The sequence below is a fragment of the Cupressus sempervirens genome, chromosome 3 (assembly GCF_028749045.1).
Source record: "Cupressus sempervirens isolate cs-2001-9-10 chromosome 3, ASM2874904v1, whole genome shotgun sequence".
Lineage (NCBI taxonomy): Eukaryota > Viridiplantae > Streptophyta > Pinopsida > Cupressales > Cupressaceae > Cupressus > Cupressus sempervirens.
This window is the reverse complement of record NC_143120.1, coordinates 462,192,439-462,311,390: the sequence shown is the minus strand read 5'-3', so window position 1 is coordinate 462,311,390 and position 118,952 is coordinate 462,192,439. Positions and strand designations below refer to the sequence as shown.

General features: G+C 34.2%; 2 protein-coding genes across 4 annotated transcripts; both read right to left on the bottom strand.

Annotated features, from left to right (window-relative positions):
• Positions 1-58,236: 58,236 nt before the first annotated feature.
• On the bottom strand, positions 58,237-109,839 carry LOC149567116 (uncharacterized). 3 transcript variants are annotated; one of them, XM_089820314.1, is made up of 11 exons: positions 109,652-109,839; positions 108,600-109,033; positions 107,863-108,434; positions 107,563-107,655; positions 107,167-107,271; positions 106,805-106,957; positions 106,592-106,690; positions 106,276-106,404; positions 66,354-66,533; positions 58,885-59,001; positions 58,237-58,624 (listed from the first exon to the last, which is right to left on the bottom strand). In XM_089820314.1, the coding sequence occupies exons 2-11, from the start codon at positions 108,652-108,654 to the stop codon at positions 58,460-58,462; spliced, it is 1,668 nt and encodes a 555-aa protein (XP_089676440.1). In that variant the 5' UTR covers positions 108,655-109,033; positions 109,652-109,839; the 3' UTR covers positions 58,237-58,459. The 3 variants fall into 3 exon arrangements, with proteins under 3 accessions (XP_089676440.1, XP_089676441.1, XP_089676443.1); XM_089820315.1 differs by lacking the exon at positions 108,600-109,033 and having other exon boundaries at positions 109,652-109,788; XM_089820317.1 differs by lacking the exon at positions 109,652-109,839 and having other exon boundaries at positions 107,863-108,504; positions 108,600-108,730.
• Positions 109,840-115,634: 5,795 nt separating this feature from the next.
• On the bottom strand, positions 115,635-116,708 carry LOC149567115 (ATP-dependent DNA helicase PIF1-like). The gene has a single exon (XM_089816605.1). The coding sequence runs from the start codon at positions 116,706-116,708 to the stop codon at positions 115,635-115,637; it is 1,074 nt and encodes a 357-aa protein (XP_089672731.1).
• Positions 116,709-118,952: the final 2,244 nt, after the last annotated feature.

Sequence of the window (118,952 nt, the reverse complement as noted above, 5' to 3'; positions counted from 1 at the left end):
GACAATGGAGATGATAAGACATGTTTAATTATTGTTAGTGGACAAGACACTAAGACACAAGAGAAGATAAGATTCCTTATCTTAGTGGATTGAGAAATCATTCTTTAAATGATTCATGGTTTCTCTCATGGCTATATTTTCAGTGCTTATATTTGTAGCATTAGAGAAACTTAGAGCAAGTTAGAGCAATGCAAGAATGTAGCAATGTAATCCTATCATTGTGAAGCAATAAACTGTTGGAGCTTTGGTAGTGGACTTTTTACCCAAATGGGTTTCTCCATGTAAAGTTTTGGAGTTATGATTTGCATGTTTTGTCATCCATTTCTCATTAAGTTATATAGTTATTGTTGAATTTTTCCTAACACTATGTACTAATAATTAATTATTTCTTAATTTTCTTGGTTGTTGATTGGGTCATTTATACAAAAAGTACTATTTTTTAGTGTGGCTATTAGGGGTGAAAATAATGGGTTCAATGGAAATGTTTTGAAATGACACTTTTCAACCATCGCATTCTATTACTTTTGTAGAGAGCTTCATAAATGTGGAAACACTTAAACCTTAGCTTTCTACGGAGGTTCATTGAAAAAATTGACAAATTTTGACATAATGTGCCTTAGATCAAAATGGTGCACAACATTTGTTTGGGCGACCACTTTACTTGGTCTCTTCCCTTGAGTGAGACTTATTTTCGATAGTTATTAGTCAACACTAGACTTATTTTTTATAGTTATTAGGCACCACCTAAAGATCATAAAAGCAAATCTTGTTGATTATTTTTAATCATTATTTTAAATATGTTTTAAGTATAATTTTTAATAATATTTGTTGTAAATAAAATACAAAAAATAAAAATTTAGGAAAAAAAAAGGAGAACAAATTTGGTAAAGACATGTAAAGTTTGTTTATTTTAGCTCCCACCACCACAAACTTTGATCCCTACACACTATACCCTTCCCCCTCCCCCCTTCCCGCTTCCCGCCCTGGTTATTGACCTTCTTGTATAGCTTATTTTCAATTCCTAAATAATAGCTCTTCCATTAAAGTAGGAAGATATTCCAATTTTATTAAATAATAACTATTCCATTAAAGTAGGGAGAGATTCCAATTTATCCTTCATAAATTACACTTGATCAAATGTCATGTTCTTATCCCATGTCCTCATGTCATTTATGAATGACTTATTGAATTTAAGTAGAGAGTTTTTCCATATAAAGCTTTTAATAGAGGAAAGAATAAACTAGAATCTTGTCCTATTTTAATGGAGTTGCAATTATTTATCTCATGTTCTCATAGGGCTACTTAAGTTCTCATAAAAAATTTGAAGCGTGAAAAAATGATAATTTAGAATCTCTGATTAGTTTATTAGAATGACTATTATTTAAAAATGAAAAATTAGCTATGGGAAAAATGGAGGCTTGAAATAGTGGTTGTATATTGTCAAAAGCAAGACATAACTCTACAGTTTTTTCTTTTTTTAAGATTTTCTTTTTTAATTTTTCCTTTAAAATTTATTATTAAATTAATTAAATCTAATTCCAAATTTTCTAGTTAAAAATAAGAGGCAAAAGTAGCATGAGAACATATTCTTATAAAATCAAAATAAGATTTTAAAATAAAGGAGCTAGAAATAGGCAATAACTCTTACTGAAAAATGTCACATGTCTTTGCTATTTTTCCCTCTCCCTCTTTTTAGCTTAAAAATTTTCTTCTAACTTTTTTTTTATTGGTAATATTGTTTGTATTGATATTGATAAAAAGAGTACAATATATCGATATGACATCAAGCCTTACATTTTAAGCTACCCTTACCCTTACATATACTGTTAGGTAAATATAACACAAAATAGAGTATTAATACTCTGAAAGTACAAACACCCACCCATACATTATCCAAACTTTAACACAAAAATAAGTGCCACCACCTCCATTGTCAGCTACACCTTGAACCAATTTGTCGCTTCCTCTCAAGTAAATGTTGGGGTTGCATGATCATCCTCCACCAATAATCCCTGCCCCATCGTGCAACACTTTCCCCTACATTTTTCCCCCTCCTTTGGCAGCAAAGAAGCATCAACCCACATTCCCTCCGTAGTTGATGTCCCTTCATTCAGCTAAGATTTTTTCACAATCTAATGTCATAATTTTTGTCCAGGGGCCAAAGTGCTCTTCCTTGTCATAGCCTTCATAAAATCGTGCCCCTCCTCCTTCTGCACCCAAATGTTCTCTGCCATGTAATCCATGATCAATTTCCACCCCTCGATAGCTTTAAGGATATGCACACCCTGCAAGTTTGAAGACGGCCACACCACCAACAGTTGGATAAAGGAATCCCCTCCACCAATCAATCACCAAGGTTCGGTACCCATTTCAATTCCCACCCCCAGAACTGCTCGTTCAATAATTTTGTCTAGTCCTAGAAGCCATTGCATGTCAATGCTTGTAGCTACCACCAAACGAACCTCATATTTTGATCCCCCCACCAACAAAGCAAGCGCCACAAACAAAGAGGCCACATCTAGATTGGACCTCCTCTTCCAGAAAATCATCCAAATACTCTGACCCAAATAGTTGTTGAACACCCTTCATAAAGCTCGGGTCCTCAATAACAAAAATGTGTTTCAGGCATCATAGAAAAATCCAACCTTCATAAGTTTGTATTTGTGAATCTAAACCTTGCCTCCATTTTTGTCTTAGTGAAAAACAATGACCTTTCTCTAACTTTTGCCTAAATTTAACATCCTCAGAACTCTCTAGAAAATGTACCAAAGCCAACCAAACACTTCTTTGACACATGTGAGGGATGCTTTGGTATCATGAACAATTCTACATACGTTAGGATGATCAATGTCCTCGTGATTCTAAATCATAATGCTTCAAACTTCAAATTGTGGTACTATGAGTGGAATATTTACTCTAATGGTCATCAAATTTTCTCTCTTTAATTACTCTCCAAGGTAATGGAAGTCCTCACAAATTACATATTGAGGATCCAATGTTGAATTGGCAGCTAAGTTGGCTAGTTGATCCGCTTCCTTATTCACTTCCCTGTAACAGTGTGAAACTTTAAAATCCTCGAAGTCTAGTAGCAACTCCTTGATTTGTCATATACTTTGATCCAACTGCCATGCTTCCATCTTTCCTTTCTTGATGCCATTGATAATGATTTCTGAACCTCCTTCCAAATGTATACGTTGACATCCAATTTTTACTCCTAACCCTAAAGCTTCCTTGGCAGCTAAACATTTTGCAATATTATTTGTACCATCTAACAATCTTGTGGTTGTAAATGCAATTATAATGCCTTTCTAATCTCTTGCCACACATCCACACCCTAATACATTGGGGTTGCCCCTTGCAGCCCCATCAAAATTAATTTTGATCCATTGTTCCTTTAGAGGTGTCCATAATGCCTTCTCCCTTTTTAAGAAATATTAGACTTGAAAAATCTATTATGAAATTAATAATTTAATGTGAATAAATTAAATTATAATTAACTTTAAATTTAAATAAAAAACTAAAATATTAAATGGACAAAAAAAATATTAGACTTAAAAAATTTATTATGAAAAATTAATAGGAAACTAAAATAAAAATATATAGATAAGAGAAAAAAATTAAACTAGCAGTCGCAAGATTTTGTGCTTGCAATGATGAGCTGATAGGTGTTTACTTTAAGTAAAATAAAATTTAATTTTATAATAAATCAAATAAATAATATATAATTAATTTATCATATACTAATAAGTTATCATCTAGTTTAAAATATTCTCATAAAAATCTATTATGAAAAACTAATAAGAAAAAAATATGAAAAAAACACGTATAAAGTGGAGCAAAATATAGGCAAGGGCCTACGACACAACGGTAACTTATGAGCCTTTCATGTGGGAGGTCTTGGGTTTGAATTCATTTAACATATAAAAATAATTAACTACAACAAATAACAATAATCAATCTAGGCTTACCAATCAAACCATAAACAGTATAATTTATTAGAATACATCAACTGTTTGCTCGAGATTTAGCTCTCCAGTAATGAAGTGCAACAACATTTCAACACATTGAAGGATATAAAATAAGAATTAGATGTGCCGGTGTGAAAGATACAAGCAAACTATTGCTGGGAAGACATATCCTAAAGTTGATCATTTCATAACAGTTGTGTCTATAAAAAGAAAGTCCAATTAATTTTTTTAAATGATCTGATTTTTGTGTTATTGATATAACAATAAAAATAATTAATCAGTTGGTTTTGAAGAAAACTTACCTTCATAAATGCAAACATTAAAATCAAAGTTATGCTTAGCTAGGAACTCAATAGATGTTGTCTAGCAAAGAAAATCAAATGATGGAATATTAGCTGAAAGTTCATTGCATGGAAAGATATAGAAATTGTACTTGCATAGACACCAAAATAGAAATATCATACACCATACTGTGTAATGAATCACACACCCAATGCTCATTTGCATTTACACCATTATTTGTCTAACAACATATACAACAAGGCTTTAAATATAATAAGACACAACTTGTCCATTTGCTATTTCATTTAGGTTTTCTGAAGATATTCTAACCATCTACTTTATTGATATTATCTACTAATGGAATCTATTTTTAATGCTTTCGTTGTCCACTTGTATGCAGTTCAAATTTGATGCAGCTGCCCCAAGGAAGATCAGACCTACCTGGAAGAAAAACAACTAAAAATGAGCTAGAAAAACAATTACGAGTTTAACGAAAATGCACACGACTTCCATTCTCGCCAGTGGAGTCAAACGTGGTAGAAACAATTCATCATAAAATAATCAGATGAACATCAAAAAATTTTAAAATGCTGAAATGTTTACATTGACGAATGCTCTCACTATAGAAAGCCTCTCGGCTTAATAATAATTAATCTTGGCTTCGGCCTCTTACCCATCAAAAAAAAAAAAAACTAATTAATTTTCTAAATAAATAGAAAAAATAAGAGTTCTAAGTACAAACAAAATTAATTTATAAATTAAATACAAGAGTTGAAAATGGAGATAAATAAATAAATAAGAAAAAAATTATGAGTTAATAGTGTAGATAATAGCTAATTAAATTAAATAAATAAGGAAAAAAAGAGTTAAAGTTGAAGTGAGATAAAATTGGTCAGAAAATAATTAACAGCAAGGGCTGATAGTTTTCGGTCAAAGGCTAACAATTTTCCAGACAAAATGTAATTTTATAAGAACAAAGTTCCCACATATAGCCTATCAGCTAAAAAATAAAAAATAAATTAATTTAAAAATCTAAAAACCAAACTAATGAAAAAATAAACTAAAATAATTTTAAAACTAAATCAATTCAAAAAGAAAATATCAAATTTCAATTTTTTAGAAAAAATGTAGATTAACTTACTATTTCTCAATTCATATGCTAATTTCTAAAACAAAATGAGATAAAATAAAATAAATTGAAAGTTTATAGCGAGGAAAATAAAATACGAGGTGACAATTTTTTGACAATTTCGAGAATAAAGTTTATATATAAAGCCTATTAGTTTTTATATATATATATATATATATATATATATATATATATAAGTTTAACAGTTGTATGGGGACGTAGCCTTTAACAAATGTTATAAAACTTATAAATATAATGTAGTTTAAAATATAAAGTTAAAAAGTTATCAACGAGGGCGGGGGCCCTAGCTCAGTTGGCTAAATCTTCCCTGTTGTAGGGCGTTGGTCACGGGTTCTAGTTTCCCCCGTCCCCGTGGTACCGGTGGGCGTGTCACGCCAGCACTATCGATCACGTTAAAAAGTTTACCCGGTGCACTGCAGTTTATAGGGGGGTCGTGCTGAACCCGATTCCTACAGTCTAATTTTTTTTTTTCCTTTTTAAAGTTATCAACGAGATAACGTTAATGACAAGTGTTTTTATTTAGAAATTAATCTATTAAAATAATATAGTTTACATATTAAATTAATATGATATAGAAATAGAATTTTAGTTGATAGACTATTTGTGAGCTCTGCTTGTGAGAAAAATAAATTTAATTGCAAAAAAGTATCTGCTTGTACTTTTTTTTAGCTATGCAAATATGTTTAGCTTAATAGTATTCTCTTAAATATTTTTTCCATTTTTTATGAGAAAGGGATAATAATTTATTAGATCAAGAAAAGAGAGAGTACAAGAAAACAAGGGTCAGTAACAACATTGACCCAAAAACCAAACCACAATCATTGATCACCTGACCCTCCCAGAAAACCAGAATATTCGTCAAATAAGTGACTCTAATCCCATGTTTATTTTTTTACCTTTACCCTTGTCTCTTTTTTTCGCCTTATTTCATAGATTTGCTTTAGTTGATAGATTTGTCAAGCATCTAACATTGCATCAATGGACTTTTGTAGATTGACAAGATTGAAATAACTTAGTGTTATATCTTCATAGTTATATATTTATTTTATCAATGCACAATTAGTTTTCATATTTTAGTACTTTGGTGATTGTATTTTGACGTAAATATGTGCATATTTTTAAAAATGATATCATATTATGGTGGGTCGGAAATGCATTTGTCATTTGTTATTGTCTAAGAATTGATGTTGCATGTTACCCATAAAAGTTGAAGTTGTAAATATGTTATAAACTATTCATGGTTTCATTCTTACAATAATAGGATTGCAGATTGACTCTTTTGGGCATATGTGAAATCCCTTCAAAGGGAAGTAGCTAAGTGAAAATTGGGATATGAATTTTTGTATGTTTCATGTAAGCAGTAGAAGTTTGAAACTCTACTAAAAATTATAATATAATCTAGAAAAGGTTGCAAAATTATGATCTTATCTTCTTGTGATTTTAGTAATAACACAGTCAAATTGTTCATTACAAGAAACAAGTTTTACCTTTGTGTGAATTATAATAATTTTTTTAGTCAAAATAAATAGATTTGAGGAGTTTTGGGATTTCAAAATTCAAAAACCCAAACAACACAAAATATATTGTACTGAAAGAAATATTTAAATTAAAAAGTATGAAAGAAAAGAATCCAACATTCCTATGTTAAGAAGATAATTACCATGATGTTTTTAAAGGGGGAAAACAAAGAAAATTCCATGTGAATCATTCTCTGTGTGTGAGAGAGTGGGGGGGGGGGGGGAACTACATTGTGTATGGGTGTGTTGTAAGAGAATGAGAGAGGAGCATCTCTTATAGAGAGATGAGAAAAGGGGTTATTTAGGGGGTTTTGTTACAAAAACTACATTATGTGTATGGGTGTGTTGTAAGAGAATGAGAGAGGAGCATCTCTTATATAGAGATGAGAAAAAGGGTTATTTAGTAACTCTTGGGTGAATGAATACCGCATTCATAAGTGTGTGTGCCACACATCATAATTCTCTTAGAGAGAGATGAGTTCATTACAAGAACTACATTGTGTGTGTGTGGGTGCGATGTAAGAGAATGAGAGAGGAGCATCTCTTATGTAGAGATGAGAAAAGGGGTTATTTAGTAACTCCCAAGTGTACGAATGTTGCATTCATAAGTGTGTGTGCCAAGTGTCATAATTCTCTTAAGGAGGAATCTAATATCCTTATAAAAATAAATTATAAAAATAAATATGTCCTCCCACATGGACTAGAGGACAAATTACAAAATGGATAGCTTGGTTTATCCCAATTAAATAAATACAATCAAGGAAATATTACTACTTCTAACACCCCCCCTATAATCTTTACTTAGGGAGATTGCAACAAGGGGTATCAAACCCAATTTACAAAAATCTCTAACTTGATCTTCAACATAAGGAAGAAATTGAAATGTCTTCAAGTGTGTAGGAAGTCTTCTGTTAGTGTCGGTACATTTTGTACATTCTTCTTTGTAGAGCTAGGAGAAGTGAATGTGTTCAAGAGGGAGTATATTTACATCTTCAAAAGGGGTGCATGCAATATGTAAAAAAATAATGTCTTACATGTTCCTTGATGAATTGCCTAAAAATTTAGAAACAAGAAATAAGGCAATGACCCACAAGGAGAATTTCATCTTATATTCAAGTTTGTAAATCTTTTGAAATGTTAAAACTATAAGAAAACTCTCCTAGAGTAAACTAAGATAGAGTGATAAAGATAAATGTAACCTGTCACCACAAAGAAATGAAGCTAGCCTGATATCAAGATTAAAAAAAATTGCTCAAAATATTTTAATAAAAAAATAACTTAGATATGAAAGAATTGATCAATGTTTTCATGAAGGCAATATATTAATACAAAAATGACCACGAACAAGGCCAACTAATGAAACCTACATCAACATTGCATCAATCACATGGATATGGACAGGCTACTTATGAATCATCCCACTATAAGTGATGGGTGTGATATCCACTTCCTGAATGACTCACGATCTAAGCAATGAAGTATGCAGAGCATTATCACACTAGTATATTTATTAAAGAAATATGAGAGAGATAAAGATAAATTAGTAGAACGTGTGACTCAAGCACTAGATAAACTCAAGATCTTGATTTGTCAAACTTATTTTTTGTTACATACCAAAGGGAAGGATTATGAGTAATAACAACATATTGCCTTCAAACAAGAACTGCAACATAGTGCAAAATGGTTTTCAAGAGCAACATCCTTACCATTGTAGACACCTAAATTTGATTACACCACTTTGGTAATCTAATTTAGCCATCTCTAAAGGCATCATTAATTAAATTCCTATTTAATTAATCCTTTTCTATCCCCTAGCTGATTAATTTAATTAATCATCTATAGTCCTAATTGATAAATCAAATAATCTATTATTTATCAATTAAATCCTTTTCTCCTATCTAATTCCAAAAATCCCCATTTATTAAATAAATCTATTTGATAAATAAAATTCTCAAATTCAAAAACCCCTAACCTATCTCTAATCCTCCATTTAGCCTAATCCACCCCATCCACCCATACTAACCAAGCTTAGCCACTAACTCACCCACCCTCATTAATGCCATCCACTTGCACATCTCTAACATTCCTAATCTAATCCTAAACCCAAGCCTAATCCACTCCCTAATGTTGTCACATTCCCTAAACAAGTTTAAGACTTTCCTAAACCAAATCAAAGTCTCCCCTCAAAAATCCCAACCACCAAGTCATGAGTGCTCTTACAAACCATAAAAGACTCTTACAAGCCCACTCATGACTCTTACATCCATCTTCCACACTCTTCCCTCTTCCACACTCATTCCTCTTACATCCCTCTTACATACTCAACCTCGCTCATCATGCCTTTAACCAACCCTTTACCCTACCCTCTCACACTCATCCTCCTTGTGACAAGTGTCACCTTCCCATTGGTGCTAAACAAGCACAATCCATGTGCTCCCCTTTGAGTGCATCTTAGCCCTCCTTAACCATCTCCCCATCCTTGCATCTAAGCCCTCCATCCCTCTACCCCTTGGCCTATAAATTGAATCCCATCCCAAGCCATTTCATCAACAATCTTTGAGCTAAAGTTACCATGCTATTTTGAGAACCAAAGCCATCAATCTTACCCTTATAATGCCAAATTGAGAGCTCACAAAGCTACCAATTTGCCATTACCCACCTCCATTGAAGCCATTTTGAAGCTATGTTGAGCACACATACACCGAATTCAATCAAATAGACAAAGCTAAGCAACAAGAGGGTCCTTCGTTGGGAGAGTCCCATTTAATGGCTCACATTCCCATTTGAAGGCTCATCTTAGTCTTGCTTTATATGTTATTGTTAATTTAGTGTGTGAGTATTTTCATGTTTGTTAATGTTCTTAGCACACTAACTTTTCACGTAAACAACCATGAGGAAAAAGATAAAGATGGGTCAAATCAACTAAAAATGGAGTGAAAATTCATGAATAACATCCTCTTCATGAGAAACAAAATGGAGGGAACCTTCATATAAATATCATTCTTTAATGTGGAATCAAATGGAGGGAAACTCCATAAATATCATCCTCTCGATGTGGAACACATGGAACAAAATGAAGGGAAACTATATATAAAGTAAGTGCACACCATTATAGGATAGAGAGATACTACACAGGCCAATAAGGCAACTATGAATCAATTATGTCTTATGGGTCCTTCATAATATGAGTTAGATATAACTAAGGGGTCCTTTATAGTAACCCTTGGAAATTTGGCTCCCAATGCAACTTAATAAAATTCAAATAAACAAATTGTATAAAACCATAAAATGCCAATATGGGCATAAAAGGATGCTATAAAAGCATAAAACTACAACTATGTGCAAATCGATAGAACAATATATTAAAATTGAAGGAAATTGTGCATGATATCTCAAAAATATGAATAATTTGAGATAAGTGAAGTGATAATTGGAAGAGCAATGAGCAACACAAATGCATGGATATCAGTTAGAAACCCCATGGAAGGTGAACATGACATTTACATTGAAATAGTCTAGGAAGATAATTACTTATTCAAAAAGAAATGTATACTTGAAAATAATCAGATACTTGTAATAAATAGAATACTAAAATCTATAATTTAAATAAATGTATAATCAATAATTTGATATGAAATATATTAAATTTAAACAAATTAGAGATGAAACAACAAATAAATTATGGAAATACAAAGTGTATGGCAGTTTAGCAGAATGTTAAACATAGGAATAAGTGAGAAGCTCAATATTAGAATTTGTAAATTGAGATGAAATAATAGATAAAGAGGGTGCAATTTCCCCATTTTTGTCGACATTGGAGTTTGAAAAATTAGCCTATTATTGTGATCCTCATAGGCTAATTATTGTGAATAGAGGGTCTTCTATGGCAGTGGCTTGGCTTCAAAGGGTCTTGTCTTGTCCACAATTCAATAAGCTACAAGTTCATCTTTGTTTGGCTCAAATTGGACTTCATTTGGGCTTAGTTTTTGTGTACTTACTATTTGTGGTAAGTCGGGTGTTGATTAAGATGGACCCATTCTATTTTTGGAAAGTGCATTTGGTCACATGGAGAAATAATAGGTATGACTCCTATTTCAAATGACATTTAAATGATGAGTATTTTGGAAATTATTATATTTTTGTGGCCAAATTATTATTAAAAATTAAATGACTTATTATAAAATTATAATTTCACTTAAGTTGAGGCTTGAGTCATCATTGGAAGGGGTCATTTATTATATGCCACTACTATATTTGGGCTCGAATTGCGACTTGCCACCCATCGTCGAAGCAATAGTACCAGGAATTGGCTCCTGTTGGATGGGCATTAGACTTTCGTTGTCGTAAATTATGACGACAAGCACTCTTGTCGCAATTGCAATTCCTATAGCCATCGCAATTTGAAAGAAAGCAAGGGCAAGAGTCCATCTTCATGCCATGGATATTGCAAGGGTCTGTTATCACAAAAATGATGCTTACATTTTCAATATGTCATTGCTAATACAATGACTGTGTTGCAAGGCCGATGGCAACCCATCTAACAGCCCATCAAAATTGTGACATCTTGCAATGACAATGTTATTAGAGCGACGACTACCCATCAGATAGGTCATCGCAATTGAGAAGGCATGTGACAATAATGTTGTTGGAGCAACAACTACTCGTCGGACAGGTTGTCGTAATTGCGATGACTTGTTGAATTATTTTTAAAAAAATGATCAGGATGGAAAAGCTATGATCAATGTGCCCATTTAAAGATTGTTTGTGAATTATGTGAACTAGTGCCTCATGATTAGCTCTCATAGGCTCTCTAGGGGGATTAGATCCATTACTATAGAACTAGCTTGAGATAGATCTACATACATATGATTGTTTCAATGTAAAGATCAAAAAATCTAAAGTTTAGAAAGAAAATTGATGACAATGTGTGACTGAAATTAATATATGAATATGCTATTTGTAATATATTGAATGCATTTCAAACATTCTAATCAAAATTAGGTACAATCTAAAATGACTTTGACAAACTTGTCTCTTCATACATAACTGTTTCTTGAAAAAGCCTGGACAAGAGAGATCTTATGTCTTGAGAACCCTTATGCCTCAAACGCTAAAAAAAGAAGAGCCCAAAAATTTAAGTAATTATCTAGTGATGCTAGCAATAGCTAGGAATATAAGGAACAAAGGCATGCCTTATTATAATATGAATGATTTGGTATTAATGATGTAATATGTGTAATAAGATACGTTGTTGTAATTATTTTTTGGCTACAACAGTAATTGTAGAAAGATTCTCCAATGAGACAATTATCATGTCAATAATTGGACCAACATCACCAACCTAGAAACCCAAAAGTTATTGTGACGAAAATCTTTTACTATCTAACATCTATGTTTTGCTAGGAAAAAAATCCACTTTCCTTGTCTATGGGCATTTCTTATTCTTTCACACAATTTCTTAGCACCTCTCTAGGATTGTATCCAAACAAGTTGAACTTTGCAATTATATTGACCAACTCTACATATTAGTGGATATTTAATACTAATTTCATATGTGTCTAACAACATGTGCATTCAAGAAAGGAAAAGAGCTATTAAATTTATCACCTTTTTTTCAAATTGCACCAGATGCTCTCCAATTGTAGCATGAAAAGACTTGTTCTAGTGGTTTATATCATCACTGAGATTGGAACCCTCATGTAATGCCTACCCCTAGTTGACTTTTCATGTTGGATTGCTAGATTCTTTTAGGCCAGATTTATGATCATGTTTTATGATTAGCGGTACTTGGTTACCAAATTTGATTAGATGTATTTCATATTCAGTTGATATATGTGTTGAGTTAGTTAGTTATTTCATGTGTTCATGATTATTTCTATGATGATATATGTATGTTCATTTAGTGACTTTCGGTTATTTCATGATGTTAGTTAGAGGAATGATTTATATGCAGTTTCTATGGATACTTACCCCATACTTGCATGTGTATGGTGTACTTGTATGTTTTACTTTATGTTTGACGTTTCTGATGTGGTTGAGGGGCAGAGTTGTAGTCACCTACTAGTCAGGATCTATATGATGCACCACTTCCTACCATTACCTGTTCAGTTTAAATTATATGTGTATGTACATGCATGGATTTTATGCAAATTTTAGGTACCGGGCATTGACTTCCCTGAATTTCCAGGATGAGCATGCCCTATCCCAATATCTCAATGGTAAAAAGTGGGGAGATAATGAGTCCAAACCCTAACCTAAGCCAATTGTCTTTGAAAGTAGGACAAGTATATGATTTTTTTACCTTTATGAATTCATCAAGTCACGTGAATTTGTGATTTTGGCCCTAGAGTTTGATTTTATTCTTTGTCTTCAGTTGAGTTGTCATTTTTAGTCTTATGGGTCTGTGAAGATTTTCTGTTGTAATTAAATCAAATTAAAAGAGTTTTTAACGATTTAATTTAATTATATAAAATTTAACATTTAATTATATTTAATTAATTGATAAATTAATTAAATAAAAGAATTAAATTTAAACGATTGAATTAAGGTTCTAATTTTTTTTTATCGGTAATAGATATTTTATTAATATAAAAAAGATACATATAAGATTCAAATAATATCAAAAAATGATTCCATACCCCCCTGCAACTTATCAACTACATACTGCAACTAACCCCTTTTACATAATATCAAAAAGTGACTCCATACCCCCTGCAACTAAACAACTACAAACTACAACTAACCCCTTTTACATGCTATCATCTTACATACAAATTAAAAACTTTAACTACCCTCCCCTAAAACATACTTTTTGCTGATGTACAATCCAAAAAACCATTTCCATAATATCCTATACTCCTACACAAAAATCTGCGATCCCCAGCACCACATCCCAACTGCTACCTACTTACACAAAAATCTTTTCACCTGCTAACTGAGGTGAAAACTGTAATTTTATGAGTTGTAATTTTATGAGACTAGGTAGGTAATCTATGTGTATGTTGGGAAGTGGCTTATAATGGAGGATGTAGCCTAGAGTGGTTGCCTGGGTAACCCATTGTAATTTGTTATAATAAGTGATAACATTTCATTAAATGAGTTTTAAAATGAATTAATAAGAGTCATTGTTTTTCCTCACCCATGCCTCAAGTGCTAGTACAAACTAGGATGGGAGTAGAGAGGATGCTTGGTTGCGAACTTGCTTCATTAGTATGCCTTGTCTGTACGAGAGGATATTGGTGCCACATAAAGACACTAGGAGGTTGAAGTCTAGAGATGTTGCCAGGGTAACCTTAGAGTTGGCTCATGCGATGACACTTGCCCACTTACATAGTAGATTTCCTACATGTCTTTATTGCCTTTGGGTTTAGATGATACTTGTGTCTTGGTACCCTTTGAGATATTTTGCTATCAGGGTTTCCTTGACCTAGATGTTGGTTATGGCTTGTGTTTTGATATCCATATGGTACTTTAGTTTATCTCCTTAGCGCGGTGGGAGTGAGCCATTTAGGTTCCACAAGGTTGGGTGGTAGTGCTTTTTACTTTTACCATTGAGATCTGACAATTCGATGTCATTGCTGGAGTTCCCTATTTTGTATTACCTTTCTTTATTTTCTTGTGTACTATGATGGATGGTTATACTCTATTGTACTGTATTTTTCTTGTTAGAGATCTTATGAGATGATGTATTTTGTTCATGATGTATATTCTTTGAGCTTTTCGTACCTTGTAACTTGTATAGTGGATGATTATGCATTCTAGTTATCCCAAGTGGCATCTAATGTAAATGTATATTATTTAATTGGAATCATACTTGTGATTATTCCATGATGTGGATTTTGTCTATGTGTTACATTCAATATTAATAAACTTATACATGTGATTCAACATCATGGAACCCTTAGGAGATGTAATCTATTTTATGGATTACGTTATATATGTGATTATTGCTTCTGTTATTTTATCTAGATTGTTGTTATTGCTTCCATTGTATTATTTGTTGTTGTTTATTATTATTAAAAAAAAAAAAAATTGACAGACTTAGTGAAACTTTAGGTTAATTTCTTTTGGGTTCCCTGGTAGGGCATTACACCTCGTAAGTACAATGCATGCTCTTGCGTAAATGCCTTGCCATATCAGACATGACACCAACCGTTGCTATGTAAGCTTGTGATTTTGACTATTGTGTAAGGATAGTAGAAATTTCAATGATATTAATCTACATTTGAGGTTGTTGTACCACATTCTTTCTATCAAGATATTTAATGAGCATGGACAATAGCAAATGAGTAGAATGGCCTACAAATTGACCAACATAAAAGCATGAAATATCATAAAATACTAAAATGAAAAGGTGAACTTGACATTTGGAACCGGTAACTAAAATATTCGTGTATAAATTATAATTTAACCAAAGTATTTTGAAAGTAAAATTCAAAATTCATATCGGTAGATATCATATATAAACCTAGAGATGTAGCCAATGAAGTTTGACTTTTGCATATTGTAATTTGCAACAAGAATTATAAATTGTGAAATTATAAATGTTACCTACTTTCTCCATTAAGTGTTGCATGTCATATAGAACACATAGTGTGAGTCCATTTTGAAGGGACCAATGTTTCCCACTATCAAAAAAATGAAACATAGGTTCAAGTACACAACATATTGTGGTGGCCTCCTTTGCTAATTTGGCCATGATTTGAAGATAAATATTTGACCAAGCTTTAGGATCCTCTACTTCCCCCTTTTAATATTATTCAACATATCACCACACTAAAAAGAAATAATGAGAATAGTTCGTGAGAACACTGTGAAACAATAGAATGCACAAGCACATGAATTATGGTATATTCATATACCCTAGAAGATTTGTTTCACCCTTTAAGTCTACTACATCCAACATATCAAGTCAATTTGTATGACAAGATTCATTTATAAATTAAAAATATATATCATGAATCAATGCATACTTTAGAATGGTCTAATATCATTTGTTTTCACTATTTAAATTCTTCTTCATGGTGCCCAATTTACAAAAAAAATTATCAAATGCAATCATTCAATGAGAAAATGGAAAATATAGCAATAAGAAGAGGAAATCCTAGTGACTTGTACCTTTTCCCATCCTAGTGTCATAATTACAATGCAAGACAAGAAATGAGAAATTGCCAATACAAAAATGAAGATATGTAGTTGATGAAGTCCATCTTGTGATATAAGAGGAACCTTCCCCTACATCAAAATAAGAAAGGACAAGATCATTTAATTTTATTTCTATTAGAAAAATTGCTCTATTCGATTTGAATATATAAGAAAAAAATCTACCTTTGAAGCACAATGACTAGTTGCAACCTCATCTATTGCCAAGCTTCGCCTTAATGGTGTTTCATGAGAAGATATGAACATGAGCTTTCTATGCAATCATAGGTTAATGTTGAACTTCACTTGGTTTCAAGAATAGTTTAATATTCTCCACTAATCAAGGCCAACCACGTGAAGGTGGAAGCTCATTTTCCCTCCACCAACCCCCCTCCCCCACCCCCCCAACATCTAAATTCCCCATTAACATCTAAAATTCATTCATTCTATTAATAAAATGTAACATAAGAACATTCACATTAACATTCAATAGAACATAAAAATATTCATTCATTCATTAAAACATTCACATTAACATTAAAACATAAGATTCATTAAAACATTCACATGAACATTCAATAGAACATAAATAAAACATCGAGACATAAACATCAATCATTATCAAATAAGTTACATAAGTTTAGATGAATCATTTCTTTTTTCTTTTTTTCTTTTTTTGTCCTTCCCTATATTGTTGCAAAGGTATATACATGTTGTTGTCAATATTTCTTCTAACCTATAGACGTGCACTCGTTGTTCTTTGCAAAGGTGGGTCCTCTACAATAACAAATAAAAGGGTTAAATTTTAAAAAGTTGAGACTTTAAAATTTTTAAAGAACATTGTAGCGCTCTTTACCTTGTCCAACCACATCATCTTGCCCATCGGTTTGGACTTCAACGTGCTCTTTAGGAACAACCTCTACATCCCTTGCAACTACAATACAAGATATTTTCTTAATCCTAACACATAATATAGTTAAATTTGTATCACTACACCAAATTCAATTTAAAATGTTTACATGTATTAGTAATTCAAAAATAAAAAATTCAATAGAAAATATATACCTTGAGTACTAGGATCTACATTTGAATCGCTGCCTCCACAGTGCTCGACTAATGTATTAGGATTGGCAGGCTGCAATCCTATGTAAATAATTAGTGCATTTATCAACAATATATACATATAAATACAAGACAAATACTAAGAAATCTTAATCATTCATTTTAATACATATAAATATAATCACTTTAAAGTTTTAAACAAATATATAATCGTTGTTTGCTTACTTAAAACAAATATAACGACTTATATTTTTAGAACTTAATATCAAATATAGTAGTTGCTAAAGTATTCAATTTGAAATAGAAATCAATTGACTTATTTACCTTATTGATAGATCCAACAAATGAACCTCACACACTCATTGCTCGGAGTTGTTTAGCTATGACCGTACAACCTTTTGTGTAGCCTAATTTCATGTCCTCTTGAGAAGTTGTTTTGTTAAACTCCATGGCCTACATTTTTGCTTGGTATCATGAATTGTTCTTGTAATCAATTTCATCAAAGACCAAATTGTCTATAATTTATTAATATTTACATATAATTTTTTATTTACTTATACTTACAATTCATGCAACAAGTTTTGAATATCCACCCAAGCCAAGCTTGTGTTGCTCATGCTTCTGTTTTCTTGCTTTGGCTGCATTTGATGTTGTTAAAAAGGACACATATCATGATTCCAGATGAATCTAGGCACATGGAAAACCATTTTTCAAATTGGCCCAAAATTCATCTTGAGTCGTCGATCTTTCTTTTAGTCAACAGTCAAGATTTCAGGTAGAATCTTCAAGTACATAGTTATGTACATTACTACATTATTGAGTCTTTATGTCATTGACATGTACATTGTACATACTATTAGTAAAGTACCTAAAACCATTAATTACTTAATACTTTCATTTTAACTTTAAACTATTTACCTTCTATGCTTTTAGAGTATGAAGTTGAAAGTTCTCCAATTTGAGAGTCTAATACGATAGGGTTTTCAAATTTCAACTTTTCAAAGACTAACTGAATTCCATTTTGTGTTTTGAAGACTAGAAGTGTGAAACTTGAGTATCACAGGACAACACCAATTATTAAATCTCGATTTTGGGTATTTACATTTTTAAAAAAAATTTCATTGCAATTTGCAGCAATATAAATCTTGATTTTTATTGTCTGAGGTTTACACTTTACAATTTTTTTTAATAGGGCTTGAAGAAGAATTTTGTGTAATAACGAGTAGCAGGCATGGGCAAAACAAAGTCAAAAACCTCCAGTACGAGTGCAAGCATAAAGGGAAAGAAAGACATTATAGAACTCAGACAAGTGCTACAAACCCCAGGTTTCATGTCATGTCCCCTATTTTCTAATCCAATTTAATGATATAATGAGTCCAAAAAATAATAAAATTTTAAAAGAGAACATAATATTATAATAATTATGTTGATAATAATCATATAATATGATAGTAGCCAAGAAGGAATAATTAACAAGTAAACATAATAATAATATCATAATATTACTATAGTATTATAATAATATTATTAAATATATTATGATAATAATATAATATCAGAAAGAATATCATAATAAAGATGATTATAATAAAAATATTATTAACAATTATAAATTGCATATTATCTTGTAATCAAAATTATGACAATATGATATTCAATATAACATAATTAATACAATGAATATAATAAGATGATAAATAAATAATGAGACCTACATGATTATAATTTAATCTATATTTTAGTTTAATAAATAAATCAATTATAAATAATTGAGCTCATATTAATATGCTTGCTAACTATTATTATATTAGAAACACCAAATTAGTGAAGATAAGTAAGTTGAAAACAACCAATAGTTGCATCCTTTAAAAGTCACGACTTCTAGCAAGAATATAAAAAATGGGAACATAGAAGGTCATCCAATTTTATGCGGAAAAAAGGATATAAGTAGATATAACGAGTATTGTCGTTTGTCATGGTGAGTGGAAACAGTTTAAGTTGGATAACACAAATCTTGTGTTGAGATTCATTAAATGACTGTTCTATATGGTGCAGCAGAAAGATATTTAAAATCATTGGTATATAATAATTGGGAAATAATATGCAATCTGAGGCCATGGTGAATATGGGGTTCTGCAACCCAACAATTGTTGTCAACACATTCCATCAACTATAATAATGATAAAGTATTGATAGCACTAGAGTTAATATGGAGTCCAAAAAAAGATACAAATAAAGAAAATTTGAACAAAACAAATGAACCTCCAAAATGGGTTCATTACAAATGGTATCAGAGCTTCGAACCTACCATCCTGTTGGGAATAATCAAAAGTTTATGGCAACATATTAGCAGACATATAGATATTAGCAAATAGTTCTTAATTTTTCTTAAATCAAAATTGGAAAAACTTCGGAGAATATGGACAAGATATTACTTTGCAACTTCGTTTGAACATTGCAAAAATACTGTCGAAATTATGGTCATTGTGAATAATATTCTCAGCTAGTAAATATAGAAATATTATTGACCCTTTTATAGTGGTCTGAGGGTTATTTGTGGGCTCGTCTCTTTGAATTTTAAACTAGGCATTAAAAAAAAAGCCTCGGGAAAGAGATGATATAAAGTTGCTAAGGAAATATATTTATTACAGAGCTAATATTTTATTTTACGGGACTTATATTATGACAGAGTTGGAGGAACTTGTTTGCATAGCTCCATAGTTTTGTGTAAAGGACACTTTACTATTATATTTAGTGTAAAATTCTTGTATCGCAACGTTACACACCTCAGACATCAAAGGTTGTTAGAATTGTTTGAAATTCAAACATAGATCTAATCTGAAATGATGCGAACACTATGATGGAAGAAAGAAACCAATGGGAGATAGTTGTTTGAACTCTTAGTAAAAGAAAGGAAGTTATTAACCAAAAGGAGATCAGATTAAATAAAATAATGAAATCTATACAAATCAGAGAAAATATAATGCAAAGGATACAAATAAGCGATTAAGTCGTCGATAAATGATGGACCCCCAATTTGGGTTTATTACAAATGGTATCAGAGATGGTTGTAACTAGGATGAGAGAAGATGATCTGGTACTATGAGAAGAAATCTCCCAAACAAACCAATAAATTAATTGTAAATGCTTAACTCCTCAAATATTTTAAATAGCAATGAGGGTCATAGGCTTGTTTAATTTAGATGACTCCCTAACTTATGCCCAAATTTGAATATCAGGTCAAAGTATTAAAAGGGGGTCATCACAAAAAGGATCATCATAATGTGTGTGTGTGTGTGTGTGTGTGTGTGTGTGTCTATATATATATATATATATATATATATATATATATATATATATATATATATATATATATATATATATATATATATATATATATATATATATATATATATGTATGTATATATATATATATATATATATATATATGTATGTATATGTATATGTATATATATATATATACACAAGTATAGATGTGAATATATGAAAAATAAAAATTAGATAAATATCAAAATAAGTGGATACATGTATATATATGTTAAGATACATTCCTAAGGAATCATGATGACATTAGGAACATATTATAGTACATAGGGGTCTATTTCTCATCCACATTATGAAATCCTTAGATAGGGAGTTGGTGGAGGGAGAGGCGGAGTAATTTTGAGAACTTGTCAAATTTCTTGGAGCTTGTTTCATGCGCCCTCTGCACCGTCATTCTACCATCCCAAGATGATCGTAATAAGGAGAGAGAAAGTTGTCTGTGTACTATATAAAAAAATCTTCCAAATAATTATATTCATTGGATTAATCTTCTCACCCACATTATGATATCCTAAGGTAGGGAGTTGGTGGAGGGAGAGACAGAGTAATTTCGGGCACATGACACGATATCCTCTAGGGAACCACTTGTAGCCTGTTTCATGCGCCTTTTGCACTGTAAATCTACCATCTTACAATGATCCTAATGAGGAGAGAGAAAAATTCCTTCCAAATAATTATGTAAATGAGAAAGAGATCATCACAAGACTCATATTTCTTTAGAACTATTATATACTAATAATTATTTGTGTTGCAGGATCCATGTTCAAAAGGCGTATTGGGGAAGTATATTTTTCATTCCTTTTACTCTACTTCATTATCAACAAAGAATGTATGATGTGTCTGCATCGTGTATGCTTTGTGCCTTTATGCATCACCTATCTTCATCGTGTATGCTTTGTGTTTTCATGCATTCATGTGTCTACTTCATGTTTGCATTGTGTCTTCATGCATCAATGTGTATACTTTGTGTTTGCATCGTGTCTCGTACACTAATTATATACATTTTTAGTGCATGCTTATGTTTTCATATATTCTAGTATATAGTTTCTTAGTGAGTGCCAGGATTAGAGACAACATCTTTGAGTATCCAAAGCATGGAGGATTCTTAGTGAGGGTCAATGCACCATGGACGATGAATAACAAGTGTGGAGATTGAGAACATTCTATCAAGATTGGATCAAGAGGATCTTTAATGAATGTTGTAATGCTTAGAAATAAACTACGACAAGACTCTACATTCTTAGTGAGTGATGGGGATTCAAGTCATACTTAGTAAACTCCAAGCGACAAAGACATTCTTACAAATGAAGCCGAGCAAAAATTATTAGAGGACAGATACTAAATGACATCAAGATAAATACCCATCTTTAAAAATTATTCTTAGTGAATATTATGATCTCTAGTTTGGTTAAGCTTATGTTTTGCAGTTCTAACTTCAAGTCGCAATTGTCATTTCAGGATCAATAATCAACAATACTAAATGGAAGATTTGGATTGCTTGAGGACAAGCAATTTTGGGAAGGGTGGACTGTCATGTCCCCTATTTTCTAATCAAATTTAATAATATAATGAGTCAAAAAATAATAAAATTTTAAAAGAGAACATAATATTATAATAATTATGTTGATAATAATCATATAATATGATAGTAGCCGAGAAGGAATAATTAACAAGTAAACATAATAATAATATCATAATATTATTATAGTATTATAATAATATTATTAAATATATTATGATAATAATATAATATTAGAAAGAATATCATAATAAAGATGATTATAATAAAAATATTATTAACAATTATAAATTGCATATTATCTTGTAATCAAAATTATGACCATATGATATGAGTATAACATAATTAACACAATGAATATAATAAGATGATAAATAAATAATGAGACCTACATGATTATAATTTAATCTATATTTTAGTTTAATAAATAAATCAATTATAAATAATTGAGCTCATATTAATATGCTTGCTAACTATTATTATATTAGAAACACCAAATTAGTGAAGATAAGTAAGTTGACAAAAACCAATAGTCGCATCCTTCAAGAGTCATGACTTCTGGAAGGAATATTAAAAATGGGAACATAGAAGGTCATCCAATTTTATGGGGAAAAAAGGATATAAGTAGATATAACGAGTATTGTCGTTTGTCATGGTGAGTGGAAACAATTTAAGTTGGATAACACAAATCTTGTGTTGAGATTCATTAAATGACTGTTCTATATGGTGCAGCCGAAAGATATTTAAAATCATTGGTATTTAATAATTGGGAAATAATATTAATCCGAGGCCATGGTGAATATGGGGTTTTGCAACGCAACAATTGTTGTCAACACATTCCATCGACTATAATAATGATAAAGTATTGACAGTGCTGGAGTCAATATGGAGTCCAAAAAAAGATACAAATGAAGAAAATTCAAACAAAACAAATGAACCCCCAAAATGGGTTCATTACATTTCATCGATGAATGTCATGATATTTTTGATCCTGTTATCCATGGAGATTTTGGAATCATGGGAATTAGACATTCATTGTTTAATAAGTGGAAAGATACACAAAAGGGGAGAAATTATTACAAATATAACAACAATATTCATGCACATACAAATAAACTAGTTGCTTTGGTTATTGGATTAGCAAACCTTGTTGTACTTGAAGTATTCCCTTGCCCTGAAATTGTAATGTTATGCACTCAGAATTATGATAAAAATAGAAAGACAATTGTAAACCAAAACTCTTAGGATGAAATTTTATCCATAACTGAGAGTGAATTTTTCACCCTGTTAGACCTAGGGCTAGGGTTTAAAGCAAAAAGCTTTAACGAGCGCATTGACTTGGATAAACTAGCACAAGCTTATGACAAACTAGAAAGTGTTTTTCAAGATTCATATATTAAGGGTTTAATAAACTCAGAGTCATCTACTAGTGTTACACTAGACATAGACCATAAGCCTCCTTATCAGTATGATATTTTTGTGCCATGGGTTCAAAATACTATTTCTTTGTTATCATTTTGTCTGGGATTGGACAGTAACAAGGAAGTGGGGGCCAATGTTCTTGAAATTATTTATATATTCATTATCGAGGTAAGTCTGATGAGAAGGTAGATGTAAGATATAATTTTTTTAGCACATTGTTGAATCTATACAACAACAATTACTAATGATTAAACAAAGTACAACTACAGGCAAGATGAAGACATTTAGGTTCACAAGTTACTTGTGCTACCTTATTTTAGCAAAGCATTGCCCAATATTTGAGACAAAGAACAAAAAGCTTGATATTGAGGTCTATAAGTTTGATGAGAAAACCCACAAGAAATCAAAGACTCCAAGTCTAGTATATGAGTGGACACATAATATGAGGATAACTGCTAACAATAATAACTACAACCATTTTGTAGACTTCTTTTTGGCACCTATTTACCAAAAAATCATAGGCACTTTGATGCCTAGATTACTTGTCTTGTAAAGATTACATTCAACTAGGAAGTCAAATTCAATTGGTTGACTGGTTCTTCATGGAAGAGTACACTATCTTAAGGTTTTACGGTTCAGTGATTGAACCATGCAAACTTCCAATGCATGTTATAGAAAGGGTTTTTGCACTGGAATATGTACGACAGATGAAGAGCACAAATGAACTTTCCAGTGGACAACAAAAGAAAACAATATTTCCTTCCTTGCCTTTCACAATTGGAGGCCTCACATTTGAGAGAAAAACTTTCAAAGTGGCAAATGAATTGATAACTTTTTTTGGCTTTGATTTTGTTAGTCATTGGAATTATGATCCACTGAACATAATAAAAACAAGACTTATTCCCAATGGGAACTCTGTGAGAAAATATCATCATCAAGAGATGCCATTGATAGAAAAGTTAAAAACAAGGATTCGTGGGATGAGGTTAAGAAAGAGATGGAGAAACATGCAATAGAGAATAATATTTCAATGCAAAAATTGTCATCTCAAATTACGACATTGCACATATCAGAGTCACACGAATCAGAGCCTCTAACTGTAACGCCCTGCCAAGGGATCCAAAAGAATTAACCCAAAGTTTTACTAAGTTTGTCAAACATTTTTTTTCTAAATAACAAGAAAGAATAACATACACATGAAAACATAAAGTAGCTGAAGCAAAACATACAATCATCTATAAGCATACATAACAGGTTACATTTCTCAAGGATCTTATGACGTTGAGTCACATTTAAATTTAACTAATACTAAGTCTAATAAATGCCTCATCCATATGAAAGAATAATTAAAAGTCCAATGTACATTTAAATAATATACATTTGTTCTGAATGCCTCTTGGCAAATGAAATTCAGAATGCTCAATCATCCACTGTACATGTCATAGGGTATGAAAGGCTAAAAGAATATACATATTTAGAACTAGAAATACATCCTCCTCCTCAGATCCATGATACAAATACAATAAAATAAATGAAACCATCCACCATACATGATATATCCATCCATCATAAAATATAACCATCCATCAAAATGATATAGAGATAGAATGAAAGAAAATGCAAACAAGTAAGCTTCAACCACAGTATCAGCGGACAGATCTCAATAGTAAGAGTAAAAAGCACTACCACCCGACCATGTGGAACCTAAATGGCCCACTCCTACCACGCTAAGGAGATAGTCTCAAGTCCCAAATAGGATATCAATCCAAATATCATAAGTACTCTCTAAGTCTAGGGAGTCCTAAAAGTAATCTAACTCAAAGGTTTCAAGATAAATCGACATCTAGACCCAGAGGCACACAAAGACACATAGGGAATCTACTATGTAAGCAGGCAAGTGTCATCGTACAAATCACGCTCGAGTTACCCTGGCAGTCTCTTAGGACTCAGGCCCCTAGTGATCCCTATGCGGTCACTAGTATCCTCTCGTACTAACAAGGCATACTACGGATGCAAGGTCACAACCAAGCGTTCTCTCTACTCCCATCCTAGTCTGTACTAGCACTCGAGGCATGGGTGAGAACATACAAAGACTCTTATTAGGTTCATTTTATTTCCATTTAGTCTAGTGTTTTCACTTATTAAACAACATACAATGGGGTACCGTGGCAGCCACTTAGGGCCCCGACTTTCATTGCAAGCCACTTCCTAACATTACATATAGATAACCTACCCTAGGCTCATAAAAGTATAAATCAAAGAATCATATAAAATCACCTCAGTCCTATACAAGTGATTGGAAAGCATCAAAAGATAATTCACAATAACACATCAATTCTCTACAAGCAACTGTAAAGCATCCCAAAAATACTAATGGAAGACTCAAAATGGTTAAGTAAATTATGTCATAGCATGACATCACCAAGAACAAATCATACAAATAACTCAGTCCCATAAAAGCGACTAGAAAGCAATCCAAATTCAATTGATTGAAGACTCAAAATGGTTATATCAGATAGGTTACACCTTTCACCTCAGTTTCATAAGAGAACACTGGAAAACAATAACAATCAATAGATCAAAACACATCATAGAGCATATCAGACACATTACCATGGTTGAGTATAAAAGATCAAAATCAAATCATCATAACCTCACAAATGCAGAACTCCCAAGCCTCTAGTAACATCCTGAGATTGGTCAACACTCTAGTCAACCCAAACCCAAAACATAGACACCATACAGATAACAAAGTGTAGGTTTCATAGTTTGGTTTGATTTGAAAATACATTGTTGAGTTAATAGTAAGGTTTCAGTTTTCATTTTCTCAAAGTATTATAATTACTAAGGTCTTTGAATAATAAAATTTCCCTAATATTACAAATCATTTTCATATATCTGAACCATATAAACACATCCAAGTTTATAAAAGAAAACATTAATTCTAACAATTAATTTCTTTGATTTTTAATTTACTTTAGAATTATATTTAAATAATAAAGTAATAAATCAAAATTTTAAATAATTAAATTTCAAATTTTAACAATACTTATTAAAATTATTAATAATAATAATTATCAATTATTACCATAATAATTTTAATGTAATTAAACTTAGGAATAACATTCCCAAAAAGGAAACCTGCTAAAAATAGAAACTTTCAAAAAATAGAAACACGCTAACAATATAAACTTTCCAAAATGGAAACCTGCTAAAAACATAAACTTTTCAAAAATAGAAACCTGCTAAAAATAGAAACTTTTTTGAAATAGAAACATGCTAAAATTGGAGACTTTCTTAAAATAGAAACTTGCTAAAATAGAAACTTTTCTGAAATATAAATTTGCTAAAACAAAGACTTTCTAAAAATAGAAACCTGTTAAAAATAAGAACTTTCCCGAAATAGAAACTTGCTAAAAATAGTGACTTTCTAAAAATAGAAACCTACTAAAAATAGAAACATGCTAAATTAGAGACTAAAAATAGAAACCTACTAGAAATGAAGACTTTCTAAAAATAGAAACCTACTAAAACAATATAAACTTTCCAAAATAGTCCTGATATAGAAATTCGAACCAACCAGTCAAATTCGATAAAATGAAATTTGTTTTCTTTTCAGAACCCAAAACTCTATTTAACAATTCCATATACAAAACCTCAGTTTAACAATAAGAGTTTCAGATTAACTCTTTCACAGATGTATTCAAAAATAGAGAACAATAAATCTTAACACAAGGGTTTTCTAGTTTCCAATTTGTATACAGATGTTTCCTGAGAACGATGAACAACCAAATCCACACACAAGGTTTTTAATTATTAAATTGCTTACAGAAGTTCTGAAAAATGAAGAACAATAAATATGCAAAACAAGGGTCTCAACCCAGAAAAATTTTGAAATCTAAAACACAATAGACATAAAGAAGACAAGAATTCAAAGGATGAAAAATCGTTGTACAAATAAACCACGAGATCCTACTTGGATCTGATGCTAAAACAACAATCACATGAAGCACACAAAACAATCCCCTTTCTTTGAAAACTTCCCTCTTCAAAATTGCTCTTCCAAAACCTATGTAATTGCAAAATGAGCTCTAGAACTTTGATAAAGAGTTCTCCCTTAATTTGGGGCTCTGATTATGCAATCACACGATCTCTAATGAAGAGTTCTCCCCTAAATTTGGGGCTCTAATTGTGCAATCACGCGAGGGAACTCGTTGATCAATTATTGTTTATTACTTGATATATTTTATCTCTTCATGCACAAACTTTTAGATATTAAAATATCTTTATTAAATTAATTAGCTTTCTCACTTTATTTAATTTATTATATTTTAATTTCATGCATACACTTTATGAAATTTAATTAAAATAAAATTTATTAAATAATTGCTTACTCTCTCTTTAATTAATTTATTATATTTTAATTTTATGCATAAGCTTTATGCAATTTAATTAAAATAAACTTTATTAAATTATCTTTTCTCTCTCTTATTAAATCATGAGACACTTTAATAATATATTTATTCATTCAACTAACAATATTTTTTAGAGTTTATTAATTAAAATAAAACTCCTAAATAAATTATTATTAAATTAAATAAATATAAAATATAAAAACTATAATTATATCTATATCTTTTCATGCACATTTATTGAATTATAAAATAACTTAATTTAATTTCACTTGACTTCTCTTTTAATTAATTTATTAAATTTTAATCTCATGCACACTTTATGCAATCTTAAAACTTTTAATAAATTATTATCCTTTTTCACTTTTTAATTTATTTTTTAAATGTTAATTGATAAAATATTTATTAACTTAAATAATAGTAGTATTTAGCATTTACTTAAAAATGAACTCTAAATATATTTTTATTAAATTAAATAAATATTATCACGTTTTAAAATTAAACTTATAATTTTTATCTTTAAATTTAATTCTTTTTATTTAATTAATTTTCTAATTAAATAAATATTTAAAAATACCATAGTAAATTTCCATTAAATTTTATCATTAATTTAGTAATTTATTTTGAGTTAATTAATAGAAAATCACCAAATACTTATACAACAAAATTAGAAAAACCCATCATAGAAAAACACATATAAGATCAAATTGAAGGGTTATAATCACGAATCAACGTCATCCGAAGCATTCGAAAGGTAATGAAGTCAGATACTTGTCCTAATTATCTAGGACAAATGGATTAAAGGTTTAGGATTTGGACTTAAGAATTTATCTCCCCTCTCTTACCATTGAGATAATACGATAGGGTACGCTCATCCTGACAATTTAGGGAAGTTGATACTTGGTACCTACAATCTACATAAAATTCATGCATGCACAAACACAATATTCTAAACTAAACAGGCAATGGCAAAAAGTGGTGCATCGTGTAGATCTTGACTAGCAGGTGACTACGACTCCCTTCCTTAACCACATTAGAAATGTCATACATAAAGAAAACATACACACACACACACCATACACATGCAGTATGGGGTAAGTATCCATAAGAAAACACATAATAATCCATCTAACTAATCATCATCAATAACTGAAATCACTGAATAATCATCATGCATACATGAAATATAGAGTACCAAGTAATCTCATCATAAATCAACTGAATATGAAACAATATTTGATAATCTCTAAACAATGCTACTAATCATCAAGCATAAAACTAGCCTAAAAGAGTTTGACAATGATAATATAAATGCAAACTAGGGGCAAACACTACACTAACATACTTGAATTCCTACAAGAAAGCATCTCAACCTTCTAAGAGGTCTATGTCGAAAGCAATTAAAGAGGCATGAGGAGCTGAATTGTGGTGTCAAACCAAGATGACTGATTTTTGGAAAATGTGGCAAAATTTGGGTGAACCAATGACAACAATAGGTTTTGAGGAAATTGAGGAGGATGAATTTTTCAGTTATTATTGGAATAAAAAGCATCCAACTGTACTTTATGATTTTGGCAGTTACAATGATAGTGATATTCAAAGACAGAAGGACCTCGAGTCTGATGTCGACATTCAAGGTATTTAGAATTTCGGGTCAACGAAGGGCAGACATATTGTTAATCTTCAAATGAGTGATTCTACTAAACAAATTTATAGTAAAGGGGCAACTATGATACAAAAAATGGGTTATGTAGGTATAGGGCCCATTGGTGCAAGTGGTGAAGGGATTTGGAATCTAGTTCCAGTACTAGACCCACCCAAAAGAGGAAGTAAATCACAATCATTGGACTCTTTGATGAGATTGAAGATAATTCATCTAGAAAGGGAAAAAACATTATACTTCTACTTTTGAAGGTCATCCCAAGACATTATTTGTTAAATCTTCAAATCCATTTATAGTTGATCCGACTGGCATTGGCACTAACACTAGCATGGATGAACCTTGTGCAAAAAAAAAAAAATTTATGACAATTACATCGTAAACAATGTCAGCGGTTACTTCACCAATTTACGCACTAGTTGCTTCTGTACAAAACCTTGAAAATAGTCCTAAAATGCCAGGATTTGGAATGGGCCATTTTCAATATGTTAACAATCCTCAAAATACAATTGTAGGTGGAGTAATTTTAATTGGAGTTGGAGGAGCATACAACAATACAACTGATAATTCACCTTTCAAACACTCAATTGTGTTAGCAAACCCAAATTTTAGTTTGAATGAGTTTGCATCAAAGTTTGATCATACAAGTGAAAGAAATAGGCAAATTATGAAGACTTTGAAAAGTGATGCAATTGCTGAATTTCAAGTATCTACTAACAAAATATTTCCAACATATGATACAAACAATGAAATGATGAACTTCATGGCTTTTATTCCCTTGGCTAGAGATAATAATCCACCAGAAAATGTAATAAATTGTAACGATGTACAAGTTACTAGTCTTCAAATGGATTTGTCAAAAGTGAAAAATATTGACAAAATCAATATATCAAAAGAGAGCAACAAAATGGTCTACTCTACACTTCTGAAGGTGAAGAGGGAAAACAAAAGACTTACAAAGCAAATAGAAAAGTTACAGGCAGACCTTGATAATGTGAAGGCCAAGGAGAAAGCAACAGACAATAGGTTCAAAGAATTGCAAAACAAGATAAATAATTTGTCTCCTATAGAGGCAATTGTCCAGCAAGAAAAGTTGAATGAACAAGTGCAAAATTTGCCTAAAGAATTGGAGAATGAAAAGAAAAAAGAGGAGTCTAAGGCAAGGATAATTGATAATTTGTAGAAGGAATTGGGGAATGAAAAGAAAAAAGAGGAGTCTAGTGCAAACACAATCCACAATTTGAAGAAGCAATTGGAGAATATGAAGATAAAAAAGGAGTCAATTGCAAAAATAATCCTTGATTTGAAGAAGGAATTGGAGAATGCAAAGAAAATGGAGTCTAGTGCTATTGCAAATAGTAACACAATCCACCATATGAAGAAGGAATTGGAGGATGCAAAGAAAAAAGATGAGTCAACTGCAAAGAAAATCCTAGATTTGAAGAAGGAATTGGAGAACGCGAAGAAAGAGGAGTCTACTCAAACACTCCATGATTTGAAGAAGGAATTGGACAATGCGAAGAAAAAGGAGTCCACTATGAAGACAATCCATGATTTGAAAAGGGAACTCAAGGATGAGAAGAAAAAAAAGGTAACTACTGCAAAGAGAATCCAAGATTCGAAGAACAAATTGGAGGATGAGAGGAAGAGAGCAACTAATTGGCAAGGGAAACTAGAGGAAATACAGAAAAAGAGTGAAATACAAATGTTCGAAATAAAGAAAAAGATGGAGAATGTAATTGCACAAAATAGAAGAACATCTTCTAAAGACCATCATGTCAAGGATACCATAATAAAAACGAATAAGCTTATCACACAAGAAAATTGGGAAACAATAATGAAGAATAGTGATAATTTGTTTGAATGACTTGATTTAAATAATCTTAGACTTGTCTTTGAAAATGTTAAAAAAGATGTTGTGGGTAAAAGATGAATCTTCATGAATTCCTTAAAAAATCTTTCTAAACAAATTTCAAATAAAGTACAAAGATCCAATGATAAGGATTTGGCAAATCTTGGAATAAATAACCACTTGGATGCCTCTGTAATGGCCTTTGCTATCTTTCACAATTGTGAAGAAGTAGTGGAAATAGACGAAGGTCTCAAATCTGCTTCCAAAGACTTGATGAAGATGAATCACAACATACAACATACTGAACTTGCTAAATGTTCGATTACCAAATCCAACTTACTCAAATAGAAAATTCATTGAAAAAGAAGATTACATGAAGAAGTTGTAGAACACTATGAATTCTAATTTAGGCAACTTTCCTGAGGAAACCACTCCAGAAATAATTGCAAGTTGCATCAAACTACTATCAACAATTAATGTAGTTATAGATAAATTCCTCGATTCATATAAAACTATTTCTATGAAGTATTCATTTTTGACAAGGTTACAACTATTTAGATACAACCTCAAACAAATAGAGCTTCCAAATGATGCAGAATGGAGCACCCTAGAGAACTTCTTTGGAGCTAGGACATCTTTTCAAATTGTTACCATTGTTGTTAGTGGCAATCAAAGTTGATAGCACTAAGAAGTAAAAACTTAGTAAGTGATAGTACTATAATCATTTTTTTACTTGTTTCTCTTTAATTTTATATTTTGGATTTAATTTCAACTTTGTTTAATGTTAATTGTTACAGGAATCAAGAGCCAGCGTATCAGGATAGTTGGACAGCCATGCACTGGCATACTATTACTATAAAGAGTAGATAGAAAAAATTTCCCTACTCCTACTTGAAAAAATTGTACAAATGAAAATGTGACAAATTGGCAATGTGATTGTACACACATAATGTATTATGTAGTAATAATATGATTATATATACAATTACAAACCGACCTACAGCTATTGTTGCTCCCTTGTATCTGCAAAAGGGAATTCAGGGTCATTTCAATTTGGCATTGAGTCATTTGCAAAGGGTTGTAATTGTTTGTAATCATTAAATGTATTATGTTATAGGCTCATTTATAATTATAAATTATAATACAATTTTTAAAAAATAGAGCTTATTCTATTAAATGTGTTATGTTATAATTTCTTAAAGAAACTAGAATCAAAGAAAATCTAAAAGTAAAAATGTCTAAAAACTAGAATGAATGAAAATCTCACGATCAACATGTACTATTGTATTAAAACTAGAATCAATGAAAATCTCAACATGTTTAAAAAATACAATCAATGAAAATCTCAAAATGTGTAGACTCCAAAAGTAAAAACTAGTTTCAATAAAAATCTCAACATGTAAGTTTGTAGCATCAACATGTTTAAAAAATAAATTAAGCATCTATAAAAGAATAGTAAATGAAGGCTATAAATTAACTACTACAAAAATAATTAATTAGTAGATAGAGTCTTAAATCAAGGCTACTAGCCTACTACTTAACTCACGTAGAAGTTAGAACTTGAAGTTGAGAAGCTGCTATAGTTGCCACTCTACCTGGACTAGCTCAGCATCACTATCATCAAAATCCTCTTCATTTATTGCATATAAAATTTCATTGTCCATTGTGTTTTCTTCAGATTCACTGTTAGTATCAATATGCATGCCAAAGTTGACATCATCTTCATTGCTTCCAATATCAGGACATGAACCACTACCACTGCCACTACCACTTGGGTTTGAAATGTTGGCCATCCCTCTTCTTTGACATTGGTTTCTCCAAATGCTGAGAGCCCTATCATAATGGAAACTATCTACCTCATACCTAGAATTATAGAGCTTCAAATAATTATCCAATTTTTTGTCTAATTTGTTTCTAACCTTTGACTTTAGGAAGCCCAAAGTATTGAAACTCTCTCATCCTCCACTAAACCCAATATCATTGTCAAACATAAATTGGTAAGCTTGAAATATTCTGGTATTGACTCTCTCAACTGATTGCTCTCACCAAAATTTTTCCAAAGCTTTGTTGCCACTCCCTCTTCATTTGGATTCTCCATAAGAACATATTGTTCCCCCATTATGTTTGCAAAAGAATATGATTGATCTCTTAGTCGAGATTCATCTAAAATTCCATTTATAGTTACTTCATTGATTATTTTAGGTTTGCAAAAATGTTGAATCAAAGTCATCATCCTTATTCAAAAATTAGTCAGACAATTTAGAGATCAATATTGAGGAAAAAAAATTGGCATTGCTTTGAGCAGTTCCTCTAGAGGGAATCTGAATCTAATTTCTGATGAAAGATTGTAGCAAACTCGCTTGATAGAGTCAAGCACAGAGTCTTTGATCTTCTTGAAGTCTTCACTTGTAACATGTGAAAGTACCTTCTTTGGTTCTGATTCTACTTCACTTCTTGCTTCGTTGGGGTTGGAGTCAGGGTTGACTAGGCACATTATTGCTTTAGTATGTTAACTCCACATACCCTAGCACATACCTCATAATTTGCACCAGTATGTAAAAAGTTCCCATGATTGTTCAAATATGTGATTTCTATCCACTTTGAAAACTTTGATTCATCTAATGGTAGTAATTGATACAGAGTATCTAGGCTATTACATGTCATTTTACATAGCTTATTATATTTTGCAATGTACATAGCTCTTTGTTGAACCTTTTTTATAATATTTCTCATGTCCTGTAGCATAGGGAGAATAACTGCTAAAGTTAAGAGTATCTTAACATTAGTTAGACTTGAATATAGCTGAGGGAATATGTCTCACATAGAGTGGATTAGTCTAAGCAATGACAAATATTCAGAGACTACTCAATGCATTGGTCCATCCAAAGAGATCCATCTAGTATCATTTTCTTTAAGAAACTTCCTCTGATCAATAAGTCCTTGAGCAAAGTGTTGAAATTCTTGGACTTATTTTGGACTTCGACAAAAGTATTGGTAAATCTCTTTGATTAGAGATTCCACTTTACTTACACAACCAAAATCGCTGATAATTCCAAAAGCTAGATTCATTTGATGGGCCATGTAATGAATAGGAATAGCGTAGGGTGCCAAATCATTCTTGATCTTTTTGCAAAGACTACCTTTATGACCTTGCATAATCGAAGCTCCATCTGCTCCAACATACACCAACTTTTTGGCAATCTCCATGTTATCCAAACCTCTACAATCAATTAGAGTACTCTTTAATAAATCATATAAATTTTTAGCTGTCACACTACAATTCAATTTACCAATAGATAGTAGAAAGGGTTGACGAAAAAGATCGTTTACAGTATAAACATGCATGCACACCCAGGAAGTATTATCAATTGTTGTAACTTCATCTAGAGATAATGCAATAAAACTTGAGTGTTTTATTTTTTCCTTCATATCTTCTTTTTCAACCTGTGCAAGACATCTAGCCCATTCCTACTCGCTATTTACTGACCAGTGACTGTTTGGATAGTTTCAAATTTTCAAAAAGCACAATAAGGCAGTAATTGAAGGGTAGTCTGTCATAGGACGTCCTCTACTCAAAATATAAAAGACTACACTTAATTAAACCACTTTTACCATATTTTGCACTTCCATTGCTTTCCCAATGAAATCTTCAATGGAACCTTTTATTGCAGAACACTTCTTTTGTAATTGCTGGTGTAACTCATATATTTTGGCATTCCTGATATGTAGACAGTTGTCCTTTGTTTTCCAAGTTAGCACATATTTTTCAACTCCATTTATAGTTTCCTTTTTGTAAACTTTATCGACATGTTTTTCTATGGTATCAAGTTTAAGCTACAACCTCTTGTCCTTTATTATCTTTGTGCAAACCTTACATCTGCATTCTACAGGAGGCTCACCATCTATTGGATTGGCCACTAGTGCAATGAACCAGTACTTTTCCACCCATTCTAATTGAAAATTCCTTTTGGACAGATCCCTATGAGATCGATCTTTCTTTGATTCCAATTTTCTTTTCCCCTTTTGTGCATGAACATGATTTATGGAATCACTTTTGGTTTTCTCACTTGACTGGTCCAGAACTGACTTCAACTCTATAATATTAGTTTGTGACTCCCTACTTAGGGGAAGTGCCTCCAAATTATGTTCAAGTTCATCCTCGAGTGAGATATCAGGTTCACCAACTTGAACTTCTTTAATACAGTCTGAGTCTCTAGCTTGTGATGAATCTATTTTTTCAATAAGCACTGGAGATCTAACTTGTGAATCTTGTAGGTTGCCAACATTTCCACCACCAAAATATGTTGATATGGTTCTATGTTTTGCTAATCGTGGCCTCTCTTGGCTTTCAGGGATCCTACCGGAACCCCTGTTACCCCTCTTGTTTGACATTGCAAGCCGATAAAGGTTGTAAAAAATAAATCAACTTAGTTGTTGAACAAAAGACTCAAATAATAACGAGTCAAAGACTGTGAACAGTGATAGTAGACTACTTAGACTACATATAATAACAATAATATGATTCATTCTCAAAAGAAGGGTACTACAACTATGGTACTACAGTCTATGGTACTACCCAATATAATTCGCAAACCTATAGGCTATCTTAGCATGTGAGATGTCAAGTCACGGTGTCACCAGTGGACACTGGAAAGTAAAATTTAAAAAATAACCAGTACCAATGTAAAAATACCACTGTCGACATAAAAAATAAATTAAAAATCACTTGCCTTTTACAAAAACCACGGTCCACGAGTCAATGGACAATACACTTAGCACTCTAAAATTTCGACAACAATAAGAAATGTCAGTCTCTAGACTAGAAAAGAGTGAATTGTGTAAAATAATAATATCTTATAGTCCAATCTAGGTTGGTGAATTATGCGAGATTAGCAAGCAGGAATGTCAAATGTAGGCGAAATGCACCTTCCTATGCAAGTCCACTATAGGAAATAGTTGGCTAAATGAGGTTGGTGGTTGACATATGTCAGGAAAATGGTAGGCAACACCCAACCCAAGGAAAAATTATTTGGTTGTAGTAATGGCGAAAGAACATGAACCTATAAGAAACAACATGCAAAGCATGGTAAAATGTTTAAAATAAATGTATCCAAAATGTATATTACATTGGCGATTGGATTGATATTTTTGACCAATCATGTGATAACTAATGGGCGACTACCACAGGTGTTGGGCTGAAATTTGATAATTATCTAGTGATATGGTTGATGTACGTTGCATGCGCTATTTTCCAAATGACGATCAACCCATGAGACAAGATCACCAAATGACAAAGATTTGTCACTAAAGTAATCTCTAATCCAACCTTTCGTTATAAGTTGGGGAATGCACTTCATGCCTAGCATACAAGTGATGCATCTGCATATGCAATTTTATTACCTTGAAAAATTATATTTGATCCTACTAGCTAGGAACAACTAATTGTTCATTTTATTGTACCTAATATGATGACAGTTCTATAGGAATTTGTATTCAACCTAGCTAATCAGATACTCGACCAATTTAACTAGGTTATGGCTTGTTTCTTTCTAAAAATATCTTCTGTGATATGTTTTTATAAAATTTCTTGTGAAATTTGCCCATTTTTCGCAGTATGCATTATTTTTGTGTAGGATCTTGAGCTAAGTCACTTAGCACGGTTTGAGTGAGTTTTATTGTTTTATTATTTGGATTATGGAATATGTATGCAGCTGTATCAATTTTTTGTTGTGCTAATATGTAATAAGAACCTTCAAAAGGTATCAATTTCATCCAATATATTCAAGAGCATTGAGCATTCATTATTCTCCATTAAGAGTAAGATTGATTCAAGGAATCCTCCATTCAAGCAAGATTTCAAGGAGAGCTCCAATGGATCATATTCATTCATGGATAAATGATTTAGTAGAAGTGGATCTATTTACATTGTTTTATACATCCTACATCATCCAAGATCATCATATTCTTACAAGTATTGATACATATTTGTGAAAAATAGATATGAATCATTCCACAAAGGTTTAATATCCTTGAACCCATTTTATCCTGGACCTGAGAATTCATCCATGTCCTCAAGCCCCATACTTGCAAAATCCAAAAATATCAATTTATGGGTCACAAATCCTGAATAGCTCCAATTTATGCCAATTTCTTATTGTAGTTTTCTAAATCTAAGTGGATCCTCCTCTTTGACCCCTAAGGTGAGTTTTTTACTTAATTTTTCATTTCATTAAGCTTGTATTCATGCCTCAATTATGATCATTGCATGTTTCTTTTCTTTCATACAAGTGTGTTCATTGATTGCATCTCAATTGGTCAATTTACTTACACTTCATAGTCACCTAACTGAAACCAATTTACATCATTATAACTAAGACAAATTATTTCATTATAAATTTGTCCTTTGAGTGTAGATCTTGATTAGAAACTTGGATTTGGCTTTGGAACCTTTCTTTGAGTTGCGTTGATCTAGTTTAAGCCACTTTGAAGGATTGTACTTGAAGGTCCTTTCACTTTCCTAATGCGGCATAAGAATTTACACCTAAACAAACCACATCAAATTTAAAACAATAAAACATAACTAAGATTTTATGTTAAATTTTGGCAAACCCACTTGTTACACATCTTTGGTATAACACCTTCTTGATTTGTAGTTAGATCTTGCATTCATTTCATTTGGTATTTAGCTTCAGTATTAATTTTCTCTTTCATTGTGTGTATGCATTGTGATCATTTGTATTTGTTGAGCTATCATTTTGCAAGATGCTTAATAGTAGGAATCCTTTCAAACTGCTCTCTTGAAAATTTGATCTAAGATCAACTCCAAGGTTCTAGGCGATCTTGAGACCTACTAGAATCCACTCAGTAGAAGATAAATGTTAGTGTTCATGAGGAGGCCTTTGCTAGTTCGAACCAACTTCGGATAAGATGATCAATCTGCTTGCTATTTCAAAATTAACCACAAAAAGAGATATGTTTTTGGTATTTTCTATTTTTTTAAATGAATGTAATTTAACAATGCAACTATATGAATTCTTAATTTAACTAGGGGTTAGCAAAGCAAATAAAAAGATAAGGTAATGAGAGATGAAAGTAAATAGCATAAAAGGGAAATTCCTAATGGACATAAGCTACAAAAACAACACGTTTGCGAGTTAAGCCTTTGAAAAGATCGTTAGGTAACCAATGAAATTAGGAACAGTGCTTCCTTAATTTCACTAATGCAATCATCAACTATAAGATGTTCCACTTTTCATCAGATCACAAGGCCACAAAAAGTGCACTCATGCGAGACAAAAAGATATCCAGGAAGAATAGGGTGATCTCTTCTCGAACTAAGTACGTCAATGGAATTTGTAAAATCGTAGAAAACACTAGAATTAAAAGATGAAACGATCAAAATAACACAATAAAACTATTGGCTACATTACATTCCATGAACATAAATTCACAAAATATAACACACTTAGCCAAGAATCACTACACTCCAAATGAGAGCACCAATAACATATATTATTGCATCAAAATAATGGCCTGGAATACATGTTACATTCCTAAATTTATAAGAAATCATCTCCTCAATTTGTATTGAGATTGAGAGATCCCTTTATCAAACATATGCTTCTAAACCAATAAAAAAAATCTATTTATGTAAAAACTGACTCTCTAACTAGTGCTAAGTAGGACTCCATCCTTTTTATATTATTAAATGGATTCATGAGCCTTTACATGTCTTAAAACAAAGAAAGCATGAGAAAATAAGAAGGAGAAAGCCATTAGATGATGTAGGAGTCTCTGGAGGTGCCAAAATTAGAAGCTCAACCTTCTCTGAATGTTTGTAGGAGTTAAATTGTCATCAAAATACATTTTCGGTGATGGAAAGCTCTAAATTTGGAATTGGTTCTTAATTGTCGGTGCACCTCTAAATTCTTCAAAACCTTCCAGTGTACCTCGAAAGAATCACACCACGGAACCTGTGCACCTGGTGCACCTCGGAAGCTCGGAAGCTCAATTTACTAAAAAATCAAAGTTCTCAGTTTTGAAAACAGTTTCTGGGTTTTTCTTAAACAAGTTCTGGGAGCACTCTAGTGTACTTATTTTTCCCCTTCTTGATGGTTTATATCCTCTTTATAGCCAATTTTTTTTTATAGATTTGAACTCCTTCTGCTTCTATCTCTGTATCTTTGATCTTTCCTTCTCTTCAACTGTTCGATCCTTTCGGGTCAGAGACCAAGTGATGCAGATCATCCAAAATGATCAAATGTTTGAAATTTTTTCATATTTTTTAACAAGTTTTTCTAGGTCCTTTTAATTGGCTTTTTCGGAGATCTTTAGCTCAAAATTTCAAGTTGAAACTTTCATTGATCCTTAAAATTAAGTAGTCGAAGGCTCACTATTTTAGGGACCAAAATTAGATTTTTAGTTCTTCTTTCCAACGGTGTAAATGGTTTTGAATTCCAAGCTCTAGGTCAAAAGTTATGACCCTGACAAGTTAAGGATGCCTTTCTACCTACATAAAGAAGCAAACATTAGTTTGAAAGGATAAAAATATAACCTAAAACAAACCCTAATTACGAAAAAAAATGACCTAGAACATAAAACCTTATTAAAACACCTAAAAAAACACTCAACAACTCTGAAAGATAAATTTTGGCACACCTTGTGCACCTTGGAGGTGCGCTAGGTACACCTTTCCCTTTTATCAAACTCTTAAAAAATAAGAGTGCACACCTTGCGGACCTCATGGGATGTGCTAGGTGCGCAACCTTATAACACTTATGGATTCTTCAACCTTAGTAAAGGTGCGCATGTGCACATCTTGGATAGGTGCACACTTGCACACCTTACTAGGTAAAGCCTTTTAGTTTGATTGTTGGTTAAGTTTTTTAAGTTTGGTTAATGCAAAAAGGTGCGCACCTTGTGCAACTTTACCTTAAGTGTTGGTGGTTAATGTTTTGTGTTTTTTGTGTGTAGGTGAGGGGAGAGGGATCAGGCACAATGACATGGTGCACCTTGAGAGCTACAGAGGTGCAGGAGAGTGAAGTGAGGAGGAAAGAATGATGAGGAGAGGGGCAAGGGTCCTAGGATTTAGCGCACCTCTTGGAGGTGCATAGTTATGCACTTCCAAGAGGGAAGTGTTTTCCCTCAGTGATCAACGCACTAGCACACCTGGTGAGGTGCACTAGTTGTGCTAGTACACCCCTTTACTATGTAAATTTGATATTTTCTCTCCAAAACAAGGTTTTCGGCATCTGGGTTTTCAAACAGAGACCCTGTTTAGGAAAAAAAACACTAGGCAAAACCCTAAAAAAGACTCAGACCTCGCACTAGGGATCCAAAAAGATAAAAAATAACATAGGGGTTCCCCATTTCTAGGCAAAATGGGGCATGTGTTGTGAAACCAAAAAGTATTGTGCACAACATTTATCATTTCTATTCCCACCTATAGCATCTTGGTTAGAAGAAGTCACAGACCATTAATTACTTTGATACTAAATCCTTCTTCTTTCCTAGGACTCTTGAAGATGACACCATGCTTCCTAATGATCCTAATCCTAGCATGAATATTAACTCCTCTTATTCATCCCATGACAATGATGAAACCTTAAATATTCCTCCTACTTAACTCCAAAATCTTGCCAATGAATTGGAGAAAATGGAAATTTTTGATGTCTTTTCTACCATAGAAGCCGCAAGAAAGATTATTCAAAATGATGAACATGGCATTAACCTTTTGCATAAAATGTCTCACCTTATTGGTTCTAATGTCAAATCCTTAATGGATAGTACTCAAGAGATCATATATGCTCTCCCTAACTGCAATCGATGTGCTTGTGAACACAATAAAAAATACCGAGCTAGAACCAAAGCTTGCACTCATGACTCTCAGCATGCTTTATCCTCCCATATACCTCCTAATTTTCCTCTTTTTGATCAACCTATGACTGATTGGAAATGATAAAATTTGTGTCTTAGATTCTATTATGATTAATTTAGATGAATAAGATACTCTTGATGATGTTATTGATGCTAACAATGTTATAGATGCTAGTGACTCTAATTATTTATATGAGACTATTTATCTTCATCATGAATTACCACAAATGATTTCTCAAATATATAAAATTGCTACTAGTCTGAAACAAAGTGTTCCAACTCCTCAACATTGTCCTTGTTTAGCACTATCTATTGTTCCTTTCATTGTGCTTGATGTTTCTCCTATAGTGAGTTTACCACCTTCCCTATATACTATAGGCTAAGGTTGGGGGAGGAAAGGGATATTCTCAACTATCTCTTCTTGCATTGTGGTCTTTATTTGATTTCTATTGTAATATGTTTCCCTTGTCATGTGTTTCTTGTTATATGTTTTAGCTAGATTTCTTTACACAATCCCTATTTCTCTGTTGACATGAGGTGATAAAGTGATCGAACATGTTGCAATATTTCTTCTATTTGAACCTACATTCTTCTTTATATTGTTACATGTTTTGTACATGTGTCATTAATTTTCAATGTACCTTTGTGTATTCTTCTTGGGATATTGTAACATGGTAGTACTGAATTCTTTTTAATCTTTGTGATGTCAAGCCAAAAAGACTTTTCTTTGTAACTCTTATGTGTCTTTCTTCTATTATATTTTAATTTACTTCCTTTAGGGAATGATGGAGTTTAATATTTTACATAATATTTCACATTTCTCATTTAATCATATTGACAATAAAGTTGGTAGATCCCTCTTGTGCTCCCTTTTTTTCATGTGCATATTTTTCTTGATGTTTCCTTTCTTGGGGGCATTTCATAGTGGAAATGTCCCTAGTGGATGCATGCATTCTTTTGTTAAATAAAGTGCTTCTATTAAGGCATTAGAAATTTCTTTAGCACCACACTTAAACACACACAATAAATATTGGCATATTTGGATCCCTTATTTGACTTCCAATAGGCTCGAAGGCTTGATCCCCCACATTTTTGGATCACTTATTTGACTGTAAACTTATATAATATCAAAATCATTTCTATTCTTGGATGCATTATTTGACTAGTAACAGTTTGTAATGTAGTGCCTGCCCCTAGTTCGCATTTTTGTTATCATTGTCAAATTCCTTAGGCTAATTTTATGCATTGATTAGTTTTAGAGATACTAGATTTACATTATTATGATATTATTTCATGACTTTGATTACAAATGCATCGGTTATTATTGCTTAGTTGATTTCATTCATGTGTTGTTAATGGTATTTTGATGATCCTAGTTAGTAAATGTGGTTTCTTTCATAAAAATGTTAACATGATGTCTTTAATGATGATTATGTTGTATTGATAGAGATGCATTATTATATGTACGCATTTGATCTTAGATTTGTGATTATTATACTTACCCCATACTTGCATGTGTATGGTGTGTGTGTTTATTTTATCTTTCTGTTTGACGTGTTTGATGTGGTTAGGGGAGGGAATCGTAGTCACCTGCTAGTCGGGATCTACACGATGAACCACTCCCCGCCATTGTCTTTTTAGTTTAGATATATTATATACATGTACATGCTCGTCTTTTATGTAGGATGTAGGTACCGGGCATCGACTTCCCTGAATTGCCAGGATGAGCGCGCCCTATTACAAATACTCAAATGGTGAGAATGGGAAGATAATGATCAGGTCCAATCCTAGCCATAAGCCTATAATACTTGTCCTGCAAGGAGGACTCGTAACAGACTGTCTACCCTTTTTAAAACCCGTGAGTATTTTTGTGTGTATGTTGTTTTGTGAGTGTTTGATGTATTTTCTATTAATTAAGTCTAATTAATAGATTAAATTAATAATTTAATTTAATGAAAAATTATTATGATATTATGAATATTTAATTATATTTAATTAATTGAGAAATTAATTAAATATAAAGAATTAAATTGAAGATAAAAGTTTTAAGATTAAATTTAGAACGTAATAATATTTATTCATTTAATAATAATATATTTAGAGTTCATTTTTAAATAAATGCTAAATATTATTGTTATTTAAGTTAATAAATATTTATCAAATTAAAACATTCAAAAATATATTAAAAAAAAAAAAATAAATAAAAAAAGATATTAATTTATGGAAAAGATTTAAGTTCGCATGAATGAGTTTTAAATATAAGAGATTAATTTAAAAGATAAAAACATGTGAACTTGAATAAAGGTATTTTAATAAAGTACGCATGAGATTAAAATTATAAATTAACTTTAAAAGCAAAGTCAAAGTGGAAAGTTAAATAAAGTAATTTAACAATTCACTTAAAGTGCATGAAGGATTAATAAAAGAATATCTTAATTAAAAAGAAAATTAATTGTGCATGAATGAATTAATTAAATAAGAGAGAATTAAATATTGGAGATAAAAGTTAAAGTTTAAATTTAGAACTTGATTATATTTATTTAATTTAATAATATTATATTTAGAGTGCATTTTTAAATAAATGCTAAATATTATTGTTATTTAAGTTAATAAATATTTTATCAATTAAGTTTCTAAAAATGAAATTAAAAGTGAAAAGATATTTAATTATCATAAAGATTATAGTTCGCATGAATTATGCATGAGTTAAAAATAAAATTAATTAAAAAATAAAAATGTGAACTTGAATAAAGATATTTTAATAATGTGCACATGAGATTTAAAAAGTTATAAATTTATTAAAGTAAAGTGGAAAGTTAAATAAAGTAATTTAACAATTCACTTAACGTGCATGAAAGGAATAATAAAATAATAATTTTAATTAAAAGGGAAATTAATTGTGCATGAATGAATGAATTAAATAAAGTAATTATTATTTTAGAGTTGTGGGGACAGAAGCCCAAAAAGGTAATTAGATTCTATATTAGAGGGTTTTGGGTCATTATTGCACACACAGGTTTTTAGGGAACACACTTTTGGAAAGGGGAGCAAAGAAATCTTTGGAAGCTTGGAAGGGTTCGGATTAGCAAGGGTTTCACCAGATTGTTAGCATCAGATCAAGGTAGGGTTTGTGAACCATTCTAGAAACACTTTCGGATCTTTGTCTTCTTCGTGCTTGTTGGAAATTGCTTTCTCAAATTTTATTGAATGAATCTTGCTACCTTTCTTCTGAATCTTTTGCGATTTGATTTCTTCTAGGAATCGGGATTGAAAAACTATTTAGAAAACCTTGTTTTACTTCTGAAAGAAATTTAGTATTAAATTGAAATTTGGGTTTTGAATTAAAATGGAATTAAGAAATTTAAATTTGGAAGGGGTTTGTTTTTGGAAATGAAAATCTTAGGATTGAAAATTCGAAGGGTTCAATTTATTTTTCCTATCAGTTTAATATCGTAAATGTTATTAAAATATGTATATATTAAAATAATATTGTTATGAAGTTCGTTGAGAAAAATATTATAAAATAAAGAATATAGAATTATAATACAATTCTTAAAATTTTCATATATAATAATTTATCTAAATTTATTAGAAGGGTTGTTCTTCTAATAAACAAAATTATTGAAATTTGACTTAGTTAAAAAAAAAATAATAATAATAATAATTAAAAAAAAAAAAAAAATTAAAAAAAATAAAATAATAATAACAATAATAATAAAATAAAATAAAAATTAAAAAAAAAAAAAATTAATTAATTAATTAATTTAAAAAAAAAAAAAAATTTAAAAAAAATTTTTAAAAAAAAAAACGAAAATTGAAGCCTTACATTAATTCAACAATATATTATCAATCAAATCCAACTGTGAGACTATGATGTTTTCTATATACTGTCTATATTTCTTTTTGGATTTTGGTGTCGTTTAGATGTCGACCAGTCTAGGATGTACACCAGAGGTTTTGTGAGATTTCTTGGATACTATTATGTGTGTAGATGTTATGATGATTCTTGTGATTCAAATTGGAGTTTATACTTATGAGATTTGTTTTGTGAGCATTTATGTATATTTGGATTTAGTTTGATCCATCTTGTTATCAAGTTGCTTGTTAAGGAACCAAGTTTGATCTTTATGGGTGTTGTGGTATGGGACACAACTGTGTTTTTATGTGCTTAGGAGAGGTTGTCTAGGTATGTGACTTGGGAGTGGCTTGCATAGGGGTCCGGGAACCAAAGTGGTCAGTACCAGGGTAACCTAATGCAAGTTATGTAATAAGTGATAATCTAGTAAGTAAAATTTATGGGGGGAAACACACTAAAAAGATAAGTTAGAGATATTTGATCTACCCATGCCTTGAGTGCTTGTATAGACTAAGGATGGGAATGAGATGAGTGCCTCGTCTTCTTGAGAGGGCTTTCTAGTTTCCATATGTGTGATGTTGAGGGTCCGGGGTTCAGAGTAACCAGTCCAGGGTAACTCAACGCTTGAGGGTCCGGGGTCTATTAAGAGATCAGTCCAGGGTAACTCAAGCAGCCATGTGATGACACTCCCTAGTATGTAGCCTGAGTCTCCTCTGTAGATCTTGTGGACTTTGTGTATCTCTGGTGGTGTACTTATTGTATGGTGGTGTATCTATTGTTGGATGTGGTTATTTACTTTCATTAATGATGATTGGTGATTCATGGATGTTGTACTTTTGACATGTGACTTTTGACTTGAGATGATTATCTTTCGTTGACTTTATCTTATGACCTTGGTATTTGGTTTATACTTGGTTCATGTATGATGTTTGGTTATGTGGTGTCGATATTGGATTGAGTGTTCTTACTTTTGGATTATTTTATCTTCTTGAGTAGTATGTGTTTCCTATGAGGTAGTTTTGGCTATTAGGGGTACCTTGCCTAGGAATGTTTTAGGTTTGATAGCCGTATGTGGATCGTTCATTATCTTCCCTGCACGGTGGGAGTGGAAGCCTGACTAGGTAACCACGCGGTCGAAAGGTAGTGCCTTCTTACCATTTGGGTCCCCCTTCACATTGCTAGTTGCAGAAGATGTACCTTTATCATTCTTATTTCTTATCTTACAGACTTCTTTTCAGATGATGTATATATGTTATCATGTATTCTGTTGTACAGTATCTATTTTCACATACCCTGCGACATGTGCAGTGGATGTTATTGATTGGATGCACTTTCATTGTATGGTTTATACTTATGCATTTGCTTATGCGATTTATGTATCTGTTATTTCTTTATGATCTTGAGACATTATACTTGGAACTTAAACTAATTAATTTAAAATCATTAAATGTGACTCAACGTAAAGGAACTCTTGAGGAATTGAAACTGTATCTATATTTGCATATGTGTATTTGATGTATATGTTCATATTGCTTCCGCATTAATGTTATCTTGATGTTGTTTAAACTTTAAAAAAAAATAGTTCAGTAAACATTGTAACATTTTAGGTTTATTTCTCTTGGGTTCCCGAGCGGGGCGTTACATGTAAGACTTGATCCCTATATTTATTGATCCCTCCTTGGATTATTGATGATCCTTGATGCTTGATCCATGTATTTTCAATTTCCACTCCCTTAAGGATACACACATCCTTATGCTTGAATTGTCTTTTAGATTTCCCTTTTTGAAAGCACAAGTTGTTCAAGAAATATACTTGATGGGTTGAATAGCATGTCAAATACACCTACTAGGCTATCAGTTCCAATTTTTTTTGTAGCGTGCCTTTTGTTTGATTCACACTAGGAGATATGAATCTCACTAGGTGAGTTCATCCAACTCTCTCTCTCTCTCTCTCTCTCTCTCTCTCTCTCTCTCTCTCTCTCTCTCTCACACACACACACACACACACACACACACACACATCTTGATTTTGGACTCAAAAAGAACTCAATTCTATTAGAGGCTCAATTGTTTCCTTGTCTCCTTAATCTTGATAAGATAATCTTATACTTTTTATCTAGTTTACTGTGAGTTTGAGTTTTAATCATACTTTTGTTAAAGTAGGGGCTAAATGTACCATATGAAAATAGAAGAAATTCCTTTGTAAAAAAAATAGCTCTCTTTCACAATCTCCTAGATTCATGAATGCACTTATTCTCCGATTGCTCCCACTCTTGAGTTTATGCCCATTTTTTGGGCCCCTTTTTGTATCCTTGAGATCTTGAAGACCATTCAAAGGCCAAAAAATCTCTAGCTAAGTGTCAAGGTTGTCTCTTACCCAAGGTAATGGATTAGGTCATCCCTAAACCCAAGGTAAGGGATGAGGTTGTCCCTTACCCAAGAGGTTTTCTTAGATCTTTGACTTTTTTAAAGATTTTTTTAATAAAACATTGTGCCTAATGTAGTCAACCTCTTCAATTTTGATTCTGAAATCGATATAAAGGAAGTTTATTCACTTTGTTTGGTGATTCATGATTTCTGAGAGAATCCACTACACACATACAAGGTATCCATTGCATCAAATATATTCAAGAGCATTGAACATTCATTATTGTTCATTGAGAGCAAGATTGATTCAAGGGATCATCCATTCAAGCGAGCTTTCAAGATGCATTTTAAGGACATATCTTCATTCATGGATTTATGACTTGGTACTATTGGATCTATTTGCATTTATTGAGACATCCTACATCATCCAACATCATCACCTTCCTAGAAACATTGATGAATCTTTATGCAAAATAGATCTGAATCCTTCCACAGAGTTTTAACAAGCGAGGTGAATATTTATATTTGTCTTGCTTGTTAAATTCTTTATCTCTTTAAGGTTGATCCCTCAATTGAGATTGACTAAGGAAAACACCCCCACCTACAACAATAAAATATCTATTTTGTTCTTGAAGGTGCAAATTTACAAGTTTTTGTGTTGTAAGACATGGATTCATGAGTTTGGGTTTAGGTTGTAGTTTCAGATCTAGAGCTCCAAACTTTGTGCAGAGGGAAGACCTTGTCCCTTACCTCAGTTGTCGATGACCCCATTTTGACCTGGACTTGGGAAGTCTTCCCTTTCCACATGCCCCTGGATTTGCATAATCCAAAAAAATTAATTCATAGGTCATAAATCCTAAATAGTTCTTCTTCTTTTTTATTGCATATTTATGTATCTAAGTGGATCCTCCTCTTTTACCTCCAAGGTGAGTCTTGTACTTCATTTTCATTTTATAAATTCTATATTGATTCCTCAAATCTGATCATTGCATGTCTCTTTTCTTTCATACAAGTTTGTGCATTGTTTTTATCTCAATTGATTAGTTTACTTGCACTTCATAATCACCTGATTCAAACCAAATTACATCATTATAACTATGAGAAAGTTCATCATTTGAAAATTTTCCTTTCAGTATAGATCTTGATTAGGGACTTGGATTTGGCATTGGCACCCTTCCTTTAGCTGTGTCGATCTAGTTTAAGCCCCTTTGAAGGATTATACTTTAAGGTCCTTTCACTTTCCTAATGTGGCATAATAATTCACACATCAACAAACCACAACAAATTGAAAACAATAAAACATCTCTAATTTTTTATGTTAAAATAAGAAAATGAGCAATGACACAAATGGGGTGACACTTTGAAATGACCACTTTTTAAAGCCTAAGATCTTAACAAATTCTATAGGGAGCATCATTAATATCCAAAAGCCAAAAAACTATTTTATTAGTAGTTAATCTCCATATAGAGACAACTAAAACAATCATCATAGTCCAATGTATAGTTTTGGCTTTCCAAGTGCATGAAGTTAGTTATAATGGCTATTGGTACACTTCCCCTAGTGGAGAGCTTATACTCTTGCAAGATATTTCACTAGTTAAAATCGTTTAGTGGGTAGGGCATGTAGACCTCAAACAATTAAGTGCACATTACCTCCTCTTGAGAGTATGAATGTTCCATATACTATAAGTCATATGTAGACCCAAACGAAAATCATCTTGTATCATAGAGCTCACTAATTAAAATCTTGTAGTGGTTAGGATATGTCCACCTCAAATTTGAAGTGCAGTTACATGCACCTTACCTCCTCTTGAGAGTACGGAGCTCCATATACTATAAATCATATGTAGACCCAAACAAAAATCATCATGTACCATCATATACTATAAGCCATATGTAGACCCAAAAAATTAATTATTTGGTATTGTAGAATATAAAACAAAATTATTAATTGGTTGTGTTTATTTCTTGATACTTTTTTCATTTTATTTAGTTATTTAGTAAATAATATAATAAAATAACCTTTCATCTCTATGAAGTTAAAAAAAAATTATGTAATAATATTTGTCTTATTATTTTTTGTTATTGTCTTTGATTTCTTCTTTTATTCATAGTCATAATGAGTTTTCCTATTTTCTCAAGCATTCACTCATAAATAAACTCAACATGGTGTTATTTGAAGTCATCATATTAAAATATAATTTATTTGTCTTTAATATCACTCCCTTAGTTGTTCAAATGTTACATACATTCTCTTTTATGACTCTTTTGACCTTTTTCACCAAAGTTGATGCAAATTTATTCTTTGAGTTGAGCAATTAAAATAATTTTCCTCCAAGGAATATTTACTCAAACATAAGCTTTTTGTTGATGTTTGCATGTGGACTTGAACTACTTAAGATACTGTATCTTTTGTCTCCTTAGAATTCTTCCCCACATATCATTGTGAGATTTGTCTTTGACAAGTACCTTGATTTCTTCGTTGTCACTAGGGCAATCATTCATCATAATATTTTACTTGTTTATCGACTACATGTTTTGTTTCATCCTTGACTTCTTTCTCTTTCTTAAATCCTCAATAAAGATAATCATAGGTCATTTTCTTGCTCCTATCCAATTAATTCTTTTTGAAAGATATTACAACAACTTCCATAAGGACAATTATAGTTTTAGCTAGCAAAATTTCATGTGGGTGTACTGAAAATCACATGCTTTTGAAATGTCTCTATGTGCTTCCTCTTTTTTAGACATGCTTCTATCTAACACCATCAAAATTAATAATATCTGAAAAAAATTAGTAGTCTCTCAATCCCATAATTATGCCTATGTTTGCTTGTTTTAGAGAGCATACAATGACTTCCAACCTTCCAGAGTTCTTCTAATTTTACAACTCATCCAACTAAAATTGTTAGAGTGAATTCTAAATTATTTGTACACATTTACCTCTCCAAGAGTGTTTCCCTCAAAGTAGAACTTATGCTAGACTTTTTTCTTATTGTTGAAAATCAAGATTTTGGTCTTCTTAGTATTGAATTTGATAGCAATTTCTCTACAAATGTGACTAGGGCCATATAAGTTCTCTTGTAACCATGAATGGATTTGACAATCAAATAAGGTCATGTACATATTATAGATTTGTTACACATATTTCACTAGGGAAAACTCATCTCATATTTTAATGATGTATCTTAGTGTAACCCCATGATCTAGAGTAGAATGCTCATGTATGAATCCTACCCTTTTCTTCATTTTCCTTCTCCACCTAATTATTAACTCTAATTTCAACCATAGTGCTTAATATTTTTATGAGAAAAGAATTGAGCATGATGGTCCCAAAGTTAGGATTGTTAGCATCACAACTCTTAAAAAGAGATTTCACTAGGTTGGTGGTTCAATCTCTTAGGAACCATTGGTGAATGCCCATTTTAAATATTATTGTAGTGTAAGGTGTGAGAAATATTACCCCTCATATCACTTATTTAGTGCTTTGCTTTACCTACACCTAATTATTTGCAAGGCAAAAATCTTTCTTGTCATGTTAACCAAAGAAGGTTTGATGTCTATTTTCTATTCATATACATGCTATGAATAATCAAACCATTAACCACCTTTCATGATATTCTCTATCCATATATTCTCTTTGTTAAAAATCCCTTTGAAATAACTTTTGTTTATTCTTTCCTAGGTAGATTAGTTCTTCACACCTTATATTTATGAACATCACTTTTTTCTTTGCTTTCATGATCTCGTTCTACCACTTAATACCCAGCTTCATTTCTTTTCTCTTTTAAAGTTTCTTACAATTTTTTAAATTCTCATCAAACCAAATATTTATTAGGAATTTTTCTTCAATTTTATTATTTTTTCCCCTTTTGCACTTCTCAAGCATTCCTTAAACTATATTGGTTAGCTCATTATTGTTGACGTCTTATAAACTAAATTTCCCTTAATTAGTTTTTCTAAATCTTCCTTGAAGATATTACTATTTTCTTGGATTCAAAAAATACTTCGTTTTGAAAATAGTTGCCCATTGTGTTGTGTTTTTATATTTTTTTATCTTTTTTCTAGCTATATTGTCATTCAAGTTGATTGGTTATGAAAGGATTTTAAATCATAAAAATGGTCCCCAATCACAACCTCTGTTATCTTTTCAATCAAGTTTTGGAATGAATTGCATAATCAACAACCCTTGCATTGTTATGGATATTACATGCACGATTTCTATATTGATTTTATCTAGTCATACCCTTCAGATGATTAAAAACAAAGGTGTCACAAAGAGTAAACAATTCTTTGCCATAATGATTAACATCATTATTATCTCTTGAACATCTCAACCATCATGCTCTCTTATTTAGCGAGACAAATATGATTATTATATCTTGCTATATAAAACACTAGCTTGAACTTGTGTTGTACTAACATTGAGATCTAGTAGAAGAGCTTCTCCTTATTGAGAATAAATTGAAAAATATATTTTAGAGCTATTAATGGTGTCTTACAATTCATTGGACAAAAACATATTTAAGCTCTTATGGTACCTTTTTTTGTATCATTTATTTATGAATTCTCTTTCAACTCAAATTGTGTGTTTTCTACTTCTTCTACTAAGACGAGTGTTCCACAATATCCTATGTCATTTTCTATTGCTCTATTTTAAACTACAAACTTCATGTAATGTTCAAAGATAAGGGATTTCACCCTTCTTGTTCACAAGTTCCAAGTAGAAAATTTGTGTTTCTACCATCAACAATAGCCCTAACCTAGGTCAACTCCTCAAGGGAAACCTTTGCAATTGCAATATACTAAATTTATATATACCTAGGTGAGGAAGCCTAACTACTATTTATTTTGTTGTAGATGATTTAAATTTGAGTCTTCAATCTTGTTTATCTCCAACTATTGTACTTATTTCTTGTCATACTAGAATCATTATCTTTGTTGTCCTCTTATTGCACTAACTCGCCATAAGACCTAGGCTAGAAATTGTTGTTGTATCATAATAGCTTTAACGAGGTGCATTACTAGTCGTAATCAATATCCATATAAGCATTTTTTGTTTGAAGGGGACTCTGATGTTGGAAACTACAATTGGAACAATTGTTATGTTGTCATTGATGTCAAACCTACTAGTAAGACTTGTCAAACCTATTGATAAGACATTGTCAAAAAGTGTAGAGTGCCATATCATTTGATTAATGAAGACGATTCGAAAAGAAGAGTTAGTAAGGTGAGCTAGTGATGTTATTGAGAAAGAGAAGTTAAGTATCATGGAAATATAATGAGCACTTGGTAAGTTAGTCTTTGACAAGATAACGTGTTGTTTAATAACTAAATGAAGTGAAGAAGACGAGTGAATTGATATATAAGTGAAATGACAAGGTTTAAGTTAAACTCGGGCCCAATTTGGTTCTTGGAATAGGAATAGGAAATTAGGAATACGTTTTCTATTTTCCATTTGGTGCGTCAATTGAAATAGGAAATAGGAATACATATTCCCATTTTGCCCCTAAAATGAGCGTATGTCCATTCCAAAAAATAGTTGTTATTAGAATAGTCATTCCTATTCCCAATATGCATTCCTATTCTCAATTCCTATGCCTGCAACCAAACGAGCCCTAAGCTTGACCGAGTATTAGTATTGGTCGGTCAATGAAGCAAGTGAAGCAAAAGATTAAGCAACTTAACTAGAAGCCAAACTAACAATTTAATCCTAGTGATAGTTATTGTCGAGCAAGTTGATAAAGAAAATGTTAGTAGTGATCGAGCGTAGTAATAGTCAAGCGAGACATAATATTGTATGTCGAGCGAGACATAATAGTGTATGTCGAGCTACATAGTGATGACCAAGCAAAAGAACATAGTGATTGTTGAGTGACAACAAAAGTTACAATTTGTTAAATTATCGAGTTTAAGGCCGACACAGTTGAAATTTTGGATTAGTCAAAGCGCATGGATGGTAAAGATCGGTGAGCTGGTGTATTTAATGCACAAATATAGTTTGTGATGCGATAAAAGACAATGATTTGATCAGAAGTCTCCAGAAGGAGGAGAACAAAATGATAGAAGGGCTCAATGAATCTGACGTAACCCTAAGATCTTCGGTGATGTTTAAGCAACAAAAGATCAAAATTACCTATTTAAAGAGGCATTGGAGATGTTTTCTAAGGTTGGTTCGTTGTTGATTGGCGATCTTAAGGAGAAGTTGTGAAGAGAAAAGTAGTAGAGGAGAAGTGTAAAGAGATCAGTGAAGTGTGATTGCTTGAAGGGATGCCAATCTAATCACTAATGGAGATTTTAATGGAGGTCAGTCAATGAACTAGCATATGAGCGAATGAAGATCTGAATTTGCAAAGTGAGTTGTATTTACAGATCAAACCTATTGTTACATTCTAACCATAGTGGTAGTCAAAATCCTTTGATCAAGGTTGACTTAGCAATTATTTTGTAAATCCTTTAACCAAAGTGACATTCTAATAGAATGATCTAAAGTCCTCTAACAAGGTCACTTCTAATAGGGCAATTAAATCCTTTAACAGGGTCGAATTTAACAGTGTTTCATAACCTTTAATAGGGTTGGCTCTTAACCGAGCTCACTTTAGAAGAGTGAAAAATTGGTAGCATGTTACTTAATGGTTTTTTCCAAATTGGGTTTCTACGTTAAATCATAGTGTCAAAGTGTCATTTTGAGTGAATATTACTTTATGCATGTTATATTTACAGTTGTTGATTTTACCGTTTGTCGAAACACATAGATTTAACAGAGAGTTAAGGAATGTTAAATTGTTGATAAGTTGCTATATAGACCAGGTTATTTTATGAGATTGATTAAGTTGTTTGAAATTGTTAAAAGTTTGAATTGGTACATTTGGACTTAAGGATAACTAATAATAATTATATAAATAAAAGGTTATACAAATTGATATATAATTGAGTGGGTTTTTGCAAAAACTTACGTTTGGACTATTTGTTGGACTAAGAATAGTCATCAACGTTGGATTAGTCTTTTATTTGATCAATAAAAATGTAGGGTATGCATACAATTTTATACTAGTGGCTATAACAACAATTTTGGCTCTTGTACATGATTGGGAGACAATTGGAGGGTTGATGATTACAAGGTGTTGTCTAGATCGATGATCAAACCATAGTCTGTTATTTTGTAATCAAATTTATACCCTTAAAAGATACTACGATCTGTAGGAGATAATTTCCACAGCTAGTCAAATTGTGATATGAATATCAAGATTTAACTGTGTGATTTTGAGTCAAACTCGATGACCCGTGTTTCATGAGTAGTGATTCAACATGAATCCATCTCTCATGAGAATAAATGGAACACTTAGCACTCATTGGATCTAGGTGATGCTCACAGGGGTGAAGCACCGGGACTTCCCGGGAGGTCACCCATCCCAGTACTACTCCAGCCTGAGCGCGGCTTAACTACAGAGTTCCCTCCATAGTTAAATCCAAAGCTTGCAACCCCATTTGCAAAACCTTCACCAAGTGTTGTGTCTTATGAACCATTCAATAGAAAGCCCCTTAAGCTCATCAATTGATAAGTAGGAGATAATTTCCACAGCTAGTCAAATTGTGATATGAATATCAGGATTTAACTGTGTGATTTTGAGTCAAACTCGATGACCCATGTTTCATGAGTAGTGATTCAACATGAATCCATCTCTCATGAGAATAAATGGAACACTTAGCACTCATTGGATCTAGGTGATGCTCACAGGGGTGAAGCACCAGGACTTCCCGGGAGGTCACCCATCCCAGTACTACTCCAGCCTGAGCGCGCTTAACTACAGAGTTCCCTCCATAGTTAAACCCAAAGCTTGCAACCCCATTTGCAAAACCTTCACCAAGTGTTGTGCCTTATGAACCATTCAATAGAAAGCCCCTTAAGCTCATTAATTGATAAGTAGGAGATAATTTCCACAACTAGTCAAATTGTGATATGAATATCAGGATTTAACTGTGTGATTTTGAGTCAAACTCGATGACCCATGTTTCATGAGTAGTGATTCAACATGAATCCATCTCTCATGAGAATAAATGGAACACTTAGCACTCATTGGATCTAGGTGATGCTCACAGGGGTGAAGCACCGGGACTTCCCGGGAGGTCACCCATCCCAGTACTACTCCAACCTGAGCGCACTTAACTACAGAGTTCCCTCCATAGTTAAACCCAAAGCTTGCAACCCCATTTGCAAAACCTTCACCAAGTGTTGTGCCTTATGAACCATTCAATAGAAAGCCCCTTAAGCTCATCAATTGATAAGTAGGAGATAATTTCCACAGCTAGTCAAATTGTGATATGAATATCAGGATTTAACTGTGTGATTTTGAGTCAAACTTGATGACCCATGTTTCATGAGTAGTGATTCAACATGAATCCATCTCTCATGAGAATAAATGGAACACTTAGCACTCGTTGGATCTAGGTGATGCTCACAAGGGTGAAGCACCGGGACTTCCCGGGAGGTCACCCATCCCAGTACTACTCCAGCCTGAGCGCGCTTAACTACAGAGTTCCCTCCATAGTTAAACCCAAAGCTTGCAACCCCATTTGCAAAACCTTCACCAAGTGTTGTGCCTTATGAACCATTCAATAGAAAGCCCCTTAAGCTCATCAATTGATAAGTAGGAGATAATTTCCACAGCTAGTCAAATTGTGATATGAATATCAGGATTTAACTGTGTGATTTTGAGTCAAACTCGATGACCCATGTTTCATGAGTAGTGATTCATGAGTAGGGAACTCTGTAGTTAAGCGCGCTCAGGCTGGAGTAGTACTGGGATGGGTGACCTCCCGGGAAGTCCTGGTGCTTCACCCCTGTGAGCATCACCTAGATCCAATGAGTGCTAAGTGTTCAATTTATTCTCATGAGAGATGGATTCATGTTGAATCACTACTCATGAAACATGGGTCATCGAGTTTGACTCAAAATCACACAGTTAAATCCTGATATTCATATCACAATACTACGATCTTGTATGAGCATTAAAGTTAGAGTGGAAAGTAGAAGAGGAGCAAATGGGATTTTGAGCAGCTACAAAATGGAGCCATTTTGTATCAATTTAAGTTTATTAATAAAATTAGTCAAGTGTCTAAGCTAAATCACTAGGGATTGAAAAAGAACTGGAGAGTACACTAGCCTTAGAAAACAAGTTACAATAAATGAAGATTCAGGTATCGAGATGTAGTGTAGCATTCAATGGTATCAGTCATTGAAATAGTAAAGCATTTGGTGTTTACAAAAATGGCTAAAAAGAAGAAAATCCAAGCAATATGTAGAGCATGAGTAAGGCAAAAGTAGGAAGGTTGATTTTTACTATAATGTTGTAGACTTCATATGTTCTTAGTGTTTGATCTGTTTAAATAGATTTATTAGGCATAATACAAATTTAGCGTACAAATTTATCAATATTTGTCTACGGGTAACTAGAGATCAAAGTAGTTATATAGCTTTTGCTATTTATACGCTTGTTGGAAAAACTTTGTCAAGCTGAGCAAACATAATATTATAAAACACTATCCACGGGCACTTTACTTGAGCTCTCATAATGCTCCCATGGGGCTATACTAAATTTCATTAAAAAAACTTACGCGAAGGATGTGCCTAAAATTTATGACTTTGTATCTAGCAGTTTCTAACAGAACTTTGCCACCGTGAGATCATCATCATTCTAAAACATCCCTCAAATGCCCCTACGAAAAGCAAGATTAATTGTCACCATAAAAATATAATTGAATATCACCAATTCTAACCCCAAAAGTTGAATTTGTGAAACACAGTGCATTATCAATGGCGACAAGCACTGGGAAAACAATTCCGAAACTTTCTGAGAACATACCTATAAAATCAACGCGCTCTATGGTCTTTAGGACCATCACGACCAACCTGTCTGAGTGAGGCTATATATCAGTACGAGAATGGAGAACAACATCCACTCTAGAATTCACTAATAGCTCAAAGGTTGAAGTAGTGTTCTTGTCTTTTGTTAAGAAGATGATTTTTCAATAAGGTACAATTTCACTTAAGACCAATTTTGTCGTCAGGTGAGCCAAAAGTAATGAAGCCCAGTCTAAATAGTTTGTTCTGTGAATAAATGTCTGTTCGTATATTGAGTTTTTTATCAACAGACGTCTGGTCCTGGTGCATACAATTTTACTGACATCATTCCCACTGATGGAGCGTAGCGAGGCCATTATTACTATTGCTTACTGCGATTAGTTGATTGTGTCCTTATTCATACCCAATATATTTTGCTACTTCACAGTAAACAATTGACTCTCTTCCTATTTGACTAGGTGTGTGTGTATGTATCCCAGTTCATGGAGTATGGATATAAATGTGTTTTTTCTCCTTGTCTTAGGCTATGATATAATCTACTTTAAATAATTGACTCTCTTCCTATTTGACTAGGTGTGTGTGCATGTGTCCCAGTTCATGGAGTATGGATATAAATGTGTTTTTTCTCCTTGTATTAGGCTATGATATAATGAGGGGAAATGTTAATAATCGATATTCTCTCATAATTTAATTAATAGGTCAATGTTAATTTAAATAGTTAAGATTTATTGCTAATTACATTGATAGTTAACAGGGTGCAATTAAATAAGTCGTTATTAAATGGTTTTGTCAATATATGTATGATTGAGTTAGAAGAACGATTTATGTTTTAATAATCTGTTGAACTGAGATTAGTCGTCAACATTGTATTCATCTGATTACTAACAATTTTATGGGTATGTGGGTACAAGTTGCACAGCAATCTAGAAAACATTTCCTAAAACATTATGACAAAATAAGGGTAGTGGTTATAAACACATTTATGTCCAAAAGTATAACACGTGCGATTTTCTATGATGCCAATTTTTACAATTTCTTCAAGATATATTGAACTGAAGATGACAAACGTTTTTTTCTGATTAATGACGTTTAATACTGTGTGGATTTCAACATTGGTGATTGGAGAGAACAAGAGGCAATCTATTTGAAAATCCGAATACAACTTCCACTACTCTATTGATCTTGTTTTTAACTCTTCTGCTAATTTCAGCAAGTGATTGGTATCCACATATGGGTAATGTTGAAGAAGCTTAAGATTCGTTGTAAAATCGCCAGCCAACAAGCGGCGTCTTATACAAAGCAGCATAGCACAACATACTCGAAGAAGGATTTCCTACATATAAAGAATTGCACAAGTAAATCAGTATTATGAAGGCAACGGATTGAAATAGTAGCAACAAAAACAAAGTGGCAAAACATGGCAGGCATCTGAAAGGTATATCAAATACCTTAAATTAAACAAAAGTAATACCAAAAATGACCAAAAACATCATATTATGAAACCAAACATGAAGCCAAAAACATTCACTGTATTTTTGGAAGTAATGCCCCAAGTTTCATTAAGCAGGAAGAATTGTACTAATAAAAACATACCAGAGGGCCATCTGGATTGCTTAGAAGAGAATCCCAAATGCGTAAGCAATCAGGGAAGTTGAACTCCTGGGTCAGAAGTAGAGTGATCCATCTAAATGCATAAAACTGAGGATTCACCTGCATATTACAATCCAATATTTATAAGCAAGTAATTACTTTCATCTTCCAGAAGACATCAAGGTGCTAAGAGCAACTTAATAACTCAAAGTGTATAGTGTACTCCCTGTTTTCTCCTTATTTAATAAATGTCAATATAATACGGAAAGTACTGTATGATATCTATGAGAGATCCAACTGTCCCTTTCTTTCAATAAAACCAAAAAGCGGATTGGAATATTAAACATACCAAAAGATCAGAAAATAAAGAGAAACAAAAGGTTGCAACAGTGCCAAAGATCTTGCTGATTGAATCAGTGTTCCATAGGGATGTATCCCCTGAGAAAAGTGGTACTTCTGGAATCGAAGAAATCCTAAATTCTAATAGCCTAAGAATTCATTTCACCTTTTCTCATTGAAAAGTAACTGGACTGATAACTAACCTGAACTTTAATCCTTCATAAGCAAATGATTTTGCCGCCTAAGAACTATGTACCCTTCAATAGAGGTTCTATTACATTACAATCAATTTAGAAAACCCACTACATTCTGTTACAAATTGTCTTTTTAGACCATGTGAAAGAGTCCCCTGTAAATAGTTCATTATTCTTCCCCTTAGACAAAAGAAAATTGTACCCACCACACAAACAAAACCATTTGTCCACATACTCAAATCTAGCTATGTTCTCGAATAAGGACTCTCTCCCCCTCAATTCCTATTCTGTGATTCATTAGTTGATGCAATGCACTAGATTCCACTACTTAATTTAATTTAGTTCCCTTGGCCTGTTTTTATGCCAAGAGGCTTTCTACAATCAATGCCAGGGGAAGCGAGAAAGCTCTAACAGTGTCATTCCATAAGATCAATAAGCATTTATTGCATGCAAAGGAACTGATATGAGAAGCAGAACAAATATCACATAGCACGATGAAGAAGAAGAAAATATCTCAAATTACATTTAGACATCATATAGACAGTAAATACGAACAATATTAATTAGAAACGATGGCTCTGGTTCGCAAGCAGATGGTCTGCGGGGCTAGGGCCCGTGTGCCCTAAGCCTGTAGATTTCAGGCATTCAGTGCTGCGTACGGGGTCGTTTTTCCAGCTGTTGGTGGCCGGTTGTTTCTGCAGGCAACGTAGGAGGTGTGAGTGGTGCTGCGGTGGGTTTTGGGGGGTTGTTTGGCAGCTGTTTGGGGTCGGAGCTGGCTTGGGCTGGCTGTGGAGGGTGTGGTCCTTTTCTGTGGCAGTGTGGGGAGCACAGCAGGGGGCTGTGTTTGTAGATTAAGGTTTCAGCTTGGTGTTAGGGTCTTTGGCTCTAGACATGGGACAACTGGAGATCTCTGCGTCTCAGATTTTATCCGCCGATATGGAGATGGCTGATCCCTCTATTCTGTTGCGGGGAGGGGTTAAGGGTCAGACTGACAATCTCCCATCTAGGGTGAACGCTTCATCATCAAAGGGTTCTGTCCGTATTAAGAAGATGAATGGGTATTTGGAGTGATCTGATGATCAACTAGTGTTGGTTATCCAACCAGAGCAAATTTCAGAGGATATGGAGTACTGGGGCAAGCATGCGCTCATTTGTAAGTTTTTGGGTCTCCGACTTTCTCTTCCTATGTTGGAATCGTGGGCGCATTGGATTTGGAACCCAGAAGGGGATATGGAAATTCTTCTGGCGGCCAACAACTATTTTATGGTTATTTTCTCAAATATGTCAGACAAGAACAAGGTATTCGAAGGGCGCCAATACTTCTTTAACCAAGTTGGGCTTTTCATCAAACCCTGGCACATTGGGTTCAACTCTGCTGAGGAGATCCCATCTCGAGTCCCAGTGTGGGTTCGGCTTCCACGACTGCCTCTGGAATTTTGGAGAGAGGATATTCTTCATTCAATATCACTTCTACTTGGGAAACCAGTTGGGTCGGCCACACAAACCTAAGACCATAAGGTAATTTCATATGCACGAATTTGTGTAGAGGTTGATCTTAATAATCCGCTGCTTGATTCTATGGAAATATGCTTGGGCCCTTCTTCATGGATTCAACAGTTGGACTATGAGACTTTACCCTTTAGATGCCGGATTTGCCGTGAGTATGGGCACTTACAACGCAAATGCCCCCGGAATAAATTTTCTCAATCATCGACATCCAATGTGCTAACCCCTAAGGATGACAGGGGTAAGGCCCCTATGCCAAAAGGTCCCTTTGTGGACAAGGAGGGTTTTATCCCAGTGAAGTCACGAAATAAAGGAAAGGGGCAGAAGAGAACTTGGATGGATAGACAAAGTGATGGCACTTTTAAAAAGTTTAATGTTCTGGAGAATTTGGTACAGGAGGAAGGCATACCAGTTGAGATATCCCCGGCTGATGGTTCTTTTCAGGAACCCCTAATGGAGGAGGTTGGGAATCTAGCCCAAGTGCCTGAAGAAGAACAAGGTCAGCTAGTTTATTTAGATGGATTAGTTCAGGAGAAAAGTTGTGATATTCCTGGTGTGTCGCGTCCTTGTGACGCCCCAAATATCACAACTTCCAACCTTCCTGGCAAGAAAGGGAGGCTTGACAACTCAAAAGGCTCTAAAGTTGCTTCCACTTTAGGCCTACAGCAAATGCCCTTTAAAAAAGGGATCTCAGAGAAGTCTGCTAAGAGTGGAAGGTAGATGGATCAGGAGAAGGTTAAGATGATGGGAAAGACTTTGGTTGAGGTGGGGTTTGTGAAGCCCATTGAATCCCACTTCTTGCAGTCTTCTAAATGATTATTCTTTCTTGGAATGTGAGGGGGTTGAACAGCATCCCTAGACAAAAGGTTGTTCGTAAATTGATAGATTCTCATTCTCCATATGTTATTTTCATTCAGGAAAATAAGCTTACAGTTGATGAATTGGAAAGTTGTGGGCCAAAGTTATGGCCCCATGGTAGCTGGCAGGCAGTGGCTGCTCAAGGGAGCTTGGGTGGTCTCGCTTGTCTCTGGAATCCTAAGAAGGTGACTCCCCTGTGGTGGATTTCGAGTAGGTCTTCTATCTCTTTTATGGCTTCTCACTTTGAGACAGGTGAAAGGTGTTTGTTCTCAAATATTTATGTTCCTAGTGATTTGGTAGGTAAATCTCTTATGTGGTCACATATCATATTTGTTCGATCCTTGGATCCTTTCCTTCCTTGGATTGTAGCTGGAGATTTTTAATGTTGTTACTAATTTAGTGAAAAGATGGGCGGGATTGCTCGACTGGGCCCTTCTTCTAGTATGCTTCGAGATAATATTGGTTCTTTGAATCTTATTGATGTTAAACCTGGTTCTGGTTTATTCACTTGAAATAATAGAAGGCGTGGGACAGAGGCTATTTCAAAAAGGCTTGATAGGTTCCTGGTTTCTTGTTTTTGGCTGGATATTAGATGGTCTACCAGATCAGAAATTCTTGATTGGAGAGGCTCTGACCACTGGCCTATTATGCTCTCTGTCATTCCTTTCAAGACTTCAAAGAATCCCTCCTTCAAGTTTCAGCTGGTGTGGTTGAGGGATCCCTCCCTGCAGGATCTTATGATAGCCTGGTGGTATGAAGCCAGGCCTCCTCATGGTACTTCCATGTACACCTTTGAGAAGAGGCTTCAACATGTGAAATTCAAGCTGAAACAGTGGAATAAACAGTGCTTTGAGAACCTCCAAGAACATTTGAGGGAGGCGCAAGCCAGGCTGGATAGTGTCACTCGCCAAATTAGGGACCAAGGAATGACTCCGGATTTAATGTTTGAAGAGTCCTCAGCTCTAAGGGAGGTTGAGGAATGGGAGCTTCGGGAGGAAATATTTTGGAAGCAAAAGTCTCAGGTGGACTGGTTGCAGGAGGGAGATAGAAACATTGCTTTCTTCCACAACACAGTTAAGGCTCGTAGGTCTGGAAATTCTATCACTTCTCTTGTTTCTGATTCTGGAGATCAACTCTTTTCCAAAGGGTGATTTCTCTAGAGGCCACTAGATACTTTTCTCAACTCTTCTCTAAGGAGGAACCTAGTTCATTGGTGGAGACAAGGACTATTTTAGATTGCATTCCTCAACTTGTGTCTAATAGTATGAATAGGGATTTGCTAAGGCCTATTGTGCTTGATGAACTGGAGAAGGTGATCTTTGGTATGAAGAAAGGTAAAGCCCCAGGCCCTGATGGCTTTCCCATTGATTTTTTTCAAGAATTTTAGGAGATTATTAAATTTGATCTTCTAGAAGTAGTCCAGGAATCATATCAAAATAAACAAATGCTCAAGTCTTTGAATGCTACTTTCCTGGCTCTCATTCCCAAGATTGATGAAGCTAACAGTTTGGATCAGTTCAGACCTATTGCTTTATGTAATGTCATGTACAAGATTATCACAAAATTAATTGCTGAAAGGCTCAAGCCTTTTCTTGCCACTTTGATTTCCGAGGAACAGGGAGGTTTTGTTGGTGGTAGACAGATTCTTGATGGGGTGGTTATTGCTTTAGAGGCTATTCACTCTATGGCCATGTCTAAGGAAAAGGCTATGTTTATTAAGCTGGATTTAGCTAAAGCTTATGACCGGGTTAGCTGGGAGTTCTTGGCTCATGTACTTCTCGCTTTCGGATTTGATATGGAATGGGTGGATTGGGTGCTCAGCTGTGTGACTTCCCCATCCTTTTCGGTTCTTATTAATGGAGAACCCACTGAACTATTCTCTGCTTCTCGAGGGCTTCGACAGGGGGATCCTATCTCTCCATATCTCTTTATCATTATGGCAGAGGGCTTAGGCAGATTTATAAAATTTCAAGCAAAGCAAGGGCTTGTCCAAGGGTGGAAATGGCACAATGATATTCCAACGTACACGCACCTCCAATTTGTGGATGATATTGGACTGATGGGCTTGGCTACTATTAATGAGGCAAGAAATTTCAGAATGATTTTGGATACTTATTTAAAAGCTTCTGGACAGCAAATTAATGAAGGTAAATCATCTATTTATTTCTTTAATACTCCTTAGTCGATTCAGCTCAAGATTGCTAGGATTCTCAGGTTTCAAGTTGGATCTCTTCCTTTGATCTATCTTGAAGTACCATTAGCTTTGGGGACTCAGCTGAAAGATTATTGGCAAGGTCTTTTGGACAAATTTCGAGGCAGGGTGAGTCACTGGACTTATAGGTGGCTCTCTTCTACTGGAAGAGTTATCATTCTCAAGACTGTGCTTCAGGCTCTTCCCATTTACAGGTGTCTGGTGCTAACTCCTCCCATTGGAGTTATGAAAGAATTTGATGCTTTGTCACAACAATTCCTTTGGTCAGGCAATCTCCTCTCTTCCAAATGGAGTTTAGTCAATTGGAACACAGTTTGCTTGCCTAAGTTTGCTGGGGGGCTAGGCCTTAAATGTATGGCTCTTGGTGTCAAGGTTCTAGCGGCAAAGTTATACTGGAGGTGGTGCAAGAATCAAGATCGGGATTGGGCTAAGATTCTAGCCCAAAAGTAGTTCTCGGGAGTGGAGTATCACGATATTCCTAGGCTGGCACTAGATGGAAAGGGTTTCTTTATTTGGGACACTCGTAAATAGGTTGCTCCTCTTATCAAGGAGGCCTCTTCTGGATATGTAATGAGGGATCGAGTGTGTTATTTTGGCAAGACTCTTGGGATGGCCATCCTCCCATTCTCTCCAGCTACCCCCACCTCCAGCCTCTATGACAGATTTTTTCTGTTGCAGGATGGACCAAGGTAGCTCACTTCAAGACTATTAAGTGGTGTGGATCGATGGATGTGGCTGGTCGGAAGGATCCACATGAATGGCCCCCAGGGGGCTCCTCGGAGAGTTGGGTTGAGCTGGCTGATCTTCTCTCTATTAGGTTATGCAGTTCCTCTAAGGACAAAGACATCCTTGCTTGGGGTCCTTGTCCTAAAGGAAAGTTCAGTGTGGCCCAAGGCTATGCTCGGCTGGATAATCAATGTAAGGAAGTTCATGAGGTTTCCTGGTGGAAGAAGGTTTGGAATAAATTCTCTTGGCCAAAATGTAATTTTTTTCTATGGTTGGTTGCTCAAAAGAAGTGTCTTACTTGAGATAATCTCCAGAGAAGAGGGTTTCAGGGTCCATCTCTTTGTTCCCTCTGTATGTTGAATGGAGAGGATGTTTCTCATTTATTCTTCTTATGCCCTCTCTTTAGAGAAATTTGGCATAAGTGGTGGGGGGCGTGGTGTCATGGATGCATTCATGCTAAATCTCTTATTGAATTTTTGGATAGCCTTGGCAGAGCCCCCGCGAAAACTTCTTTCCTCCAGGTGGCTTGGGCTTTTGGACCTACTTTTATTCTTTCGAATCTTTGGCTGGAACGTGATTGTCGGATTTTTTGTAACTCCAATTTGGGAGTCACTAAAATATGGCAGCTGATTTTAAGCAAACTTCAGGAGACTATCTATGCTAAGTGTGATATCAGCCAGTGGATCCTGGTGACTTTAGCGTAGTCAGGAATTTGGGATTGGTGGACAAAGGATTGGGAAGCATAAGTGGTAAGAGATCTCAGCCGCGCAAGAGAAAGGTTTGTAGGGCGGGGAGATGGAAACCTCCACTGGATGCAATCCTTAAAATTAACATAGATGGCTCCTCCCGTGGAAACCCTGGCCAGGCTGGTGTGGGGGGGACTGGGAGAGATACGGATGGCAATGTTATTTTCATGTTCTCTGTTCAAAAAGGAGTTCATTCCAATAACGTGATGGAGGCCTTGGCTATTAAGGTGGCAATGGAGCGGGCTTGCTCTCTAGGTTGGAGGAAAATGGTGTGTGAATCAGATTCTCAGATTGTTGTGGATATGATAAATAACCAGAGTGTGGATGACTCTAACTGGCAAATTGCCTCTATTGTTAGAGAGATTCTTCACTTGAGTAGCTATTTGGATTGGATCTCCTTTTGTCATAATCCTAGCTTTTGTCATAATCCTAGGGAATGGAATGGAGTGGCTGATGTCTTGGCAAAATGGGCGTCGGAGAAAGGAGCTGGTTGGGATATTTCAGATAGGGATGATCTTCCTGCTGATTATGTTGGGACTTTTGAGCAGTTAGTGGAAAAGGACAGAATTTAATTGTTCTTGGGTTTGTGTTTTTGTTGTCTGGGCCTGAGGCCTTTTGTAATTTGGCTTTGATTGAATAAATTTTTACCCCCTTTTTCCATATAGACATTAAATACATAATTAATAATTATGCAAGATAAGCAAGGTGGAAGTAGAATAGCTGGGTTTTGAACCACTCTTTCAACTATCACAATAAATGTCAAAATACGAGTGAAATTACCTAAAATAAAATTAAGTATTACAAAGTGAAAATAAGAAAGACACTTAAGTTTGGTTGCTCTTGCCATTTCACAGGAATTTGTATTTGAGATATATTAGCTAGTCTTATTACCTTGGTAGTTAGCTCAAGGTGACGCCATAACTCTTCATCATGTCTCTTGAGGAGTGTGGTCAAATTTGCAATTGTAGAACGTATGCCCACAACACTGTTATCCAATTGTTGACAAAAGTGATCCCGAAAGTCACTTAGCAACTCAACAAAGCAGAAAAATGTGTCAGCTTCGGCATTCACCTGCATAGAAATAAGCCAAAAGGATAAATAATTAGTAAGTTTATTATAACATCATCCAAATTCCCCATGTTTTTTAAAATCCTGAAAATATAAGAGACAATAATGAAGTTTAAATACTCAAAACTCAAATGACCAACGACAGCTGAATTAATCAATTTTATAATTGCTTTTTGGACTCCAGATCTTTTCTAACAAGGAAAATAAGATCAGTTCAGAGCTCTGCTATTGCTTTCAACTCATGGCATTTGTGGAAATAAAGAAATAACAAGACATGCACTAAGAGCTCTCCAGAACAAGAAAGAATTGTCTCCAGGATATGAAATGCCATCTCTGAGGTTCTATATTCAGGATCTCCAAACACGAAAAAATGTCCCTTAAACATTCTTCCAAGGAATTACAATCGGTTTGTACTAAAGGAGAAAAGGAAGTCTACAAAAGTTACCTTAATAGACATCCACAGTCACACTTCAAAGGAAACTTCCAGAAGTTGGATTTTGATTGGGCGCCCCATTCCCAATTGATGCATCCAGATTGTTTTAGTTTAATCAGTTCTTTCACAGTTTGTATGACCATTGATGTATTCAAACATATGCTCTCTCACACTCAAAATGATCAAGCAGAAAGAATGATATGTACAGATTATGCAACTGCAGGGATATGATTGGGAAGTCTGGAGAAAAGGATGACCCTGAGGATGGTTTGAATTGAAGGGGACCTTTCCAGGTTTGAGAAACAGATTTTTAGAAAAGAAAGTAGTTGCTCACCAAATTTACCTACCCAAAGTAAATAGGCATAAAAATAGATCTTGCTTTGCACAAATTTTCCAACCTATCCAAATAGAAGAAACAAAGAACTTAACTACCTAGAACACAAGCCATGCCATTCTAACTTTGAACTATCAAGAGAAGTTTTTTAATAAATCATCTGGCATTCTTTTAGTGATCATTTAGATGTTTAAAATATCAATTGAGCTCATTTAGAACAATCTAGCATGTAGAATGGTTGTACAGCCAAGCATACAAGTGAAGTTGGTTGTTTTGGGAGCGTTCAAGAACAGCAGAAGGTTGAGTGAGCATAGAGAAAAAATCCTATAATGGTCCTGCAGTGTTCTTGAAGGCTCCATCAGATCAATTGATGTATACTCGTTGCTGGTTTTCATTGAGATAGGAAGTACAAACCCCAAGCTGCTGGAATCTTCCAGCATTGAATTTCTCCAAGGTAAATTTTGTGTCTTCTAATTCAATGCTGCCAACGAAACCACATCATTAATCTATCCTCTGAGATCTTGTTTGGACTCTATCAGCATTGCCCAAAGGTTTTGGTAAGGGAGAGATCAAGGGTATTAGCAACTTTTAGAGAATCCCAAATCTATAATACAATTCCTCAACCTAAGACTAGTCATATAGAAAGATGTAGAATGAATTGGGTTTTTCCAACTGATTTCATGGAGGTGTGTATTGATTGTTGGAAGGCGAGTTAAAGAGGGGTTCTTCACATACTTTTGGCTTAGTCATTTGACCAAAATAATCTGCAATAATGGGACAAGAGGAAGAAGAATCTTATTTAAAAAATTGCACAAGTTTTCCCAACTCACTAGGGTTCATCCACAAATAATTGGCTTGTGAAATTTCATATTTTGTACTTTTATAATGCTGTGTACAAAAAATCATTAGTCTTATTTATAATATTGGAACTAGGAGTAGTTCTAAACTTATATGTGCACCCAATGATTTTTAGAGAGTTGTATGGCAGCAAGCTCTTTGGAAGAAAAGTTTTTGGTATATCTTGGACTGTCAGAAACATCAAGTGACAGATTTGTTTGATTTCGAATATCCTCGGCTGCCACTGCTTGCTAGTTTCTAGTAGATACAATGCGCGATTGACCAATTTATGTGAGTACAAATATAATTGTCTCATTCTGAATCAGACTCTTATTCAAGGAAGCTTATAGTAGAGTCACCATGTAATTAGCACTTTCCTCCCAAATGAGAACTTCTTACATGGGGCACCATCATGATCAATGGTCAAATGAAAAGTGCATAGCATTACTTTTGCATCCACTTGTAGTAGGCACCTCTAGATCACAGCATTGTGCCGGAGGTGGTGAACCAATTCTTATTATTGTTACTGCACTGTACAAAACCTAGCCTCCGGACATTTTGCTATAGAGGTTGCTATTGTACGTGTGGAATCTGCTTCATTAAATCAGTTAAATCATCTCTCAGCTTGTGCGCCATGGGATCAATAGAAGATGTAGCGGGCATTTACCAGTTTGCAATTATTTCCTCCTCTTCCTAGTCATAAGAAAGTATCTTCAACTTCTATGGTCATAGATAGAGCAGCCTCTAAACAACTCTTGCCTTTCGCAAATGGAAGTTGATGTCAGGAGGATATGCATTAATGAAGAAACAAATTCTTCTTTTTCATTGTAGATCTTTTTACCTACTGAATATATCCATGATCATGTTAAACTTGGCTACAAATCCCTACATTAGTTCAAAGTTCATGCAATTGTTTTTTGTTATGTTACTTGTGCTTGGAGGGAGTATTTATCTTCTATGTTTTGTAATCATTCTTTGAACTTTATTTTCAATACCTCCCAAGAGAGTATAGAACCTAGCTGCGAGTGATATTACCATTCTATTGTAACATCAATTAGAGATCCATATATAGTCTAAAACCTACATCTTTGTGTTGCACTCCTAAGACTAGAAATGTAGTGAAGATGGTGTTGTGCTCAACTATGCTAACCCTTCCATTGCCTTTAAACTTTGAAACCTTTTTTCTAGAACCATGATGTAGATCATGGAGCTGGCCACCTAGTGCAAGAGGTTGAATGGCTGTGCTCTAAGGGACCAATGGTTTTTTTACCATGATTTGCAGTGTTGTATGCTGGAAATTAACAAACAGAAGAACTGTACTATCCAAAGTAAGTGCTTGTCTAGTGTAAATAAACAAATGATTTTGATGGGGATATGACCTACTTGTATTTTTTATTTTCTGTTTACAAGTGTAGGAAACACATTAAAAATCAGTTCTTTCTAAGGAGTCAAAAAATGGGTCTTGCACACCATTCTTGTCACCTTCTCTTATGTAATTTTTCATGGCCTGTGTTGAGTTCTTTATGGTTATCTTGGGCTGCTTGCACAAGGTTAACTCAATTCCGTCTTTGGCCACAACTGTTTCAACAACTTTTGCTACAAACAATTTTTTATGTGTCTTCTAGTTTTTTCTCCAGCATCTACCTTGTTATCCAATACCTAATTTGCTTCATGCTACTCTAACACAGAAAACAATGGAGATGTCCATCTAAGCAGCAAGAGTGATGTAAGCACAAGTCTTGCTCTTCAACCCTACCTTCTTTTAGGGTCTTCACCAAGCCACTTCTCTAGCCTATTAGGGTTTTTACTAACCCTAACTCAAGAGGATCCTATCCCCAATCCTCCACCTCTTGAAATTGTCCACACCAATGATAAAATCCACTCTCAACCCCTAACATGCTCCATAGGTGCCTTCTTGCTTCACCCACACCAAGTGATCAAATATGACCCAACCCAATCGAGAATGGAGAGGAAGATTTGCCTCTAGATCATTGGGTCCATTAAAATGTCCATCAACCCAAAATACATTCAAATCCTTATCGATTTCAAGAATTTGCTTGAAACTAGGCCTAATAGGGCTACAAGGAATTAGGCCTTAAAACTCCCTTTTTGGCTTATAACTCACAAACTTGCTTAACAAGGTGGCAAACAAACTCCATATTCTAACAACCTTTTGGAAGACCTTTCAAATTTACCTGGTCTCACTTCCCCAACCTGTTCGTACAATGGGTTGCTTGATTTAAGCCTAAATTCAAGGGTTTTGCACTAGTCTATCAGCATTCACAAGGGTTTGTTCACACACATAGAAAAACTCATCATCATAACATCTTCTTTGACACAGGGCTTTTTCACACTCATATCCTCCTCTCCATCCACCTGGATTGAAGCAACCAATGCATTCAACCCCATCAGATGCTACTGCAACCACTGTGATCCCTAACCATGCTCCTCTGGCTTGCCTAGGGCATCACTACAAAAATGCTAAACTTGCTTTCCATGGCCCAAGATCTTGCACACCTATAGTACAGGGAGTCATCTCACACATCCCAAGGAAATGTACAGATGCCACAGTGGGAAGGTGAGTTATGGCCTCATAACCAAAAACTACCTGGTTCAAGCCAGTGACAATGGTAAAAACAAAAGATTTTACAAAATGCAAAGAAGTGTAAACAAACGACCTATCTAATCACACAGAATCTAGTATTTGCATCCACCAACTCATGCACATGTTACAGTGCAGAGATCAATCCATTAAGTGGCCCAATGAAAGGAAAATGCACTGATTGTGATAAAATTGCTCCGAAAATTGCTTGTTCACTAATCAAACTTACTTCAAAATGTCATCCAACCCTTCTCACAGGTCGAGAGAAGCCTTAAATAGGTGCAACACACATCTCCCAACCGTTTGAGGTAGTTATTCAACACCTTGCTCGAAGCTGCACTTAAAGAAACAAAAGTTATGACAACTTTTGCAAAATGGCAAAGTTGTCATGCAATTTGACAATATTTTGCATAATCAGACCAAACTTGATCCAAACCTCTTGAAACTCTCCCAAATGCTTAAATATGAATCCTAGGACATGAAAACACTATTCCACCCTTTGCTTGTCCAATTTAGCCCCTTGAATGCACAAATTTCATGTTTGACAACAATGACAACATTTGCACAATATTTAGCAATTTTGAACAAACACACAACATTGCATGTTTCAAATGACCTAATTAGATCTAATCATTAACTCACACTCTAGGACTAACTAGCCCCCCTTATTGCACTAGTGATTTGGCTAAGACAACTGCAAGCCAAAACTTGACTAGGAACCCTGGGTTACAATGTAGCCACACCTAGGTGCTCTTGCACCAAAGAGTAAACACAATGAAGCAAAAACAAGAGAAATGAGAGAAACAACAAATTCAATTGATTATATGCAGATCCAATGGCAATTTTCCTACAAACATGTCAGGCAACATGCCTACCTAGTTCTAGCCTTCAATTACAGACTTGATCCAACGTGTGATCACAAATCACAAGGACTTGACCTCTAGATCTTCCTATTATGTTCTACCTACTTGGTACATCGAGAATATTACATATATAGCCATCATGACACACAAGTCGGCTCAAAGGAATCACACTTTCCAATAATAAGGAAACGTGTTTCACAAATAGGTCTAACCCTCAAAGATAAGATGAGTGATCAAACAACTAAGCATATAAGGATGTGCATGCCAAGATATAGGTTCACACAAGATCCAAGAATCACCACGAAGAGCCACAAATCATCACACGCAAGAACAATCATTGTACAACCAAAATTCCACACATTGCTCAAGGTACCAATGAACAATATGTTACTCAACAATAAATGAATTGGAACTTTAAGGATACGAAACCATAGAATGCGTGATCATAGAGCAACAATCCAAAATAGGTCCTCTTTAAGATCCCACAATCGCACAAGATGAAATGCACAATTAAAGAATAACATGTACGACACTAGATAGGAACACTAGAACAAAAACAAACATAACATAGTGATGCAAGATTGACAAGAACCCAAGATGCTCCTGGATCGGATACCCAAGGTTATAGAAAATGGATGTCCACATTAGAATCCATGCACAACCTGAGCAAAACCAAAGTGATCCAACTCAAACTAAGAAATCTAAGAACTATCTTCAATTGGTTTATTCTTCCACTAAACTAGATACTCTAAATAATTTTTCCTTTGGTACTCTTTCCACTATCCAAAATCCTCTCAATCTCATCCATTTGCTTCTTAGGATAATCTTGTGTTACAATTGAATCATCATCAAGCTCATGTTACTCATACAAATCAGAAATGTTGAATATTGGTGAAATATCCATGTCATCAGGCAACTCAACTTCAAAAGCATTACCACTATCAAATTTCCTCAAGAGTATAAGGTCCAAATTTCTTCATCTTCAGCTTACTATATGTTCCACAGGAAATCTGTTCTTCAAATGAACATAACCTAATCACCTACTGCAAAATCCTTATGTCTCCTAATTCTATCATCTATATCCTTATACTTTAATTACTATGCTCCACATTATACTTCACCTTATCATGCAAAGTCTTCATGAAATCTACATAACCCTCTACTTCAGCACTTCTCTTCTCCTCTTGACCAAGATTTCTTAACTCTCTGATCCCACTAAGATGCATGCCAGTAACAATCACAAAAGATGTTTTCCCAATACTCCTATTCACAAAATTGTTAAATGCAAACTCTGCTTGTGCAAACACTAAATCCCAATTACCTAGTTTGTCTCCCACTAAGCATCTCAATAAGTTATCCAAACTTTTGTTCACAACCTATGTCTGCCAATCAGTTTGTGGATAAAATGTAGACCTAAACTTCAATTCAGTATTCATTCTCTTCCGAAGTGTCTTCTAGAAATAGCCAACAAACTTACTATCTCTGTCTAAAATAGTGCTCTTTTGTAACCCATGCAATGTACAACTAAACTTCAATTCAATATTCATTCTCTTCCGAAGTGTCTTCCAAAAATAGCCAACAAACTTATTTTGTCTAAAACAGTGCTCTTTTGTAACCCATGCAACCTCACAATCTCCTTGAAAAATAAGTCAGCTATATTAACTGCATCTGATGTCTTTCTAGAAGGTATGAAATGAGCCATTTTAGAAAATCTATCCACAACAACAAAATAGAATCATTACCCCTTTGTGTCTTAGGTACCCAAGAACAAAATCCATGCTACTGACTTCCCAAGTTCTACAAGGAATAGGTAGTGGGGTATGTAATCCCACACTCTAACTAACTCCCTCTACAACTTGACATACTCTGCACCTTCTAACAAATTTATGAACATCCTTATGTATCTGAGGCCAAAAGCACTTCTCAATAATCAAACTCATTGTCTTATCAACACCAACGTGTCTTGCAAGTTGTCCACTATGCTTCTCCTTGATTATATTATCCCTCATTGAATCTCTAGGTATGCACAACTAAATACCTTAAACAACATTTCCTCTTGAATAAAATAATCTACCCACTTACCTTTATTATCTAATACCCGTGTCTTACAAGCTTTCCAAAGTTTTGCAAAATCAAGATCAGTCTCATACAAGTTCTTCATATTATCAAACCCAAGTACCTCAACTCTCATTTCAGTCAACAAACTCCTTTTGCTCAACGCATCAACAATTCTATTAGATTGACCACTTTTATGCTTCAATACAAATGTGAAATTTTGAAAGTATTCAACCCACTTCATGTGTCTCTAATTCAACTTACTCTAACTACCCAAATACTGCAAAGCTTTGTAATTAGTACACAACACATTTTTTAGGCATCAAATAATGTCTCCATTTCTTCAAAGTTTGAACAATAGCATAAAACTCTTAGTCATAGACCGAATACCTTTTCTTAGCATCATTCAACTTCTCACTATAGAAAGCAATAGGTTTACCTTCCTGACTCAATACAACTCCAATTGCATTCCCACTTGCATTACAATCAACTCGAAAAACCTTAGTGAAATTAGGTAAAGCTATAACATGTAATTTAACTACCTTTCTATTTCGATGTTTCAAAAATTTTATCAGCTCCATGTATCCATTTGAACTGCTTCTTATCACCTCTCATCGCCTTTATCATAGCATTACAAACTAAACTGAATTTCCTAATGAACTTCCGATAGAAACTAGCCAATCCATAAAAGATCTAACTTCACCAACACTCTAAAATGTAGGCCACTCCAATATCACCTTAACATTCTCAAGATCCATTTTCAAACTATCAACTGAAATGACAAAAAACAAATATACTATATCTTCTTTAATGAACACTTCTTAAGGTTAATCAACAACTTTTCCTATTTCAATCTCTGTAATACTAGCCTTAGATGCTACAAATGGTCTTCCTTACTCTTATTGAATATCAAAATACTATCCATATTATGAGAATCACAAACTTACCCAGGAATTTCTTCGAAAGTTCATTCATCAACCACATGAAAGTACCAGGTGCATTAGTCAAACGAAAAAGCATAACTGACCACTCATATAAACCTTCATTTGTCTTGAAAGCAGTCTTCCATTCATCACCTTCTTGGATTTTGATCTAATGATAGCCACTCTTCAAATCAATCTTGGTACAAATACCTCGCTCCACTCAAACAATTCATGATATCATCCATTCTTGGCAAATCAAACATGTATTTCACTATAATCCTATTCACCATTCGTCTTAGGTACTAACACAACTGGTACTACACAAGGACTCAAGCTTTCTCTTATCAAACCTTTCTGCAACAATTCTTGAACTTGTCTATTCAATTCTTCATTCTCTGTTGGTGTCAATCGATGTGGTGCTTTATCAGGCAAACTACCTCCAAGTATCAAATCCATGCAATGACGGATACTTCTAACTATAGGTAACTCACCGGGTACATTAATTGAAATGAAATATGAAATCTAACAATAACCCCTTGATTTCCTGTGGTTGTTTATCCTCAATTCCCTTTTCAATTTTCCTAGGAATGAAAGCAAAACACATTCTTTCCTTCTTCAAGTTCTTTATGAACTATTTTCCTTTAATCAAGCAAACTCTAACAGTAGTGCAATCCTCACCTTTAGACTCTTCTATCAAAAGCAAAAAATTGTTTATTCATTTAGCCACAATAGTATATCGGTTGAATCTACCATCATGCAAAGTTTGTCTATCGTATTGCCAAGGTATACCCAACAAGATGTAACAACAATCCATAGGCATAATATTACACAAGACTTCATCATAAAATGACTAAATCTTAAATTTCATAAGCTTTTCCTCAACACAGGATCCTCAACAACTTCTTCATTTTACAAGGTTTTTCTAACCATCAGGTTTTCTCCCTCTTCTGGTTCATTCAATGAATCAGGTGAACCTTCCTACACAAGTGCTTTTCTGCTACTACTACCAGCTTTTTTGTTTAATTTATGACACTCAAATGCCTAGTGACCCTCTTCTCCACACTTCAAACGAGTGCCCTTAAACCAAGTCCTATCTTCTCTCTTATGATGCTACCCCTTGAATAGCATCCATAGTTTCCTCTTGAAATAACTTCCTCTACCTCTGTAAGAACTTTCTTCCTTTCATTATGATTTACCTTTATCCTAACTAGGCTTATCTCACTCTGAATAAGATATGTTATTTTCACCATAAGGTTTACCTCTTCCTCTAGGGAATCTACCACCTCTACCTCTTTGCCTTTTTCATGCCTCTTGTTCAGCTTTTCTTCTGCCTTTAATGCAAATTGATATGCTTCCTCAATACAATCTATCTTGACCAAACTGATTGCATCTTGTATGAAAGTCCTTAATCCATTCACATATATAGCAATACTTTCTACTTCATCATCAATGTGTCCTGATCTAATATCCAACTTGTAGAATTCCTTAGTGTAATCTTTCACAGTCATGTCCTTTTGCTTGAAGTTCGGCAATTTCTACAACGAGCTAACTTGGTAATCACCTAGTAAAAATTTACCTTTCAACTTACCAACCATCTTAACCCAATTCTTAATCTTTTATTTTCCTCTTCTCTGACTATCACTTTGCAAATGTTCCCACCATAGAAATGCATGACCCTTTCAACTTTGTGCATGCAACCTTCACCTTCTTATCAACTAGTGTATTCTCATACTCAAAGTAATTTTCCATTTCAAAGTCCAATCGAACAATTCATCTACATCAAGCTTACCATCATAATGAGGAGGATTAAAATGTGGTTTGGCATTCCCTCTTGTCAAGCCTCTCAAGACTCTTTCATCACCTTGCTCAAGATCAAGAACTTGCTCTTCCACTTCCTCAGCTTCATCATCACTAACATCTTCAATAGGTCTTCCTCTTCGTTGGGTTGTTTCAACGACTTCAAACCTAGCAACAATTTGTCTCAACATATCCATGATAGCAAGATCCACATTTCCTCTTCCACAAATCATCTTTACAATCCTCTGCAAGCTATAGGTCAAACACAAGTTTGCAACCCTATAACTAATCCAATCAAGGCTTTGCAAGATCGCTGCCCTCTGCAAGTTATAGGTCAGATATAAGATCTGCCACTCTACAACCAAATTACTAGGGTTTACAACACGATCCAAACTCAATCAACTTCCCAAGGAATCAAAACCTTTGCTCTGATACCACCTGACACAGGCAAGGATGGAGAAATCCCCAATGGAGATGTCTAAACAAGCACTAAGAGTAAACACAAGGAAGCAACAACAAGAGAAATTAGAGAAACAACAAATTCAATTAATTATGTGCAGATCCAATCACAATTCGCCTAAAAACATGTCGAGCAATAGGCCTACCCTATTGCAGCTTTCAATAACAAACTTGATCCAATATGTGACCACAAATGCACAAGGGCTTGACCTCTTGATCTTCCTATTATGTTCTACCTATATGTCAGTTTAAAAGAATCACACTTTCTAATAATAAGGAAACGTGTTACACCAATAGGTCCAACCCTCAAAGATAAGATGAGTGATTGAACAACTAAGCATATAACAATGCACGGGCCAAAGTATAGGTCTGCACAAAATCCAAGAATCACCACGAGGAGCCACGAATCATCGTGTGCAAAAACGATCATCGCACAATTGAAAATCCGCACATTGTTTAAAGTGTCAATGAAGAACACAATACCCGAGCATAAATAAATTGGAACACAAAGGATACAAAACCATACAATGCATGATCATATAACAATAATCCACGATATGTACTCTTTAAGATGCCAAAATTGCAAAGAATGAAATGCATGACCAAAGAATCGCACACATGAACAACTAGGTAGTAGGAAAAACAAAACATAACAGAATGATGCAAGATTGCCAAGAACCCAAGATGTTCTTGCATCATACTCATTGTTAAAAAACTCAGACTTGGTAGTAACTCAGCTAGCTTTGAAAAACTCACTCACAAAAAACTCGGCAAAAAAATTGGCAAGAAATCAAAACTTTTATTGAAACATTTGAAAATATATAACTTCTTAAGAAAATCTTTTTTTAACAAAAGGATTTATAGAACATGATTTGAGATTTCCATCATATATAGATTCCTCCAATTAAATTTCAATTGCAAGTTAACTTAAGATATAGGATGTAAATAACTTACTAATAATGTTTCTGAACTATTTATTACTAAACATTTATCGTTTCTAGCTTTTCATATGAAATTTGATATTTGTTATGATTTATTTAACACATTTATATTATGACATTTGTTTTAACAGATCATTTATTACATCTGATTTCGAATATCTATAATTGAAATTATACAATATTTAATGTTTATTCATAAAAAATGGATGCAAATATAAATGTATCAATTTAAAATCATAATAATGGAATTTGATCTAAATTAAAATTTAATAAAACTCAAATATATATATATATATATAAAACTCGTGCTATATATGCCATAGTATAGAGTTTGTTGAACTCAAATATTTATAAAAACCTTAATATTTCTTTTGCCAAAACTGAATAGATGCTTTCACGGTTTCACTGTCCCTAGAGTCTGAAGCCTCCCTGAGTAGATTTTGTCGAGAACTGAATTAAAGCTTTGACAATTACCTCAACTTTGAAGCCTGGTTACCTTCACTCTCTCTGCATTTTTTCTCCTCGTCAAAACCCTAAAAGATCTTGTTAAATCGTTCAATATTTCTTCTTCCTGCACTAAGGAATGTAATTGCCTTTCTTGCATCATCTTAAAATGACAAATAAACTTTAAAACATGTACTTTATTTAATGCATTGATTTCATGGTAAATATTTTGCGCAATATTGTTAAAACATGTGCTTTATTTAATGCATTGATTTCATGGCAAATATTTTGCGCAATATTGCAATTTAACCAACACTAATGATATTGTTGATTGAACCTCCTATTTCTCTAGGCAAAGGTATGAACTCATAAATAATGCCCTCTTGTTTTATTTCTATCTTATTAATATTTGGTTGTAACACATGCCCAGCACTATAGTGGATCATCATATGTATATAAATTGACTTCTTGCCAAAGAAATATATGACAACATAATGATATAATTCAGCCATTTTATTCCCCAATAGAGTCGCCGAGAATCTGTTTGTAAACAGATTTATTGCTAAGATTTTCAGTAATTTGAAGCTTGACTCGCTCAATTGTCAGCAACAACAACCTATAACAATAGGAGAAATTGTTATGGAACTAACAATTTTTCTCTGCATCTGAGATGGATAGGCCTTGCATATGATAGGTCCTATGTTTTCTAGAGTATGATTTTAACTTCTAACCAAAAATCAAGAAAGGCTGAGTTATTGAGTACATCCATGAAGACTCCTGCACTTGCTCGGGATGTTTGGGGTTAGGTTTGCCTATGGGTATGCTTGGGTACACCCAGAGTATGTACCCAAGCGTACCTAGAGTACCCAAACGCACTGAGCAACAAAGACTAACAAAAAAGGTTCTTTAATTTTTTTGGCATCCAAAACCCTAAAACTCCCTAAAAGTAGCACATGCTCAATATAAAGATCATATTGCTCTCTTTTCTCATTTTAGGATTTTGAAGGGCAGTTGATATATATATACTATAATGGCATGTGACATAAGATTGAAAGTTTGAACTATCAATTGGCATTTAATATTTATTTCAATCACTACCATTTTGGCATTTGACATTGATAAACAATGAAGTATCTCAAATGTATTTAATTTTACAATTCTGTATATCTTTAAATTTTGTATACATGTCGTGGCACATTTGTATCATATACCTATACAGAACCTGTACCTATACCTAGACTGGACATAGAAGAAAGGTATAAGAGAAACTAAACTAAAACAGAAAGGAGAAACCCTAAAGCCTTTGCAATGTAAGATAAGCATTAACTTCTTTTATTTCAAAGTGGAATTTTAAAGTTATTCTTGCTACATTTGAAAAGCCTAGAATAAAAATTTTACAAGGCACAATTCTAAGAACACTGTGCAACTCTAAAACCCTCTCCTAATACCTTGAATCTGAATGCCCTTTCTTTTGTCTCAGTTCAATAATTTAAACAAGAAGAGCACATGAAAAATAGTATAATTTGTCAATTATAGTGTTTTGTGCTCTAAGATATCCTAATGCAATTTTGTGGTCAATGAAAGAATTGAAACTCAAGAAACACAAAGTAGAGGGGTGAACTATATTGTTAGACAATTTCATTCAGTTAAAAATCTTATGACATCAATTGTAGTGCCTCCCATGTTTGCATTCTACTCCCTGGTTATTTTGATCTGAGAGATACTTTGTCATTATCATTTGATTATCTCTTTGATAAGATACATCAATGACTATTCATTGTTTTGGCTCTAACAATATCATAACTATTAGATGTTAGACTATGTTGCTATTTTAGTTTGATCATATCTGCATGACAATGCTAGCAATGTGACATGATGCTTTATAATTATATCTGGTTTATTTTGTATTCTGATTATGGATTATGGATTATGCATCTATATGATGTTTATTAGACTCGTGATTATTGTGCTTATATGTTGTGGATATCACTCTTTTACTTTCAGCTGATATATGCTCAAAATAGCCTTGAAATGATTATTTAAATGCTTTCAATTTAATACAATATTAATATGATTATATATTGTGCACTCCTTTACTGCACCACTGCTATGCATTTTTCCCTTGGTGTTGGTGTGAAGTGAGACTAAGTCATAGTCGCTTGCAAAATCTACACACTATCTCATTCTCCTTCATTGTGATTATCTTACATTATATGTGCTTCGGCTACTTATATATGAGCCTCTGCACTTGATGTTTGCATGTTTTTATGAAAGGTACCAAGTACATTCATCCTAAGCTACAGGGATTGAGAGGGATTGAGAGTGTACCTATATGCCCGGCAATGGCACTAGGAGATAGTGACTTTGGCCTTGCATACTGAGCCAATGTCCTCCTTATATGGACAACGTACCCGTGTTATATTATTACCCCTCTAGTATATGTTGGTAAATCCTAACTTCATGATGCATTATGTGATTTGACCTATGAGCACGTTTGTGCTTTATAGATCCGCAAGGAACAACTCATTGGATTCATGCTGAAATTGCTTGGCATAGTCTTCATTTTTATCTTCAATTTCCAATTTTTGCTCAAACGCTTCAAGTAGGGATCTTGCAATCTTTCTCATTGCTTCATCTTTTCAAGTGCAATTGATTGCTTTAGATTTGTGGGTTGAGAACTAGGGTTCCCCCACCATTTTATTTATTTTTATCACCTAGTTGGATGGGTATGAGCATTTACTTGTTTTTATGATTGGGATTTGGAATTTTCACCCCGTTATGTTGTCGGATTTTGTACACATGCCCCAATTTTATATTTTATTTGATTCTTGGGAGTTTGGGTATGAAATGCAAATAAGGTTTTAAATTCGTTGAATTTTGGGAACTTTTATTTTCAGTTGTTTTTTGTTTGCATCATTGTGTGTGTCGCCTAGAATTCACGCATGTCTTTTGTGTTGGAATGGATTGTCCTCTATGTTTAAAATCATTCCATGCTTTTAACTTGTGGTCTTTGGAATTGTCCACAAATGTGCACTCCCAGCAAGGCGCTTGGTTAAGTTTGTCATGTGCATTTTATGCAGTTTTTTGCCTTCTTGAGATTTTACCTCTATGCTTGGTTTGATCGCATTTGAGATGCATGGTGTTGGATTTTTAGATCACACCACGAGCACACTGAGTGTGATATGACAAGATCTTACGGGACCCGCACTCTTGGTTTATGACCAATCAAGTCATTTGATGCATTTTGGAATTTTAAACTTTTAAGTGTTTTGATCTTGTGCCTCTTATGGCATGTGTTAAGTAGTGGGATGAAGTGGTTTTTCAAGGTGGAGCTGAGCGCACAGGGGCTCCAAGGTAACCTTGCTTGAGTTCCTAATAAACAATTGAAAACCTAATATACAATAATAGGGAATAAAATTTAAAATAAGATTAATGCGATTGACAATCTGGTTGTCGTTTGAGGACATAGATATGGTATGTCTTGCCTTGTCGTTTGAGGATGTTGATATGGCATAGTACCTTGTCGTCATATGTCGTTGTAGATATGGTCTCATTTACCCTTGCCATCTAAAGATGTTGATATGGCTCAGTAGAGCATTCTTGATGAGAGAAGGATAGCCCGCATGGACCTTCTTGTGTCGAAGCATGACACTCCATTCCTGAGTTTCCACTTCATGCTCCGTCAATTGAGAAGTGACCTCTTCCTCCATGATTTGTGCTTGTATGACTTCTACCACTTGGGTTTTGTGATGCCCTTGAGTCTCGCATACTATATGGTGTGAGTGTACTCTATTTGTGTGTGTATTCTTATTACTATGACCGGGTTAATACCATTATTGGGGACTGAGTATAGGGTTAGGGTCGGACTTCCTCTAGCTACAAGATTTGGAGCTTGCAAGCTCGCTCTCTTCTATTGCATAGTCATATGCTTGTACATGCGCTTGATGTACTTGGTTTAGCTTACATTGCTTTATGCTTTCCATTTACGTATTATGGATGCAATTGAATGATCAAGACCTCCATATGCATGTATTTGATAGTCCCCGATGTGGAGCTAGGCTTATTCAAGTTGTACGTTGGTGTCAACTTGTTTAAGTTTTACGATTGTGTCAACTTAGTATTCAACTTGTTATCTAGTCAAAAAAATGCAAGTTCACGAATCAACATCTACTTCTCATCATTGATGTCTTCACCTCTCGGGTCTAATTGTCTCAAAAAACCCTTATGTTTGCCAATCGGCATTTGCATAGATTGGTGTCTCTGTATGGGGACCGTCGTCTTCAACCTCATTAGACTAGGTCCTGTTGGTTTGGAAGTTCAGCGGTCACAGATCATTGTCTCTATTGATCGGTGTCTGCGTCTTCCAATCAGCATTTGTACCCGATCACTAGCTTTTCCACCCAGTCCAAATATGCTAACAATTTGAGGTGATCGGTATTTTGCGAGAGCTTCCAAGTTGGATTCCCAAGGGTCCCTTATTGCTTTATAGACCTTATTGATATCAGTTTATGACTGTATAACTTCTTGTGGACTTGATGATTTGGTTTATGGATAACAAGGTAAATGAACTTGTATGGATAACCATTGCAGGAACTTTTATTTGAGCTTAAAAAGAACATTGTACTTGGGATAGATTGTATAGTTATTTCCCTATTGCTAGCCATGAATGGTTGTCATCTTAGCCTTTTGTGATCCATGGATGTTGTCTGGATCCCTTATGGGAAATCTTGGGAGCTTGTAATCTCCATTTTGAGTACATAGTTAATGGCTTGGGAATCTTTGGAAGTGTTATAAAGACTTCTGCTTGTGTTGGTTAACATGTGATTTATGCATGTTCCCTAAGTTGTACATTATGTTTAGTTGCTTATCTATTTCACTTGGTTACTTTGTATTGATGCTAGATAACTTGTTAATTGCATAAATTATTTAGTGCATGATTTGTCCTTGTGTTCCAAGGATTCCCGGGCGGGGCATTACATCCATAGAATCACTTCCAGATTTATAAACAAAATAATGCTACAGTCTATTTCAAATATTAACCAACATACATATAGATTCTATATTTTTATACGATGACTAGTAAATTTAAAATTATGCAAAATACCCAAAATTCTATGGAATGGACAACCACCATCACCGCTAGTCTTCAATAAATATCAATTGTTGCTTGCTTGCAGGTGTCACAGACACACTCCCAAAGAAGGCATTCGCGTATTGCTTCCCTTCAACTACCAAACGTGAATGATGTGTATCACTTGGCCATTTCCTGTGATGGGAATTGAGTATTGAGCTATTATTGACTTGAATCTTTTCAGCCCCCTTATGCAAACCGTCACTTTCTCTATTGTGCGCTAACCACTCCTTATTGTTGCTTTTGCAATTACTAAATCCTCTGTGATTCTATATTTGTGAGTTTGTAGCTGTGATAAAAATACTTAGAGTCATGGCTATGCAAATTCTAGAACTTGGCAAAAGAATGTCAAAGATGGGGTTGGCGTCCCACCTTGTTTGAGGCTTAAGATGATCATTCAGACTCAACCATGTTCCTAGATAGATTAGTTTTTCCCCAGCATCCAAAAAAAATGAACTCCAAATTTGGCTTGTTCTATCTCGGTCACCAACAAATGCATTTTAATTTGTCTCCTCAAAGAGAAAACAAAATGAAACAACACATCGTTCCTCAAATTATAAGGGGAAACTCTCTAAGATCTAACTAAATCTACCTGGAGTTATTGACAGAATTTACAAGTATGCATCCTAGACATGCTTAGAAAGGAGGATACTACAATAATGTAAAATTACTAATTAACTATGTTTTTGCCCTTGACGCACATCGGAGTATCAACAATTAAGATTTCTAGCAAGCTTTTTAGATTTAAAGGAGAGTAAACTATCCAACATAAAAGATAAACTCAACTCCCTGTTTACTTAAGCAAAGACGAAAATTCCATTATAAGAAAAGAGTTGAGGGATTGATTAAGCAAAAATGTTTACTACCGGCTAAATAAAAAAACAATGACATCAATGTAATGTTCCATCTCTAGTCCTAGGAGATCTGAGGCTCAATCATGTTGTCCTGTGGTGACAAAATGCAAGTAACAGTACAAAAAAATTTCAAACTAGTTTCGCATTTCTCTAAGTTGAATTTATTATTCAATTGGTTAATGTCGATCGATCAATCAACTCCAATTCATGTAGCAAATTCTTTTACTGAAGGTTGTTGTGAGGTTTCCACATCATTGCCCCAAAATTTTGGGGACCCTCTTTTTTCTCGGTTGCATAAGCAAGTTTTTCGGAGTTGTCCAAAAGTTTTCGATTTGAATATTTTACACTTTGGATGCCTTCGAGCCAGGAGGGATGTGATTTGTCTTTTTCACCCAGTGCGAAACTTGATTTTCCAAAAAAAGTAATTTTATCCTTAGGCCAAACAAATTTCAAAAACAACATTTTTTTCGATGGTTAGAACAATATTCGGTAGGAGAAATTTGCAAATTTTTGGACTTAGACGGATTTTGGAAATTTGATATAATTATATAAGCTTGAACATTTTCAAAATGAAATTTTTTAGATTTAATTGTTTTGGAAAATCTTGAATTTTTCGGTGAAAAAGGAAATTTTGATAGCGAAATTGAAATTGGAAAATCGATTTTGAATGCCAGAGAAAGGATTTATTTTGGTTAAAAAATTAAAATTGCATTGCAAAATTTCATTAAATTGGTTCAAATATTGTTTAGGAGATTTTTAGATGTTGAAAGGAATTTGGTAAATTGAAATTGAAAATTGATTTTAGCTTGCTAAATTCGATTTTAACGATATTATAATTGCCAAATCGTTGCTAAATGAAAATTTTGCTATCTCCTAGGTTTTCCTTGTTTTATTTTTGCAATTTTTTATCACAACTAGCAATTAAATGGGCTAATTTCACTTTGAGTTAAGTAATTTTAGCATGGCATTTAAATATGGGCCATTAATGAAGGCACTAATTTAATTTTGCTTTCCTCCAAGGCAAGTCAGCCAGCTTGGAGGGACATGGAAATTTTGGTATAAGAGGGGCTCCCCCTCTCTCATCTCCTCATTTCATTTTCCTCCTCCTCATGTGTTGAGTGATTTTTCTCTAGAAGGGCAACTTGCAGATTTAAGCGAATTTTTTTGGGCAAATTTTTCCTTGCTTGGTAGCATTTTTCTTCTTACATCTTGGGTGAATTTCTCCCTTAGGCAATTTTTTGAGGGCAGATCTGAATTTTTCTTACTTGGACAATTTTGTTGAGGTCTGATTTTCTTTCCAAAGGCTGCGATTTCAACTTCCAGATTTGGGCGATTTTGTTTGTGAGGAGGCCATGTGATCCAAGGGTTTGATTTTGGCAAAATGTGGGCAATTTCAAAGAGGTCAAAATTCTGATTTTTGCTAGGGCATCGTTATTCGCAAGGAGGCTTGAAATTTCGGAAATCTGATCTGAATTTGAAAAGGGCCCAGTTATTGGTAAAGGCAGATTTAAGGTAAAACTTCCATTCATTTTAGAGGTGAAGATTGGTTTAAAGGCGAATTCTATTCCTTGTTCTTGCTTGGTTCATTTCCCTTACAATCTTCTTGCATTCATCATCCACCACTTCATCATTCCATTGATAAGTTGAAGTTTGGAGAGATAAGTGTAGATTTCATGATAGGACACTTAACGAGACAGAAATAAGCTAGACCACCCTAAGTTGAAGTTGGGAGATATAAGTGTAGTCCATCCTAAGGTAATGAAGAAGCAGAAATAAGTGGTAGTCCCACCCCTAGGTTGAAGGTTGAAAATTGATAAGTGTAGAGATAGGACTTGGCGAGGCAAAAATAAGCTAGATTTCATCGATAAAAGAAGGTTGGAGATTGATAAGTGTAGTCCATATCATTTAGAACAAAGGGGCAGAAATAAGTGTTTAGGATGGTAAATGTTAGTGCAAACAAAAACCCAAAGGGAACGAATACCAAAAAAGACAAAACATGATGCCCAAGATCACCTTTTTCTCGAAAGTGAGGTGAATAAAGTGATACAGTTAAAGGAGAAATTGAAAGAAGGACAATCCCCCATGGCAAAGAAAAAGAGCGGAATTGTACATGCGACGACTTTCCCTCCTACCTTGCCTTGTCCGGAATTGGCAATGGAGTGTGCATCCCAATTTGATATTGTTACTAAGTCCATCGTTTTTGATGAAGGGAAGAGAGTGTCGACCAACATCGACGGACAAGTGGTCGAAGAAGCATTTAATATTCCCCAATATAAAAGCATAACAGTGGTAATGATGGATCAAGCGGCTAAGTTATTTTAGGATAATCAAAAGGCTTATTTCATTCATCTAAAGCAGAATTGGTTACATGAAGGCAAGAAGGGAGTTACCAGGCCATCAAAGCTCACCACGTCAGATTTCAAATCATAGTATAATGATCTCATTGTGCTTCTTAGCCGGATCATGGGCTTAGCTCAAGGTATGCAATTCAAGAACTGGATGTACTTTTTTATTGATGAAATTGAAAATGGAAAGAGAAAATTTGATTGGGCTAGAATTATAAGCGAAAATCTAGAGTTGCAACTTAGGACAGTGCAAAATCAAAAGCAATTCTATATGGGGTCCTATCTTTTTTATCTGATTACGAGACTATATGAAAATTCTGGACTTAAGGCCTTAAGAGTAATTGACAATGGGTCGAGGCAATGTTTGGTGCATAAGTGTTATCCACAGCTTCATTTGCACAACACCAAGGATTATAAAATGCTTTATGACGCCTTTGCCATGAAGACAGTAAGGATATTACAAGGGACACCTACTAAGAGGCTCTCATCAGAAGGAGTTAGTTCATTCGATTTTCGCAACTCACATACATTAGAGTAACAGGAAGTACAGTTTGTCCCAAGAGACTTCCAAGGTACCCACCCGACAAGATAGTTTTGATGGAGTTGGCTAGGCAACAGGATAATCATGAGGCTTATTTCATTCATCTAAAGCATAATTGGTTACACGAAGGCAAGAAGGGAGTTACCAGGTCATCAAAACTCACCAAGTTGGATTTCAAATCAGAGTATGGTGATCTCATTGTGCTTCTCAGCCGAATCACGGGCTTAGCTCAAGGTATGCAATTCGAGAACTGGATGTACTTTTTTATTGATGAAATTGAAAATGGAAAGAGAAAATTTGATTGGCCTAGAATTATAAGCGAAAATCTAGAGTTGCAACTTAGGATAGTGCAAAATCAAAAGCAATTGTATATGGGGTCCTATCTTTTCTATTTGATTACAAGACTATATGAAAATCTTGGACTTAAGGCCTTAAGAATAATTGGCAATGGGTCGGGGCAATGTTTGGTGCATAAGTGCTATCCACAGCTTCATTTGCACAACACCAAGGATTATAAAATGTTTTATGATGCCTTTGCCATGAAGACAGTAAGGATATTACAAGGGACACCTACTAAGAGGCTCTCATCAGAAGTGGAAGCAAAAGTTAAGAAGTATGGGAGTTGGTTCATTCAATTTCCGCAATTCACATACATTAGAGTAGCAGGAAGTATAGTTTGTCCTAAGAGACTTCCAAGGTACCCACTCGACAAGGTAGTTTTGATGGAGTTGGCTAGGCAACTTGAGTATTATAACAAAATGATGAAACGTAAAGGTGAGATAGGGATTACCTTCTCATTTGGAATTGGCAATGATAGTTGCCCCAATCCTGTCGCCTTTGCAGCTGCGGAGAAAGAATTAGAATGGTATCGTCTAGGATGGTATAGAGCAAAGCAAAAATTCGATCCTAATAGTCTTATCAAGGCATCTCGCGAAAATACATTCAAACATATTCCTACTATAGAAGATTTTTGGGCCAATGCACAGGACGACTTTCATGTGAGGAAGCTAGCTTTCTCAAGGTTGTTAGTGAGCATGATGAGGGCAATTAGATGGAGAGGTCTTCATATTCTCGATCAACTAGAAGATGATGAAAATGTGTTAAGAGAAGATTATGATATAGTGGATGGAACGAAGTTGAATCCAGTGGATTGGGATGACCATCAGGATCCGTCCTTGGAGGCAATTACAAGGACAGTTCATCTGCACATCGAGTCGTGGTACAATGAGAAGTTGAGGCAATTACAAAGTCAAAAGGTACGCCTTACCTATGAGAAGATGAAACCAAAGGAAAGTCCAAAAGAGTCAGTCGAACAAAAAGGTGGAGGCAGTAGCCAACAGCAAAGAACAGTTAAAAGCAAGAAGGGGAGTTTGGAGGTTGAGAAGAGTAAGGAACATCAAGAACCTCCAAGAAAGAAACAGAATGCAGCACTGTCAAGGGAGAGCAACATGATGAATTTAGCTGAGCTCAAGATGAAACATACGCCTTTCCCCTCCCATGAAAGAAGTCAATGACAAGCTAGCCAAGTTCATTACTTTGGCTAAAAAGATGAAAAGAAGGGGTAGAACTATATTAGAAGATCATTTGATGTAAGCCCAAGTGGCAAATTCTCCTTCTTGGGTAAGATAGGTGTCTGATTCTGATTGGCTATCATTTTGGTGGCTTCTCATTGGTTGCCACTTTTCCATTTCTTTCATTGGTCCATTGATGAGGTGGCGTCTTCTTATTGGCCGATGGAGTGGCAACCCTAATTAGGGTTTCTAGGATCCAATCTAGATTGTTGGTTTTGCCTCTTAATCTCTACCGTTGGTTGTAATTTTGGCCTTTATATAAAAGGGTTGAAAAAAATTGTTGCTAAGATAATACCAAAATTGCCTCTCTTTGTCATTGTTGTGAGTTGCATGGTGATTAAGAACATTTGGTGTTATTGCATGGTTTCTACTTCCAATAATTAGAATTAGATTTCCCTTGAAGTTGTTAAAGTAGATTTCATTTCAAGAAAGTTAGTAAGAGTAAGAGTAGACAGATAGTTGATAGGGATCTATAACTAGGCCACTAGCATCCTAGCGGCTTGTTTGGAAGCCTTGCGTGGTAAACTCGTCTTTTCCATTGAATCATTATATCTATGGAGGTAGAGCCACTGGTTAGCTTTCATCAGATTTGATTCGCGTCCATTTGCTAATCTTTCCATTCATAGGAGTAGGAGTAAAGCAATGAGTAGTTTAGTATTTGGAGCTTTGAAGAAGGAGGTTAGGAGAAGCATCATTGATAGACACACCCCCATCATCACCACTATCAACATTATCTGGCACTCATACCAAAATCATCACCACCACAACAAGAGCCCAAGTTATCCTTGAATGAACAACGTAAGGTCGCCTACATGATTACTAGCAAATCACATCAATATAACTAAGTTAGTATCCACAAGTGTAAGGAACATTGGAGTTTTTCTCATGTCTTCATGAGTATTAACTTTTCAAGAGAGGGATTGAGTGTTCAACATTCCATGTCAAGTACTCAATCGCTATATGATACGATATGTACTGGTACAAAACTAACATCAACATTTTCGTCAAGTCTTTTTCTTTTTCTGTTTGTCAAAGCCTGTGCTTGATTTTTTCGGACTTCATCATCATTTCTTTTGTTTTTGAGTGTGTGTTTCTTGGTTTTTAATCCTTTGGTTTTGATCAAATCATTGGCTTTCGATTTTTCCTTCGATTTATCTAACTTGGGGCTTAATCGGAGTTGTCAATCAAAAAATATGACCATTTTAGTGCCCAAACAGTGGACATTTTTTATGCAACTATACAAATTTAAAATATCATGTTAAATTTTTAATTTGACATTCACCTTTTTCTAAATATAACTTCAATTCACTTTATGTTATGTTTTTAAGTTACTTTATCAATTAGATTTTCATTTAAAGTAACTATAGTGCACTTTATGTTATATTTTTGAGTTGAGTTGCTTTTTGATTTTTCACTTAAGTGACTATACTAACTATATAGTGCAATTTAGTTTTTGACATTTAAATCAAATGCTCTAATAAAGATTACTTATTAAATTATATTTACACATTATATTGTTAATATGATAATGTAAATATAGTTTATGTCTCACTCAAGCAATATTTTATCAAAATTAAATTGACATGTGCTTGCTAAAATCACTTAAATGTGTAAAATCGCTTTAAAAAAGTGGAACTTTTTCATGTCATTACATGTAAAACTCAACTTAGAGTATAAAATCACTTAGAAATCGACATTTTTTATGTCATTGCATGTAAACTCAATATGTGCAATGGCAACAAAAAGATGAGCTACATGTGTTATATGCATATGCACCGAAAAGGTGAGCTTTTGCCTTGAGTTGCATATGCATGTAACTTAAACATGTCTTTACACCAAAAAGGTGCATTTTTACCTTGGGAGAGCCCATTACATGTTTTTAAAACATGTAACGGCCTTTGAAAGGTGCACTTGGGTCTATGTTGCATATTTAAAACATGTAATCACACAAAAAAAGTCCGTTTTGCATTCAACTTCATACATTTGCCCTTCAAAAAACCCGTTTTTGAAGAATTTCATGACTTTGGCCTCAAAGAACTCATTTTTTGGTGATTTCTTCTAGATTTCTCCATGGAATGACTTGAAATTTTTCCCACAAGAGGCATTTTTACATCCTCATGCATTTGCCAACCTCATTCATGCTAAAAATATTTTATTTCAGCCTCACTTGGAGCCACATTTTGGACAAAACCACCCAGATTTGAGCCTTCAAAATTCACATTTTGGTCAAATAAGGAGTCATTTTGGAGTTTTGATCATTGTATGCATTCACTAGTAAAAAATGACTCAAAAACATGCATCTTTTTGCCATGTTTTTTCAAAAACGGCCCAGATTTTTGCATTAAAAAGTCACATTTTTGTTCAAAATTCTAAAAAAAAAGCATTTCTAGGCTCTAGCCCATACCTTTGATCAAGAGGGGTCATTTTTGAGTTTTCAAGCATGCTATTGTCTTTGGAGACTACGTTTTTGGCATCTTCATGTTAAATTCAACCATTGAATGTCCATTACATGCAAGTACGAAAGAAGTCAAAAAGTTGTTTGAAAATCCGGATTTGAGAAAGAAGTGGTCTTCAAAATCTATAAATCTTGCTATTTTGGCTCATAACCTCCAAGTAAGTGGACATTTTCAAACTTGCTCATCAATTCATGCTTATCTTGCTATTTCATGCATATTATGGCTTGCTATTGCACATTTGTCCAAATATATGCCATGAATAGTGCATTTTCCTTTAAATATGATGAAGAGGTTCATTTTCATGTTTTTGGTTTTTTCCCAAACTCCAAATTCGAATTTGCATGTTGAAGTGGCTTGCTTGTTAATATGTTTGAGTCTTTTGCCAAAGGTACGTTCTTCTTTTAAAGTTTGTTTTTGTGTTTTGTGTGTTTGCTTTTTGGTTTTTCTTCATTTTTGGAGAAGTTGCAATTTCTTTCCCAAGAACTTGGTCATGTTTCACTTCACTCCACCCTCCATTTCATGCAAGAGCATCATCACATTCCATTTCAATCTTTCCATGCCACAACACTTTGCATTCCATTCGTCAAATGCGATTACTTGTATTTCATCTCATCTGTCATCCGCACATACATGTAAGCTCATCTTCCATCCTTATTCGCATGTCATCTCACTTTCCATTTCTCATTACATGTTGCATATACATGGAATCCACTTTCCGTGCAATGACATATTGAAAGCCTAAGTCACTTTTTAAAAGTCAAGAGTTTTCATTCACACACATTCCCATGTGTTCCACCTTCATGTCTTAAAGCATATCCATCTCCTTCCATTCTCACTTCACCTACTATTTTTCATCCAAATACATATGCTTTCCCATCAAGAAGGCATGTTTTGATTCTCAAGAAGCAGTAATTCATTTGATCTTCAACCTAAGTTCGTGTGGGAATGCACCAAGCACTTTGTTTAAAAATAAATTAAAATGTTTAAGGTGGTGATGGGAAGTTATACCAAGTTTATGTCCAGACACCATCAAGAAGGTTTTCAAAGTGTCAGAGATTCCAGAATGTGTCAATCTACAAAAGAGAATTCACGACAACTTGAGCAAGAAAAGTTTGATCAGATCATATTTTCAAATGACAACGGACAATTCGTCAAAGAGAGTCAGGGGCTATCAAAAGACACAAGACCACGGTTATCAAGGTGAATGCAGTGACCCAAAATATAGGACTCCCGATCCTATAATCATCTAGGATTGCATCGCCAAGTACAAGGTCCTTCAATACAATCCCTAGAATTGTTTCAATTCTCTTCCATCTTTCTTCTTCTTCTTTCATGTTTGTAATTGAAGAAGATGCATTGCATGAAAAGATGTAATTTCATGTAATACGAGTTGCATGTGCAATTGCATGTAACCCAATAATTTCTCTCATTAATTAAGACCGGGTCAAAGTTGGTTGAGTTGCTCCCACTTTTTCCTCGGCTTTTTTCTCAACTCCTTTGCCTATATAAAGGAGTGCCCCTCATTGTAAAATCTTTTGTTGTATGCAAGAAAGCTCTGTCACATTTGTGCAAGCGTAACTTTGATTGTGTAGTACAAATTTGGGAGAAAAGTGAATAAAAGAAGCAATTGGATTCGAAGCTTTGACTGGAAGATTGTGATAAAGCAAATTAGAAGCTTTGACTGTAAATTGTGCCTATTGTCTTTGATTCATGTTATTATTGTGTGTTCAATAATAGAGCATAGTGATTTATGAAGCAATCGAAGCCGAAGCTTTGACTGGGAGAGGTTGTGGTAATACATAGATTAGGAGCTTTGACTATAGCTTGTATTAACATCTCAAATTCACAAAAAAATGTTAGAATACCCTACTTCTAGAAGTCTTTGTGCCCCAATGGTAGAGGTTATTCTTATAGAATAGGTTAAAACAAGACTTAGAGCCAAACTGGTACAATTTCAACTAGCCTTTGAGTTAGTGTTAGTTTATCACCGTTTACAACTTTAAATAGAAATATAGATTGAGGTTTCATCTTGCCCATTACTCGCTCTGTGGGTAAGTGGATTCTTTCCTAGATGCTAAGAGGAAAGAATATTGGTAATACCCATTTACAAAATCTCTCAACTTCTGGCTTACCTTGAGTTAATCCAAGGAACGGTGAGAAGGGGGAATCTTCCCTTTAAGGTAGGAGAGACTCTGTCTCATACGCTATGGCTAGTCATCCTATTTTGCGACTGGATTTTACCCCAAACTGTCGGTTGCAAAATATCCACCCAACAAATTCTTATATTTCAATTGTAAGATACTTCTTTCAATGCAATAAATATTGATATCCTTATCTTCTTTGATCGCCAAGTTTAATTAAATCAAATGTTTTTTCTAATCTGCAATTATGTTTCAATTGTTCTAAGAGCATACGTTACTACTAGTATCTTCTATTATGGTAAAATAATGAATGTGTTATTAAACAAAGCAATTAAGATTTCTAGCAAGCTTTTTAGATTTAAAGGAGAGTAAACTATCCAGCATAAAAGATAAACTCAACTCCCTATTTACTTAAGCAAAGACAAATATTTCATCATAAGCAAAGAGTTGAGGGATTGATTAAAAAAAAATGTTGACTATTGGCTAAATCAAAAAACACTGGATCTACATCAATGTAATGTCCCATGTCTGGTCCTACGAGATCTGGAGCTCAATTCTTATATTTCAATTGCAAGATACTTCTTTCTATGCAATAAATATTGATATCCTTATCTTCTTTGATCGCCAAGTTTAATTAAATCAAATTTTTTTTTCTAATCTGCAATGATGTTTCAATTGTTCTAAGAGCATATGTTATTACTGATATCTTCTATTATGGTAAAATAATGAATGTGGTATCAAACAGAGATCATAAATGATCTATATATACAAGTATACACAAGAATGCTTCTATAACAAACAAAGAGAGAGAGAAATAGAAACATTCTGAAGAGAGAAAAATAAAGTTTTCATATTGAACAGAGAGAATATGGAAACATAGAAGAGGAGTGACTATTAAAAATAGCAGTAAATCTACGAAAGAGAGACAAAATTCGAGAGATTTAACTCTAAAATCTTCTCCAAGTATATGCACAGGCATCCTTTGCTCCAAAGAATGGAGAAATTTTACTTGCAACTGTTATAAATTTATATACACACACAATGTTCTGAGTTCAAAATATCCAACTTCCCATTCTGATCTGAATATCTCATGTATAAGAAATGTCCCATATGTTCAAGCTTTGTCATCTATCTGCTGTGTATGTACAAACACTATACATGAAACCACTTTTATTGCCACTTGCATACGATCTTTGTGTAATCTTTAAGGAACTAAATACGGTTGTTATTTGATAACATATCACAATTGGTACATTTTCTAGTTCTGCTCAGACTATCAGATTATATTGCATATTTTCCTCCGATAAATATTACCTTTGAAAGATCTAAAAATTATATGTAGTTCAATTAAGTATCCCTGTATGGTATGTTGCTGACAGACTTTGCTAACTGTATCATGTGTTATGCTGCTGATTGGATATTGAATGCTGACTGGGTTATTGAATGCTGATTCCTTACTAAAGTCTGATTCAATGATGTATATTAGATGCTGTTCCTTCTTCCCAAACTGGTTTTTTCAATTACCACTTTATACCCGTGTGGGGAGGGGAGGTGACCCTTGGGGAAGGCTCGGGACTCCTGATTTTTTATGGAGTCAAGGCATCCTGACTATTAGCTGCGTATATGCCTTGGTAACAGTTTTTTTTCGTATTATAAAATATATTTTTTATATAGTTTATTAAATATAGAATATTTAGTATATATTATAATATAAATTTTAATAATATTTCTACTTAGATTTAGATGTTTGGTATTTAAATATATTAAATATATTTAGTGTTTGGTATATATTATAATATATTTCAGATTTGTATAATGAAATATATAATCAACATATATTTCAGATGTATAGCATTGATATATATTATAATTATATTACGGTATAAATAATTGATATTATGCTATATTATTTATAGCATTGATATTATGAAGTAAATGGGGATATCATAATATGATTTCAAACAGGGGACGTGACAAACAACAACAGATGATTGATCAAATGAACATCACATGAGTACAGAAAATAAATTGTTAAACAGTATACAAAGCCAATACTTTAAGAATAACAATCGTCAATTTAAGGTTTGACAGAGTTGGCCAATTCAAGTTAAATCACAAAATACATTAAAACAATAACTTCTACAACATAAGCTTGGCATCAGCATTTCACCTTTATGGTGGAATTTTCAAGTCATTCAAGGTATAAACTAGAGAACAGTCAGGTTTTTTTCCTTTTTTAGGATTTTTTCAAAATTTAAATTATGAGATTTTTTCCTGATTTTTCCAATAATTTGAGAAAGTCTTATTCTTAAAAGTTTTGGTTTGCCAATTCTTCCCCCAGAAGATTTCTGCTGCAATACATTCACCTATGCAAACTGTATCACACGGTATGCATAATCCAATTGTATTCAACAAGTGTTCATATCTCAAAAGGACGCCTTTAAAGTTTTTCTCACTCTAACAAAAAGTTGTAATAATCAGGGTCATGCCTATTTATCCCAATCATTGATAATTGGCAAGCCTTGACAGGTCTCAATAGTTTTGGGAGAAATCTCTAATGAGAAAGAAAATAATGTGCTACTCATGTAGAGCCTGCTACAATCCCTTAGAGGCAAATGCTGCATTAAAATTCTTCAAGAAAGTGAAAGGCTTATCAGCAACAGTGGGTGCAAAAGGACTCACGAGAGATTTCAAACCTGAAAACCTCTCAGAAGAATCTGCACAAGGTATTCCTGGCCAGTCAGGTGTCAAAGTGAGAAACTGACTGAAGAAGTGTCCTAAGGTAGGCAGGCCACAGAAGGAATAATGTCATATCCTGTCTCAATTTACCATTCACCACATAGCACTTTCAGCAAAATTCTTCTCAGCAATTTACCTTATCATGTACCACTGTCAAGATGAGATTCTATTTGCAGTTATGGCAGATTGTAACCAAAATGGCATCTTTAATTTCTCATGGGCATCTAATGATTTTGCATTCGCCCGACTTGCACTTAAGAGTCACACCGTATATATTGATTCATTTGGAAGATTGTGATTACCATTGGTGAAGCTGTTCAAAAGCCCCAGCAATGGCTCCCCAATAGTGATGACCACCACTGAAATATAACCTGCTATATGGCCTTTACACTACAACCTACTGTATGGTCTAAGATATATTAATTCCTTTGCCTTTTATCAGCTGATGGCAGTTGTGGAATATCACATTCAGCATAGATTATTTGCACATCAATTCATCACGGCCTCTCTACCATTAAATTTTTTTCCTTTCTTTAGCATTTAATAAAAATTCAATTAATCTGAACAATTAATTAAAATTAGAAGATATAACAATTGATATAATTGAATTACCTGACTGAAGCACAATGAGATGATGATTCATCCCAAATTCAATCTCGCATGAGATTACCCCTAAGATTTGTCTTCAGGGCTTCAGCCCCTGACTTCATACTTGGTGTGGAGATTTGTATCTCTTACTCCAGCTCCCTTCCCCACCAAAAGGGGATGCGGCAGCTCTCTAGATGGCACATTCCAACTGGCCCTGGCATAGCACTGGTTGATGCCTGTGAGCTAGAAGCACTGCATGCTAATAAACAAGGAGCTTACTATGGCTAGCAGTTGGTGTCACCCTGTACAGCTGAGGGTTGCTCTTTTCATAATCATGGTCAAGGAGTTTCTTTGTATCAAAATCTTTGGTGCTTCATCTTTCATGTCTTCAAAACTAAGTTGCCAGTTTGGATTCTATTAAGGATGTGAGGATCGCAATTCGGGTTCAGAATTTGTTCAAAATTTGTTGGGGCTGGGTTCAGATTCGTTTTGGATTCGTCCATACAAGAGTGTGTATATGTATATATATATATATGCAGCATCAAATTAGTTCATACACAAATGGAGGCAAGAAGTTTTTCTTTTCATTCACAAATGCACAAACAACATATAAAACAACCCTTTTGGTCTTTTAAGTGGTCACTTTTAGGGTTGGGGGGTCGAATAGACCTAAGTTGGTAAAAAAACATTATAAAAAGTCAACGAAAAGGACGTTTCAGTCAAATTTGCCCAAATTTGTTCCAGGTTCCCTCCATCCAAGTCAAAAAGTCTTCCAAATCCATCCAAAATTCTTATGGGATACTTCTGAGAGAGTTTTGAGCAAATTTTCCCAACTGTGGAAGAATTTTGAGTGAATTAAAATCGAATCTGACTTTGCAGCAAACTGAATCTCAAATTCCAGCTTCCAAGAGCAAACGCAGTAACTTAGATTCAAACTCTACATGGATGGCCTCAGGTTGTTTAGTGCTTTGCGTTGCTTGTCTTTGGACCTGTTAGTTCTTTGTTGATTGTTTATAGCTCATGGTGCTTGAACTTAGGCCTATTATATTTATTGTGTGGGCACTGGGACCAGAAGCTGTTAAAAGGTTTCGAAATAATGTCTGTGGATTTGGACCGTTGCTGTATGGTTGTAATGCTCAGGTTCCACCATGTTTTTTCCTCGAAGGAGAAGGCCACAACAGAACCACCACTTAGTGATCGAAGAATATAATTTTCTAAACAAGTAAACGTATGTTGATAGGCCTTACGTAATAAAGACCATTTTCCCTAATTGACATTGAAAGTAGTCTTATGTTACCATAAAAAATGAAACTACGATTAGAGAGAGCAACAAAATGAAAATCAAAGCTATAACAATTTGCTCCGGCTGAGATTCATATATAAAGTGGAACTGTGTTAATAATGTATAACCAAACCCACTGCAGAAGGGCCAGATACATGATCCAGTCCAATCTGCCTACAAACACAGGCAACATGCAGCAGAATGGGGTTTGGTTCATCTAGGAGAAACTCAAACAGTGTATGGGGGAACCCCAGGTGAATCCATCCATTTTCCTACATATTATTTGTTTCCAGGTTTGACTTTGCCTTTTAATAAACAATGAAAATGGTGGCACAATGAAAGCCTTTGTGGTTTTGAAGGTCTTCATTCAGGCTTAGTGGTGAGTGCTCTGCCCCTTAACCTTGCTTTGTAACATGACAAGTAGACTGATAAGGTCATTGTCCTTGAATCCTGCAAGGGAAACCACCCCTCGAACCTACTAGGGGTACTGCCTCCAACCACCATGAGGGGGTGCTACCCGACAATCCCATTGGCAGCACTGCCCCCAGACCCATACAAAGTTGTGGATATGAAGCCGAAGAAAACTAACCTAGATACATCTATTTTCCAACATGTTGCATCTGAGAAGTCTGAAAGTGAGAAGAGTTTAGTGCAAGTGGCAGTGGCACTGCTTGTGGTACTTCAAATGTTCCACTTCCCATATGATTTAATGTCAATGATGATAATAATCTTGATGATTTAGAAAATCCATGACACGGAGAAGTGATACTTGAACTTTATATAATCATGTTAAAATAGAACTTAAAGTATGAACAATGAATATTTTATAATATTACTTAATGGTGAGAAGCATCATACAATGGCAGAAAGGGTGGAACATCATGGCCTGTGTGTTAATGTTAACAATTATCTTTCTAGCTTAAATATGACAACCATCTACATGTCAAAATTTCAAAAAATTATTATAAACATTATATACTTTCAAAATAATCTAATATTTTCTAAAATTATAAGTTTTGGAGATATAAGCCAGTGAATGGGTCAGGTGAGGTTGATCTCATTCCTCTTCCTAAAGTTGTTACTGTCTAGGAAAAACCCCCGTAGGGGTGGTGGGAATGTAACTTTGGGAGCTTTAAAAGGGAATCCTAGGCGTCAGGGACTGGCTTCATCATCAGGGATGCTAATGGAAATCGTATTGGTTTGGGGGGTCAAAGGTTACAGGATGAATCAAACAATGTGGCTGAAGCAGAGGCAACACTGTTGTCAATTAGAGCTTCTAAGAACTAGGTGTTACAATATGACATATTGAAGGGGATTCTTTAATTATTATCAGAGCAATAAGTAAAGGTTCTATGGAGGCCTGACAATTTCAGAATTACATCACCAACATAATTCAAGAACTAGCCTCAGTGGAAACCTTCAAAGTTTAACAAATATAGAGAGAAGGCAATCAGGAAGCGGACAGAATGTCAAACTAGGCTCTGAATCTTAGAGTTCACATTTAAAGCTTTTAGTGTCACTCATTTAATGAGATGAGAATTAATCATTATTACACTGCTGAAGTACAACCGCACAGCAGCCTTTTTTAATGCAATTCATGAGGCTTTCAGTCACAATAGCAAATGGTGTTTTAGCTCTTACAGTGAATAATGGAGTTTTGTTTTGCCTTAACATGTGTAAATCAACAGAATCATTTTTATGAACAGGCGAAAAACAAAGATGGGATCAGTTGTTCAATTTTCACCATGAACGTCTTCAAGAAGTAATCGAATTGCTGCTGGGAAAGATGTTTTTAAAAGTGAAAAAATGTTACAGGACAAACACAGATATTTATTCAATGATCATGGCATGGGGTTTGCAATTGGGAGAATCCAAACCCAAAGTCAGCTTTGTCATGGAGTGCCTTGTTGTGGCGCATTCAAGGCAGGGAATGGAGGAAATTCTGCATTTTTCAACTTTAAAGGGGGGTGTGGCTTAGAGACGAGACACGTGCATTGAAAAAGTAGAAGGGACAATGCTAACACCTTTTGTATGGAGATTTCCTGAGCACTAGCACCATGAGAGGTTTAAACTTTAAACAAGCTCAAATTGGCTGGTATTACTTAAATTACTTGAGTCGCTGGTTCTGATTTGGGTTTGCATTCCAGTTCAAGATTTGGGTTCGAAATTCATTCAAATATTTTGGGGTTGGATTCGGATTCGTTTTGGGTTTGTCTTTAGAAGAATATATGTTATATATATATATATATATATATACACGCGCGCACACACTTATATATCTACATATATATATTCATATATGCAGCAGCAAATAAGTTATACACCACTATGCTAATATTAAAGCAACATAGCAAAATATATTAAGATAATATCTTATACTTTCTATAATAGTCAACTACTTGTTTGTAGTCCGTCTTTCAATCTAGATAGGAATGTTTCCTATCCCGTCTCTTTTTTCTTCAGTCCAGATAGGAATGTTTCCTATCCTGTCTCTAGTTTTGTTTCTAATTCCGTCTTCAGTCTACGTTGTTTCTTTTAGAAACAACGTCCTTGTAATTCTTTATAAAGAACACATTTGTTCCTCTGTTAATCGATCAATCATCCGGAAATCCGTTAATCTGCCAACTCTTCTTGAATCTTGTAACATGGTATCAGAGCCATGATAAGGAATTTTTCGCTTAGCAAATCAAGTTTGATATTATTTTGTTTGCGGCTTGGAGTTTTTGTTTGGTCTGTAAGTCGTGTCCGCAATAGCTAAGGATTTTTTTATTTTTTTTATTTTGAGTTCTGCAGTCGTCTCTTTTTGCAGCCTCCTGGTCTGCAAAATCCATGCTTGCATCCTTGGGAAAGCTCGCAATTTTTTTTTCTGCAAATCGCGTCCAAATCACACGCGTTTGAAGCAACTCGCGTCCATATATTTTCCAGCTCATTTGACAGCAAAATCGCGATTGTAGGGTCAAGGATTAGTTCGTTTTGTTTGCATTCTTCATCATTTGTGCTCTCCCTGAAAAAAATCCGCCATTTTTATCAAGAAATCTGAAGTTTTTTCAAGCTTTTTTCAGCCAGGGCTTTTTTTTTCGAAACCCTAATTTTTGGGGTCGATAAAATATTTTGTTTGCAGATTCTTGGTGGGTTTTTCAAGAGCTCAACTGGGTTGTCGTCTGTTTTTTCTGGGTGCCTTGATTTTTGTGCCTCGATTTTCGAGCCAGTGGATCCAAAAAACGACAGCAGATTCCTTATGGGTTTTTCGAGCTCTCTTCTAGGTCATTCTCTGATTCTTCTAGGTCTTTCGTATTTTTGCCTCGAAGAACGTGCCTTCACAGATTTTCACAGTTTTTCATTGAAAAATGTGCCATGGCATCTCTGACAAATATTCTACTCAAACATAATTCCAAATTCAATTGTCGCAATTATGGAACTTGGAAGCAGCGCATCATCGCAATCTTCGAATATCGAAACACCGATCAACTTGTTCTGGGTGTTACGCAGCCTCCGACTTCTTCGGGTCCTGATCAAGATACATGGGATCTGAACAATCAAGAGGCAGTAATGCTTCTCAAACTATCCATAGCTGATGACCAGCTTTCTCAAATTCCATCCGGCAAGACAGCTGCCGAAATCTGGACACATCTAAAAGGTCTTCATGAGACTTCCGACAAGAGCAGAGCCTTCTAAATTTGTTTCTGTTTTTCTGGGTTTGTTGATTTTCTCCTCAAAAATCATTTCAAGTTGTCTGTAATACACAAGGTTGTGTGAGATTCTGGGTTTTACCATTTTTTCCACAAAAACGAAGTTTTGTAATTGCAACTTATTTTGAGTCATAGCACTCTTCTGGCAAAGCTTCTTGGTTTCAGCATTTTGTAGATCCAGGGAGGGTCTCAGTTATCACAGAATGTTCCGACATCCGTACGTTGACCATTAAGGGAGGGTATTGAGATAATATCTTATACTTTCTATAATAGTCAACTACTTGTCTGTAGTCCGTTTTTCAGTCTAGATAGGAATGTTTCCTATCCTGTCTCTTTTTTCCTCAGTCCAGATAGGAATGTTTCCTATCCTGTCTCTAGTTTTGTTTCTAATTCCATCTTCAGTCTACGTTGTTTCTTTTAGAAACAACGTCCTTGTAATTCTTTATAAGGAACACATTTGTTCCTCTGTTAATCAATCAATCATCCGGAAATCCGTTAATCTGCCAACTCTTCTTGAATCTTGTAACAAAATACACCAACATATTAATGTTTCAGTTTAAAATCAATAATGTCAACATTAATAATCAGCCATCACGATCAAATATCATCAAAAGCTATCAAACAAATCATCATCATTCTAGTGTTGCTAATTAGAAGCACAAAAAGTAATGCTATAAGCTCATTTTAGGCCAAGGTTGTGATTGTTGCCATATTGTAAGCTTCATATATTAATTATCATACTGGATGATTCAACAAAAGCAGCTTTGGATCAGATTGGATGAAGCCAAGAAAGTAGGCTCAGGATCCAGATTTAACCACAGAAAATATCTCTTTAGATTTTGTTCGATCCATAGTTTTCTATACATGTTAGCCTATATGCACAAATTATGGTGTATTACAAACATTCCATAATAGATTTGTGGCAATTTTATAGATCCTGATTCTTCTCAAGTAGAATATAATTCAAATTAAATATGATTAGTAATTTGAGTCTAATCATGTGCTTGAGTCTAATTCTAAGTCTAATTTGACATTAAAATCTTTTTGAAAAAGTAAACAAAAGTGTGTTTTCCAACCAAATTCTCCAAAATTCTGTCCGGGTTCCTATGTTGGAAACCAAAGTCGCCCAAAAGTTGTTTGAATTCTACCAAGGTTCCTCTAAGAGAATTCCCAGCAATATTCGGTCTTTGTGGCAGACTTTTGACAAAATCTAACAAGGACCAGACTTTTGAGAGAATTGAACCAGGAATTCCTAGGTCTAGGAGAGAATCTAGTAACTCAGTAAATTACTTGTTATGGCTCATGTTTATGATGTGGACATCAACAAAATGAAAGCATTGGCAAATTGGGGCCCAACTGATGAAGCTGATTTGGTATTTAGCATGCTCAACAGAGTTCAAAACCCTCAAACCCGAAGGCAGGAGGATGAGTGGCTAAAATGGAGGATTAATGCCAATTTGGATGAGTGCATTTGCGGCATCCTGCCAAGGGCCATTAAACCAGAAAGGTAAATGTGGATGCTTGCTCGGGTCTCTGGTGATTAAAGATGATTCCAGTCTCAGTTTTGTGATTTGATTGAAATAGAATTTGAATGAAATGAGCAATGCTTTTTGGGTTTTTCATTCTACTCTGCATGTTTTAGGAATCGGGGAAAGAAAAACTTCAGCTGAAAATATCTCTGGTGTAGTGATCAATCTGTCCCGCGTTTTGAACAAGGGCAAATTGGGGAGTGGATTTGATGTTTCAGGTTGCCATAGCAGTGGGTCTGGTTCAGGTTCAACGTGGTGTCTAATGCCAGATGGCTCTCGAGTGGGGTTGGAGCTTTTTGGGTGGGGTTCTGTGGTGTCTTTTCTTTGGGCGGAAAACGTTGTCTCATTGTTTTTGAGTTGTGGGATGGGCTTATGTCAGATTGTTGTTTGTAAAAGGCAAATTGAACCGCACAAAATTACATCCTACGGTGATGGAATGTAGCCCCTCTTTCTTAAAATTAATAAAATACAAAATTATTACTAAAAACAAAAAAATTGGACATATAAATAATCAAGAAAATTAGAAATTAAAATAAAAAGCATAAGTCAATACCAAAAAACAAATATAAATATTTTCAAGTGTAGTAAATTAATTTAAACTAAGTATTTTATAATTGATAGTTCTTGGCATTTCTTTAGATAGATTTATTTACGATATTTGTACTAGTCATTTACGTTTAAAATGACAATAGATTTTATGGGGGTTTTATTGATTATATTATGCTATGTACAATTCTCAACTTAATTCCTGTTTTAAGGCTGCAAAATTGTGTGTGTGGGTGCGTGTGTTGGTGGTTGCATGCATGCATATGCCGTGCATGCGCGCGCCTGCGTGTGTGCGTGGGTGTGGGTCTGCATGTGTATGTGGGTGTGCATGGGCATGTCTGCATGTCTGCGTAGGCACGGGGCGGGGATGTGGGTGTGCGCAGGTGGGAGCGTGTGCGGGCGTGCGCGTGTGTGGGCATGAGCGTGTGCACGTGTGTGCCTGTGTGTGCGTGCGTGTGTGTGCATGTGTGTGAGGGAGGGAGGGAGGGAGGGAGGAGGGGGCAGAGAGAGATAGGTTTTACATTTTTTGGTACATATGAGGCCAACCCAAAAAAAATTGCCACCCCCGCATACACAAGCCATTATCCATACCAGAACCTAGTCCATATCTCAGAAAAATCAATTTATTTTTGCTTTGATTTTCATTTTGTTACCTTTTCTAATTCACTCTATAAGTCAGCAATTCTCTTACATAGCTTTACTTTCTTCCTGTGAGCTTGAACATGTGACACATTCTGATCAGCATGGTGTTAATCACTTCTGGCAGGAATTTGATTCTTTCTGACCAAGGAGAGAATAATTTACAGTTTTCGTATAGGTAAAATTTCCAATCCATAGTTCATTTCGAAAAAAAATATGATGTTTGAAAGGCTCTGAGTATGCATTTGGATAGATATTTTTTTGTTGTTTATTTGCAGTGGTTCATCCTTCTACATTATTTTAATTGATTTAATCATCAAAATCAGTCCTTTGATAAGCATCGAAGATCTTATTTAATTGAAAACACATCCAAAATTGAGATCTTCTCGTGTCTACTACAAAATACCAATCACCTTTGCCATGCACGATGAGCTGAGCATTTCTTGCTAAAAAGAGCTGCCATTCTTTCTTTTTGTACATGTTCATCCTATGTTATTGAATCTTCTTTTACATAGTTATCAATGTTGAATTCATTAACTGAATTTCAAACCTTATTGATTAATTTTGATTAAAAAAATCAGGTTGATTATGCTTCAAAAACAAACACATATGAAAGAAAATACTGAATTCCAAAACAAATTAAATAACCAATTTTTATTTTGTAAACTTTAAGAGCTTTCTTAATAACTCCAGCAGCACACCCTTGGCACCTACAACTACAATTGCCAGTATATTCTCAGGACCCTGTGACACATAAGACCTACTAAACTTGCAGCATACAAGACCAGATCAACTTTTCTACTCAAAACATTTAAACCCCATCACTTATTATGAGGGTAATCATGAAAAACCACGGTTATCAATATAAAAAACAGCTATAGTCACATGGCTCTGCTCTTAATCCCAAATCGAAGTCAATTTTCCGGGGTCTGACCAAAGAGCTTCAGAGATACACTTAGGAGAGTGTGACCTGCAGGAAGTCCAACCTCAAAGTACCATTGTAATTTTTTAAGGAGAAAAATGTCCGAACAAAGCATTTATTCCTTCTTTTTATTTTCAGCAGGACAAAGGGTGGGCAAATGTTGGAGAATACCTTTTATTGCATCTCAATTCTTAGTTTTGCACCAATTATTGAAATTTATCGTTGTGACAAAAATGTCCTTGCACTAACAGCTCTATTTTCTGAGAACATTCCTTATACGATTTTAAGACAGTCTGCAGCTAGAGTGAAGGGTTTAGTTCTTAGGGCATATTGAAGATATTCCATGTATGCATCCATGTAGAGAATTATTCATGAGACTTGGAATATCTATTTAGATTAGATATGTGGATTGGGCATATATCTTATGTATGCGACTGTTTTCTGAGGTTAGTTTATATTTATCTTGCTGGCTATATAGTTGATCATTCATGGCATGAAAAAAGTTATAACCTCCAAAATATTGAGCATTATCTATGGATTATTTTATTTGTAAATCACTCGATTTTTTTTATTTGCTTCATGTCTGTCCCTTTGCTTCTTATTTTGATGTATGTGTGTGTTTGACTTCTATGATGTTATTTCAAATGAAAGAAAAATACCTTTCTAAAAATATTAAATATCTTATGCAATTTTACTTTGTTGAATCCCTCAAGTTCTTGTTTAAGGTCTTGTTGAGTCTGGAGGAGACTATTAAACTTGAGAATGTCGATTCCTAAGAGACTGTCGCTGAGTCCAAAACAAATTTAGGAAGTGTGACATGAGTACTTTTTAAGTGGATTAACTGACCAATGACTGGTTTTCACTTTCTCTAACAAAAAACTGTTTGCACGTGAGGGAGATATTTTTCTCTACTACAATAACCTTATAAATAATAAAAGATAACTCAACAATAAAAGCACTAAATTTGGAAATATCATCCTGTATCAGAAGCAACGCATTCCAATAAAAGCATTCATGAATACATCAAGAAAGATCTTTATAATATTAGATGTGATATGCATAACAGAACATATATGTTGCTTACTGCATTGGACTCATCTGGATCTGTTTTGAACACATAGAACAATGGGGCTACAACTTCATTCATCCCTTGCACATATCTGATTCCCGGGTTTAATTTTGCAAAAATTAGGAGTATATGTTTCAGTGCTTCCTGTCCAGAAGGCCAATCAAACACTTCAGGAAATACACGAGTTCCAAAAACTTTACAGTAAAGCTAAAACTGCTAAACTAGTACTAGCAAAGAAAAAAGAATCATTTGATTTAATTTATTTTGAGCTTACAACCATAGATATTATTTTGAACCCAGAAGAACCGCAAGTCAAGCCACTGCCACAAACCTGATTTGAAATTGCTGATTCAGAATCTCCAGAGAAAAAATGCATATCTGGATGTGTACGATTCACATCACGCTCAATTTGCTCTATTGTCTCTGTATCCTGACAAGCATTTGAATGACTTTCAATCAGAATATTTATAACAAGCTTCTAAAAAAATCTTAATTCAAGGTTTCAAAAATTTGCCTTGATGCTAGTTTGCAATGTCCTACACACCTGGAAGAACTGATTCCAGACACTGCTTTCCCCAAGACTCAGTGGATGTTCTCCATGAGTAATTTCAAGTCTTCTAAGCATTCCACTTCCATTGTCTCGATCTTTATCAATTGACTGTCCAATAGCTTCATCCATCCTTCTTGTAACTTCTGACTGGCCAGAGGCACAAGACCAGAACTTCAGCGTTATAAAACAAACAGACATGGCAACAAGGTTCTCAGAAAAATACAAATTTGGAAAGAAACAAAAGACGACTAGCCTTAATAAAGTTGATGCTAGTGACTGAATAAAACAGAAAGCAAATCACATTGGTCTAAGTTAAGAAAGTTCATTATTCTGAGTTTATATTAATAGGTTCTTACAGGATTAACAAGAAGTTCTTCTTTGAATGCTGCATACTGTGATCGCTTCTTCCTTAACTCACTCTCCCATTGATCACAGTTCCTTGGCAAGTAACCAAAAAGCAGCTAAAATCCCACAAAAATGAAGGCAGTTTAGTAAAATTCTTTCATACTTAGAGTGCAAATACGATTAGAATTGTTATTAGTACTACCATTAATAAAGAACAACACGAAAAAATATGTTTAGATAAATATCACAGGAATAATAATACTGCATTCAGAAAAAGAATCTAGCTGTAAAGAGGTACATTCATCCTTGGTTCCAAACTGACTAACAAATAAGCAACTAGTATAGTTTTGACAAATGGAATAATGAGAATTTGTGTAATAGCCATATAGTGTGACTAAGATTTGTACCTTCCACACAGTTGCCCGAAGTCCTCCAACATCTGGTATCCCTTGAGAAGCTAGTCGTTGCAACTCAGCCAGATTTATGACCTTTTTGGAGATCTGATAAAAATCAGATATGAAAATTCAGACAACTTACCTTCAGTTTGTAACAGAACTACAAATTTTGTGATCATAATGCTAGCCAAAATTTTTTAAAACGGTTGTTAATCTAGACAACAAACTGTTAATGTATTCCAGTCAAAGGCTGAAAAAGAATGAAGAAGAAAAAATTGTCGTTTGAATGAACCAAGCAAGTCGCTTGCCTACCTCAGAATTAAACTGGGCCTGTCTGACATCAACCGATGAACTCCTCTTGAAATTCAAATTGGAAAATTGTGGAGGAGAAGAATGTCCAGCAATAGATGGTAAATCATAATCAGGAGCTGCCCAAGAGTCTGAAAGTGGATCGTCGATTTTATCAGACAGTAAACTATCATATTTCTCGCTCGAGCTTTCATCTGATTTTAATAGTGTTTCCCTAGCGCCTTCATCGCTTCTATCACATTTACTTTGAATGCTTGCCTTCTTTACCTTATCAGCCTTGCATGTAGAAATGGACTCTTGTTTATTTAAAATACCATTGGCCCCTTCCGTAGCGCTCCTATCATCAAAAATATTCCCTGCATTTTCCAGTAGTGGATCCCTTGTAACAGCACTAGCAATCCCCTGAAGAACAGCTTGAGCACCATCATTTCCCTGAGGTGTGTCGCTAGCCTTGGACTTTCGGTTAAAACTAGAATTAGAAGGTCTTGAAGACCAAACAGAGCTATTCAGCCAATCAGGAACTCCTTTCACTTTGCCAGTCTCCTTGATTTTATCAGTGGCCATTACTTCATGCCCTGGTGGATAAATAAGTCTCGTGTTAAGTAGGTTTCCCGTAGAATGTCGCACTTTTTTTATCTTAATGAACTACAGAAGAACTCCAATTTCAAATTAAGTGCCCACTAAAATACAAGCATGGCCTATTTTCTGCATGTCAAATCAAAGGCAATATTTTCACAAACCTGTTAGTTTTACATGACATAATTCAATTTCTAGAAACAGCTTCATTTTCAGCATTTAACGCAGTTGTACAGAACAATGATCCTGCCAAAATCCCATCTCTTCCTTGTAGCATCTTGTTTCTACAATACCTACCTAGAAGCTTAGGCCAGTTGCTATACAAACTGTTCATCCAGTCCCAAATAGCCTTGAACGATATTAAAATTAATGCTTCCTAGGAAACAGAAATCTTTCCCAGGGGCAGTCACTCGCCTGCCACCTCCAAATCGACAATATACATCACAATTCTTTATTTTCAGCTCAACTCCAATGTCAAGCTAAAGAAAAGCATGCACACCAATCTGCTCACAATCTTCCCAAATAATCCCAAAAGTTGGGCACCTAGTTCTCTTTAAAGAACCCAATGACATGATCATTTTCAAAGTTTACCAAGAACCTGTCAAATCACGCCAACATAAACTCATTTCTCCAATACCCAATCCCAAGCATTCCTCCTTAGGGTTCAAAGTCATTCACCATGCTAACATAATAATATCCATTTAAACACATCATTACAAACGATCTCTCTAAGATTTAAGAACAATTCTTTGAAAAAGCAAAAAACTTAAATAACGTCAAAGCTCTAAAGAGATAAAAATTATACTAAAATGCAACTTCACTGCTCACAAAACCTAGATTGTAGTTAATGCAATCAGATTTCCACAATCCATGATTTAAAATGTTTATTTTCTGGAATAGATTGTGTAGAGATTTTTCATCAACGTTTCGAATCACACTACGTGATCCATCATCAGGAAGATAGAGCAAGAGATGTCAAAAAATCTTCCTGATGATGGATCACGTAGTGTGATTCGAAACGTTGATGAAAAATCTCTACACAATCTATTCCAGAAAATAAACATTTTAGATTGTAGTTTCCCACCAGGACTAAATTTAGTCAGAGGAGGTCATTTTCCTGCTAAATTTAAACCCCTTATTCATCTGAAACCAATGGGATTAAATGCATGCTAAACAAATTCATGTAATGAAAGAATAAAGCGGATTAGATGCATACCCGTCGAGTATCGCGTGTTACTCTGTGGTGAATAGGCCTGAGCTGAAAGCTGTTTGCATTAGAATAATTTGTTGGCAAGGGACAAAACATAAAATGAAGAGGAAAAGAGGCCCACGAAGCGATTTTTATCTATCTATCGCTTTTCCTCTTCCTCCCCGTGGTTTTCAAGCTTGTTTACGGTGCACCTTGTGCTATACGTGGCTAAGATCATCGCTGTTATCAAATGTTTAATACATCTAATTAATTTCAAACTAATTTGAAATATATATATATTTATGTATTCTTATTAGTTTGGAAACTAATGGAATCTTTTTTTTTTTTAAATTGTATTGGTCTATGATAAAAAAATTTTAAAAAAGGCAATGAAAAAATTCAATTTTCTCTAACTAAAATACAAATATTTTCTAACAACTCTATTAATGAATGTAGTAATTACAACTTTATCTTTTCCACATTTGTGACAAGTGCATTAACATTTTTAAACAAGGGACCTAATGTGTCACAGTTCCTGCGATAGGTTTCCACAAAGAAGTAAAGACATGTTAATTCTCTGTGCTATGTGTGGTCAGCACTGTGCTTATGGTATAATTGTTGTTTCCTGTGCATTTACCATTTCAAGGGGGTTGTATTATCTTTGCTAATATGCTGATAGCTTAAGAGGTTTAAAGATTGAAGCGTAGCCTTTTTGCCTACCATCTAGAGGCGGATCTGAGTCTTCCATACCACCGGACCTGTGCCTATCACAATTTTCTCTAGTAACTTACCATGTCATACCACACGCATGGAGAATCCATTGGACAATGACATAAAGTGAGGTCCATAGCACAAAATGTGGACCTTGAAACCAAGGTAAGTGTTGTCACTTATTCTTATTCTTAGAACTTAGTGTCTCAATTGATATATACCATGATGTTGAGACGAGTATCAATGAGGAGAAATATAGCATTAACCGTATGCATACTTTCAATAATATCATATGCCTATTAATACATAGAAGAGCTATTTTTCTTGATACTGCATTGAGTTTGTACTTTTTGATCATGTTTAAAAATGTATGGATTTATTTAGATCAGTCAGGTCTACAATCATAGAAAGACTTGAGATAGTGGCTCTCTGATCTTAGTGCCAGTTTTTAACTCGTGCTTTTTTCAAATCTTTGGCTTTAAAACAATTGCATAATGCTCGGTTGGGTTGCACCTAGGTGCATATTATTAATTACTCTTTATTTTCCATGCTGCCAGATATTCAACAAATCTCTTTTGGCCAAATTTGCATGGGCAATGGATGTGGAGCCAGACTATAGATTTTGATGTTTCCCTTGATTTTCAGTCTTGTTAAATGCCTCAAGGTGCAGTTTGTATGACATCTTTATTGAGATCAAACAAAATATACCCACGTGGTTTATTCTCTCTTTTTTAAGGATGGTGTAAAATGATTTTCTAGAGTCTCATAGCTTTTACTTGCATGGCTTGAGCCCATGTGAACTATTTGGACTCAACATCCTCATCCTTTCCTAAAGCTATGTAATTCTTTCCCTCCAAGAGGGGAGTACACGATCTATATATTTACTGCTTCAGATGCCACTGTTCTATTCCCAGCTCATGTGTCATTCTGTGTGTTTTCAGCATTATTAAGAAGTGACCAAGCATGTTTTTATTTTATTATTCGAGAGGGCTGGCTTGTACAAGGTCTTATTGTAAATTTACGAGTCAATTAGAGACTTTCTACAAAGTTATATTGTCATTCTCTTCATTGGAATTCATTAAAAATTTGAAATTCTTGTCAGTGTTTCTTTAGACTGTCTAGATATTTGCGCTCGCTGGTCAAAACAAAGTTTCTATTATGAGATTGAAACCAAAATGTTAGTTCCAAGTTTGGTAATAGGTTGTTCTTAGGTGGAAATGTTTTCTCAGGTTTGATCAAATCTATCATTTACTGATTAATTGATACATTGTGTTAACAATAATTTCATTGCTCTATATGACTATTATTTAGGTCCAGTGAACTGCTCAAACAGAACATAAAAACATAAAAACAAGTTTAGAGCTGTTGCAGCGCATCTGTGATGTAATTAGACCTTAAATTATCTATACTTAAGTAGTACACATTCTGATAACAGGAATAACATAGAAAGAGAAAATGAGAATTGAAATGATCATACCAGTTTCCATTGTTGATCCATCAGCAATATAATTCATGGCAATTTAAATTAATCTCATCTTACTTTGGGAAGGGACTCCAAAATAGAATCCTGCATTATTCCTCAAACAATATGCATAAATTTCTGTATATCTTATCTAAAGAACTCACAATTTGCATTTACAATTTGCATGAGATGCATTCTCTAATAGCCTCACTAATACAAGTGACTTTAGAAAAAGACATTTTGCAAGAGCAATGTCAGGTAATCCATTGGTAAGAGACCAACAAAAGGGCAATGACCATTCTCAAGCAATGAATTAACTATCATGAAGTAAATAACATATTAGAAATGACAATCCCTGACAACATTATAACCATTCTATTTATAGGCCTGAGAGGGACAATTATATTTTTATAGACACATATACACAGTCAATTACAAAAGCTGGGTATGATAGATAATATGCAAATCAAATCATGGATAAGAGTCTATTACATTATAACTTGATACAGAGATAGCATTGTACACATATTGTTGTAATATACCAAAAGCAAAATATAATATTATTGTTATATAGAAGGCTGTAAAATTTTGAAGTCAGAGGAAGTATGCATATAGGAGGCTGTCAAATTTATGTGCAATAGAATTTGACAGCAGATAAATACATCAAAATGAGGTTCTTATTTCTATCCACTTTCATAATGCAAAATCTGTCTTGTTTTTGTTCCTTGCAATAATTTCATCTTGATAAACAGAAATAAACAGATTTAAACATAGGTGCATGTATTCTTATGAAATACTTACAGCTATGTATTGATCATGAAGATAAAATGTGATGTTAAAATACAAATTTGAATCCTAGTTGCTTATGTAATGTATATTTCATGAACCTGACATGCGAAGACAATTGAGTTATGTGCATGAGATAGTATATATGCATTTTTACATTGTAGAAGATATAGACAGTGTATTTACATTGAATGCCAAAATCAGAAGCTTGCAAAATTGGTACTGTGATTAATGCATTGCAAATGACATGTAATAGAGAAAATGTATGTGCTTTTTATAATTATAAACAAATAAGAATGAAGAGGCACTACCTGTGTTGTTTCATGTGTAGTTTATTGGTTCATAAGAACTGCATGTGTAATGGTGTTGTATTGGTTGAGAGTGTATGTGCCACTTGCTGAAAAGTCTCGGAGCATAAATATTACTTCTGATTTGTCATCAATGTACTGCTGATAATCTATGTTTTTAAGAGCAGGAAGTAACTATTGCACAAGACTATTTTCAATAGAGCAATGAATTGGTTGTTGGCTATGATTTGTGATAATTGCTTTCAGGTACAATGAATATTTGTATGAGACAGTTTCATTACATCGGTTGCAGTGACCTTTTTCTCCTTCTAGTGCTCCATAGCTTTCAAATTTGTAGTTGCATTTTGGGCAAAAAGCATGGAATGGACTTGAATATGGATTCTCCATAGTTAAATTTCCCTTGACCTATTCATAGTGTGCTTGTATTAGTATGCTTCAAAACATAGAAGATGAAATATTGAATTAAATTGACAAAGGATTTGAAATAACTTGCCTGAATTGGAGTTTGTAGCAGTTCATGGAGTGCATTTACTGCTCTTTTGTTATATAGTTTGCAGATAAATGTTGCTAGAGTTGTTCGTAGAGTTGGTTTTTGATCATTTTTTTTAGCTATGCTCCTAAAGATCAGTGATGGTATTTCATTTCTTTCAAGCTGTTTGTGTATCTGAATGTATTGGGATGTGAAACTTGAATGCATATATAGCTAAACACAAATAGCAAAGTTAGCTTTTTAATTTTTTAATTTGCCATAGTGCAATTGTAAAATGTGATGGAAAGACAAAAAATGGATAATTATTTTCATAGATTTATCAATAAAGTTATGTGTATAAGCTTACCAGTGCCTTGCTCATGTCACTATTTCCATCCTTGATTTCAAGCACATATTGAGTACCTTTTTTGTATGCTGCTAGAACAATAGCACCAATTGTTCCAGTGTAGTAGTCAGTTGTGCTTGTGAGTAATTGCTTTATAGTTGTACCAGGAATGAATCTATATTCATGCAATATAGTTGGTATTAATTCAACCATGCTGGAATCTTTTAGAATTAGTATGCAGTCACTGTCTCCTTGATCAAAATTTGATTTTGGTTTGATGTCAAAGTCTGTTATTTTTAATGCCATGCCTGGAATTATTTTACTTTCATATTTACTGAGAAGGTTGTTGCCACTGACATTTAATGTTATAGTAAGCTCTCCTTTGGAATCTGTAAGATCAACACGTAGAACTTCACGTGTTTTGGTTGCATTGTCCAAGAAAGTTCTGTAAACTACTAAGACATCACCTTTGAAACTTTGGCCTGCTTTTCTTGCATTCAGATCTTCTATTAATATGCATGGTTCATTGTCTTCTTTTGACCTGTAATAAGTAAAGGTCAATATTTTTTATTGAGAAATATTTGCAAAAATGAAAAGATTGAAAAGTTTAGATTCAAAATACCTTTTAGTGAGTTCCTGGTGATCTTGTGGTAGTTCACTTGCTACTCGCTTTGGTGGAGTCATTGATGTTATAAACATAACAGAAACTAGAGTCAAATTGCATATAGTTGAATGAATGTTGCAAGATGGTCTGTCCAGTATGCTTCAGTCTTGTAAATGGAGCATATACTTGCTGGTGAATTTGTCCATACATGATCAATGAGTGGTTTGTTTATGCTATGTGTTTGATTTAGCATGAATTGAATATTGTATTTTTGCATATGTTTCATGAGTGTTGTTGTGATTATGCTTTCTATGGACATGTCTATGTTAAAATCTCCAACAATGTAAAGCTTGTTTTTTGATATGTAGCTTGTAGCTATTTCAGTAATAAGCATTTTGATTTCGACAATTGCTATGTGTGGTCGTATGTAAACATTACAGACATTGACTTGAGAATCTGATTCATTAACTGCAATTGTCATGGCTTCGATGTTTTTTGATCTATGTTCTATTGAACTGGTCACGAAAAGATTTCTTGAAGTAAGTATTGTTATACCATGTATATGATACATTGAATGGTTGTTGTATTTTTCAAACAAAATATCAATATTGCGTGGGAGGGAAAATATTTCTTGTAGGCATATGATATCAGTGGACATTATATCGTAATCATTTAAAATGTCATTTGCATGAGCATGTAGGCTACGCATGTTCAATGTACATAGCAATATGTGTGTATTGTGAGTTATACAAGAAAATTGATTTTCAAGTTTCCATGTTGCATTTGAGTGTAGCCAAGACATTTCATGATGAATTTTTTTGTGGATTTTGAAGTTTGCTGGAATCAAAAATTTCAAAAGATGTAATGAATTAATTGTTCTTGTTCTTGAAAGTGCTGTGTATGTTAAGCCGTGTTGTGTTATGCCACTAGGATCAAATGCAAGGCCATCCATTGTGAGGCCTTGGGCTTTATGTATTGTTTTAGCACATGCTACTTGTATTGGAAATTGTTTCCTAGTTCAAACTTTTTCGATAGTTGATATTTTTGGAATTGGCTTTGCAATTCGAAGGATGGGAACCCATTCTTTTTGAATGCCTGGAATGTAGTATTGGTAAAGTTTATTTCTTTGTTGTTGGCCAATTTTTGTATCATTGAATTGTATCCAAACTATGTCTATTTCTTGTTGTTTGGTATACGCTTTAAATATTTCGTCCGACCCATTTACAAGACCATCTTGCGTGTTGTAGTTTCCTGCAAAAATTTCAACGAGAATGTTTGGCTTTACAAGTATTTGAGCTGGTAGAATCATTGTGTGTGTATATAGTCACATTGCATTGAAATTTTCATCTTCAAAGTCTATTGCATTTAATATGATATAGTTCCCGGGAACCTTGGAAAGCATATTGTTATTGTGTGCATTGACATCCTTTTTTTTGTAGAATAGATATGGGAATGTTGGACCAATAGGTGGGGGTTGGAGACAAGTTTGATTGAGATAGTGTATATCATCATATGTATGTTGTCCTAGACGTATGTTATTTAGAATTGAAACAAATTTCTCATCTTTTTGACGCATTGTAGTGCTTAGTGAATAGCATTTTACATTATCAGTCCAAAATGTATAAGGCATTAATTCTATTGTTGGTGGTTTGTTGTGAAAAATGGTTGAATCAAGCACCGAAAGTGCTTGATAGAAGTCGCCACAGAAAATTGTGTCTAGATTGCCAAAGTATAATGTTGGCAATTGCATTATGTCACATAGTCGTCTGTCAATGTAACGTAGGAAAGTAGAAACTACCAATGAAATTGCATCTATGAGGAGTACACATAATTGATTGTAGTTCTTTGACATTGTATCTAATGTTTCTGTACTCAGTGGAATGAAATCTGATTTATTGAAAGGTATGTGAAAAGTTGAATGCAGTGTACTTCCACCTATATTGTATGTTGCCTTTCCTGTATATGCAGTTATTAGGCCTTTAGGTTTATCTGGATCATTGTCAATGCAATTGTTGTAAATGCGAATAAGTGCTTGAAAAATGGTTATTGTTGTAAATGTTTTCCCAGTTCCAGCTCCTCCAGTTAGAAAAAGATGCAAACGAGTTTTTATGTCTTTCAGTTTTTTCATCACAATATCCTTGACGATTGCTTGTTGTTCTCTATTTAACTTTCTCCTCAAGTTATAGTACTCATTGTTATTCATCATTCGAGGGAGTTGTGTGATATCGAAAGATTTTTGACTTGTACTTTTAAACTGGTTGGGAAGTTTGGTTTCTATATCTTGATGCATGTCATATTGTTCGTCAAGTTCTTTAATTATTGGTTGTTGGCGAGTATTGGCTCTATTTTCTTCGTTGTCATTTATTGCATCAATAGCATTGTCAATATCACCCCACATTGAATTTGTGTTGTATGAAAACTTTGCTCGATTGTTATAAATTATATTTTATTATGCATGTAAGCCTTTTCCCATGAGCCGTAATTTTGTTTAAATGTATCTTCAGTTACAATGAAGGGAACATATAGCAATAATTGTTCCCTGCAATAGTTCTCTAGCTGTAAATGTTTATTAAAGTTAATGAAACGAATGATATTTGGTTTAGCTTTTGGTTCAAGCTTGCTTCCATCTTTTTTATAACTTGATACAAATTCTGCTAAACATAGATTAGCAATAGCTTATGGATGACGTAGGTAATATTCAATTAGTGATCTGCACATTACATTTTCAGAATTGTCTTGTTCTTTTTTAGTTGTTCAATTGGTTTTGATATAAATGTACAGTCATGATGTGATCGCATATCAATAAACGTGCATTTTCTAGAACTCAAGTGCAATGGTAGAGCTAAAACTAAATGAGCTGCTTGTTGAGCAGACATTTGTTGTAGGTTTAGCAAAGCATTTCCAAGTTTTCCTATCATCTTGAGTGCATCTATATTGTCTCGTTGATGATCATCACATATTTTTTTGAAAGCATTTGTCATAGATTTGTCAACTTTTGCTATGTATGAACTACAATACATTGCGGCTGCATATGCATTGAGAATAAACTGTGCATCTGTATTGGCTTTCCATAGAGGAGGTATCATTTTTCCAAAGCTATTATTCCAAATTTGTGACGGCTTTCTCCGGAGAAAGATTGTTGGTCTATGGATTGTTGACCTTAAAGCAAGAATGTAGTTTTCTTCAGTTATGTCTATTTCGTTCAAAAAGTTGTCAAATGTAAAGGATGTGTCATACATTGCAAGTTCAAGTTTGCATTGAATTTTGTTAGCTATTAAGCTTATGCTTTTTTCTTTTTCAAGTAACGGATCAAGTATTGTCGTTGCTCTCATTGGTGGAAATGGAAAGTTATGTCTACAATGTTTATTTTTTGATCTTTTGCATTGCTTCGTATGATGATGTCTATGGAGAATAGCAATATCTGGATCAAAATTTTCTGTTTCACATGTAAGATATGTATCAACAAAATTTGTAATACTTTCATTGCTTTGCTTTCCATAGACAGGTGCATCTTTCACCCATAAGAGAAAGTGATCATGTTCGTTTCCTCGATTTTGGAATTCTGTTACCAAAAAGAAATCAACTACATTTCCAAAAAAAGAGTGGTCTGAAAGTATCATTTTTTTTTAAAGCATTTATCCGATGTCTATAGTACCGCAAACAAGTTATCGGATCTTTTTTAATTAGTTCATTTGTATTAAGTTCTTCTGTCATATTTGATATGTTTTGTTTTGTTGATTGATGATTGTTGTATAGTTGTTTGAGTGTGTTCACTAGAGCCTTCCAGTTTTGTTCAGCACTAGTAAATGTGAGGAAAAATGTTGAAGGTCCTAGTTGTCGTATCATAGCAAAGATGTCTTTTTTTAGTTGATGTGCATATTCTGGAGATATACGAATTCTTTTGAAGTCAACATAGCCTATATCAGATTTTAGTATTTTTTCTAAGTTTGGTTTGTGTTTAACATCTTTTGCTAATAGCTTTCTTCCTTTAAGTTGTCCTTTGCGAATTCTGATCCGTATTGTGGACATGACTTGATGTATGAGTATTTTTATTGTTTTGAAGAAAAGATTTGTTATGTGATATGAAAAACGTCTTTGTGAGTGCAACAATTCCCACTTTGCAATTTTTTGGTATGATAGTTTTTGGTCAATGTCATGGTCACGTGGATCGCCAAAAAATAATGTTGGAAAATTCATTTTTTCTGCATATTTGTCTTTGAATATTCCAATGGGACATTGGTTTTGTGCAAGTGCAATTTCTAGCAATTTGTCTTGCATTTTATGTATGTTAATAGATTCTGTGAATCCATGTACCAAAGTTTCACAAGCTACATTCTCAGTGTCACTTTCACATTCAGTTTCAATGTCATTTAGCTCATTCTTTTCACTAGTCTCATTATTTGTTTGTAGAGCTTGTTTCCAATCTTTATTAAGTTTGACATGTTCTACTTGGTAAAGTGTTCTTCTTATTAGTTGTTGAAGGGCTTGCATAATAATGTTTGGTCATACCATTCCTTTTTGAAATGCATTTTTGTATTCTAGTTTCTTTTTCAAGGACACAACAATTGTTGTTGTACTAGTAGTTGGTAGAGGCAAAGCTGTCTGTGTAACGTTAGTATCTACAGGTACATTGATTATTGAA

Bases quoted from the DNA above. Each gene is read 5' to 3' on its own strand.
- LOC149567116 (XM_089820314.1), bottom strand. From the start codon at position 108,654: ATGCTGAAAATGAAGCTGTTTCTAGAAATTGAATTATGTCATGTAAAA. The intron at 106,691-106,804 runs GTGTGTAGGACA...AATGCTTGTCAG, and splicing joins TCTGGAATCAGTTCTTCCAG to GATACAGAGACAATAGAGCA. The intron at 66,534-106,275 runs GTAAGCAACATA...ATTTCTATGCAG, and splicing joins ATCCAGATGAGTCCAATGCA to GTGAATGCCGAAGCTGACAC.
- LOC149567115 (XM_089816605.1), bottom strand. From the start codon at position 116,708: ATGTGGGGTGATATTGACAATGCTATTGATGCAATAAATGACAACGAA.